A 123,632-nucleotide genomic window follows, 5' to 3' on the forward strand; every position below is an offset into this window, starting at 1 on the left:
TTTGTAAATTACACCATTTGAATTATATCGACGTCAATGTGTTGTCGCGTTTCGTTTTGTCGTTTGTTGCAGTCCATGTTTTCTTCACACTGACGGCTAGTTACACTCAATATGTTATATGAAGAAAAACGTCCTATCGAAGCATAACGAACTGCTCGTATCATCGCACCTTTTTTAATTATCTCTTGGGGTAACTCCCAGGGAACCCTTGATCTGCTTGACGCGTTACGTCGAACGTGTATGTTAGCTAAAAACTGGGCCGAGATGATCAAGAAATAGCGTTATTGATTGTACTGCAAAAATACTGGTACAAAGTAAAAACAAAAAAAGATATGCTGTGAAGACAATGGCTGCAATTTAGTAAATTGTAGAGTATATATGCAAGCACAGTGGGACGCGGACCCATCGAATTGATCGACCATTTTTATACCTATGAGCCTCGATGCGAGACAGAGTGTTGGGGCTGTATTGTAACGCTTGTAGCATGCGTTTACCAATTGTTATTGATCCTCATTGAATAGAGCTGACTAACTTGTTTAAGGCACATACGAAGTTGGTCTTTGGTGTGCCTTAAGAATAAATAAACATTTTTAAGTATTGCCCGATTGATTGATCGTTTGATTTTTTCCACTGTCCTATTCTTAAGTATGTCATCTCGTACGATCCTCGGGATTTCCTTCCATTAATCCGATCAGTATTTGGAACCCTCTGAATTCGCTATACGATGACATGAATCACGTTTGTTGCCTATGTTTGACTGTTCATCTGAGTGAAGAATCCGGTCGTCGAATTCCGGTCGGAATGACTAACATATTGTGAACGTAGAAATAGTATTTGTTGTTATTAGAGTAGGGAATTCTTCAAAAAAAAAAAAAAAAGATGGTACCAAATATTAAAATGCAAATTCGAAACAGTAACGTAATATAACAATCTAATGGTGGTATAAGTATAATAAAATAAATAAATATAATATACTATTATTATATCTTACGATTATATATAGTATATTATTGCATTACAATGAAAATCAGATATATATGCCTTCAAGTCTCTCTCCATTTGTAGAGTTCCTGCGTAGCGTTTCTTTAGGAGGGCGTTTAGTAACCCATTGTGTGTAAAAAAGTAGCCGTTGTTGGTCATCTTCAACGGATAGAGAGCAGTGATTATGTTCTCCTTTACAACCAGCGAACTGGACGTACGACACTTGCTATTGACCAAAGGACCCGGCCGTTTTCGACAGGTGTTATACTCTATAGACGAGAACATTTTCATCCACGTATTTAGGCCGGCAAAAATCAATTGTCACTAATCGGTCTACTCAAAAAGCCAATAGTTAAAGAGAGACGTCACTCGAGAGACATTTTACGCTTGAAGGGCATCAGCTCTCTGATTTCAACCCTGTAGTGAACGAAGTCACGGAACAAATTAAGTAGTTGCGTTGTTACTTGATTGTTAGTTGTTTTTTTTTTGCTCGGATCGATCGTCTAATCGGCTCCTGCCTGCTTAGGGCCATTCAGGCAAAGTAAAAGGAAAATCAGTGAACGTCAGTTACCACTGGATGCGCGCGAATGTACTAATGCTCACTTCAAATATCCGAATTTATTTTTCGATGAAACCTTCAGTGTACTTATATATCGGTGAAACCTATGAAGATCACATGGTTCGCGTGAGCCTTCGGCGCACAAATAGATTATAGACAGATTGCAGAGTGCATCGGTTTAGATAACATGTCAGTTTGATTTTTCTGACGTAGCAAAGTGTATAGGAAAGCCCTGTCCATCCGTTGGCTTCCAGCTAGTAATAGTTTGGAGACGTTTCGAGTGTTACGTCGTTTTCGGATTTCTTTAGTTAAACATTGCCTCGAATGACGTTATCTACGCCCCCACTCGGATCTGGATTACTTCACGTATCACGTAGGCAAATACGTTATCATCGCACCGTCACAGAAGCAATAGTTTAAAGCACTATTTAAATTGTGGTGGCGTGTGAGAGGCCAAGGTCTATTTTCTTCAACTGCAACGTTCCGATAAGTTATTCAACTCATTCCCTAAAAAGTCCGTTTTCAAACCAGGTTTAGGAACGAACCCACGATTCAATCGGTTTATCTAATACTTGTCGGATGCAACTGACGGTTCACTATTAGGTCTCAATGTAAGATGTAAAAAATAAAATATATTAATAAATAAAATAGTCTTTCATGACATGGGTAGATTCAAAATGGGGCTGTCTTTATTAACACTGTGGCATTGGCTGGTTTTGCTCGAGAACACTACATAAAGCGAGGAAAACATGCTTTTTTTCTAATCCTTTCTACGGTCCATCAAAATTACGACAATAGAAGAGTGCTGAGTCTCGCCTACCGAACGCGGCCCTCTCCAGAGATCCAACCCCACTTTTTTCAAGTTTAAAAACCACTTTGTAGCACTAGTAGTTCTTCGATTTTTTACGATCGTACACAGATGACACGTCTTTACTGTTGCTCTATTGAGACCTGACCCTATCGGATAATTCAGCCTTACCATTTCCAGTTTTATTAAACTGATGCTACTTTTGTAAATATTGACTGCAATCTGCTTTGCAGCTAACTCATTGAAGATATACCGTGAAAAGACAATGGTAATGGTTTCCTGAATGCTGCATGTGTCAACGGAAGTACCCAAATGGGTTTCTCTTGAGAATCATCCCATTAGGTGCTCAAAAGGCTCACAAATGATCAGTTGCATGTTGCACTCTAAAATCGGAGTGAACGATATTTGACAGATTTTTTCATCATGATAACAATACGAAACAATGTTCTTGCAGAGTCTTGAGAAAAGTCTTGCAGAACCCAACCTTATTTGAAACTCTATATATATATATATAATCTCTAATGTGTTGTCATAGGTAGGGAAAGGTTAAACGTTAATGCAATGCATTTTGTTGCAAAAAGCGTTTTAAATAGTAGTAAATAAATAGTTTACCTTGTTGTCAGTTTTCATGCATTTTGAAAAAATCCATAAAAAATTTCGATTAGTCAAGCCAGAAATTTGCTTTCGAAATTTTAACATTCCCCCTTTAAACTTTAAACAGCCCCCCCTAGCGGTGGACTCTGGATGAATAGTCGATCGATCGAAGTCGAATAATCGAAGCAATCACATGACGTATTAGATACTGAACCATCAACCACTTCAATAGTTATAGAACCCTACTTCAATTCGTCGAACTTCCAATAATCAGAATCACTGAGTTAAGTTGAGCAACAGGTAGTTAGCGGGCCTACACCGAGATTTATTATTACGATTTTTATCCAACGATTATTATCCAATAGGCATGTAATTGCGACGATTTTCTCTCTCTCTCTCGTAAAAGAAAATAATTAGATGATTTTTGCTCGGATCGTCTTTTTTTTTGTTTCAGAATTTTCAAAGTTGTGTGAACTTAAGGGAGACCTTTTAATCATTGGTGAGGTCGTTCTGCGGTGTTGAGACCAATAAGAACATAGCTTACGTTGACAACATCTGAAAGCTAGCACCCACTTTGTTTTCAGCGAACGGCAAATATTTTACTGGACCAATCAAATCTAAATTCTAGCTCTAAATCTGTACAAGCCGCACATAAGGATGATCGAGATGGGTATCGAATCTATTATACGAAACTTTGAACTCTGCCATCTGATTTGAGCCACATCAGTCTGGCAACATATAGCCCCTTGTCGAACATGTTTGTATCTTCACTGTATTGTACACTGCACATTGTTCATTTATGTGATGATAATACACTGTACAAGTCTTCATTGTTCTTTTGCAATAGCATAGATTACTATCTTCGTGCCGAATGCAAAATCTGCCTTAAGCTCGTCATAGGTAGTCACACATCGAAAAGCTGTCGAAAAACAATTTTCACTATTATAGCTTTAACTGGACCTTCTAATCTGCGTTTGGGTGATATGAGTAAATCTCAGCTAGCTATTTCTCATCTTATATCCTGTGAATATATGTAGCGTCGTCTATCTGGCCATAAAAGCTTATTTTTCGTCTAGGGTAGAGAAAAGATTGCAACATTATTTTATATACACACTGCTGCATAGATTAAAGTGTTACTACATAGCATAACTGTACTCGGAGCTCGAGTGCGCAGTTTCGGCGAAAATAAGTGGTTCTTAGGTGATGACGGCTCACTGTAGGTGTTACTTGTAAACTGTGACACACTGCTGGCCGTAAACCATAGCTCAATACTTTTTCCAAAAAACGTTCAGTGAAATAGTATATCGTGTCTGCCATTGAGGAACAGCTAATCAATGAGAGGACATAGATTAGCTTAATCATGTACCCATCAACCTCAAGCGATTCCTCCAAGAAACGTCTGTGCCAGCCTGTTTCCAGCGGCATCACAGTCCAATATTCTAACGGAAGTCTCATTGCCGCGCAGAGCGCGTTTAGCTACTTCAAAACGCTTCATAAGGAGTCGAGGATCAAAACTATGTGGAATGAGATGGCATTGAAACGTACTGACGATGTGACGACGCTAATTGAGCTTGACTTCATCAGTAAGCAACTTGAAGACATTGACGCTCAATTCCGTTAGCGTGTAACAGGCAGCTTTACAGTTACAAATCGACGATCCGGTGTCAGAAGGAAAAGGTGATATTGATTTCCGCGACGTTTTTCGGATGTCCTTTATGGCGCATCATTGTAGTTCGGGTGATCTTTGGAATACTCCGGTCGACTTTCTGGCGGAAAACATCATCATTTAGCACAACCTTTCCTGGATAATGTTAACGATGCGCGCTCTTCCCGCCAACGACAAGTTTGTCGTACCTCACGGAAACTAGGTGTTTGAATTTTTTGTGGTTCGGCTGAATAGACACCGAGACGATCGGATCAGGTTTGAAAAGGACCTAAGGACCCCAATATGATTTCCCGGTTTAGAACTGAGATCAGCTGGCTACCTGGAGAAACCACTAAATCCTATTAGAAATCTGTCTCCATGTTCTAGGAGGGTCCGACGGAATCTGCAGGTGCCTGCGTTTACAAATACGCCGTGGTGTGGTGTCACCTCCTGTAGAAGCAGGATAAAGACATACACCGTGCCAGATCATGCCATTGGCCGTTAAGTGTAATGTTCTTGGCAGGTATCAAAGCGTACTTCTCCATGGAAAGTAAGAAGATACGTCAATCCTATTCGTTGTAGCCAACCGTGGTCATACGTTGTACTCTCGGAGCTACTTAACAATTTACAGCTACCCGGCCAACAACTGCCTGGAAAGCTTGCAGACTTTTCAATTCAAGAAGTCAATTTTTGTCCGACCACCAAAAATATCGCCGTGTTATTACGACAGCAAACATCGCCATAGCGTAGAAGAGCCGTGGAACGGTTTACGAATTCAGTAAAAAAAAACTAGGTGTTCTAGCAATCATGGAGAAGAATTTGCCCTGTCCTAGAGCTAGACAATGGTGTGATTAATTGTCTGTCGCGTGTCCAACAATGGCACTTCAGCCGTCTAGGGTACCCGATGATATTGTCTCTCCACTGTATAGAAGTAACGGAACAGGCTTTTTCAATGCGAACAGATAGGATGAGCTTGTCGACAGGTGAGTGAAGTATCGCCTCCAGAACTGGACATTCAACGTCATATAACGAAACACCTCTGAAGGTGATCCAGGAGGAAATGCTTAAAGTTTCTATGAGCATTGACTAGCCTCAGGTACTATATGGTGTTTAGAATCAAGTTCCCGACGTTAACTTCTGCACGTGTGACAGCAATTGACTTGAATACTTTAACCCGCACAGAAGCCTAGTGTTGCGCAAAACATCTGTGTGTCCAATGATTTTCATGGAACTATAAACCTTTCCAATTGTAAGGAGCCAATGGTGCAATTTAAATAAATCTAATCCCCTTTACCTTTGTGATGTTGTACGAGATTTAAGAAAAATATTATTTAGAAACACACACGTGTACCGCTGGACATATTTTTCCCACTTTATATGCATATAGAAAAATGAGATATAAGTAATCTATTACCGCCGTGCTGTCTATCTCCATTGACAAGATTATATGTTATTCAAATTTTACTATCAAATATTATTGACACATCTAAGATGAATACGGTGTGTAACAACGAATTAAAGTGAAGATTAAATTCTTCATTATTTATAAACTAGATCCGCTTAATCCAGCAAATTAGAGGAATGAGGTGAGGATAAAATAACCTATTCTATCATCGCATGATTGAGTTTATCGGAAAAGCCTCTGCGCGTGTGGGTTCAATTACTGGGCTATTCAGAAATTGGGTCAAGTTATCAATTGTTATCAAATTGACATCAAAACCATTGCTCTCTCCACAAATACAGTTTTAAACAATGTTATCAGTACTGATAAGTGAAAGTATATCTGATCACTGAAATCGTACTCATCTATATATACTGTAAGGTTACAAAATATTGCGAATAATTTCAATAATTAACAGCTTTTGCTTCTCTATGTACATTCGTTTTTATGTATCCCTTTCAGATTTAGAGGCCCTTTGCTTTTAATGCGTCCTATTGAAACGTACACCCGCCAAAAGCGACTGTATCTTGAAATTCCCTCACTTAGAGCAACCCGTTTGTGATATATGAATTTAATATGTCAAATACTTTGCTATAACACATAAATTAATACATGAAAACTTGCATTATTGAGAAAAAGACAGTGATCGTTTGTTGAAGTTCCGTCAACGTCATTACACTGGGCTACCTCTATTCGGCTTTATCAACCGAACAATACTAAGCAGAAGTAACACGAAGGGTTGCGCTAGGGCAAAGCTATCATTATCCAATGCTCCTACTTTCCATCCATACTGAACGTCCAGCTATCTTGAACTTCGGTAGAAATATGCAATACCGTACAAACGATGCCGCTGATTCGCAAACGTCAGCGACAGGTCCAAAAAATAATCCCCAGGCTATTATTTTGAAAGGCTGAAATCTATGCGCCGTCTTCTATTTTATCTTTCGACATTTCTGAGCTAAAGCTGTCAAATCGTCATGGATGGACCGTCGTGAATGGAGTCATCGCAAGAGCAGGAGCTTCCGAATGAGTAAATAACAGCTTCGAAACATGAGTCGCGAATAAACACCCACAAGGTTTTATTGGGTCGAAGAGAATCCGTCAAAGGCTAAATATTTCGTCGTTGGCTAGCAGTAAATGGCGTAGATAAACCTTATTTGAGCCATAAAATAACAGGATGGAACGGCGTTAAAACTGCATTTATATTGGTGGTGTCAAAAATACGATGTTTAGAGAGTCCATCTATTGACAACTTTCGAAATGGTCCAAACGTGGCGTATTCTGTATAGTAAAAGTAAAATGAATATTGTGGGATCCGAGCAACGTAGATAAATTGCTAAGTCATAACGAGAATATAAACATTTTTATTGGTATAATAACAATAATTATTACTGCTATTCATGCATAATATTTCCAAGTAAAATTTAACAGTTTAGTAATAAAGATAAGATATGAGAAATAAAATGAATCTGTGTTCGTCCCGTAAATAACCCTATACCTAAAATACGCTGCAGAGATCAGCAGAGTACAGATTACGTATTTCCGTTGTTCGATGTCTGCCTCCTCGGCGTCGACTACATATTCCAGGTTTTTCGAACGGAACGTCTGATTAGTCAGAGCTGAGTGATGATGGACAGAAGCTTCAGAACACAGCAAAACGAAAGCTAGCAAATAAGGCTGGTAAGACAGTCCCCGAGGAGGCCCGGTCACTATGGAAGAGGCTAGCCATTGGGTAGTACACGTAGCATTCGACGGCAGTGGTAACCTAGCCATAGCCGAGATGTGTATGGCAGTAAAATGGGGCACAGACCTGTGCCCTGTCACGCCATGTACATGAATGTGCATGTATTTGTAAGGTGACTTGTTAGTGAAAACATCTAGAAATTTGCGGTTGATTTGGCTTGCCTCCGATAAAACCGCTTTAGATAATTAGGTTTAACTCGTTTGTTTAAACGCACCCATATTATAAATTAGCTTTTTCGAAACCTAGAATTCAAAAGAAGATAAAATGTTAAGCAGAACGAGGATTTCAAACATACAGTGCTTGTTTTTGGTTTTGGAAGGGCAACAGGTTGGCGTACACTGTCAACAAGATACGTCGAATTTTTTAATTAACACAATTATCAGTTGTTCAAATGTGCACCCTTTTGAAAAAGTAGACTTGAAGGTAAGTTACGATTCGGGAGTGTTAACGTTGATAACAGCGTTCGTGAACGAAAACTTGCAACTTTGCTTAAACGAGGCCTCGAACATTCTCCGTGTGTCAAACGAAACTAATCGGATCGACTTTGGTGGTAATGAATGGGTCAGACTTTGAAGAGTTCGGTATTTCATCTCAGCGTTAAAATTAAATAGATCAGCCCTTATCAGACGGAAACTAATGACGCAAAAGGGTCATTTTACAGGCCAACAATCGGTAGTGGTCATGAATGGAGCGGAGCCCTCGACTCCGAAACGGTTCTTCGTTGCTTCGTGCCTCATCATAGACAGTATACCAGAATACAGATGAAGAGTGGTATTCTTAGTCTGCGTCTCGATACTGGGTCCATCTATACGGCTATCACCTCGTCGGTTGGTTACTCAGATCGGGCCATCAGTCAAGAATCCAAGGATTTCAATGAGAAAGAAAGTGCACGCCGCAAACGACGTTATGAAAACGCAAAACACGGACGCCTAATTTACAACGGAATATTATTATTTTCGTTATTATTTTTGTGAGTAATATGAACATCGTTGTGTGATTTTGAGTTTTCAATGGGGTCTGTATATACCTGATATCTACCGCGTTTAAATGCTTGGATTACAAGCGATATTAATCACCAATCCAAATTGTTTTAATTATAAGGCTTTAAACACTGATTCGCTTTTATAAAGAAAAAAATTATAGAGTTATAGTTTGTCACTATCTTGACGTCTCGGAACTAAAATTTATTGTCGAAGATATTTTTGCAAAACTGTGTGAACCCATATTGTGTCTGTTTTAGTACTATAGGCAGCGTAATAATTAGATGTTATCGACGCAATCTAATAAGGTATACTTTGGACATTTGCTCCCTACATAACTTTACTAGCTATATAAAAGCCATACCCGAAATAAGCAAAAAGGACAATTGCCATCAACGACAGGCCAATATATAAAAAAAATCAGCTATGCTTTATAGTAGGAAGCATGTCCTGTGTTTTTTAGATACAGGCAGTTAGTCTTTATAATCCTCGAGTCAAGACAGAATAGTTAAGAACCTCTCATACAGTCCATAATTCAGAGATCCCCAAAACTAGGCGAACGATGCCTACCAACAGCATATCGAAATCGTTCCGTAGACATACTCATTTGAGACTCAAGGGGGCACAATGCTAAAATCTACAGCCGGAGCAGCTGGCACTTTATTTTACTACCGTATAGCCTTTTTCCGCCATCACCTAACCACAATGGGAATCGTATAAATTAATAACGTCTGCTCAGATCTTCACGTTTCGTTGCGAACAACTGAAACGAAGGAGAAATAATGAAGAAGTGCTACTATGAACACGATGATAATACCCCCAATAAATTGGCTGAAGAATTTTGCACATGAGTGCCTCTGTGCAAGTGAACGGGTAGATTAAAACGGAGGGGGCGCCCCAAAGTTCCCTTAAGCTTAGTGTAACGTTAAAAAGATGTTTCCTTATATCTGCATTCTTTACGGCCGCCGTAAAGAAAGAAAGAAATCCACAACGAGAAGTTCTGGCACTCTTAGAATCCTTCGCACTAAGACTTTGTTCTATCCTTTAAAAGGAGAGAGACTTCATTCAGGCCTCGCTACGATTCTGGCGCACGAGGCTAGATTCGGCGTGCCGTATTTGGTTTTTCTAACGTTAAGCAGTATAGTACAATGGGTGCTTCAAAACTCTCTTCCACCAAACCAGTCTGTTTTGTCTGACATCGTGCCTGACCTTCGGGCCGTTATTTTATAGTACGTGACTGATCAGAACATGTACGTATTGTGGAAGATGCATAACGCACAAAGTCGGCATAGTAAAGAGGAATGTAATTGAAAAAATGTGGAAACTCGGGGAGTCAGACCAAATGAATATGTTAAGTAAAATAGACTATTACTCAGAGAGAAGCTTACCTTTTTAGGCTTTATCGAGACTATCCTATGTAATTCAAAAGCGCAGAATAAAACGGAAAAGTATGAACCGGACGCCGAAAACATGGGAATAGCAAGTGACCACGTACTTCGGTGGGCAAATGGGTATTTTCATCGAAAGGACAAAACTCAGGTCCGAAGAAACGAGACAGTAAGCATTTTACAGGCTGTTTAATTTGTTTCACTTCTCCGTACGGCACAACATTAGGGTATCGCTATAAGATACTGACGAATACTTTGTGGAAGAAAAACAAGAATATACTTTGCAGTAGAATGGTATAGAATTCCAGCCGAAAAAATACTCGTTAATAAGAAATTACATAAAGATCACACACTTTATAAGTTGACACCGAATCCAATAGAGCTTTTTCTGGGTAGGTCAACATTCCCTTTGGATCGTTGGAAGTAAGAAAATTAAAAGAACATTCTATAACAGTGAGCAAATTTAGAAGGACAAGTGTTTAGCCCGAAGTTTCTTGATCACCCGAACCTATTCCCTTGTCTAATTGTGAACCTTCTCTGATTTAACAATTTTGACGGTATAATTTAGGAGGAAAATGTATTTTCACCTGCCTCGTTAAATAACGTTCGTCTCGGTAGATAACAGCAAATAGTGATATGTATGTAATTGGTTTGAACAACTGTTTCCGTCGTCGAGAATGCGTCGTGCGTCTTAACGTTTGCCTCGTATCAACGAGTTGATAGCACCCAGGTGGATATCCGTGACTTCGTTCTTCCGCTAATGCACGCCAACAATAAATTAATAAACCTACACCTTGTACATTATACTGACAGAAAGATTACCCATAATTTGATTAGAAACTTGTGAGTCATCCCCAAGAGGTCCGTTATCGTTGTGTGTTCATTTAGCTGCGTTATTCTCTACGCCTTTAACGAGCCTAACCGTTAGATGTCAGGTATAATGAACGTGTAATGCACCTTGCTTGGCCACACAGTGGGCCCAGTATCTAGCCCTAGTAGACGGACTGTTCACGCGCTGTTAAGTTTGCATCTGCATCGGACCTCCTCACAGGTTCCCACTCGTGGCTGCTAACCATACTACTGTATTTTCTCTGCCTTTTCCTAAACAATTTCCAGCCGCATCAAAAGTCCCCGATCGGCAGTCGTTACTTTCAACTTAGCCATCTTCCGCCTTCTGGCAGTATCTGCTGCCTATTTTTTTTTTTGGCCATTAGCCATCAACTGCGTCCACAGCTGAAACAACTATTGTTGAGGTTGTCATCGTCCCTTCTAACGAAATGAGTTCTTCCTCACTTTCCGTCATTATAAGGAACATACCCACCTATTGTGTCTGGTACTTACCCCACTCTCGCTGATATACAGTGAACATCAAATACTAGAAGAATTGTAAAACGAAAAAAAAGTAGAGACCTTCAAGTCACGAAGCTTTTTCGTCTTTCTCCAACTATCTATTGGTTACGGAGGACTGCAGGAACAGAGACCGTAGCAAGGATGACTTCTTGATTTCGACAGCCATATGAGCCATGTGCGATAAGTGATATCGGAACGACAGGTTGTCTGTAACCAGCAGATGAAGTTCCCCGTTGGGGACGTCTGGGGTCTGCACGGTGGCCCTAGGACTTCTCGCCCTTTCTCTAAAGAGGCTCCAAAGCAGCGGCTCACAACGGTTTGCAATACACTAAGTATTTCCCCAGGGTGAACGTACGGCGAAGACGAATATCCTGTTAAAATTAGCCACGCCAGGATCCACTCAAGTATTCAGGACTCGAACGCCTTCCGGCTGCCAAAACATCGATGCGCAGTCACTGCTATCATAGCATACGGCATGTGATAATAACCTTAATGCTTAGGGAGAGAATATGCTGCTCACCTTTGATTCGAAACGTCCCTTATTTTGAAGGGCCTAATTCAAGGTAGGCATTTTTCCGTCCTTCTATTCGTTTGATTGTCTATCTGCCGGAGCGCCGACTGCTTTGAACGAGAGCATCAATAACTGTAGTTCCTGCTAACCCCGTGAAAGCTATAACTTTTCATTTTTAGTCGAAGTAAGCGTCGTGCGATCTAGATCGACGTCGTGATCGAAGTGTCGCTTCGCATCCGATGCAAGCTAGCTTGATTGAGATCATCGGAATGTACGATGACACGCAGGCATAAGCGTATGATATAATCTTCCGTACGATCAGCATTTTTCCACTCCCGGTGTTTGATCATGCGACGCGTTCAACGAGTCGATAAGGAATTGCAGGCACAGGCTGAGTAATACTTTTAGACCCAAATATGATAACCGCACTAGACGATAGTGAAAGGACAAGCTCTAACGCGACTTTCCCCCAGAGAAGCTGTGCGAAAAATTCAAAATTACACTACAGCGTGGGCAAATTTACATCAACATTATGCCACTTCTCCGACAAATTTCAAATGATCGTTAATTATTTGTTCGTTGAACGCGTTCGATTAGCATCGAGTCTAAATAAAGATGTTTTTCAGGAATAACAACGGAGCCAGCAGCCTCTGGTAGTATCAACTTTAAGTTCCTACATACTAAATGTATTGTCCTACTCTAAATAGGATTCGGCCAATGCTGTAAATATCACTGTCAACAAAGTAAACTTCTACAAATAAGTGTATCATGTGCTCAGAGACTCTATCTATGCGCTCCAACAAGCTCGCACACTGCCCCATGCGAAGCACACAGAGTGCGTATGAATGAATGAATGATCATCTATTGTTTTTACCACGAATGCCGTGAAAGCTTAGTTAAAATCCTCTGTTATATCCGCCTGCAACAAGCTGAATCCTGTATGCCGCTAGAGCTGTGAACAGCTACTGCTCATGCTGCTGCTGGTGTTCTTGCGTACGCTTCAAACTGGGCACTTCAATGGTATTAGACACCTCATTGTAAATACGTGCATATCAAACAATATTAGTGGGATGTGGCCATTCCATTCCGTGTTCACCTGTTAATGTGTTTCACTTTAGACAGAACTCAGAAAATTCTGAACTTAATTTCAGATAAGGTTCAGTGCTGGAGTTACTATTATTATTATTATGCAAGTGAGAAACACTGGCAGGCAACGTCGAAACTATCCGCTCCCAACAACAGATCTGTGAAAAACTGTTTTTTTTTTTTGTTGCAGGAAATTACAAGCAAATTTACTGATAGACTCTAAAATAAAGTAGCAAGGATATACTTGGTTTTGCTAATTGTTTCAAAAACATTTATGAACAAGTTTAAACATACAAAATAGTTTTTAATCAGCTTCGCAGCGCATAATCCCGATGTTGATTCAAAGAGCTTACATATTTTCTCGAATTTTTTTTCCTGGTCTCTCGCGAGGTCTAAAGTTTACATGAAATTTGGAAAGGTGTGTTCAGTTGCCTCTAAAGACGGCGAGATAATTTGACGGGGCAACGGCACCACAATCAGAACCTGATTACCGTGAGAGCAAGAGATGATTGACTTTGCCGTGGAAGACACTTGCTTCAGAATGACAAGGTAGCACATTATTTGGATTCGATATTGCAATATCTGAATCAGGGTTATATGGCAGACCTATCGAACAATAAAACTCGTAAAGTAACAAATGGAACTTCTGAAGCAGAGCATTAAAAATTTGAGTAACGTACCGGTTTACTGAAATCGGGTGATGAGAAAACAACTAGTTCTAATTGCTAATCCACAATTTATTTTTATAAAATTATCTACTAAAATTATTCATTTATCATATTTATTTTTCATTAAAAATAATATCATATAGACAAAGATTATTTTATTTTTATAATTTTTTAAAGAAAATACGATTCTTAGAAAATACCGGTTTAAATTTTTTGCTTATACTTAATTATTCTAATTTTCTTTAATAAAATACAGAATATTGATTAGGAATACCTAATTTTTTTTATTTTTATATAAAAAAAAAATTGAAAAATTAATTTTTTTCCAAGGTAACCGCAGTGAAAAAACAAGGATAAGTGCCTTAAAAGCTGCTTTAGAAGGTCGACTTTTATCACCACCAAATAAGCGGCATGTCTTTACGTCCCGGTTTTAAACCTACATCCGGTTCTACAAAGTGTCTTAAGTTTAGTAAGTGCATCACCACTGCATCATTACAGGGCAACAACAAGCATCTCTACAACGAGTTGATGCGATACAATGTGACGGGCCCGGCAGCAAACTTCGTTGCCTCGAACTATTCCCTTCTAGCCACATCACCAGAGGCGCTGGCCGTAGAGAGGCTCAGACTTACGTCGGTTAAAGGATTTCGGGTGCCAATCAATTGCAGTAGGATTTTACCGATATCCCCACGATAAACAAACAACCTTTGATGGTAAATGCTAACCCAAAAATAGCTCAATGGATAATTTTCTAGTGAACGGCAGTGAAGCTGTAATTAAAAAGATCAATACAAGGTGATTGTAGAGCTATGTGAAAGTCAGACTAAGGAACTAGGACTTTAGAACAGGGACCTAAAATATCATCATAACAGTTCCACTGTATACTACAGGGCAAGTCAATTGATTTAGGAAGATAGGGGGCTAATAACACGACTCGCTTTAATGAGAACGGCCAATAGTACATAGCCTACGGCGTTTTCACTCGTATTGATATTTCATTCCCAAGGATCGTTTTATGACTCAGTCCAGCATATTGTAAGTTTTGAACTTCGGACCGCTTCAGACACATACATATATACATGTCTGTGTCTGAGATGTGTGTTTATATATATATTTACACCATTATTGACGTGTTCAATGTGGAACAATACATTTTCTGAGCCTTTGAGATTTTATCTTTCGTTCTTCTTAGTAGCTTTCTAATTGAAAAAAAGAACATTTTTTTTTATTGTTGTCCTGATAATTTTTCAAGCGTAGTCATTCAGCGTTCAAAAAATACCCAAAATTATCTCAAAACATGTTCCACGAATGAATGTATCTACGACTATTTCGTCAGGTCGTACGACGAGCGGCTATATAACGTTTGCTCCTGCCAGCTAATAAAGTCTGCATGAATCTAGTTTATTTTAAAGGTAGCGGGGAAATGGTGAGAGCCATAATAATAAGGTGAGAGTCCTAAAGAAAATTCTAGGTGACTGGATCTCGCCCGTGCTTCCGTTTGATCAGACAAGGCTCAAAGAATATATCAGGAAGTGTGACCTCTCGGCTAAAAGTTAGCGAGGCCCGAGGGCTATGGTGCCTACAGAGAGCGTTCTGAGTTTGATTCAATTTGGATGGTTACAGAGGTCGGCACTTTTGACATTTTTCAAATAACGTTTTCAAAGAAAAGCTGTACGCACGTTTCCCATCAGCTGCAGTTTGCTTATTGATGGCTCGAAATTTTACCAAAAGGAAAACGTAGGCTCGAGTCCATGGACATCTCGGCGATTTTTGTCCACGTACGAGTAGCAGCGGAAGTCATCTATTTCAGGCGTCTATGGATCCTCCAACTGGCTGCTTGGACAAGATGAGACCGCATGAAGTACTGAAGTCTGCATTGTAAGCGCATACGTCGGCTAACTTCAGTATGATTTTACTGAACGCATTGAAGATCTGAAGTTGCGAAATCCATTAGCTAACCATTTTCTGAAACAAGTGAGTGATGTTTTGTTACGTTAAGTATAGGTCCCCTGGTTACAGGCAAGACTTAAACCAGTGAACTCGAAGAACATATGAGCTGATCTAGATTTGACACCGAAACACTTTGCTTCTGGCTAGAGCAAGCCAGTTTCCTAAAGCAACGCTGGCTAGGTAACATTCAAACGTTTGGATACGTCGTTCACGTTACCGGGATAAAAATAAGGTAAGCGTTTGATCTACTCGATTGAATTTTGCTCAGGGTTATCTTTCGAGAATTTTGACATCAGTGTTTAGGGTCTTTCATTTCGTAGCGCACTTAACAGCTGAATGAGATTTTCTAATGACTGACCGTTTTCCTGATGGCTTTGAAATGACGAATCTCAGAAGATGAGGTGCGCGTCGAGTCAGCGTTAAGAGTCACTGAGCTGACGGCTAAAACCGGGTTATGCAAAAATTCTTAGAATTCAAAGATTTTTAGAAAAGATGAGTAAAATATCTGCAGAAAGTTGTGTTTTTTTTTTTTGAAAATCCTATCACTATAAACTCGTTACGATAGAGACATAAATGCTGTTTAAAGAAAAGTTGTTTGCTACTTATATTTAAAACGTGTTATCAGGAGAACCAACTCAAAAATGGTTCTGTCATATTTGTTCCGGAAATTTCGGAAACTTCATGCTTCTGGCAGTGGACCACGACCTACAGAAAGATACTGAAGAAGTTATTGCAAAAGCAATAACTTATTGAGGAAAACCGTGATACTGCCAAGGAATTTAATATACATCATCAAATAATTTCGAACCAAACTAGCAAGGCTATCAAACCTTAATGTTTGAATATTGACGCACAATGGTGGTTTGTATTTGAGTACTATATCGCCTCAGTTTCGGCGTAAAATAGTCAACCCTTTTCCAGCAACGCATAGTAATCTTTGTGAAGACACGTTCCGCAACCAGAAACTTAAATCAAATCATGCAAGAATGACATAACTTACTTTTGCACTCCAGAAAATCTCGTTGGCTCTGGGAAGCACCTTAGATACGTACTTGACGTTCCGCTTCGTGCAGCCGAAACCAGCGGCTCCTGTATTTTCAGCCTAGGACAATGTAAATTGTTGACGTATTCATTCATGGAGTAATCTACACTTTTTGTCCTACCGATAGGCAGCACCGTGCGCCATACAAGTACAGCACACTGCGTTACCTTGAAGTTTACAGTTAATATATTCTGGCTAATAATACGTCAGCGACTTAAGGTTCGTGTGTCGTAACACTCCGTAATGCCCGGTCGTCAGCACTTTTGAAATCGCTATTATGAATTAAATCTTTAATAAATCCTGTGATTTACAATTGATTGATGCTTAAAAAATTTCCTACCGGAACATAATATTCTTTTTGAAATTGGGACGCACGTTGGAAAATGTTCTTATGTATATATTATAAATAATGCCAGTGACGAAAGTTCGTAACTTCGATGACGTAACAGAAAAACGCAAGACCAACTTCTTGGTCAGGACACAACTTTGGATTATTATGCATCTGACCATTGTCTACTAGATCAAAGAATATAATTCTACGAAGTGTGCGTGTTCGCGAAACACATGTTTGTCGGCCATTGCAGTAATTCGGCTGTAGGGTAAGCCTATATCGGCCGAGTGACGCATCCAGCGAAAATAAACCGGCGCGACGGATTCGGATCATCAAATAGGGGGACACGTTGCTGGAGCGTAAAACTGGTTGTACTGGGAGAACGTACATGGACTCCAACTTGGTGTGGATGTATTGCAGCTTTCAAATAGCGTCTGGTTATGTTATTCATTGGAACTGCGACACGAGTATGGCAATTCTAGGGTTCCTGCCTTTTTAGGCATGTAGAATACTATCTTAATTTCTGTTTGCTGTTCGTTCAATGTAGATTTTCATGAAATATTTGGTCCTGCAAATCAGCAACTTATTATCAGGCTTATATATATTATCAGGGTTTTTAATGGTATGCCATTTTTTGGTACTTAAACAGAAACATGATTGCTATGCCGTTAATCAAATAGCAGTAAACTATATCGACACTGATCAATCCCGGATACATAATATCTAATGATTAATTCTCAAAACTGTGACCCATGTATACGATACGTATCGGTCATCTTATTAGGTCACATATTTCTCAATCTCGACCTCCCTTCTGAAGAATATCCCATATATTTGTTTGTAACTCATAAGTATGTAATTGTTTGCCCCACAGCTGGACGATACCGCAATTTTTATTGAATTTGAGATGTGATAAGTGCACTACTTGCACGAGGTTCGTTTAGAGAAAAATACCGTAAAAGCTTGTACGCCACAGATGCACGAACATATGTCGAAAATATTAATTTAATTGAAACTTTACAAATGCCTGCCAGCGCACATATTCATGTAGCAAATAAACGCAATTGCAAAAAACTTGGATCCAGACGATTTCGACTATCGCGTGTGTGAATTTGATCCATTTCTAATGGTTCGTCACGATTTTTTCTATTCTAAGACAACTCCGACCCCGTATTCACATATCGAGCAGATAAAAAATTATATTACGTCTCGAAATCACAGCGCTTCCATTGATTACATCCTGCCTCGCTCCTCCTCCGCTTCTGCATGGTATGATTTCTCGATTAATTTTTCACGCATCCATTAGTACCCCTTACATTAAGTACGCTCTATATACGAGTCATTGCCTAATTAAAAGTGGTGCGCGAGTCCGCTAGCTTACTGAAGCAGGTTCAGATGCGAATCTCATAGGCAGTAGATGAGCCTCATTCGACTGCCTGCAGGAATCTCATGAAGTAAAAATTACAGATTTTTACCTCATGAAATTTCCTAGTATTTCAGATGATGCGGACAGTTTACTGCATTGGTCTGTGATACTTTAGGTTACGATCTGGTTGTAGATACAGTTTATTACCTTAGTAGAAACCTGAACAGCAATAGATATTGAACATAGCTTGCCGTTTGTTCCAGGGTTTGATTAACTCATTGCATACATTTTCTAAGGCTTACTATCGAACGCACGGGTCGAACGATAAAGAGCTGGTCCGATTCCAATGCTTCCGGCATCCACTTTCACGTGGTCCGTCAACCGTATTATGAAATCAGAAAATGCATAAAAATTATGCGAAATTTCTTAGACAAATATTAAATGATGATCAATCAGAGAGCTATCTTAATAACATCCAAACGAATACTCGGACCAAGTGAAAACGTAACAAGAATTAGTCCACTAGACAGTGATACACAGTTTTTTTACCTTCGATATTATCAAATAGAGCGTTATTGTCTCGTTGAGCTGTAAAAACTACCATATTTCAGATGGTTTCAGAGCGTGATACCACATCCTATCCGACAACAGTCCTACAATCCTAAACAACAAATTTATTTCCTTGATTATATATTAATTTTTAATGAACTGCGCCTCGACGTTGATAATAAGCATCTTCTTCTGGAACGAATACTACGAACGAGTGAGATCTAAATTTAGCTTAGATATTTAGGCAAGTTAAAAAAAAAGTTCCTACCTAAATGTCTGTTCTCCCGCGATAAGTGCCTAGAATAAGGCGCGGCGCCTAAAAACGAAATTTTCGTACCTCTGTGCTATCGTGAGCATTTCGTGGTGGTTTACCTCGACGAGGGTTTTTTCTTCATTTCACCCTAAATGATGGGTAACATTATCAGATACATTGCTTGAACAGTGGACGTCATTTAAATAGATCTCACCTCAAATTTATTGAAAAATTAGGTAGTGAATGACACAACAGATTACACATTTAGCATTTCATAAGGGAGCCATCCTAACGTTGTTCTTTGTTAACCATGATCGGGCTGCTGGATTGATTTAAGAGTTAAGATGGTAGTGGCAACGATAAACAGCCTGTTCTCTTTCACCTACTAAGTAACACTTGCGTGGCCTAAGTTATCTAGGATTTGGAACCAACCTCATGCAAATTAGGTCACTAATTTTCTTCAACTCTTGTTTCATGTGGCTTCACTGAAGCCAGCTTCAGGACGTACCCAAAAAGCTTTGACTGGGACAATCCATTTCAGCGTAGGGGCTTATTGGTAGTAGTAATAGTAGTATTTCTTCTGTACAGATTTCAAAGACAAAAAACAGCTTCCCTTTTCTGTTTAAAAAAAAATTCATTTTCTGAAATACAGGAATCTAAAGTTTTTTCATAGGATTTTTTCCATAAGTCATTCTTTTATTTCAAACATAAACTATAATTGACATACCATACATTGCAGTGTAGCGTACAAATAAGCATAATATCCGTTGCTTGTCTCGTGTAATCCCATATGAATCATATAATCGGGATTATTTTTACGATGACTGAATACAATAGCGAAAAAAATAAAAATCATCTATGCGTCTCGCTAACCGCCCAACAACGATTGTACTGCCCATACGCAGGTGATCTGGATGAGTCATCCGAAAGAGCCAAATGGATGGACTAGGGAAACCCCCTGCTATCAACCAGATTAGTCCTCTCTTCTATAACGCTTTGGTAAATCGTGATACTGATACAAAGCTGAGAAGCTAGGTATCGTTTTTTATGTTTGTATACTTAGGCTCCTGGTGCATTGATTCTAAGCCATCTCATAGGCATTATTTGCGAGACCCGTTTTTCTAACGGTGGAAGGCGTGGCAGTGACGCAACAGCTCGGTGTATAGAATACGCGTCTATGCCTTGTTTGCGGTTCATAAGTAGTGTTAGCTTTGCCAAACCAACGTTCTCAGCCCGACTGACATCGACTGGCGTCTGCGATTAATATTCCAGTTTTTAATAACTTACTGAACATGAAGTTCGCAACTTCTATATCGTTAGAGAGAAACGTTCGCGAAATCAGGCTAGTCAATTTAGGTTTTCGAGATTGAAATTATTGGCGATAAGTGAAAATGCTCTATTGGATAATACGTTTTCTACTTTCGCTTGCAGAGAAAGTTGAAACTGGTCATCTATAGCGATTTGTGGCCGAGACTAATATCTCTTACACTGAACAAACGCAGTGCACCTACAACGCGGCTAAAGCTTAAGACCGACTGGAACTTTACAATAGGCACATAAATAAGCAATAATAAGTAAAAAAAATTGGTAGATTTAGAAAAAAAAAACAATTATGTAAGGGCAATTGGAGTCCAGAAACATTCTTTGAAAGGATTTGTCTAGTGTCGTTGTGATACTTACATGAGACATTTTTGATATTTAACAGTGTTGAAAATGGTACAGCGCTGTAAAATAACCTGCTAGCTGAATTCAAACCTGGAAACCAATGGCCATATTTTCATATTTGGAAAAACTTAATTCAGAAAATTGTTAGCCCTTTTACAAATTTAATAATAACTAAATAAGTCCAATGGACACATCGTGTAGAACTTGATCTTCGTACAACGTTTACGGCCCCCGTTAACAAGGCTACATACTAATGTCCCAACACGTAGGTTGCCGTATCGCTAGGCTTAATTATCTTAATGATCCCTGTAGTGTTTCCTCCAATAAATTCCAAAACGAAATTTAGAATTCGTAGGAGGAGGCATAGACAGCAGCTGTTACTTTGTTTAATGCCTATTTTTATCGCGTATTCCATTAGATCTCTATCGATTGGCGGGGCTTTGCTTTAAAAGCTTTGCCTGCGTAGACTACTTCATTAATATTTTACCCGTTTTTGGGCATGGAACACGATCGAATTTTGTCATTAAATTCTTCCTTTCGCACTTCGCTATTCAATTCATTATTTATAATCGGTCACGTACGCCTACGCGTTGATGCGGGCCTGCCATCACGGATATCTGAAAGGCGGCTGGTTAAAGTTCGTCTCGCTTCAAGATATTAGTTGTTTCATTTTCAAATGGCAAAACAGCACGTGTAGTTATGACTGTATATTGATGGTATCGCTATCGCCAGATATCTGCCCGATAGAAATCTCCGGATGTACATTTACTGAAGCTCCAAGCTCCACAAATCGGCTTTATGAGGCATACAACACATATTGCATTTAGCTTGCCGCAGAATAGTAGATAATGCATATCGAAAGACCTGAAAAATAGAATGTATGTAAGTGCGCAGGGACCAGATATATGCGCTGGACTGTGTTTAATCGAAGACCTGCCTTCTGCTGAAGACTTCATCGGCAGTAGATCTAAAAAATACATAGATAAATAGACCCGCGGGCTCCGGTCCGCATCTAGTTTAATGTTGATTTAATTAAAACAAATTACTGACGCAATTAGTACAAGCTATATATACCAGTAAATACGTTATGGACACTAGAGGAACGTTCCACAGCTACTAGGCCAAGTGTGCGCACCCCACGGCGTCTCATAGCATTGTTCAAAGGATTCCAGAGTCGGAGAGTCAAAAGTCATTTTTGATCGAGGGTGGACCGGGTGGAAACCTCCGTTGGAATTACCCTGCTTCGAACCGTCTCGTGTGGTTAGGATCTCTGTTGGTGACTCGTCCGCAGTAAGCCAAGGCTTGTTGATCTACTAGCATTTTTCCGCGTTGTGCCTTCAGCCTGCACTATTATTAAAAGAAGATTCGGGCTGGCTCAGAATCCAACGTGAGGAACAAATTAACAATTATAAGGTTGTTGCCTTAACGGAATCATGTTCAACCGTCGGAACATGGCCACATATATAGATTCTTTCCGGCGGTGCCCGGTAGGTACATAAATTGTAGTGTGCAAACTTTGAAAAACAAAAAAAAAAAAAATTATTCTGCCTACTTAATCCGTTTGGTCGTTGAAGTTATTGCCTTGGTAAGGTAGTCAATTTTTTATGCTGTGTCAATTGTTTTAATATAGTCATTCAAATAACCGGAGAGTAATTACCCCTTTTCCCCATTTTTTTAATGACCTTGCTCGAGTGAAATGTCCCAGTAAGCTGCATATTTTATTTTACTTGAAAAAATAATCGAATTCTAGTATAAAATTTATACAACACACCTGAAAAATGTTCGTCACCTCAGCAATTCAAGGTAGGCTCCGTCTGCGCGGTGCTGGTCTTAAACCTTATCTTGTCCCAATTACACTTTGTTACAGATATTTCTACTCCTTATCAGAACCTCATTGAAATCTTAATACGGTATCGCCTATACCCTCTTCCCTTATTACTGCTTTCATTATTAAGGAAAACGCAAAGTCAATTAATTTGCTCAAATAACATTAGGCTTCAAAAAACAGAAATTCCCCCTCCAATATTTGCGCATCTCTTTTCAGGATTAACAGTGTAGTGATCCATAGGAAATCACTCTAATCCGACATCTCTGCAGAACCAATTTGGGTTAAGCAGGCGAACTAACAGAGAAAACACGAGCTTTAACAGTACATGCTAGGAAGATCTGCGGTATTCGCCCCACACCTGCCGTTGGTTTGTTGTTATGCCCAGATTAAGGTAAACGCCAATAATGATTTGGTGAAAATTACTCTGTCCTATTGACCTCGTCATTCTTTTGGTGGCGGATCTTAGTATGAACGAACTTGACGCACATTATACCTAACTATGCAAGAGCCAGCAGTTCTACTGCAGATGTATCTTCCGAGTTCTACGTCTGGTATCACCGTTAGCCATTCTATCAGACGGCTGGCTCTGGAAATGTGTCTATGCCCAGGTTCGAACGTAGACTGCAACATGTCCCTAAGATCAGCAGGCATATACGTTGCTTAGTCAGCCATCACGAGAAGTACGACAGAGCTACACGCAATTCTTCTGAAGGCCTGCGACAGTAATCCCGTTTTTCCATTATAATCATTATCTTTTCCTAATTCAGTAACTCTATTGACAACATTTAGATTATTACCGTGCTTACGTATTCCGTTCTCCTATTGGAATATCTTAACAATACTGCAGCGACCTTGCAACTATTCTACCAGCCTGCTGTAATAGTCATACCTATTACACCTAACCAAAGAAGCTACCGTCAGATCGCGACCGGCACCTCTACAGGCATTTTTTGCTTCGTTCCAGCTACTTTGTCACAGTTCAAATTTAATCGATTCCTTAAATCGTATTTGTAACCCCCGTTACATTGTCGCAGTTGTTCTACTGCTCCAGCCTTGAGTAGTTGCCCTGCTAAAAGGAGTCTTTTTATTTTATTATAATTCATCCGAACTCGCCTTGAAAATTGTCATTATAGACCCCTACGAATGACACTCCACTTCTACATAACACATGGCAATGTACCGAACATGATTCCCTTGTATGTGATTCATAAGTTTAGTGAAGGTCAAGATAAGAAGCATCCGATTAGTCAGTATATCCTTTATGCAAACCGACTCTTATGTACACTGCTTCATCATAATAGGTTCCTATGTACAATCGTCTGTATGCAAGCAACATGTGCACATATACATCGGTAGTTCACCTAATATATCTAATATCGAGGTGGAGACGCCACCAATAAATAACCAAAATAAGCCTTACTTCGCTTGTTCTCTTAAGATATCGGAAAATGCTAGATACACAAGGTAAAGCTGTGATCTACTATAGGAAACCCTCCATTAGAAATGCAAACACAACTTAACACACAATAGACATATAGCACGTACTACATGTGTGATGCGATTTCCCTGCACGGATAAAGAGGGTTTATCTTATTATTGGTTTAGGTCCACTTAGTGTCCTTCATAGAGACCTTACTGCCATCGTTGGCTGTCACCCCTGAGACGGACGGTGACGACAGTTTACAGCAAAAATGATAAACATATACTTTGTATATAGGCCTGCAAGTACATTTTAAACTTACTCACTTCTTGTTGTCAGTAAACTAGGAATAGACCAGAGAGGTAAGCGGTTAGTTAACCTCACCACCCGCATCCTCCTGTGTAATGCAGTTATGGAACAGCACCTTGGAAGAAACGAATGACCTCTTAACCAACGATCATATGCACACTACTTAAGTGTCGCAAACATGGATTCAATCATGTCGGTCCCAAAATCGCGCAAATCTTCGACACGTTCTGCTTGACGATGACGTAACAGAACTTTTCGCAAGTAAGAAAAAAACCATTAAGTCACTCAACGGCTTCGAAATACGTGCCATGTATTATGCATACCTTACGTATATATTTTGATCCTTTATAGATTTGTTCTATGTGTACCTTCAGGTTTAGCACGGAAGTCTTATCGAACGCGGACTAACTGCAACTTAAGAACGTAATGTGGAGTTCTCTCGGTATAATGTGTATCTACCTTAGTGCGACTTGGAAAGCCGAACCCGAGTGCCGGGCGTAAACTGGGTTGGTTTTTAACTTAAATGGAAAAATGCGACGAAAGCGGAGGAGGAAACTGTTCAGATCAGTTGCAATAAGGCAAAACACAGACTGGGACTGCGGACGACCTACATGCATCACGATAATGGAAAGTTTGATGCATCATGTCGTGCTTACAAAGAACGATTGCACATCTGCAATTTCCTTAAATGTTCATCAAATACATTTACTGCCTACGTAACAAAAGTGTCACAAATACTTACTGCAAATTTGTTGTATAAAGAGATATAAACAGTTACATGTTGATTAAAGATCTTCATAGTTAGCGTCGCTGAATCTCATTGAATCAATAAGAGTATGTATGTGAGAAAGAGAGAACTATAATACGACCCACAGTGTAGAGTGAATGTGTTGTACATTATACAGCCTTTCGTCGTTTCTCTGTGACCTATTCATATTCGATATAACGATAGATACCGTAGATGCACATCAAATATATACTTTACACCACGTATGTGCCGCCGTATGATTCCGTAGTTGTTTAGATCTTGCTTATGGATTTTATTCAAACTTTTCGCAAACCAGCAATAACACTAGTCAAATCTATGTATATCTTATTTTTCTTCTATTTCTACACATATCCTTGCAGTAATAACTGGTGCCGCTGTTTATATTATATTAAAAGTAGATATAGACCTTGATCAATCGACTGGAGCCAGCTCAACATCCTTTTTTTAACAGCTTTCTGCTCCCTTTCTCTATAAGGCCGCTATAGGACATATAAAAGCAAAACTAACGAGGTCGCTGTGCCTAACGCTGGAAATAACACTACTTACGCTTCGATACAAGTGAGCTTGGCTCATCACATCGAAGTTCTCTTCGATAATGGATTCTTTGAGACTCACGAGTTGTCCTGGGCTGTAGCAAAGCCCATTGCTGTTACACTCAGCCAGTTCCAATATACTGTCGAACTAACATTCCTAAAAGAAGGATATCTGCAGATTATCCAGCATGAGGCTTGCGCTTGGCGGTCCCTGTGTGGTCTGTTGCTACTTCCTTTTTTTATGATGTCTTGGTTCCTACATATTTTAAACTCTTTGACTTGCGGTGTTACGACGCCTATCAGACAGAACGCTAACCACGACGTAAAACTTCAGCAACGGCGTGAATTCAGCCACTTGTCAGTATTATTTATAAATATATATACGCGTCAATAGCAGACGACGGTTGCCCCTCGCTAAAAAGGTGCACATATCTATACATCCGACAGCTAGATGAGCTAATTCATTGCTGCCACGGTCAGAGGCGGGCATCGTGCACTATGGTTAGAAGCCGAACTTGACAAATCGGTTGTTTCCTTCGTTCGCGTTTTTCCCTGAGTGAGCTCTTGGATCCCGATGTATTGTGCGAGACAACCGAGCGAGTAGCTCACAGTTATCAAATAAGTACGTTAATCGATAACTTTAAAAACGTGATCCTACATCATTTAATAAAGCATCATAGCCCGTTTGTAGGTAGGTTTAGCACGTGTATGTATTTGTAATTTGAATTCACGTTAACGACTAAAAATTACCAGTTCCCCAACGGAATCGTTGTAAAAATTAATACGAGCTACTTTTTCGTTTCTTTTGTATTACGAAATTCTTGTTAGGAATAAATTTCCGATACTCGCTTCACAGTATCTATCTAAATTAAGCATTCCTGTTTTGAAATAACCTTTGTGAAGCCTTGGTAGGTTCGAAAAATACGAACAATATCATACGATTCAAGAATAATTTATAAATATTTAATCTCATATTATTATGGATGAACCAGAAAATTATTCGCAAATCAACATATTTACGAAAGTGATTGATATGGCACGTAAGTCTACTTACCACTCTTAATCAGCTGACATTTTTAGATGGTAAATCCTGTGTCAATGTTTGTTTATACGCAAAGGTTCTTTTTTCTCTGTGCCTTGCCATGTTTGAGAAGCGCACTAACTATGCATCTTCCCCTAGTACAATTGAGTGTATTTAGATTCCAGAAATTGATGGGTTAATTCTTTCAAGTTTCAACCCGACTGTATTGCCAAGGGGAGTTGATTGATTCAATTGGGGTTCATCTGTTTGAGCCATCTCCCTAACACTTAGCAGCCAAGGCTAAATCGCGCCCCTCGCCGCTCGCGCTAGGCGAAGCTCCATATGTCGCGTTCGCGGAACGGCCTCGTTTGAAGAACCAGGAGAGTTTTAGAGAAAGAGAGTTATCGGATGAGTGCCCACAAATATATATAAGCTGGGTCAGCTTTAAAGTAACTACAGTGTTTTTGCGCATTTTGGCGAGTTCGGTTGCTTCATTTTGTCGCTCGTTTTATTGAAGGTGGAACTGTTCTCTGTAAAGATTGCAGTACCATTTCGTTAAAGCGACCCATTGAACCTAGGTTGTCTGTAATTTCTCGCTCGCAAAGTAACGGATAGTTATGGGTGACAGGACAATCAGCCATGGGCAGTCGCCTGTTATTCCGCCCCGAGACAATCTGTATAGCAACTATAACAGACAGAACTTCGTGGTGCTTGAATGCCTCAGAAGTAACGGGCAGTTCCGAGTCGCTCCTCCATACCTGCTGATAAGAGCGTCTGAGTTTTTCATGCAGCAATTGACTAAAGTGGTGCTTTATGGTTCCATATCTACTCCAGTTCGATTTTTTCAAAACCATCTGTGCTTAGATGTATCCATTACTACTCTTGATATTATCCTGTGGTATCTGTCGACTGGACAACAGTTTTACCATGATAATAAACATGTCATCGAAGTATATGCTGCTGCGAAGAGATATGGCTTCAACGACATCATGCAAAAGATGGAGGAGATGATCAACTCGAACATCGAAAACTGCTTACACGATAACAACTTCTTGGATCGTTCGAAGTTTGCCGTGGATGTTGATATGGTGACTGAAGTTTTTGCCCGCCTTCCCTCTGAAGCTACTTACAAATCCAAACTAATGGAACGACTTCATGAGTGGAGCGAAAATGATGCTGAAAAATCGGGAATAGTTACCAAAATTTACAGACTATTATTTCCTGCGCAAAATACACTTTTCATTGGAGAACCGCGACGTGTGCGTCCACGGAGGTCCAGTGGCGTGGCTATTTTCAGTAAGAAAGCATCTGATAACAGCTCTTCTGTGACCTTCCTTCCATCTGGGGTGACTTGCCGTGGGATATGCGAGTTTGCAGAGTCAAGACCAGCTAACGGTTTTATAATGAACGACCAACATTACTTTACGATTGCGGGTAAAATCTACGTACGACGCGTCCGCTCTCAAGAACTACCCCACGAAGTCCCTGTTCTCAGTACCATTGGTCAGCCTTTCGTCAGAACGAGTGTATTTGGCACTGCTGCTTTCTTCTACACTCCAACGGAAGTCTACGCATTTGATGCTCAAAATATGAATCTGGTTAAAATTGCAGAGAACATACGCTTCCGATACAATGACCATACTATACTGAGTTACGATCACAATGAGTGTACGATTGCCGTGGCCATTCAGCCACTCGAACAAGTGTGGACATTCACATACAGGAGAGGTGATACAACAGCCTATCCCTCCTACAGGATGCAAATACCTAAAAATATGAAGCTGATTGGGGGTCATAACGGACTGCTCTACTTCTGCTCTGTTGAAGGTCCCCGGTGGGTATGTGCAGCCTATAGTGGATACGCAGAAATTAAGCGAATCGACCTCGGAGACATCGTCGGTATTTCTGATCATCACATTTGTGACGACTTCGTTTATATGCTCATTTCACGAAAAGATGACAGCGCTATAGAAAGACAACACGTGTATGGCTTAGACTTCAACTTCGGAAAAGTGATATTTAAAAAGTCGTTCAAAAAGCTGGGTCTGCAAGAGGTAGGACGGATGATACCGGTAGTGGCATAAGAGAAATTGTGAACAAATTGTAGTCGGTAGGAGCTAAAACTACACAGATGTAATATTTTGGATAGTCTACTTAGAAGGATGCTAGCGTTTGATAACGGTGTATATTTCCTGTAGGATATACGTGGCTTTTTTTGACCATGAGTAGTAATAGAATTGTATAGTACTAGTTATCCGTAGAGAAAACACTGATTGTTTCATATATTATTTGTACTATATTCCATATATTAGATATGTTAGATCTCATCGGTTAAATATGTGTTCACCTATTTCTCAAATAAAGTGAAATTATTGCTTTGCAGTCTATACCTTTTAATGTTTTCTCTGTGGTTAAATTGCAACTAAAGTGACGCTTTATTTGACTATATCTCTTGAGATACCTGGATAAGGACTGTAGTCGTTGATAAGCGACGAAAACGCTCCTGTAACTCAAAAATAGGATATCTATAGGATTAATGGATCATGGCAGAGTTCCACCCATTTCTATCGAGAAAGGAGGCGGGTTGTTTTGCGTGAGCATATGTTGCGTTTAAAACGTGCCCCTTTACAGTAGAAAATAAGTGTTTGAGTAATGTGGAGGGGAATTATGTTTATAATTGTCATAATAAAGATTCCGAAAGGGCAGCTTAGATGGAGGTTTTTGAAGGTCAAGATTTTCCAATGTCACTGATTTGGCAACGTTTTTTTTAGTGTGTGTTTATATTTAGGTCGTGGCACCAATGAGAAATTGGCGTAAGTCATGTACTCGAGATATCACGTGTTAGTCAGTTCAATTGAAGGCTGTATCAGGACCCTGTAGTTGTAGCAGCAAGTGGGCGTGCTATCGATTTTTGATGTACGTGAATCATTTTATTTGCGAACTTTGATAGATGGGGACACCATCGAATTAAGACGCGCCTGTTTCCATGCTTAACATGTACCCCAACGGAAAGACCAACAAAAGATGGTGTAATCATCCTAAATGTTTTTTTACATTCGTTTAGCTGCCGTCGGAAAATTGCATTTCGAACCTTTTACGCTGAAAATAATAAACTCTCAAAATGTCGTGAATCTACGGTGTGAGAATTATTGTTACTACGTTATTTTGACCACTCAGACGCAGCGACATACCCAACAGGTGGTAGTTATTTAACAGATCGAGGGCAAGTGATCGGGATTCGCTAAGACTCTTAAGAAGTCTGAGAAATGGCATCAGCTATTCCAGTTGTTAGTACTGAGAAAAAAACACCTTAAACCGATACCAAAGTTCATCCGCCCTTAAGATCGAGCCGGGCCATTGACGCTGTGATATGAAAAAATCTTTACAGAATCGTCAAAAGGGCCTACGTTGAACCAAAATGTTAAAGCCTTAATAGCGTCAGATCCTTTACAAAAAGGACCTCACATTAATACTAGACACCAATAATATTAGACTATATATTAGAATGTATATAGGTTAGTTCAATGTAAGGAGCTTCGATTAGATATTCTATTGGGATTTTTGATAGAGTTTACATTTTGGTAGAGATAAAGGGATGTTACAGTAAAATATGTGATTGAAGTTAGTCACCGTAACAGGTTCTATGGTCAAAAAAAAAGCTATTTCGTATGTATCTCGTATATATATGAACAACGCTAGACAGCTACTGGATAAGGAGACATCGTCATTGCGCTGGCAAGGATGAGTTGGTTGATGCTATAGACTTTTTCAACAATATAGTGCATTTAATTTTTTGACAACCCAGACATCGTTGCTCGTTGGCCAGACCCATCGTTCGTGTTCGACTGGAATTAGGTGCGAACATCGAAGAACCCAGAGATTTGCAGGACCCTATCGTGCGACATACATTATACGATGCAGATAACGTGCCAGTAACGTGGACTGGTCAAGTTTATTGTCGTAATATAATTTTTCCTTTTATTTCGACATTTCCGGTTGGCATTTTTTGATGATGTTCCTTGCCAATGTGTGCATTATGGTAGACGGAATTCAATCATGCCTTCCCATTGCCCGCGTAACCAATATACATCAAGAAGCATCGAGATGAATATAAACAAATGGTTCACTATAGTATATCTCTATACGTAGAAATATATTTGATTGGTGTTCACATGTAACAAATGAGTTTACAATGGCAATTGCCGTTGATCCTGATATTTGGCATACAGATGAGATACATTACTAATAGTGATTACTGCAATGGAGGAACCCGCTTAATTGAAAATGAAGTGTTGCACGTAAAATATTAAAAACCGAGTGTTTGTCAAGAGAGCACTCAGTCACCTGATAACTCTCTAAGTCTATCCTTATGTTGACAAATGTCATACCAGCATTTGCATTGACTATGAATTTATTAATCGAGGAATAGAAATGACTTTTGATCGTCCAAGAAGAGTATCTCTACCATCGCTGCTGTAACTGCAATTCAAGGAGATGTAAAAGAAGTGCCCATGTGAATGTACAGGCAATAATAATACTGATAAAGTCAACGATTCTAAGGTATTCATGATACAAGCAGTGAGTTTCCAAAATACTTTGTATTTTGGTTTGAACAAGAATGCTTGAGTTAACTTGCTAACTTTCTATAGATCTGTGTTGTACGCCCGCCCTTACTTGGATGTTTATTATGTATTTAAGATTGTACCTGTTAGCACATAGTTACCCTACTTTTCTACACAAAACAGCTTTAGTCGCATATGTTTCCAATTTTCCTCGAATCCTAGGCTTTCTTATTCCTGATGCCAAAGGTAGACCACAGCCTAAAAAAGTAAAAATGTCACGCTGCCCAGCCGGCATTAACTCCGTGTCCGGGGGTTGGTCTGTTGCACGAACTGCTGTTAGGCTCAATTTAGAGTTAACGGCAACTCCATCGTTGTTCGATTCTCCAAGGCACTGAGTTTTAATTCAAAATCCGCTTTACAGGGCATACGCCACGTAGGTTTGTACGCGAGATAATCTAATACTGTTATAATCCAACTGGCCGATCCCACTGCTAAACGCTAAAAACGATTCCCACAACGAAACAATAACCAAGGAGAAGAAGCCCTTCATGATAAAGACAGCGGTGTACTCGAACATCTGCGAGATAGAAGAGCTCAAAACACTGAGTATTCCGTCAACGAAGGGTAGAGTTTTACAATTATTACAGTCCCGTTGGAAAAAAGCCCGTCGATAGAACCTTGGCAACGATGGCTCAGAACATTATTAAATAAAATGACACTTATAGATCGAGTATAGCTTTCATCATGCCAACTATCATAATCAGTTTCGAACACAAGAGCTCCGTCAGGCAAGTGCAGAAACTCCGTGTAACGAAAACCTTCAGCAGTAGTAGAGAAGGTTCCTGAAACCCCTTCTGAAAGATACCTAGGTAGTGCAAAGTATCACAAGTGAGTCATCAGGGGGTCGTTGAAATAAATAACAATGAGGCGACAGCTTCTACTAGAATCGTCGTCATGAATGCTTGCGATTTTGAGGCGGATCCCATCAAGGTCATTATATTTTGGCCATTTTTTTTTCGCCACTAATCTAAAGAGCATTCTCCCCTACTTCAGCGGCGTTCGCTTTCAGCTTTGACAAACCCGTTTCGTTTGCCATTGTACACGCATTATCGCAATAAAATCTGGGTTACTGATTACAACTTATGACACAGTGAACAATACTTCGGCACACACTAATCTGTATCTACTCCATGATCGGATTCCGTTGAATTTTTTGTAAGATGTTTATCAATACTCTACTTGTATAATCGGCTCGTCACATCGAAACTCTTTTCGACAGTGACTACCTGACACTCGCGAAATGTTCTTGGCTGTAGCAGAGCCTCTTGAGGTAGTAATCGTCTGGTTGGTACATACCGTCCAACCGACACTCTTGAAAAAAGCATACCTACAGGTCGCCTTGCGCCTGCAGGTCGCTATGCGCCCGTTGTCGCTTTTTTTTTTTCATCTATGTTATGGTCTCTTGGTTTCTACATATTTTAAACTACTTAGTTTGCGGTGTCGCGATCGCTGTCGCACAAAACGCTGTCCACGAAATATTTAAACAAACGTTATTGTTATTTATTCCCGTTTTTAAACACGTTCGGACAATTTAACTGTATCGTATTATTGTTTTGTTTATTCAACAATGAGTATGCTCTAAATAGAATATTATTTTTATGGATGAATCAGAAAATTATTCACAAATCTCTATATATGTACGAATGTAACTCCTTGCTAGTGTATTTATTTTAATCAGCTGCCATTTTTGGATGGTAAATCATGTGCCAGACCACAAAGTATTGCCACCAGTATATACATACTTTTAATGTGTTTATATATACATATATAAATATACTCTCTGTGCCTTATCATGCTTCCAAAGCGCACTAATCATGTAATCATGCGTGTTCTCTGAATATAATTGGGTCTTCCAGAAATCAACATATTATTTCTTTCCAATTTCAGCTCAACTGTAAATCGCTAAGGGGGACTGATTGATCCAATCGGGGTTCAACTTTTTGAGTCACCCCCCTTACACTTTTTAGTCGGGACTGAATCACTCCCCTTACCGCTCACACCAGGCGAAGCTTCATATATCGCGTTCGTGGAACGGCCTCGTTTGAAGAACCAGGAGAGTTTCAGAGAAAGAGAGTTATCGGTTGGAGAGCATGTGGTTCATGAGTGCCCGCAAATATATATAAGCTGGGTCAGCTTTAAAGTAATTACAGTGTTTTTGCGCGTTTTGGCGAGTTCGGTTGCTTCATTTTGTCGCTTGTTTTATTGAAGGTGGAACTGTTGTCTGTAAAGATTACGGTACCATTTCGTTGAAGCGACGCATTGAACCTAAGTTGTCGGTAATTTCTCGCTCGCAAAATAACGGATAGTTATGGGTGACAGGACAATCATCCATGGGCAGTCGCCTGTTATTCCGCTCCGAAACAATTTGTATGGTGACTACAATAGACAGGACTTCGTGGTGCTTGAATGCCTCAGAAGTAACGGGCAGTTCCGAGTAGCTCCCCCATATCTACTGATAAGAGCATCTGAGTTTTTCATGCAGCAGTTGACTAAAGTGGCGCTTTATGGCTCCATATCTACTTCAGTTCGATTTTTTCAAAACCGTCTATACTTAGATGTATCCATTACTACTCTTGATATTATTCTGTGGTATCTGTCTACTGGACAACAATTTTACCACGATAATAAACATGTCATCGAAGTATATGCTGCTGCGAAGAGATATGGCTTCACCAACATCATGCAAAAGATGGAAGAAATGATCAACTCGAACATCGAAAACTGCTTGCATGATAACGACTTCTTGGATCGCTCGAAGTTTGCTGTGGATGTTGATATGGTGGCTGAAGTCTTTGCCCGGCTTCCCTCTGAAGCTATTTACAAATCCAAACTAATGGAACGACTTAATGAGTGGAGCGAAAATGATGCTGAAAAATCGGGAATAGTTACCAAAATTTACAGAGTATTATTTCCTGCGCAAAGTACACTTTTCACTGGAGAACCGCGACGTGTGCGTCCACGGAGGTCCAGTGGCGTAGCTATTTTCAGTAAGAAGCCATCTAATAATAGCTCTTCTGTGACGTTCCTTCCGTCTGGGGTGACTTGCCGTGGGATATGCGAGTCTGCAAAGTTAACACCAGCTAGCGGTTTCATAATGAACGACCAACATTACTTTACGATTGCGGGTAAAGTCTACGTACGACGCGTCCGCTCTCAAGAACTACCCCACGAAGTCCGCGTTCTCAGTACCATTGGTCAGCCTTTCGTCAGAACGAATGTATTTGGCACTGCTGCTTTCTTCTACACTCCAACGGAAGTCTACGCATTTGACGCTCAAAATATGAATCTGGTTAAAATTGCGGAGAACATACGCTTCCGATACAACGACCATACTATACTGAGTTACGACCACAATGAGTGTACGATTGCCGTGGCCATTCAGCCACTCGAACAAGTGTGGACATTCACATACAGGAGAGGTGATACAACAGCCTATCCCTCCTACAGAATGCAAATACCTAAAAATATGAAGCTGATTGGGGGTCATAACGGGCTGCTCTACTTCTGCTCTATTGAAGGTCCCCGGTGGGTATGTGCGGCCTATAGTGGGTACGCAGAGATAAAGCAAATCGACCTCGGAGACATCGTCGGTATTTCTGATCATCACATTTGTGACGACTTCGTTTATATGCTCATTTCAAGAAAAGATGATAGCGCTATAGAGAGACAACACGTGTATGGCTTAGACTTCAACTTCGGAAAAGTGATATTTAAAAAGTCGTTCAAAAAGCTGGGTCTGCAAGAGGCAGGACGGATGATACCGGTAGTGGCATAAGAGAAATCGTGAACAAATTGTAGCCGGTAGGAGCTAAAACTACACAGATGTGATATTTTGGATTGTCTATTCAGAAGGTTTACAAGAACGCTAGCGTTCGATAACGGTGTATGTTTCCTGTAGGAGATACGTGGCTTTTTTTGACCATGAGTAGTAATAGAATTATATAGTACTAGTCATCCGTAAAGAAAACACTGATTGTTTTATATATTATTTGTATTTTATTCCATATATTAGAAATGTTAGATCTCATCGGTTAAATATGTATTTACCTATTTATTAAATAAAGTGAAATTATTGTTTGCAGCCTACACGTTTTAATATTTTCTCTGTGGTTAAATTGCAACTAAAGTGGCGCTTTATTTGACTATATCTCTTGAGATACCTGGATAAGGACTGTAGTTGTTGACAACCGACGAAAGCGCTCCTGTGACTCAAAAATAGGATATCTATGGGATTAGTGGATCACGGCAGAGTTCAACCCATTTCTATCGAGAAAGGAGGCGGATTGTTTTGTATGAGCATATGTTGCGTTTATACATTTAAAACGTGCCCCTTTACAGTATAAAAATAAACATTCTTTTTTAACTGGTTTAGTTCAGATATTTTCAGATCAGCCCGACAGAAACGTATATCAATAAGCAAACCCTGTTATATTAGTTCTGTTGCAATCGTCAATATAAATCAGTAGCATTTTCCGACATGTGAAACATCTTAATTTATCGATAAACTCCTCCGAAGGCAGCACCTGTTTCAAAGTACAGAGTACCTTGGACAATTCTTTGAAGAAGAAATTTGGGTCAGATATTTCAACCGTGTAGTCTGAGTAAGTTTATTAATTAACTCCTAGAACGTGAAACCCTGACCGGAGATAAAGGCTCTGTCGAATGCTGCGACCTTCTAGGGTTCTAGAATTGAGCCTTCACCTTCCCACAATGCCTCCAGGCTTCAAGTTGTAAACCAAGCGTGAAAGTAATTTACGATTAAAGAAACAACATGGTTCAAATTGTGCGAGAGAGAACGGCTGAAACTAATGTAACTTCCATACAGAAAATACTGGTGCTTTACGTTTATGGCTATGTCATTATAGGCCGAAAGGAACATCAAACAAATTATGGCGAAGCTGACCGCTGTCGAAAAATCTGCGGTCTTGATTAATACGAATTACTGTAAGAGCATAGGAATCGTGGTAACCGTAATTCCGAAATTTCAAATCAACTACAAATTCAATAGTATTGTCGAGCGCACAAAAGGACCACGTGTGAAATAAACCACCAACGCCATTAAAGAATACTTCGAAAATCTTATCGAAACAGTTCCAGGTCAGCTTAGGATCCATTCGCTGGGTTGCGGTAAAACGACATAAAACAAAGGTACAGAGGAATCTTGTAATGTTGATGAGTACTACAGTTAGGAATGTAAGTTCAAGCTTTTCACTACCAAAGGTGATCCCTTGATGTGAAGGCCGATAGGCTGCGAATAGTTGCTCATAAACTGCGAAAGTGCAGTTGCTCATAAGGAGGAAAAGCAAGACGATTATTCAGCCTATTCTACATCGAAGTCGGAAGCTGCAACTGGCGGAACCGAACAATATCGAGTGTTGGATCGGTAACACCATAAGCATCAATATCTGCTTCGTATTTGCTAGCAAAGCCATTTTAATTACGAGTTTAGGTCAGTATCTGTTTTATTTAATGAAGAAATACTTAATGGTAGTATGGGTAATTAATATTTATTTAGCTTCTTGTATCAGTAGTCGAGTACCCGATAATTACTTACGGGGATCACAGTTAGTTGTCCATATTGTTGTTTTATCAAAATTTACCGTTCCATTTTATTATGAGATTACTAACGGCATGTAACGTACTTTATTTTTACGTTAGTAGAACCTTATAGAAATAGGCATGGAATAATCGTCGAAGTAAGTTGCGTGTTTTCTTTATCGTTCGAGTCTGATCTAGACCGCCATTAACAGACTACTTTATTTTTCCATTTACACGAAAGAGGTCCGCCTTCTTCTGGACTTACTTTCAGCCTTGGACGACTTGTTCTGATGGTGGCCGTGGTAGTTATATTATAGCGCCTGTAGAGTCTTCCATCTGTTAGAACATATACTTTTATCACAAATAAAATTTTACTGAATAAGTGACAGCGGGCAAACTGGACTGAGCTTTACTATAACATGAGCAAGGCTTGTACTGTAACAATACACATAAAGGTAACATTGATGTGTTTCTGCATTCATGATTCAAATTGTTTTATAATCTCTGTTTTTTTTTTTGTAAATCAGTGTTTGAAGAATGTAACGTAGCATATTTTTATTAAGCATCGCCAACGAAGATTGCATTTCTTAATGGTCATATGGCGACGTTGATATGGTAACTCATATAAACCTTCATTTGAAGTCAATATCTTTGAGCGGAACTCTCCTGGCAACACTTTTTGCGTGTTGATACTCTGCACGAATCAATAATCATTTTTTTTTAATGAGGAGTGTCAAACTAGCCCGGCGCGATCTTGAGGGCGGATGAACTTTGGTATCGGTTTAAAGTGTTCTTTTCTCAGTACGAACAACTGGAATAGCTGGTGCCATTTCCCGAACTTCTTAAGAGTTTTAGTGAATCCCGACCACTTGCCCTCGATCTGTTAAATAACTACCACCTGTTGGGTATGTCGCTGCGTCTGAGTGGTCAAAATAACGTAGTAACAATAATTCTCACACCGTAGATGCACGACATTTTGAGAGTTTATTATTTTCAGCGTAAAAGGTTCGAAATGCAATTTTCCGACGGCAGCTAAACGAATGTAAAAAAACATTTAGGATGATTACACCATCTTTTGTTGGTCTTTCCGTTGGGGTACATGTTAAGCATGGAAACAGGCGCGTCTTAATTCGATGGTGTCCCCATCTATCAAAGTTCGCAAATAAAATGATTCACGTACGTCAGAAATCGATAGCACGCCCACTTGCTGCTACAACTACAGGGTCCTGATACAGCCTTCAATTGAACTGACTAACACATGATATCTCGAATACATGACTTACGCCAATTTCTCATTGGTGCCACGACCTAAATATAAACACACACTAAAAAAAACGTTGCCAAACCAGTGACATTGGAAAATCTTGACCTTCAAAAAATCCCCATCTAAGCTGCCCTTTTGGAATCCTCATTATGACAATTATAAACACAATTCTCCTCCACATTACTCAAACACTTACTTTCTACTGTAAAAGGGCACGTTTTAAATGTATAAACGCAATATGCTCACGCAAAACAACCCGCCTCCTTTCTCGACAGAAATGGGTTGAACTCTGCCGTGATCCACTAATCCCATAGATATCCTATTTTTGAGTTACAGGAGCGCTTTCGTCGATTATCAATGACTACAGTCCTTATCCAGGTAACTCAAGAGATATAGTCAAATAAAACGTCACTTTGGTTGCAATTTAACCATAGAAAAAACATTAAAAGGTATAGACTGCAAAACAATAATTTCACTTTATTTGAGAAATAGGTGAACACATATTTAACCGATGAGATCTAACATTTCTAATAATATAAGGAATATAATACAAATATTATATATATATAGAACAATCAGTGTTTTCTCTACGGATGACTAGTACTATATAATTCTATTACTACTCATGGTCAAAAAAAGCCACATATCTCCTACAGGAAATATACACCGTTATCGAACGCTAACGTTCTTATAATCCTTCTGAATAGACTATCCAAAGTATTACATCTGTGTACTTTTAGCTCCTACCGACTACAATTTGTTCACAATTTCTCTTATGCCACTACCGGTATCATCCGTCCTACCTCTTGCAGACCCAGCTTTTTGAACGACTTTTTAAATATCACTTTTCCGAAATTGAAGTCTAAGCCATACACGTGTTGTCTCTCTATAGCGCTATCATCTTTTCGTGAAATGAGCATATAAACGAAGTCGTCACAAATATGATGATCAGAAATACCGACGATGTCTCCGAGGTCGATTCGCTTAATCTCTGCGTATCCACTATAGGCTGCACATACCCACCGGGGACCTTCAACAGAGCAGAAGTAGAGCAGTCCGTTATGACCCCCAATCAGCTTCATATTTTTAGGTATTTGCATCCTGTAGGAGGGATAGGCTGTTGTATCACCTCTCCTGTATGTGAATGTCCACACTTGTTCGAGTGGCTGAATGGCCACGGCAATCGTACACTCATTGTGATCGTAACTCAGTATAGTATGGTCATTGTATCGGAAGCGTATGTTCTCTGCAATTTTAACCAGATTCATATTTCGAGCATCAAATGCGTAGACTTCCGTTGGAGTGTAGAAGAATGCAGCAGTGCCAAGTACATTCGTTCTGACGAAAGGCTGACCAATGGTACTGAGAACAGGGACTTCGTGGGGTAGTTCTTGAGAGCGGACGCGTCGTACGTAGACTTTACCCGCAATCGTAAAGTAATGTTGATCGTTCATTATAAAACCGCTAGCTGGTGTTGACTCTGCAGACTCGCATATCCCACGGCAAGTCACCCCAGATGGAAGGAAGGTCACAGAAGAGCTATTATTAGATGTCTTCTTACTGAAAATAGCCACGCCACTGGACCTACGTGGACGCACACGTCGCGGTTCTCCAATGAAAAGTGTATTTTGCGCAGGAAATAATATTCTGTAAATTTTGGTAGCTACTCCCGATTTTTCAGCATCATTTTCGCTCCACTCATGAAGTCGTTCCATTAGTTTGGATTTGTAAGTAGCTTCAGAGGGAAGGCGGGCAAAAACTTCAGTCACCATATCAACATCCACGGCAAACTTCGAACGATCCAAGAAGTTGTTATCGTGTAGGCAGTTTTCGATGTTCGAGTTGATCATCTCCTCCATCTTTTGCATGATGTCGTTGAAGCCATATCTCTTCGCAGCAGCATATACTTCGATGACATGTTTATTATCATGGTAAAACTGTTGTCCAGTCGACAGATACCACAGGATAATATCAAGAGTAGTAATGGATACATCTAAGCACAGATGGTTTTGAAAAAATCGAACTGGAGTAGTAATGGATACATCTAAGCACAGATGGTTTTGAAAAAATCGAACTGGAGTAGATATGGAACCATAAAGCACCACTTTAGTCAATTGCTGCATGAAAAACTCAGACGCTCTTATCAGAAGATATGGGGGAGCGACTCGGAACTGCCCGTTGCTTCTGAGGCATTCAAGCACCACGAGGTCTTGTCTATTGTAGTTACTATATAAATTATCTTGGGGCGGAATAGCAGGTGACTGTCCATGGCTAATTGTCCTGTCACCCATCCTAACTATCCGTTACTTTGCGAGCGAGAAATTACAGACAACTTAGGTTCGATGCGTCGCTTCAATGAAATGGTACCGCAATCTTTACAGAAAACAGTTCCACCTTCAATAAAACAAGCGACAAAATGAAGCAACTGAAATCGCCAAAATGCGCAAAAACACTGTAGTTACTTTAAAGCTGACCCAGTCTATATATATTTGTGGGCACTCATGAACCACATGCTCTTCAACCGATAACTCTCTTTCTCTAAAACTCTGCTGGTTCTTCAAACGAGGCCGTTCCACGAACGCGACATATGGAGCTTCGCCTGGCGCAGGCGGCGAGGGGCGCGATTTAGCCTTGGCTGCTAAGTGTTAGGGAGATGGCTCAAACAGATGAACCCCAATTGAATCAATCAACTCCCCTTGGCAATACAGTCGGGTTGAAACTTGAAAGAATTAACCCATCAATTTCTGGAATCTAAATACACTCAATTGTACTAGGGGAAGATGCATAGTTAGTGCGCTTCTCAAACATGGCAAGGCACAGAGAAAAAAGAACCTTTGCGTATAAACAAACATTGACACAGGATTTACCATCTAAAAATGTCAGCTGATTAAGAGTGGTAAGTAGACTTACGTGCCATATCAATCACTTTCGTAAATATGTTGATTTGCGAATAATTTTCTGGTTCATCCATAATAATATGAGATTAAATATTTATAAATTATTCTTGAATCGTATGATATTGTTCGTATTTTTCGAACCTACCAAGGCTTCACAAAGGTTATTTCAAAACAGGAATGCTTAATTTAGATAGATACTGTGAAGCGAGTATCGGAAATTTATTCCTAACAAGAATTTCGTAATACAAAAGAAACGAAAAAGTAGCTCGTATTAATTTTTACAACGATTCCGTTGGGGAACTGGTAATTTTTAGTCGTTAACGTGAATTCAAATTACAAATACATACACGTGCTAAACCTACCTACAAACGGGCTATGATGCTTTATTAAATGACATAGGATCACGTTTTTAAACTTATGGATTAACTTACCTATTTGATAACTGTGAGCTGCTGGCTCGGTTGTCTCGTACAATATATAGGGATCCAAGAGCTCACTCAGGGAAAAACGTGAACGAAGGAAACAACCGATTTGTCAAGTTCGGCTTCTAACCATAGTGCACGATGCCCGCCTCTGACCGTGGCAGCAATGAATTAGCTCATCTAGCTGTCGGATGTATAGATATGTAAACCTTTTTAGCGAGGGGCAACCGTCGTCTGCTATTTGCGCATATATATATTCATATAAGAATACTCTATATATATATGTATATATATATATATATATATATATATCATTGAACTGACACATGGCTGTGTCCACGGCGTGGTCAGCATTCTGCCTAACAGGGACAACTTTAGGATTTTTTTAAAATATGTAAAAACCAAGACATTAGTAGTACAACAAGTAGATTAAAAAAAAAGAAAGAAGTGACAACAGGCACATAGGGACTCGCAGACCTAAGACAGCTTGTAGGTATGTTTCTTTTAAGAGTGTCAGTTCGATGGTCGTACAAGCCAATCGATCACTACCTCAATGAACTCTGCTACAGCCAAGAGCATTTCGCATGTGTCAAGTAATCCACTGTCGAAAAAAATTTCGATATGATCAGTAATAAAGTATTAATTAATAAACAACTTACAAAAAATTCAACGGAATTCGATTTTGCATGATGTTGGCAAATACCTCTTCGCAGTAGCGTACCTTAGCATCGATGGTTTTGAAAAACTCGAACTGAAGTATATATATAACGTCAGCTGTTGCACGAAGAACTTGAACACACGCAAAAAAAGATGTGAGGGGGATACTCGAACCTGCTCGTCTTTTTTGAGGACTCTCAAGCACTACGAAGCTTTGTAGTAATCATATGAATAGTTATTGAGATCTGGAGCTGAAATCACAAACGACTATCTGTGGCTGAGTGTTTTTTTGAGTGTGACAGAGCTAATAATAAAACTTTACTTTTCCTGACGATATATCATTTTGAGCTTTCCTGTCTTGAAAATATTCGACTACATCGCTACTTTCGTCATTGAAGTTCTTCTTCCACTTGGTCTTGTCGCGAATCCAGCCTTGAAAAATATCGGCTCAAAATTATTTATTTTCCAAGTAAGCAGCACAACTCATTGCCTTCAGAGTTCCCGGACAAAGAAGTTGTTCAAGTTTTTCTTAGCGTTTGTCTTAGAGATCATCATCCGGCATTTTCCCTGTTATATTCTTGCAGACCTTCGTAGCATCTGAATAATTCTAAACCTGCATTTCTCTTTCATCAACTTACCGAAGTCTTTCGGCATCTGGAATTGGTACAGGTGAGCTACTTGTTTACAATTTTAGAAGTAAGTTTTTGTCGTTGATCGGTTCGTGATGGACATAGCGCCAACCGGTTTCACCAGTTCAACCCAGAAAATTAAGCACTTCTTTTTTGGTATCGGTCCTGCGTCGTAAAATCTATTCTAAAGGTAAGTGGTAAAAAGTTCGTTTTTCATCTTGGTGCACAACTTTCCTATTTTTTTTAAAACTTTTTTTTTTATCTATATCCAAAGCGAAATTTACTTTGGCTATCAGTTCAAATAAGTTCAATTTGTCTGCGCGTTCAACCTCCGACATATTGCCTCTATCCAAAACGTTGATTATATTTACAATTGTGAGGCCAGTTTCATGCGTTATTGCTAACACTGAACCGGTAGAAAAGATGACAGAGATTCAGTCATTTCTAGGCACGTATCAAGGCGAATTATTGTTCAATTTTACTAACGTTTGCTAAACACTTAATTTTCATCTAATTACTAAATGCATAAAAGATCGGAGAACAAACACGTACAACTTTGTTGAAACAATTTGCGTTATATGTTCTCATGCTCAACTGGTAGGACCTATAACAAGGTAAGACCATAATTATTTAAATTTGTAAAAATATAAAGGTCCGATTGATTACGTTTATTGCTATCGTTTTATTGTTAGCTGATAGGACAAGCTAAGCCTCTTGAAAATCTTAAGCTTTACAATATGTTTCATTGAAGCTGCGGATAAGAAAGTAACTAAACTAATTATTCGAATTATCTCAGTTTTGGTTTAGTTTTTATCCGTTTAGCCCATCCCGTGTTATACCAGCCCATCTTCCACTGTTGCTTGTTAACGCGCTTCTCTAATTCGCCCTTTATTATAGAAGACCAGGCTGTAATACTGTCAATTTTCTTAAAAAAAACACATTTTTATCTTTACTAGGGTTCCATGAATATAAACGTGCCTTTTCTGTACGCAAACATTTGAATCTCTTTGATAATTTTTCAAAGTACAGCGATAGTGTACATATTTTTATCATGGATTGGTATCCTAAAACTGTTGCGACGGAACTATTTTGACTTTTAACATCAATTCGATGGTGGAGTGGGTTTAAGCGAGACTATAACGTAGAGGCCTCTGGTTCAAGCTCTAGCAAATTTTTTTTCAAGTTAAAAAAAAGTTACTTTTTAAATCTATTCCGATTAATCATTTTTTACAACTATATCCTCAATGTTACCTCGCTATACGTCTTTACGGGATATCATAGCACTACCTAGTATGATAGGGTACCCATAATGAGTCCTCACCGTACCACAAGCGCTATCGTTCTTTGCGGGCATTTCAGCGTAGAATGGTGTCAGCCCTTCCATAAAGAAAGACAATTTGCCAAAAAATATTCTGCTTAACATCTACAAAACCCGGTGGAGAGGTAGCACAAGCGCGTTTGAGGGCGGGGGTGGGGGTGACATCCGATTGCGTCATTGTTCAGATCAAATATTGTGCATGTTTGCACGTATAAGTTTGATACACGTAGGTCTCGTGCTTGATCAATGCTATGGATGTTCGCTTGGCGACGTGCACTATTCAGAGGCACATCGTTTAAAACGGCTGCAGTTTCCAATAAAACGCATAATGTATTGTATAGACAGTTTATGTATATTTTTATCTATATGCAGTTTATATATATTGTATAGACAGTAGTATGTACAACAGTTTGTGAACTTTTACTTCGAATTTATAGATGTTTTTTCTTCGAACCGACATACGTGTTTTGATTATTTAAACTGGTAAATACTGCCGTTTTCTGTGTAATATCTAATCTAGCTGTTAGTAATACCGAAAAGACTGTCAGCCACTATTAATGAAGGCTAGCGTCATTTAACAACATACGTTTGATACGTGTGAAACGTGATCCAGACCCTAAAGAGAAAAGGTATTAACGCGCGACTTTATCAGGCCAGCACTCTCGTGCGATAAGCCGTTCTTAGCACGAATACCTGTGGACAAAGCAGACAGAGTTTTTCAGATTGAGCACAACACAGATTCTACGGCGGGGAGTCAGCCAAGACCAGTAACGCTAAAAGGAACATGACTTTATGATACCGTTGTGGTAACGTGTTTGCTCATGGAAGCATTTGTTTCAATACGACAGAAAGAACAGGAGTAGTCCCCGTGAAGGGAACTCAGCGTCTTAGACGTCTGCGGGCACCTGCCGAATGTAAACTGTTACATACGAGCTACAATGCTCACACCAATGGACAGATCGTCTCCACAACGGGACTCATTATAAAGGAAATATCGACCATAAAATACCGTGCGGCTATACGAACTGGCTGAATTGGTATTTTCAGTGTTTAGACATTTATGTAGAATCAAATTTACGCATAAAAAATAGCAAAAACGATCGTCCGGAATCAGAATTTGTGCTACCTTCCTTTTAAAAAATGTCAGGATGCTTGTCTTTACCTAGCAATGCCTAATTCAAAAGATCGTACTAGACGCGCGTCAACAATCACCTTTGTACAATTTTCATATTTGGGCACAGTGACAACGCAGTGAAATCGTCTGGCGACTGTAAACAATATTCGACGCCACCAAGGCTTTCCTGAGAGCTTGAATTAAAGAAATTCGGGATGACGCTTATATCCGAGGTGAACTTCATTTTGGAGATGGTCTTGATGAATATGAAGAGCTTCGTTATCTCAGCGGCCAGACCTGGAACAAATTTTGCAATGCTTGTTGGTGGACAGCAAAGATGACAGCAAAAAAAAGGTCCTTAGTCTCCTGGGTGACATGAATGAAACAAATTTTACTTTGAACTAATAAATATGAAACATCGACCGTGTAAAATTGCAAATACGTATTTACCTGATAACGATTGCAAAGAACAGGAACACTTCGTCGAGTTGCTAGGAAAAATGCGAGTCCGGGTTTTACATCGTGAACTTTGGGAAGGACTTCAAGAAAACCGAAAAAGAAAATACGTAGATACCAACAACTTAATTAAACTGTTACTTTGCTATGGAGCTTTAACCGAAAAGACGGTTTTTGTGCTGTTTACCTCAAGGGCCCTTAGATGGACAAGTTTAAAGTTTCGTCTTCTAATATAATCCTTATGCTACGCAATGGGATCGAAGTAAGGAAGAACTTCCGGTGGAAAGAGTCGTACGAATTCAAGTATTTTGAGAGCAAACAACCTAAGATGGTGAACATTTCGAAGGCCAAATGCCATTTGGTCGTTGCCAATCCATCGACGAAAAAGAGTGTATTGATGAGATCATAGCTAAGATGGCGGCCTCACAAATGACTCAAGCTATTAAATCAATTTTGAGGATGTAATTTAAACGATGTCAAAATTCAAAGTCTAATATAAATACAGGAGTGTCATATGTAAGCGATCCGTAAGAAGAAACTCTTAACTACTGATAAAGGAGATTTCGAAGACCATCCTGAAAAGGTTTGTAATTCGCGTAAAGTACTGGACGTAATTCACATTGATATCGGCGATAAAGGAACTGTGAATGTGGCCGATATATTGCGATGTCGTGCACTAATCTCTCAGGCCAAATGGGACCAATTAGGAGCATCATAAATCGACCATTCCATTTCGCTATTAGTACTATACAAGCTTTCAGCGGAACGTGCATCAAGCCTTGAACGAGTTGCGTTTATGATGGCCACTGAACACGTATTACAGCTACTCCAAACCCTTTTATAGGTTATAGCATGTGCTTTATTGCGAACAAAGTTTGATTGGGTCACAGGACTGCGAGGCGGCCAGATTTCTATGATAATACGGATAACTAGTAGAATTTTGCGCTGTAACTATATACGTGACAGCACTGACATATTTCTGCATCCATGATATGATTTTTTGAGTCAATCTGTCAGGTTTTTCTTATCAATGTCTGCATAAAAATAATGTACTATGGCTATCATATAGACCTATGACGATTGTGTTTGTATGTGTCGTCCGGGGGACGTAGCACACCTAGACAGCGTCCAAGTGACAGTTCAGATAAAGGTTTACTGAAGGTCAAGATGCTCGAATGTTTTTATTCAATAATTTCTATTTGAAGCTTGATGATACCTAGGCCACGGCATTGCCGGAGACTATGTGATCATTCCATAGCATTCTGTAATGTAGCTAAACGATCTTCTCTTTGGTGCCTTTACGAACAACAAATGATTAGAATAATAATAATAAATAAACATTTTAGATTTGTTCGAAGGCCGTGGAAAGAAGAATTAAACGATAAGCAAATCCTATACCTGGAAATTTAACACGCATCAAATTTTGTTTTTTTGCGTGCTTCGCATTCTAAGAATTGAAAGACACCACGGTGGAGCAGGCGTCTAGGTAGTCTGTTAACAACAGAACAAATTGCTGCCGTAACATCACGGTAGTCTACTACTGAAACTCCATCTCCAATGATACAGTTGAATATCTTGCACACATTGAACCGTGTATAGTTCCGCATAAACAATAGCGTAAAGATTTCGGACCTTTTGATCTGATACGATTGAAAACTCTTGGAATCCATCTTATCCTTCCGCATCTTCATACGTACCTGGAAACATGTTAGTTGTTTCAAGGTCAAGGCCGCGTTCGGTTAAACCATATCAGCTACCAGAAATTCGTGCACAAAAAATAGACAATACATAAGCTCGAATTCATGAAGAGGACATAATATTGGGTATAAAATGATATGCAAGAAAACAGTTCGTCGAAAGTGTCAGATCGGTTCATGTGCTGTCCTATTGAAGGGCGACACGGAACGGAAAAGGCAAGAAACACGAGAGAGCAACCTGAAGACTATCAAAGGTCTGGAAGTGGAGAATACGAGGAGTATGATGTGCTTATGCACGAAAATTATCGGGCACGAGGTAGGTAAAAAACATTAGGTAAATAGGGGATCTGATAAGGAGCGAGCAGGGCGAAGGAAGGATCTGAACGCCAAACTGGTGCCAACGTTTCTCGTTGGGTGTCGTCAAACATTTCTTTAAGCCGCTGACGGTTTCCCAGACTGACCCCTAAATTTGTGCTTCGAACCTGGAAAGTGTTCCTGGATTGAACACTGAAAAGGTCTCAGGGTAAGAACGACAAGTGAACCACAGTGGCTACCAGTTCGTTAATTAAAGGTAACTTAGACTATAATCCCAGTCCAGTAGATTCGTAATCAGTGACTGGTAGCTATGTTCAGCACAGTCAGATACGCTAAGTGAAAAAAAAAAGCAGTAAATTCAAACGATTGGATTAAACGCGCGTCGATATTGGCCTTAGCTTCAATGCCGTCTGCAGTGGCCGGTGACAACGCAGTGAGTTTGACTGAAAATTGCATCGTGTCCGAACCTAAGATTGACAAAATGAAGATAACAACAAAAAGATCGGAAATGAAATTAAGCTTGGGAATAGCGCTAATAAAGAAGCTGTGCTCTGAGACAAAGACGAACTTCGTCATCTCACCGTTAAGCCTTGGGACGGCCTTCACAATGCTCTCGGCTGGACTCAAGGGTGACACCAAGAAGGAAGTACTTAGTTTTGTGGGCTCCACGGACGAGGCTGTTTTGCACAAAATGTATTCCGATATAATTAAAAATAATGAACTTCCTTTCAAAATTGTAAATAAGTATCTTGCTCACGACGATTGCCAGGTGCAGGCAAAGTTTGACAACTTATTACGGGAAAAATACGAGTCCGAAATAGAACTGGTAAACTTCTCGAAAGATCGCAAGAAAGTCGTGGCCGAAACGAACACATGGGTGGCATCGACGACCAACAAAATCATCAAACAGCTTCTGGATGCTGAAGCACTAACCGCGGATACCATTTTGTTGCTTCTGAATGCTGTTTGTTTCAAAGGTTCGTGGATGGAGGAGTTTGACAATTTACCTGCCCTGATGGATTTCAGGCTCCGCGACGGTACCAAAGTGAAGAAGCATTTTATGACCAAGGAGTCGGGCGATTTCAAGTACTTCGATACCGATCACCTTCGGACAGTGAAAATAATGTACAGAGAGACTGAATCCTATATGGTTATTGCCATTCCGTTAGATGAAAAGAAACATATCGATGAGATCATCGCAAAAATGACCGCAGCAGAAATGTTTCGTATCCTAGATAAGTTGTATAAGCCTAATGGACCTGACATTGTGCTTACTATGCCAAAATTCAAAATCAACTTTAAATACAAGAGCATCGTCGACCATATGCAAGCGCTCGGAGTGAAGAAGATCTTCAGCGCCGGTGAAGGAGATTTTGGAGAACTCTTCAAAAAGAGCCCCGGCCCGTGCAAGTTATCGCCCGTGATCCATCAAGCGGTTATTGAGGTCGATGAAAAAGGGTCTGAGGCGGAGGCCGCCGCAGCGACTCGCTTTTCGCCACTCAGTGGTGTTGTAGAGGGCCCTATTAAAATTACAATCGATCGGCCCTTTTATTTCGCTATCCATACGCGTGGCAATCTTGCTTCATTAAGTGGAATTTGCTATCAGCCCTAAGCAGCCGGCCTCAATGAGGCTCATAATATATCTATATTATTAATACGTATTAATATATCTAATTAATTAAATTTTATTTATTCACCATTGTTGGTCAAGAATGTCATATCAGCAGATTTACATCACGAGCTCAACGTGAATTATTAAAGCATACGCATCATATGGTTGTACGAGTCTAGCTAAACACATGGAATCTTAACTCGAGTAGTTTTCTAAGCATTCAAAAAATCGTATTCGAGATACAATAGGTATTACCATTTTGTATATTACCTAGAACAAATACCAAGTACAAGGTCCGGTGACTGGTAAAGCGAGTGGTACCATATTACTCTAGCCGTTTCAGGTATTCTGACTACCACACCTTAGGGTAGTAGTTTTATTAAGTTCTTGAGAATCGCGGAAATGCGATAAATTAACTTGTTACAATATGAAAGCCTAAATGTCTCAATATGACTATGGACTGGTTACATTAAAAAATGGGGATTTTTGTTAACTTAAACTTCCTGCAACATACTTTTGAAATTGCATCATCATTCACAATGAAGTCAGTCTGTATAGCACATTAATTTGATGTTGAGACGTAGATTTGCGGTGATGGTCCGGTGATGACGTATTTGTCCACTGAACCTGGGACGTTTAAGATGAGTGTTAAGTTCGAGAGCCGGAGAGAACAGCAGAATTTTTTTCGCCAAGCAGTCATTGCCGGGCAGGCAATAAAACCGGGAATGAAGTCTAAAGCATTAAGAATAGACCGGTAAAGAAGACGTAATAATAATATTAAGTCAGGCCGTCTTGGTATGATTTTAGTCTAATTGAAAGACATTGAAATATGCGTTATGTCTAATTTCAGCAATTCTTCTATTTCGAGCAGTAAATTTTAGGGGCCGTTGAGCTTGTCACAACTTCCGCATTTTATCATACTTTGTTTTTAATATATTTAGCTATTTTGAGCAAATCGTTAGAATCACGCGTTGTTCTGGCATCAGAAGCTAGCCCCCACTAGAAGCCGTTCAGCTACCTTATGTCTTGCTGGACTTTTCTGGGATTCGTCCTGCAGCATAGCACACAAAGCGACGGGGTGATCATACCTAGTACTAGGCCGGCCTACACTTGTCATACAAAAGATATTGTTAGCGGGAATTGAATCAGCCAATTCGGATTGTTGAGTAGTTCTGTCAGCTGTGTCACATATTAAGCACAAAATACTATTGCATTGCGCTGTCATTGTATCGACAACATCAGTAAAGTCTAGTCATCGGTAGTACTGGTCTTAGTTCAATAGCTGCCCATGCAGCGGTATTATCAATAAATGCATCTACACAAAGAGAAAAAATTGACAAAAATAGCCTCGTTACGAGCGAATGCACAATTTACGAATAATAAAAAAAATGTAAAAATTCGCCAAGCTCAAACGTTTTTCTAATACGTAGCCTATTAACGCTCTACGATACTGAATCTACTGTCGTAAAACGCTATATTAAGGCAAACAGCGGGATCGACCGACTGAAAATAAATGCGAACTTTACGTACCGATGCTAGGCATTGTTTCGAAATTCTGGGCCCTTCAAACACAATGCAAAATGGATCTACATGCCCGACCTCAAACCTAGACTACCTCAAAAGATCAGAACGCAAAGACGCATCATTACGTCACTGAATGGCAATTGCCTCTGAATATTCATTCCTCTTCATAAATTGACGGAATCAGATCGCTCGCTTATAAAAGATAGTGCTAAATCGTGGCTGTTTGGAACCTTACGATGTTTTCGTCAACAGTTATTTGCATCAAATGGAGCTCACAGAATAGTTTGCTTGCCTAGCAAGCCTCACTACGAGAAATGCATTTTGCCAGTTGCTGTTGGATTGTGACGGTATAGACAAACACGTTAAAAGGCCTAATACATATGGTTTTTTTCAACGACGTTTTAACGAGACCGTAAGGTGCAGGGTTATTAAGGTCTGCGATTAGACACAAGCGAATATCACGTTTATCTGGGAGAACACGAATGTAATAGGTACTGCTAAGTAGATTCGGGTGTTTTTTATTTGATCATGTCCAGAACGCATGGGTCAAAGGTCATGTCTCTTAAAATACAAATTGTTGCAGTTTATTTCTTCACAAGAATTTGAATCGGTCAGTTTTGAGAACTTTAACAAACAAAAAAAAAAAAAAAAAGAACCAAGTTTATTATCACAGAGAATCAATCACGTAAGTAAACAGTAACTATAGTATAGTGTTAAATGTCTAGGCTGCCGGGACCATTATTAGCTTGGACACATGGTTGTTTTTTCCACGCGTGCCCGGTTAGCCGACCTATTACAATGTCAGAAGACAAACCGTTATCGAAAATGAAATAACAATCATAATTTGAAGATGAAATATCAAAACAGTGTACGATGTATCCGTGCTATGCCTTCAACTATGTAAACGTAAATTTGCTAGGTAACTTGAGGACAAAATTTAAGTATACCAAAGATTTACATGACGCACTGAATAAACATAGTTTATGAAAGACAGCACTCGGTTTAGAGGCCACCTCTAAGAAACGTGCTCTTTCAGCCTCGTTTTAATCAAAAAGTTTTCGTACAACTAATATCGCATAGTGAATATCCTGCAAGCCTAACTTCTCAAATGATTTCGTGAACACGGTTCTGTCCGACCTAAGGTCAATTGTAGAAAAACATCTCGGCAAGGAAACTCCTAGCCTTGTTTTATTTTGCGGGTAATATAGAAAGTCAATTGCTGATTCACAGATTAATAAGTTGATAGCAATGTTTGATTACTTACTGGAAAAGCCACGTAATAATAACGGGAGTTCGACTCGCTTGCCGTGTAAGAGTAGAGGCTCTTCATCAGGCCGTCATGACGACCTATCAGTTATAGATTCCGACGGAGTTCGTGCAAAGTAACGTACCGTGCTACGGCCTTTGTTACATGAGTGTATCCGCATTTCGTACTTCGAATGTCGGCGCAAAGCAAAGACCAGCTTATTAGGATAATTCTTTATTACGGCAAGGCCTTGTCCTAAGGCCTCGTTGAAGCGGGCGACTTCGATGCAACTTAATATTCCCGGATAGGGACGGCAGGGATCGTTCCTAGTATTGAGTGAATGGCACTTCATTACCAGCGACGTCCATTTCATGAACATCTTAATCGTCCAAGTCGACAATCACGCCGATCAGCTCAATAGAGCTGAAGTAGCGTACCTGCGCTTTACCAGCGTTCTGAATGAAAGGTTTGTTGTTGATAACAACAGTATCCTAATTATAAATGGATTTTGGTTTGGCCATCGAACCAGGATCGCGCTAGATCTTCGCCATGGGGTCTATCGACAAAGGAGCATGCTTAGCTTCCATATGTCCCGTTTCGGTAACGATAGCAGCGGCGACGCTAGCTCATTCATTGTCATGAGACGCAGACGGAGTATTCTGCTTATCGGTGATATTTTCGTCCTTAAACGCACTCGACGTCTACCTGAGCCCATGTCAGGACCCAACTGAACCATCCGGCCGCTACAAGATTTCTCACTGACATTTCTACACATACGCCTATACAATCTGACTTTCCGATTTGACCGTCCCGTAAAAAGGCGCAGTCATTCCACTGATAAATAACGACACCTATGATTTACGAATTTTTGCGCCATGGGCGTCCACGTATTCATAGACCGTAAAATGCCAAACGACACAAAATGTCAATTGTTAAAAAAACAGTTTGACACAGCATACTTTGAAATAAAGATCAGCCGCATTACCTATATGGAACAGGTAATTGCGTTAGTGCTACAGTTTAGCTTTAGATTTATATTTGATAATAAATTTTCTTTTTATGTACACCCGTCTTCATCTACATCCCTGTCGTAGCTACAATGTTAACCCAATATAATAAAAAATAGTTCGAAGAGATTCGCCTTATCTTATTACTATACGCGAAGCCATTTATCTCTGTTGACGCTGTTTATGCACTTCACGGCGTGCATTTTGCCATTTAGTCGTCATGTAAGCTACAGACATATACTGTATAAAATAAGTAATGAATTGTTTCTGTTATTAGTTCTTGTTCATGATTTCGATTAGCTACCTTTCCAACCTCAAATACAAACATTTCACAATGGTAGTTTATTATGCCTAATATGACCTCATCATAAACAAAGGTATGGCAGCTAGCTAAGTGTTTTTTCTCCACCATTAGTCGATTTTCAGTAGAATTACTGTTGTTTAACGCTGACACGTACATCTGGTATCACCCTCGGCGTCAAATACTTTGTTTTATCCGCTATCATCTGCCATATGCGTGGTAAGTTTCGCCGCATTCACTAGGTGACCAGCCGTCAGTCAGAACGAAGCCACCCAGAACAGACGTACAGTTGGTTATAGTACTTATAATCTGTTAACAAGTTGTTAAATTATTTTGGTTGAAGTCTGCTGTTCCTGTTAGAACTTTGTGTAAGCTCCAGGATCCATTGCGTTCGACGCATCCGCGTGATGGCTTAATGGGTAACGTGTTTGCCTGCTAATTTTATAGAAACGAGTTGTGGTGCAGGTTCAAACCCGGGCCTGGAGTAACTTCGTATCGTGCTGGGAGTCAGCCATCTGGTACAATGTCATTAGAAACTCACAAGTCGAAACATAGATAGAGCTGTTTGTTAATCGAATTTAGACGATTGGCTCCGATTTCCGACGATTTATCGAAGACCTTTAATAAATTTCATCTCTGAGTATGTGAACGAAAACGTTTGTTCGTGGAACTATATGTTTTTTCCGACGAAAATACTATGACACTGCTATATAGATATTTTAAGATTAACCATAATCAATACTGATTTTAGTTAATTTATGCAAAGCGTGCAAAAAATCCTACTGGAAATGTTATTATGTTAGTTTATCTTAAATTAACGTTGCTAGTATTTTACATATGGAACTCATACATACAATGAATAAGGGAACACAAGTTTGACAATGTGAACATTTTACATTTGAGCTTTGGCCAGTTTAATTTGCTTGTTTGACTCGGAATTTCACTTTCTTACATTCAACAGACCCCTTATTTAGCAGCAATTTATTCAAACGCCCGAGATATGTGTTTTTTTTTCATTCAGTCACGTGTATCGCGTAGTGTACGTTATTGACGGACCTCAAATCAGCGACTCCTAGCTTTCTTGGCAATAGGGTAAGCTGTCCAAACTACCGTCCAACGGCGACCAATAATAAATAATTTTAAATTTTTTCTTCTGCGAAACTGCAGGCCATTCAGGACCATTTAGACGAGAGAAGGTCATATATGCCAATAAACATTCCATCTTCGCATTGTAATTCTTGGCTAGTTCTGCTCATATGCTCCGTTCTAATAATGCCGTGTTTGTAGTGGGGCGCTATCGAAGTTGCACCATTAACCCGACAGGACGTCCCCTCAGTGTCACTGCGTTTCTCAAAACAGTTGTAATAGCCTTGTGCAGTTGGTTCTGCAGCATTGTCAGCCGCTGTAACTGCAACAATGCAGAAAACTTTCGAACTCTGGCTACTACCTAAATGCGTTCTTTCAAACAGAAAACAATATAACGCGTGCACCTGCGCACATGCATACGCCTTCTTTAGCTCATTTTTCCTCGTCGTCGTTGTTGTTCCAACTGCCTCTTCTATGCATGGAGCTTCTATTGCATATGCCCGCTGTTGCAGTTGCTTCATTAGACTAAACTATAGTGAGCTCATAAGGTGCAAAAGGGCTGATAGAGCTGCGAGACTTTGGCTGTCATACGTCCATCCAAATTCTTTTGCGGCTTCGTTGCATTCACGATGCCACGACGGTACTCCTGTATCATACAGGCTAACAATGTTGGAAAGGCACTAGTACGCTTTATGGCTAAGGGGTGAGGCGCTGTATATAGCTGTCAACATGAAAGCTACACGAACCCCTAAATTATCTCACAGGGCCCTTAGCATCCATCGCATCCTTAAAATCTCCCTTGGGAGCAACTAATGGTAGTCCAACGAGGAAAATGAGAACCAATGAGTCCACCACGGAGGCCGCGTTGCAGAGAGACGGATTCTTAACGCCGCTTTCGGTTATCGAGATCAAGCAGTTCGACAAGAATAGCTACCTTTTCTTTATTTGTCCTCGTACGACGAAGACCGAGACTCCAACTAGTCATGTGACACTGTGCTCCCTGGTGTGCTTCCGTTCAAAGGAACAGAAAAGGCGGAAACACCAAGAAACTAAGGGGTTTGATGAAGACTAAAAACCAAATGTCAAATTCTACTTGATCTGGCCAGACCACTTAGGTTGTGGGTTTCTTAGCGCTTACCTTTGTTGTTGTACGGGTGTGAACGTTTAGGCGTTGGGGAAACCTCATGTTTTGTTAACATCACACTCCCTTTCCGTCGACGTATGTTACCGGGTTAATTGAGCTGGTTTAGCATCGTTAGATCGGTAAATGAGCTTGTTCAGATAGCGATAGCAAAAACCGTACAGATTTTTCTTCAAGAAGCTCGTCACCGATACTGGTTCTGTGTATGAGGCTCATCGGGGTGTCATTAAACGGAATCTGAATCCTAGATAATGGACGAAAAGATCTGCAACGCCGAGTTGACGATCGCTAGCGGAAAGTCAAGTATTTTACCATATTAACATAACGGCTGTTTTATGTCATCATCGTGTATGCTAGAAGCGAGCTCCCATTGTTTTCAGAGTTGATTTGTGATTTTATCGTGTGTAAGCATGTTATACGATATGTACTATATAACCATGTTATACATTTGGGTTGGAAAAATATGATTTTGCCCAATATGCTAAGTACTTAGAGCTAGCTTCACTGTAGTCAGATATCGGTTATCGAGATCAAGCAGTTCGACAAGAATAGCTACCTTTTCTTTAGAGAAAACAAAAAAAAGACATTGGAAGGAAGAACGCAACAACAGATAGAATCTCTCTCTCTCTCTCTCTCTCTCTCTCAACAGAAGACACTCGGCAGTTCTAGATACAGGATAGAAATGACAAGAAAGAACAGCTTATAGAACTCTACACGGAACCCAATCAAGAGCCTACTGTCGACGAGACCTCAATCCATAGACAAACTCCTATCTATTCCTAACCTCCACTGTGAAGTTATCCAGCGTCACGCGTTACGAATCACCAGGTCTGCTAAAGCTAGATGTGTCAATAGGTATCTAGAAAGCAAAATCATATTTATTTACGCAATCAAAAAGCTCACAAAATGAGACTTCTTAGCCTCATATTGTCATCCGCTCTTCTCTGGTACTTTGGCCTTTAATAAGGCCTATTTGGACATCAACGAAATTCATAGGCAAAGGACGGTATATAAACGCAACTTTTTGTTGATTCAATTGATAGACGAATGTGGAGGAACATAACCCATTTGCTCATTCGGCTAGCAGCTACCACCTTTGCCCATTGTCTGGCTTCGTGTGGGTGTACAATCGAAGCTTTGCCATTTCAACGTTACCCACTTCGATCGGCGGTCAGCTCAACGCCCGCTAAACGGGTCAGCTACGGCAACTCGTACGACCACTTTCTAAACAGTCTTTCTTCTTGTTTCCGCCTCGACAAGATCCGGCCCGTACTGCTTTCAAAAGCTAGTGAAGGGAGACGTCGTTCCAAGATTTATCGCTGAGAATTCCGCCGCGCCTTTGGTTCCGGGGTGAACAGACGCATAAACGGACGCTGAATTAAACACAGAGTAGATGTTGAAATTTGGTGCCCTTAAATTTCGAACGACTGACAATAACCAATCAGTTATAGTGCTATAAATTGAGGCAGGAACACATAATAGATTGAAGGAGACACAACTTACAGGTTTACAATTTAGATTGCAATAGTCCTTCGGTTGGTCCAGCAGTAGCAACTAAGATTCACCTGGTTGTAGAAACATTCTGTTCCGGTTTCAAACCCGTTCAACTTTGAAGCCCGTACAGGGAAATTTAAATTTTTACAGTTTAGCTCAGCAGCTCTTATTCAGAGCTAAACGTACGTGGCTTCGAAACGCTTTAGAGTTCTGACGTCTGCCGCTAATGTCGGTTACTTCGTTTATCAGTAACCTATGAACGCTGATTTTTCCGAGGATTTCTCCATCAGTGCCGTCTGCGACGAGTAATGAAACCAGAGAAGTCTAGTGCGCCACAAAGGGGTTAGTCTATTGGCAGAATTGTGCATTTCTATAATTACACTTCTAGTTAGAGTATAAGAGGTACATTGGCATTTCGGTAAGTGGATCATATGCTGGAGCTGTCAAAATATTTTATTGAAGGGAACTCCTACGTATCTTGCTATCGTATTATACGCAGTTCAAATGAAGCTGAAACGAAGGTCGGTTGAAAAAATTGATTTAGCTGATATTTTTAGGTGGTGATTTTTGGACAACTTTTGTGATATTAGCCTCGTGCCTTGTACGGTCTGCTCATTTGGATATCTTTTGGTTATTAGTGTTTCTTATAGAGGGTCTGTATATGCGCAATGCTTTGTCTACAAAAGTTGAAATATTGTCACAAGTTTATATTAAAACAGTCTGTAACCCTATACGAGTTCTCAAATTTGATTTTCCAAATTGAGTTGGATAAGCAAAATCGTCTCTCTGAAGCTCTTTCTGGAAGATTTACACGTAACTCTGCAAACAGGGGTTGTGATCGTACGAAATTAGGTACGTAAGAGCATCTTTGAATATTTTTGTAGTACTTAGGTTTTTCTGACGACACGAAAGACAAAGCGTTTTAATGAGCGCTGACTCTTTTCAGAAGCAATATCATAATCGGTGAAACATTGCACTCTTAATTTATAGGTAAATATACGTAAACAAAGCGAATGGCTCCTTGCCGGCCAACGACAAAGCTAAACCAGGTCGTCTTAACATCAGCAAGCAACGTCTTCCCCAGTTAATGCGCAGTGCTCCCTGTGGGGTGACAGAAATAAAATTTGAAAAAAAACACACGGGAATAGTTGACCTATATTCAACTTGGTCATACCCCACAGCGATTTAGACGTGTATATGATTTATTGTAAACATACTCGGTCTGTCACCCAACGTCCTTCTTGCCAATACTACAGGGGGTGGTCTAATACAACCCCATCGAAGGGTAACAAAGACGAGATGCCATCTGGTTAGACTGGTGTAGATTAGAATGCATAGTTGGTCTTTCTTGAGTGAGATATCTAAGAGCAAATCTGACATTTGCTTCTCACTTTTATTGTATTAACTACCCAGCCTCTTTACCTCTCTCCTTCCCTTCCTGTAGGCGTCGTGCTATGACCAGCTCATAACCTCGCTTATGACACGTTCAAATTGTAGTTTGTATCCTCGTACGGCTGATGCTTTGCGGCGTCACACCGATGATGACTGGCCATTGAGCACAGTATCTTCCTCTGGATTCGGTCGTGAGGACACTCAAAAGATGTGTAAGTGAAATGAGCAGAAAAGACAGTCGGCCAGATTTTCCCAGGGAGGTTGTTACTTTGGACGATTTTCAGTAGCCGAAGACCCAAGTCTGTTTAAAGACGGAACTACGACGGGTGAAGGCAATCCGCAACCTTGGCCCGGGTGCGCTGGAACGTGTCAAAGGTCACTGAAAGCTCGCTTGCCGCCGTTGGTTGCACCATTGGGTAAAGCAAGAAAGAGATTTGCTTCCGGCTCATTGGTTCATTTAGAAACAGTGCATATCCAAAGCATATCCAAATATCTTAGCATATCCAAAGTACAGAAGAAATGGCTTTCTGCCATTATAGATAAGTCATCGCAACTAATAGATTTCTGACTGCATCCGGGTATCTTTTTGCATTTTTTTAGGCGTACTGCTGGCTATAGTTTCGTCTCAAATTCATACTTGATTGTTTAAATACATTGCTGTAACGCACACAACAATGAAGCGACTATAATTCCATAGAGCAATTTCGTTCTATAACATAAAAATTCTAAGATCTAGATCCATTAAGTGGGCAAGAAGTAGGAGCCAATTTGGGCTACGACAAGAATTTTATCCAATTGTTCTTGTTTACGTCCTCATCCGTGGTTGATCTGAAGACAGCAAACGACTACTGTAAAGGTTCATGAAGCCCTCATAAATTAAATCTAAATACAAAGTAAACGCAGGCTAACAAGGACGATATTTGTTCGAGGCTCTAAATTTAACGAACGGCCATTACGCTGTTTTAGCTGAAGTCAGTTTGTTTGAACGAATCGTAAAATTACAAGCATTTTTGTTTACATTATTTTTAACAGAACTATAAATTCCTTCGATTTGGCTTTTCAGCGCGAACTATTCGAAATCATTAGGTTACGGACCGATTTCATGATCCTGCCCTATATGAAATTAATTTGGGAATTCTTTTTTTTCATTCACAACCCGCCGAGCTTGTAGTTGCTAATTAAAAACAAATAAATGAACGATGTCTATCACACAATGAGTTTTCAGGATTCAACTAATATAACAGTTACTTAACTACCATCATTGATTGTTATGGTTTCAGCTTTGAGGTATCGTCCAATCAACAACCACCATCTCGAATCTTTTAGAGCCGAATAAACAATTAATTGGCGGGCCACCATTCAAAAAGCTATCCGAGTTAAAACGGGATACTTCACATTAGTCAACTATTTCACCATAAGCCAATGGCTTCCCCTTCAATTTTACCACAGCCAATATATGATTAGCATACAATGTGCTCACCGTACACCGATACCCTGGAAAATGAGTAGATCCGAAGGCTGACAAAGTACCTGTTTTAGGCCTCTGCGTCCGTGTGTCAGACTCACACTGGCTCTCTAGAAGCTCTTTGTCCTGCTCGGAAAATAGCTACGTTCTCCTGATCCTTCGCAGCCACACTTTCTCTTTTCCTTGCCGACCACGCACAGGTGTTGACAAGCGAGTCACGTTGGATCAGTGGGGCTGCCCTATCTCTCTCTGTCTACGCGGAGCTCCAGTGCTACGGTGCTCGGGTGCCCGCAGTCAGTCCCCTCTAGTCGTATGGTCTTCCGAAGTTATCACCACTGCCACCGTGGTCGTGGCCGTGGCCGTGGCCGGGAAACGACTTCGACTCACCGGTCTTCTAGTGATGGGATCTGCCCTCTAGCGAAAGTGTGTCGATGGTCCTACTGAGGCGGCGGCGGTTGATCTTGGAGCCTGAGGGCGCTCGCCGCTAAGTGGTTTCATTCTTCCTTCGGAGTCGAAATCCACTTGGATTTGAAGGTTTTAGCGGTTCCATGTTCCGTAGATTGGCCCAGTTGAGAGTAACCTGAAGATGGTGGGAAAACTCCAGGCAGCTAACACGGGTGAACGGTGATACAAGTCACAACTGTGGCTTTCGTATCATACACTCCACGCACGCATAGCGTTCTAGATAGATTCGCCTGTATAAGGGGACAAATTCATAGTCACCTACTTCGACTTGGGCGTAATACCAAATCAAATTGGACTCTTCACGAAAGCAAGCGGAGGGTTGTCAGTAATGAATAACCTGGGAAGCGGAAGACTTCAAGGAAGGCTTGAAAGTCTTGCCGCGTACTAGTTTCCACATTAAAAGGAAACCTAAAAGCTATCCCACTTTAAGGTTGCTTTAGGCATTGAGAGATTTCCGGCACCCTGGAACTCCTGTCCTTTAGGCCAGTCTCGTATTTCATAATCTAATACCATAATAGCACATTATCTGTCAATTACATGAATAGGTTGGACTACTCATTCGAAACACAAAGGTGCTAAGAAATGTAAATTGGTTACACCTGATTGATCGGCCGACGCATCGAATACCTACAGTTTCTTGTGTGGGATCGCTGCGTCCATCGATTAGCGGACGACTTCATTGATTTCCCAAAGACGCGGAGTGCTATAGTAAACGTAGTGGTATCAGATACCGTTCGATACATGGTCTCGAGACAGCTAGACATCTTTTATTTTGACCCTGGTCACACAAACAGGATTAGCCAATGGGTACAAGGCATCTAACGGCATCTGAATGTATAGGCTTCCATAACTAACCGTAAACTTCGATTAATTTATTGCAGAGTAAATTAGTAGGTCAGTGATATAGTTGAGTATTGGGGCTAAACATTGCTGGATCATAGTGCTGATATAGAGATGAACTAAAGGGAATGAGTACGCTTATAATACTATTTTCTAAGTAAATGACACGTTTTTTACGTCGAAATTTTATTCGTCCCTTGCGTAAAACATAAATGAAGACGAAAACTACACGCTGTAGACTTTTGCGAAATAAATAATACAATCCATTAGAGTTAAGTACGAATGTTAGCGTATACATTTACGATGCTGCCTTGCATACATACGTTCGTCCACAGGAAGTCCACAGTAGAGCAACCCACTAGGTTAGTCAATGTAATTAAGTTAACCTCCTAAAATGGGACAAGATCGAAAAACTTATGCTAGCTCCCTGGCTTTCTGTATTCCGCTTGACATGCGTCAGAGCTTAGCTATCAATAAAATCTCAATATGTCTGCAGTGACATGTGGGAAGATCATTATTCATAATTATGCCAGACGTTCACAAATATCTGTACATCAAACGATAGATCTACGCCTACAGTTCGTAAAGATAGGTTTAGAATTGGAAAAAAAAAACTTGCCTTACGGTTTAAAGGTAATCTGTAACAAGAACCAACTTCTAACTAAAAAAAATAGGCTTACAGTTTACAGGAAGTATGAGATGCATAGTTCAAAAATAATGCGTAACAAGGACAAATTTTTAGCTTACTCTTTTCGCACCGGGAATTGGCTTACAATTGAATTGCTTCTAGGACATATTATTTAACCGAAGATAGGACCAGATCTAGTACGTTGGTACGAGTCCACAATTAGGGTATTTTTACCCAAACACTTCCTTCAGGATATGACCAAATGTAGATTTGCAGCGGTGATGGGCAGGCCTCACTTCGTACTGGGTTAGTGCTGAATTTAGCTTGAATGCCCGGCGTTTAGCCCAAAGTAATTGTTGTAGAGCGCGTAATTCCCGTTCGGAGGGGACACATTGGACTTATACATATTGCTCTTTTGTTCTGAATGAACTCAGCTGCAAAATTTCGACTGGATCAAGGTAATATTGGTAATAGTCAGCAGATGCTTTGTTTTCTTATAACAAACTCGTTCAAGACACACTCTTGATGAGTGTACATCGATCGCGTACTTCGAAAAATTCGAAGTGATAAATCGATAATATTTTAGTTAGTCCTTAATAGTTTGACAATAATAAGACTTTAAATATTTTTAGCCAATGTATGTTGTTCGCAATGTCAATTTAAATATTATCTATAAAATGTTTGTGTTTAATTGTCAGCAATCGAGATTTCAAGTTTAAGTCAGGCCAGTTGGTCCTGCACGTACACTAGTTCCAATCACTTTACAAGTCTTTTTAATCGAATGCGTCATTTCTATAAAAACTGAATCGGATATTGGTCCCTATAAACAAAATAAAGGCGGTATACATGTGTAAAATAACGATGATGATTACTTTCATACGTTTTATATGAGGTAATAATCCGTATAGAAAAAAAAACGTGCCTCATCATTATACTAAGCAACGTAATCGTTTTACCTTCAGTTTTTCGATCTCGGATGTTTTGCCTTCGCAAGTCCAATATGATAGACGAGACAGAGTAAAACCAGCTAAACTTTGGCCATGTATTAAGCTTGCTTATCACCTAAGCAGGTTAGGCAAGTAAACTGCGATTTGCTTATAGATGCCTAAGTAGTTTCTCAAACGGTACAGAGTGTCTTCTCAGTGTTTTCTGATTTATTCTCCGCGTCGATCGAATGGAGCAGCGTTTACGTCTCACTCCGTTTGGCGACCTACGTTTAGGTCACCTAGCCACTTTTTTACGCATCGGGCCAATAAGCAAACATTTTCTCCATGATCTTCTCTATAACTCATGCAGAACCAGTTCGTCCATCCTTAAAGGCGTCACGGACGTGTCTCAAAAACAATCAAGCTACGAATCACTGTTCACTTCCCTTTTCCTATGTGGCTACTTCGAAGCTCTACCTTGAATTTCTGCTCTGTCAGAGCCTGAACCCGACTTCCTCCCTACACCTCGCCAAGGCCCACATGCGTAGCCAGCGCTGTACTCTTCCCTATTACCTCGTCAGTTTTGCCACTTCCCATCTTATGTTCCAAATTGTGAGAACAAAGTGAGCTATCATTTGATTCAATATTCATCCTCTTCGAGTCGACAACTTCGTGAGGAGCCAGCCACCCCTAGTATAGCGATGCGCAGAGCTGAAAGCGACCGAATGTGGGTTAACGCGCGGCTATGCGGGCCAATTTCTTTTCTCCTTTTTTCTTCACCCCCATCTACAATAAACTCTATTGTTTTTCACAGACTTAGATTTTTATACGTTACCTCATGCGACTAGAGCCTACCTATTAGCCCGGCATTCATGCGGACCCAAAACGCAGCACCTTCGTGCAGCATTCAGTTGAGAGCACTTCTGCTAGAGCCCAACCGGATTTCCTCGGAATGGTGCAACGTCCATGATATAGTTGAAGTTCGTTTGTAGGATCTTGTCGAACACCGAAATATGTTGAAGGAGCTATCGATAATTCACTCAGAAAGCTCGAACAGTTTGGGTTTAATCTTTTAATTGATCGTCGTGGCCGTTCTAAAGAAAAGCAAAGGGGAACATATCGCGTTTGTGTAAGACACACGGAAGCTTGCTAAACGGTTACACTACAATGCGAAAGCTAGACATATACGGCCATGCAGGCTATTTTAATGATGGGCGATTGACAATGGTAGCTAACCCAGATTTTATCTTAATGAGCAACATATTTGCCTGCTAATCTTAGGAGCAACCTTAACACACATGTAAGGTGTGTGAGGCAAATGAGGGCAGTTTACCTGTACAGTTGGAAGACTTAATCTGCACTATCTTAGGATATTAGCTTAGATAATATAGCTGTACTTAGGCGCTTTCCTATCAAAGGCACTGTTGGATGGGGCATTTTTTTTGTAACTGCGAAGAGTTATGAAGAGTATGAAATTGAAGTTTTGTCCAAAGACGATCAGTTCTCATATCAGCCACGTCCCGGTAAACAGGACGGCACAGGGTGTCAATTGTTGAAACACATTGACGACAAATAAAATTAAAAAATCAAGAGTAACGTATTGCAATAGAATGTACGTTAAGCCTACCTTTTTTCGGATGTAAAATATTGCTTAATATGTATTGTCGGTACATTCGGTACGCAACTGCTTTAAATATAACAGGGGGGCTGTAAAAAAAATCCAAACAATACATTCTTCTGAGTGAGTGAAATACGAAAGCAACACATGTTAGGCATGTTTACCAAATATGCAACTGTGCAGAGAAAATGTCTATGAATTAAAACCAGACTCTCTTCTGTACCAATACCTAGATCGAGGCTTTCGTGCTATGGTTTACTTATTTTTCCGTCGTCCTTTCCATATAAATCCGTTTAACTTGAAAAAAGTCGGTTTAGGAGTTTTTGTTTTTCAGTTGTGTAGTTATTAGGCGAACTAATTATAGTAAAAATGAAAGTTAAGGCAGGTAAAAGTTGTCAGATGATTTTTTCAAAAATTAAAAAAAATTCTGCTCGACTTTATCTATCGTACTGACACCGGGCTTGCTTTTCAGTACTAGACTCATGACATTTAAAGTTGATATATTACATTATTGTTGATTTATTTAGCGGTAACGTATAGTAATTAGTGCGCCAATTTTCGCAAATTTTATGTTGACCTTAATAGCAGACGATTGTTTTTTCCGAACACCATATTTGTTTTTTACATTCAGCAATATTTTATATAATGTATAACGATTTGGTGACATCATTTCTTTTATTATGGGGGCCATCAATCAAAGCAAAGCTTTGGTGCGGCACAGCCAGAAGTCACGTTCCTTGGTTCTATCAACTGAAGTGCTTGATTTGCTCGTTTCATTACTACTATCCGAAACAGCCTATCAAACAATCTACACAAACATAATGCATTTGTAGGTAGCTGTCTATAAAAATAATGTTAGGTATGGATTGCACCTGACCAGACGCTCGACAAATCAATCAATTGTTATTGCTTTCTCTTTACACGTTCGTTTAATATAAAAGTGACTATTTTTGTGCATTATTTTAGCTCGTTCGAAAATGCCCAGTCTTTGGCACAATCGTAGTGATCTTCGATTATGTGTCGGCTGGATTTCGGATTTGCGATTGACGACCATAGAAAAGATGTTGGTAGTTCTGAAAAGTCGGTCGTTTCGAGCAGCACCGTACGACTTCTATTCTTCTTCCTCAGCGGCTCCTTCCTTCTTAGCGCCCAAAGCCCACTCGGGCTTCTCGACCTTCAAAGGCAAATTCGCATGACATTGGTTAATGAAAGCTTAATGAACAGGACAACAAGATTAACATGAACAAATTCTATTGTTTTCTTTCCACTTAGCTGACTGCAGTTGATGAAATCAAAAGATAAATAACGATGCTATATACTTACGGGCTCCTTGCCTTCGACATCTAGCTTGAAGTCCTTTTTGACGCTCTTCAAATTCGAACGAAAATCGATGTCGGTCTTAACATTTTTGATCTTCATCTTGTCGAATCTGTAAACGAAAAGTATACAGTGTAGTAATGTATCTAGAAAATAAAGTTCCTTTGCTTCCCATTCATTTAGGTGCTTTTCCCATCTAGAAGAATAACACGTACTTGGACACTTTCTTCAGGGAAGGTTTGACGAATTTGCCCCGGAGGTCGTTAACCTGGATCGTCAGTTCGTTGATCTGTAATAAAATCATCATATTCTAAGTATGGTTTCAACAACAGTGCATAATCTCAGTATAATGTCTTATCGAAGTGTTTACTGATAAAAAAAAAAAAGAAAAGCTATGAGCATAATATATTGAAACTGGTGTATCTAGTCTGAACTCACCTAAGAAAATAAGAGGTTGGCCTATAACTTCGAGTCTTTTCAACTGGTCTCGTTCACTGGGGTCTACGCGCATGCTGCCTTGTGCAAAGCACACATTCTGCTTAATTATAAGTATCATACTATGGACTTGATTCAAGGTGTTTGAATAGCTTGTCGTCCATAAGCTTTGTTAAGTTTGTGTTACGTACTTACAAGGAAATCTTTTTGGCGGACCTCGTACTCAAGATCGTACTTTTGGCTTTCGAGTTCCGTGATTCTCTTGTGGTACTCTTTGAGGCTCGTCTGGAGTGATGCTGTAGCAATATACAGAGGAAGAGAGAGGAACGAACGAGTTAGAATACGATCTGTTAATCTATTTATTCGTTTATACAAGATTTTTCCTCAAGGAAAAGTTAGTAATCAACATCGTAACATTTTCGTACGAATGCAATTTTTTAGCCCAAATTAACGTTAACGGGAGTGTGTGCGAAGCCTGGGTCAACGAAATGAAATAAAAATATTACCCATAAGATACGATAACGATAACTCTTCACGTGATCTAGTAATTAGTGATCTTTCAACAGCCGATCTAAGTGATCTGCAATATTGACAGAGGACAGAACATGAAGAGCAACTCAAAAAATCCAGCTGCGGTAACGCAGAAGCGTTATCTAATAGGCATTTACTTTTGGTGAAAAGGAACTCGCTCAATTATTAGCATTACTAAACTTATCCGTTTTTCCAGATTGATCTTGTTAGATTCATCGTAAAGGGCGCAAGTTTGCTTCGTACCTTCGTTAGCGCCGTCGATGTTACGGGGTTGGCCACATCGTTCGGCGATGACCTTTTTCCTAGCCTCGGCTTTCCTCTCCTGCTCTTTCTTCAGTTCTTCCGCAGCTTTCTTTCGAAGGAGAGCCTACACGTGTGGAGACAACCGGAAAAGATGTTTGTTAAATAAGAATGAATACGAACGCAAGAAGACGCATTAATACAGTCAAGTAAACTGTGTGATGGTGTTGAAGTTAAGCGTTTGCTTCATGCCTGGATATGGTCCTGATTCAAATCCGCTAACTGCAGGCGCATACCTCGTTTTGCTGGGAGCTAGTGAAACTGACTGAGGCTGAAAGAAGCCAGCAGAGGTTGTCAGTTCAAGCCCCGCAAACGACGTGCGCGACGCAGTAAGATTGATTAAGTAAACAAATTATCAGTAAATTAAGGGATTCTATGAGAATCCTGGTGCTCATAAAATACATCATGAAATTAAAAAAAGCTTTCTTAAGATTCGAATTATGGAACATGATTGCTATCCATTGTTGAAGCTATACGACATAATTACAGTTGCTGTTTACAAAAAAAAAAAACTGTTGAAGATGGCCTCGTCGTTGTTTGCTATATCTGTTGTCCATTAGCTATTTAAGTGTACACATTGTAAGACAAAACCTTCAAATGAATCCTGCTTACATTAATGAGATGAGTCACAAACTTAGTTACTGCTTACTAAACCAGCTAATTGTACTACCTGCAGGATAATAGAGGCTGATACTACCATCGACTGGAGTTTGTGCGCTTTATAGTTATTTACACTAGGGAAAAATGAATTGAAAAAATATTGCGAGTTTCTTAGGCACTAACGGAATCTAATACACCTCTATAATCGCTTGTAATCCGTTACTATCCTCAGCTACATCGGTCCGCTAATCGACATTGTTAGAAGGCAGCCAGCTTTGAATACACCAACAATGAATATTTCAAGCTTAGATTTGCTGCAACTTTGGTTGACCATCACTACAGACGGCTGGCTCACAGTACAAAAGTGACTGCCTCTATGCTTGGTTTCGAACGAGTCATTACAACGCATCCCTCTATTTAGCAGGCAAATACGCTACCGCTAGAAAACCGCTTTGGGTCCACGAAAATCTACCACCCTACTAAATGTCGCTGCCAGCATAACTTATACGCAATCGTAACTTTTAACCTAACCTCCGTGTGTCGAGTTCTCTTTATAGAGTCTCTATCAAAACAGAAAAAGTCCTATTTATAACGCGTACCCTTAATTTTTTCTTCCTTTCGGGTGTCATGAAGCCCTTCTTCTCACCGCCGCCTTTTTTGGCCTTAGAAGCCTCCTCGAGCCTTCGTCGAACCTCGGCTTTTTTCCTTTCTTTCTCCTCCATCTTCCTCTTCTCTTCCTGCAAATTATTATTATGAATCAAAGATCGTTCATTCGCCTTTATTGAATACAATTGAAAAATATAAGGTATATATTTACAATAACGAGATATATATTATTATACTAAGTTATTTCCATTATTTATATTACAAAAAAATACGTCACTTACTTCTGTCATTTCCGGCATTTTGGTGGCTGTGTGTGATACTGCAAGGAAATCATATAGAAAAAAAATTAGGCTTTACAGGCAGACAACGATTATGCAAAAGCTGTAGGCGTAGGTTCGACCTGAAATGAATGTCGGTACTTGGATCGAAACGCTGAGTGCGAATAGTTGACGCCGTACGCCAGAATTATGGGGATTAAACAGGCCGCCGAACCCTCTGGATTCTATGCAGCACCTATATAGACCTATATAGAGCTATATAGGTTTCATCTTGAAGTAACTGTTCAAATCGAGTATAACTTGATACTTTTGGAAAACAAGTTACGTTCGTGCTACCCGAATGAGGTATCGCGTCTTTAAATCAACAGCTTGAAACAAAGTAATTGATTCGTATAGTTTCAAACAACAGATAAAGACCTAGCTGCAATTTTATAATCAACCAACTGCATAAGGTCGTGTCGATACAATATGCCATACAAATACATATATTACCAATTAATGATCATTTTGTATGATTTTATAACAGTTTTTTCTTCTGTTAACAAAATCGAACTAATCATAATGAATATGTGTATAGTTGACAGAGAGGCTTTCCTACTGAAGACTTACCCATCTGTCTTGGTAAAATAGGTTCTCATTTATCATTTATACTCTTTTCAGTCATCATTAGTCTGATCACATGTCTCCATTGAAATCGCGAAGTAATTGTTTTCAAATTGATTGTTGTTAGAGCCACCGTTACAGCTATCACTAACGTCCCGCACATATTGCTTCCATAGACGATTACGCCGATTGATCGGTTACATGAATCGAAGCTTGATACGACTAATTTGACCTGATAGTGAGTTATTAGATTTTTTCCCTGAGGTTACGGATCAGATCATTAAGGTACTAACAAAACATCGGCTTGGCGGCCTCATTCCGATTTCTCCTTTAAGCTTGCCCGTAGCGTAAACCCAATGTTACTAAGATTCCCTCAAAGTGGCCTCGTCGCCAATTACCAGCACGTCGCTCGCACATGTAGATATCCTAGACGGATAACAACAAGTGAAACCTATTGTCTCTAACCCCGCTCCTGTTTAGAACCGCCAATGTTGTGGTCTGCGCTTAGAAACGACCTGACCAGTTGTTACAATGTGGTTTGACACGGCCACAGCGCCAGCAGTAGCAGCAAAAATGGCGGCAAAAAATCAGCTGGGCTTTTGCTTGCTGCAGTACTTCGAAAAAAGTCCAGTGACCGAAAGAGTCTAGGATGCTATCGGCGTTCGTGTTGCTACGCCCCCCTCCGTCCCCGGCGCCGCTGTTGTGATGGTTTTTTTTTTCCATTGTCACCATGACTGCCTCGTCGATCGAGATGCACTAGCGGTTGACCGTTATCACTCGACTCTCATTGGGTTTTTAGAAAATCTCATGAGCTCTGTAGCTGCTGCTGCTACAAAAGCCTGATCAGGCAATAAATAGTATGAGTATGTATCCACGTTTCTACTAACGTAGGCAAAGATATGATTCCGATCTATGGCTGTAACGTCTGTATGCGTGAGTAGTAGAGCTTTACAATGGGATGCTATCGGAATATTATGAGATCAATACGACTGAGCATGAGAAAGGCGGACAACTATGATGTTATAGATTCTCATAAGAGGATTATGACGTAGAACGTTTTGTTAACCTGAAAAGAATTGTTAGAAATTGTTTAGAGGTAAAATGTTGAAATCTTGAGATCTTGAATTGAGTATCTACTCGCAGTGTTTCAGTCATTGAATAAGTGAAATCTGAATTAGGAAATCTAAATTGTTAACGTCGATGCGAAAAACCCTGGTTCTCGCATTAAATTAAAGCAAATTAGCAACGAAAGTATAGATTTATAGCTGCACCTCTATCTACTAGCAGCGAGAAAGTAGTACAGTTCACGCTGGACAGTGGTCTCTCTGACTTGATTTTAAAACTGGTTGGTTTTATGGATGGAGTCCGTTTGAACGGGAAAAATCGATGTCACTTATTTGTACGTATACAATAACGCGCTTAATTTTTCAGTGATGAAAAAAAAACATTGATAAAGTCAGCCATCCACTGGCCGAATTAAATTGTTGATTAGTTTATGGGCCTCTTGCACAGCTTCGGTAGATATTCACAATATCAGCAGTGTAATAATAAAGATATTTGAATTAGAAATCATACAAACCCATTTTTTACGTCTGACAATTTGCCATGAGAGGAGCAAAATTCTCCACAACGAATCACTTTAGCATTTTAGGATGCTAGAAATAAAGTGCAGCCATGTTTGTTTTTTCTTTGGAAAATGAAAAGTAGAACTGCTTAGGGCAAATACGGTACTGGCATTCGTATCAATTTCGCCGAAAAAGGTAGCGCAACATTCGATTCCTAGTTCATTTATTTAGAACGAGCTTCGATCTTCAAGTTCAATTTTTGACCATAACTTTAATGCCACCGTTGGTAATAACCGTTTGGTTTTTATAGCAGCACGCCAATTTTTACTTTTGACCGAAAAAGTATGATAAAGTTATCAATAGATCTGCAACTTTTTCCCCGCACCATCGGAACTTTTTTCAGCCGTAACAAACCGAAAGTGGCATATTTTTATCTTTTCGGTATTATCACTGGCGAAAAACTGATCTTCATTTATGCACCAACTTTCTTCATGCAGATATGAAAACGCTATTTTGCAGGAAGATTATAATAACTTGAATAACTTCGGTCCCTATGAAACTGTGAAGACCTGAATGCTTACTTGGCGATCATGCCTCATTATTAAATCACAACAACGTCTATCGTAGCCACCTCGCAGCCGTTAGGCTATAACCAGTAGTACGAAAAATTTAGATCCAATTTCAGTCGATACCCATCGTTCTCTCAGACATTTGCGTGCTTCATTAGTCTCTTGAAACAGTCATCACCAATCACAGCAATAGAAACGGCAATAGGCTCGTAAACGACAAGTGACGCCTGCGCCCACCGGCCAAGCTAGGACAGGTTTGGCAAAGCAAGGCCACCAACTCATCGCCGTAAGTAGCCTTTTCACCTATGGTGAATAAGAGATCTGCTCGTTTTTTAGGACCGAACCGCCCTCGCTCGTGCGGTGAGGACCGTTGCTCACTGACTCGGAATCATCTCGTTGATTCTATTGCAAAGCAAAACGACTGAACGCTTACCATAGAGGGAACAGCTAGTGCGTCTGGTCAAACATCTGTTGGTATTTTTTTCGATCAGCTTAAGCTCACAGGCTACATCTCATAAATCTCAGATCACCAAAAAGTTACAACTGCCTGGGGCTGATGATAGCATTTTCGTGTTGCTCTTGAGGTGTTGTGGAAAACTCCTATTCTAAACAAGAAAGTCTGTTCCATATACGACGCAACCCAAATGAGCAATGCAACGAAAAGACACTGACAAAATTGGGTATCATCATTTTGTAGTAGCGACAAGTCAAATTGACGAGTTAGTCATCCGGCTCAGTTAGTCTTCGTATCGTTGAGGGCATTTTGCGTCAGTGTCCCAGAATGGTTTTAACACTGGTGAGCAACTCCAGTCGAATCTATTCGGCACCGCAGACTCGGTGCACACGATTTAATAACGGTGATACTTGCCACAAAACGAAAGTGAGCCGATCAGCAACGCCGGCCAGCTGTCCAGGCCGGTTATTTAAATGGGATAACCAAGATGAAGGAGTCCGTCTAAAACGGGCCAATGTGTATAGCCCAAGTGTACACAGGCGAGAAAGCGCCCGCTAAAGAGCACCGACGGGGGCCGAGAACGGCCATTGGTGTCATGGCAGAGAGGGGAAGACCTAAAGCACTGCCTTGTCCTACCTAGTATTTGTTTCTCTAAGGTAAATAAGTGCGTTGCCTTTATTTCATAGCAGGTTAGATTAGTATCTAAGGAGAGTGCCCTCTGGAATATGCTAAAAACGTTTTATTTTTTATTAATTAAAAAAAAATTAATTATAGTTAATTAATTTTACCAGACAATAGCAGAGAATAGATCTGGTCGCCATATCCATTTATTTCCAAGCTGGGTCCTCTCTGGTTTTTTTGATGCGCGCATGGTTCGACTCTTAAGAACATTGAGAAAACTTTGACTTATGCCAGGTACTAATGATAAGTTAAAGGTAAAGCCCGGGCGCCACAGAGCTGTAATTAGCAAACTCTCATACACTACAAAACAAATACGACCCACGATGCCAAATACGATCTACTCTTTTGATTCCAAATGGCGTCTATTGAGGTTAAACAGTTGGATTGTTCACAGATGTCTGAATTCTTCTCGAATCGATCATCTCGAGTTGCCATTGTAGCTTTCGAGTATGCGTACATTCGTACGAGCGTTTAAAGTACATGTCCTTCTGCACGCGTCGCTTATGAATATGTAAGAAGGGCACTGTAAAGCACACGACAAGTCCTTGAATTATTTAAAAGAGTTCAAGTCAGGAGTCAAATTTACATGTAAAGTTATTGCTGTCATGCAAAGACACTAAGCGCTTTTTGTCTGTCTTGAAATCAAACCGAGGTCGTAATAGTAGCAGTAGTTAGAGAAACCGAGTTTTCCGCTGGCAGCGCGTTGCCGCTCCGGTACCCCTGCGACATGAACTACCCCTGGCTAACAAGTCAGCTCCAGGCCAAAACTCCTGCCTTACCTAGGCACTTCGTAATGTGCAAAGTCATTGAACTCTTTACGAGGTTGTCAGCTTTTACGTTCCTACAAGCAACGTCATTCGAGGGTACGTTCGCTGCCTGAAGTCCACCAGATGTTGATGGTGGCCCATCTAGAAAACCAACATCTTTCGATTGCCGCTATGATGGCATTTTAGCTTAGAGGGCAGTAGTGATCGAGATAGCACTATAAAGGTAATTATCCCAGTCTACCTTTGGGTTAAGGATATGATCCTTTCGTTGGCCGCATTCAACGATATCAAACCAGCAGATCCTAACCGTTTAGTTTGAGCGTCAGCAATGCGACAAGATGAGAACGAAATAAGGGCTGAATTAGATGTGAAAGAGACTACCTCCGAACACAGAGAGCCAAATGGACTGATTGAAGTCGTTACTCCTAACAATAAATATAGTATACGTATGCGTCTGCTCTCGTGTCGCGTTTGTGCTAAGTTACATAGGTGCGGTTGAAAAGTGTATGAGTATCTAAAACCAGCTGACTAAAAGCGACTAACAGCTAAAATAATAAAATAACAAATTGCTAAACTAACTAGCTATAAAAATAAACAAACTAAATCAAGTGGGAAAACATAGGGTTTGAGGCTACGAAAGACAGTGTGCGGCTTTGGCAAAAAGGGTGTAAAATAGCCAAAGTGTAAACCCGGTGAAATTGTGCGCATTCAATTTTTCCGATAATAGCTTACCCAGTATAAGATAGTTTACTGGAGAAGGACTTCCGTAAAATGGATCTCAACACTTAATTTTTTTTTTATGTGTTTTATTACCAATACACCGTACCCTAACCAATTCTCATGGCCGTAATTCAGTGGAATCGGACATACAAATCTAAATTGTAGCTTTATCGTTTCGTCACTTATCACTTCGCTTATCTGCGATGATGAGCACGAAAAAAAACTGCTTTGTGTGTTAAAAAAAACTTTGATTGTGCATGGTTATTTCATAATGCTGAAATGTTTTAACATAATAAAAACAACAGGAATTTCTTTAATAACCCTCCTGTTAGAGCAGAGATCTATCAGCATAACAACGTTTACGGCTTAGCGATCTTGCCGGCTCGTTGTGCCCCCAGGCCTAACGTAAAGCATTAATAATAATACTAATTATAATAATAGTAGTAATACCTAGATATTATTATATATAGGTATTACTACTATATATGTTAATATCATTATAACATCTAATTTCAAATAAGGAGAAAAATGATATTTATATTGACGGGTCGTACTGCTCAGTAAGCTCTGTTACGACTATATTAAATAACAACTACAAAAGTGCGTGTGCCTAAACACCCTTCACTTATTGCACCCCGCCTTGCCCCCTGTAACCCTATGGGAAACACCCCTCAGGATATTAGAGGCCCTACATGAAAATTCGGCATATTATATCTACCTCCGCCTACACTACATCCCAACAGAAACTAAAATTTGAGAAACGTTTTACCCATTTATCTTTAAATGAGGTGCAGGCTATTTGGCTCGAGCTTAGTTAACTGGTGATTCTAATTACGAACACGAAAACCGTTTGGACTTTCACGCATTCGTATTTGTTTGAAGACCACGAATCTTGTCCCCTCTCTCGAATCGATACTTCATCACCAATTTTGATTCGTCGCACAAAAAATTGACTCATGGGGCTTCGGTTCACACGATGATATTAACATTAACTATCTGTTCGTTTTGATCGGAAATCGTCATGCTTGGGTTGGGTCACACGGTAATTTTTGCACAGGACTCTTAAACTTGGCAATTTTTGTAAATTTTCATAATTTTAACTTGAACCTTCAACAATTTCTTGACTGATGTAGTCGACACAGGCGTCCCAGTTAAAAGAAACTGGGCCACTGACCGGAAGCACCCTCGTTTGATCATGGCTAGTAAGCAAATTTCCATATTAATGAAACATGACGATTTTGCGAGGTGTATTTGTTCACGATAGAAAGGTAATCTGTTGACACTGCTCGCGTTATCCTAGCGCAATTGAAATCAGTTCCTCTTTTGCTGTACTATTCTGTAGCGAACCATCTATTATCACGCTTGAATGCATAGCTTACGCAGGTCCATGGAGAACAAAAGGCATGGAGTCAAACAATACAGTACTGAACGCGACATAAAAAAACGTTGTCAGTCTTTCAACGGTTGCAGAAAAAGGGACCCCAGACGACTATTTGTCATAAGGTACGCGACTAGCTCTTAACAGATTGACAATGACAACTTAAGGTAGACCAATTAAGCTATCCAACGCAAAAAAAGATATAGGAAAAATTTAATGGACCGCTTTCGGCACCGTTTGACTAAAGGAAATTTCCTATAAACGCTCGTATCCGGCGCGGAAGGTATGCACTGTTCCTCTTCGGCAACGACGACGACGACGATATCATCACTGTAGCAATGAAACAAAACAAGCTGCTTAGGGGCTCGTCGCATCTTCTGCACGATAGCAGACAGGTCAGACCAGCAGCAGAAATGGTGTAATTCCAAAGTAAAACTCCACAGAAGACAACGAGGAGATGGCAATTTCGATATGATTACAGCTATTTTCTCTAGTCACCACCAACATTCATCGTAGTAGCAACAGGAGAATCTTTTGTCTAGTTACTCACAGACTCCGCGGGCGTCGACGAACGATCAGCTTCTGTGCCGTGATCAGCGGACGCTCTCACCGCTAACTGGCAACTGAGATCTCTTTGAAAAAGTGACCGCTTCACTCAAGAGATCCACCTTTCCCAGGAGTCAGTACAGAACCGCCGACGCTCGGGCGGCCTCAGATCGAGCCGTGGTACTGCCACCGCCCCAACATCGTCCCGGCACAGTCACACAACTTGACGCGCTTTCGCCGCTTTTCCAGCTTCTGGCGATCTTTTCGGTTAATGGAGACGGCCTTAGGGAAAAGACCGAGGCTGCTGCAATCGCTGCTACTGCCCTGCACCTACATCCCTATCTGTATGTATGGGTTGGCACTATGGCATGTGCGCATATGTAAACTCTAATATGTGTGTGTATGTGTGATACGGTAGAGGCAACTGTGGTAGTGGGTGTGGCCAATCGTGGTGGTGTCCGAAACCAGCAGGGTTTCGTTGAACTGAGTTAGGCCATCTCAGTATCATGGTATGTGAACGGATACTGGCGGACGTATGTCTTGGCTGCGTAGGGTAGCTTATGGTTGTGCAAAGTGGGTAGGTTGCTGATAGCTGATTCAATGGTCCACGGGTTTTTAGCAGACGTTGCGGGCGCACTTTTTTTTTCAAGAAGGTGACCGTTCTCTTACCTACGGCGTTCTATATGACAATATACTACTAACTACAGCCTACTGTCCTATGACAAGTCTCGCAGGCGTTTTAAGCACCCGCTTTACCGAAAGGCCTACCGCGTGAATGTGTTATGCCGTTCAAGGAAGAAATGCAATGAGGGAATACATGGCACATACACACACGGGCCGATAGACGGCCCGCGAAACGCCCCGGCGACCGGCGATGAGCAGGCCAAATCTCTCAATAATTTTGTCCTGTGCCGTGATGCCTATGCAGTGCTTGACGAGCGTGGCGGGTCGGGCTAGATCGGAATGGAGATCTTGAGAAGGCGACCGAGCAGTTTAGGCAGCAACAGACTATCGCGCAATACGAGGGCTGTCTGATCAAGCAGGCAAGATGACGCCCATACCGCCCCTACCATCACTGCCGGCCCAAAGCAAAGGGAAAACATAGCTGAAGGCGGCGTGGTTGAGGCCGTTGTCTCGTTTCCTATCTGGATGAGACTGAGGGGGAGTTGAATACGTTGCAGTTTAGTATTGGACCGGTTCGTATCATTAGAATGGCCTACAACGGCCTGCCGCTACTAGAAGTTGGTATAGTGGCACAATACTGATGGTCGAAGGCACTAGGACGCTGTAATAGATCCGTTTCTACGCATAAATGGACTTGTTAGCACTACTTGGCTAAACGCAATAGGACAATTTATTAAATGAATAGACGATTCGTTGAAGAATTTGCCATGAACGCTAGGTTCAGGGGTAATAAAATAAATCCATTTCGCACTGGTAAAATGCCAAACCTGGTCATGATAATTGTTTTTGTTTGGAAACGAGTGCTATCGTCTCTATTCTCTCGGTGTACAAAAACCATGCAGTATTGCTTCGAGGCTAATCGATCTAAACGTCCATAAAGGAAAAGCCCTTGTTTGCTGTCGATATGATGAATATATTATTTATGAACGCGCTAAGGCATTATGTTGAAATACTGCTATCTCTACAAACGTGTCAACGTATTCTACGTCGTTGTTGACGTTTTGCGAGCTTTTGAATTTGATCAGTTTCTCCGTTTCTAAATAAGATTTAGTTATACGACTCATTGTTTATAACATAATATTGCAGCGTGAAGATTGCAGTCGGTAAGCGTGTTTTAATACGAAGGTCAATTCTCTAATTAGTGAGCTTTTTTCGACGCTTCTGCTGCTGACTGTATGAGCGTGGCTATGCACAAAGCACCTTATTCTTGCTAATATGTTAACCTTACCATACGTAGTCTACGCTCAATTATCACGTTTGACATATTTACTGCTTTCAAAAATGATGACGCATTACATACCGTCGCAGATGCCATTTCGAAAGAGTCGGTACGTATCAAAGCACCGCTCTAGTAATTTAAAAAGGAAATCACAAACATAGATGTGAAAGTATATTTTGCTTGTTAATCCCAATGCAATATATAACCTATGGCTTTATGCGTTGTTAGCGAACAGGCACGAACGGAGACGACGCGGTGCCTTGTTCGCCTGAGAAGGGTGTCTGTGTCATATCGCAATCACTTCAGACAAGAAAATACTGCTTGGCTGCATTGAACCGATTGGGTACAACAAAGTGTCCGAACGATCGACACTAGTCGATCGTTTATTACGAAAATCGAGCCGTAAATTCGAAATTATGCCTAGACACTTTTTTTTTGTGCTGGTGGACCGCTAGATCAAGACTGTCTAAATTCGTACTTCACCAGGGCAGGACGGGACACAAAAGTTTGCTAAACATAACAATCTTGCTTATCTACGTCAGCTAGCTGCTTGTTATTTGGTTACGACAAAAAAAAGCAGACCTATAATTAACCCATTGCGCAGCTCTCTAAAAATAGCGCAAATCAGACATATCGGAACCAACTCTACTTTTAGCAATACATCAGATGATACTAATGTTGTTACGATACTGAGTTCGTGTGCGGTAGCATATTGAAGTTATAGAAGACACCTGGATATATGTGCGCGTCTTTATACGATTAGTACAATATCCGCAATGCCTGGTCACTGTTTTCGGTTGACGCGGTTATACGTAGTAATGGTCCGTATTTGTCCTTGGTTTGTATGAGTTTCAGGCCTTTTATTATGTCGATAACCATATTCCTGCGAGACTGCAGGGGTTCTTCGACAGTGGCACGGCCGGGTGACGGTAATTTTCCGCGTACCCGTTTTATAGTTGGCTGCAAATGATGCAGCATAATGATATAAACAACGGTTTCCAAGAAGTTGCCTTCAGCTACAGGCAGTGGATCAGTTTGGAGATAATGCCAATGCTTAACAATGTCAGATAGAAACTCTAGCAGCGCTTCTATTTGAAAGTTAACTGATTGTTCTCCTGTCTAAACCGTTTAACTAGGGGCTAGATAGATGACCTAGAGGCGAGTTCCGTTAGAATGAGATAAAGTTAATCGGAACTGGTAATAACTTTTTGCTTGTACTCTCCGTTCGTCGAGATCTTTTTGACATTAGAGCTGCTCAAGATAACAGTTTCCAACAGAATAGAAGCCGTGGATATAAACTAGACACATAAGTGCTTGCAAAATTGTATGGCTTGTTAGGAACATTCTCATTGGGAAAAAAAACCGCATTGCAGGCCACCACAACTCTAGGCGCCGCCGGGCTCTAGCCGTGTGCGCAGACACGTGGTAGTAGCGAGAAAAGCAGACACGAAGCGGGGCATGATAGGTAGATGTCGCGTTCGTTTTCGTAGCTGACGAATCACTCTTGACCGGAAACGTCCCTTAAAGTGTTGAAAGAGGAAGCAACTAAAGAAGAAATCTTAGTGTCAGCACTGGCAAAGCAGAGCTTGGCACTCTTACAGCAAAGTGTACACTTCCCGTAGTCTCTCTGGCGCCGCACCACAAAGCGCCAGGACAACGTTAACAAGTAAAGCCGGTCAAAGCCTAGAGACGACGGTCAACTTGACGTAGGTTGAACGCCCAGACAAGCCCAGAAGAAAACGGGCAGCCAGACGTTGCCGCATTTTAAACTGAAGTTACGTTTTTGCCATTTAAAAGCAGTGTAGCAATTTAGTACCAATATATTTATGAATGAATGCGGCGCGCTGCTTGTTTTGGGAACATGAAATGTGTGGCATGTTTAGTATCACTCCCAGAAACAGGTCTTCGTCTACGATAAACCCTAAAGGTGCCAGGAGGGATCGAAACAATGATAAAAGATGTAAGTTAGAAAAACGCCCAAGATTTTGAATTTAAAAACGATTCTATAATATAGATTTTTCGCGCTTCTATCGGAAAAAAGAAGTTCGGACAGTCCCTCAACGCTTGAGTCTCTTAAGAAGTTTCACAGCTGGCAGTTGTAAGCGTTGTTCTTATGGTAATTCCTTGAGTTGCTGAAGCAACTTTATCAGTTTAGCCTTGCAATTCCGTAACGCTAGCTAGACTATCTAGAGAGTTACCGTAATATCAACGAGAAGAAAACCGTTTAATAAATAGTTTCAAATAAAAAAAAATGGTTGAATAAAAAATAGTTTAAAAAAATAGTTTAATATTCAGTTAATATGTCCTGGACAGTCTTATATGACAAGTCCTTAAGGTCAGCAAGTTCTCGAAGAGGGACCTATTTATTTTTATTTATTTTTTTAGAGGGACTACCTTTGTGTATATAGGAAATTATGGCTTTAGCATTAGTGGAATGTACGTGTCTATATCTTTTTATATGCCACCTTTAGTCGTCCTTCGAAAAATTCTAGACCCGACATAACCATGAAGAACTCTAATGAAACATACTCCATATAGATATAGCACATTGTCTGAGCTCTTCATAAACATTATCCCCTATTACTCATTTTGCTTTGTTCGAATAGTAATGGGTAAACTCAAATTCTTAGAAGTAAACCCATATTATGGCGAACCGCGGGCTTTTCTTAGTGTATATAGTTTACAGCGTCGAACAGATAGACCAACCCATGACGTCCATTCGGATGTCCTACTAACTTTGGTCATCAGGTGGGCGTTAACAATAGGAGGCGGAATAGAGCTTTGAGCTCGTCAGCAGCTATAATAGATTGATTTCGGCGGCTTCGGCCATTGTTAACAAACCAGCTAATGGAGCCAACAGAGATCTTAACAAATTCTAATAATCAGGTGGGATTTCTAGGCTCTTTGAGGCAGTCAAAGAAAATGTATTTGTTTTCATGTGTTCTTTCTGGAGAAATGAATCGACCGGCGCCAAATAAATAGTTATATTAGAATAAAAGTAATTTCTAAAGATAATTAGATAACTAGCGTTCTTTCGTTTTAGCGTATGGTTATATGCGGGAATTGGTGAAGTGTCTGTGACGCAGAGTTAAAAAAAATGCTATTTCATGTCCGTTATCAACCGTATGTGCTATTCACACTAAATATACGAAGGATTCTGGAGGACCAAGTTTTAAATATATGTTAGTGTTTTTAATTTTTTCAACTTCTAGCAACTTTTACTAGTACGGTGTATTTACACAGGCTATAGAACTTATTCTATTTGACGTTGGCTTATATTCGCTGGCATAGAGCGATGTAAACTTTACAGACCTTCAATTAGACACTGACCTCAGGCTTTTCATAGGTGGACAGCCTCTGGATTCATGGGTGTGTGATTTAATGATCACATCTCTAGAGGAACGCTAATTCTAGCATTATCTTTCACGCCTTAATGCTAGATCAGGACTACTACGACGCTCTGTTCTGGATTCCCTACCTTGTCCCATTGTCAGAAGCTGCCATCAACTACTTTGGAGTCCGGCCTGCCTCCGGAGCTAACCAGAAAGACGAAGCCCTACTAATCTACGCCTCTCATTGACATCGGATAAACCCTTTGCGGAGACAGGGACCCAGTGCTGACTAAAGAGAAGCTTCTATTATTTAGAAACAATCGAACACACAACGGATGGCATAGTGTGGCTTGGCGTTAAATCCGCTTGCTCTATTTTTGTCTAACTGAATGAATAATGTAACAATGAGTAGTCGCATATGCGGAGTCCATTTACTCTTCGTCGTGGGCGGCTTCTTGCTCCTGGCTCTTCGTTACGATTCGTTTTCGAATAGGGTGATGTGTTAAAGCATCAAGCTTCAGCTGCCCCCGACCAACTTTCCATTGGCCCGAAGAGACTTCCTCAGTCGAATAATGTGCCGAAACGAAGTGTAGTCCGATGCAGAAGAGAAAAATGAATACCAGATATTTCAATGTCAACATGTATGGGTCCAACGCCCAGCGTCTGCGACATAACGGTTCAGACTTACATGGTAAGTAGCTAGAGGCCAATGTAATTTAGCTCGGCTGAAAAGAACTTGCAAGCTTTGACTCGTTATCGGCGAAAAGGAACTGGAATGAAGTTACTTGTGGTTAAAGGAAACGTAGATATTATTGGTCTTGTTTCAGGTTGGAAAGGTCGGCTTCAATTAAGAACGCGAAACAAACATATAGGAGGTGGATGGAAACGATATTTTATTTATGTTCATTCCAATAGAATAACTCCAATTGTTAAAACAGGTGTATTACACTAATAGGGCAATTTTTAAAGGAAGGAATATGGACGAATATAAGCACAATTGGCGTCTCTCTCGTGTACAGACGTAACGATACTAATTTGACGCTGTCCTTTCTCAATAATAGATGTTAAATATGTGTAAAGTCAATCCCTAGCCGTCATTCAAATATTGATCGAGCAACGGTGCCTGCAATAGCTGAACTAAATGAAAGAAACTAAAAAAAAAAAAACCTGCAGATCCGTTTCACGGAGGATGTAGACTATTGGCTGGTAAATCCGTCGGTACTATCATTTATAGGGCCAAAACAGGTGTCAGTGCTCCACTTCTTTGCTCTATCCGTAATTTAGAGATGAAAGGGTTGGTATTTTTTTTTCTATGAGCAAGATGTGGATTTTCAATCATACCTTTATGACGCTCTGTTTTTCGTACGAGATCAGTAATAACTAAATGTTAAATCAGCTAGATCGACTGTAAATTTCTATAATATAGGGATCAAACACGAAAAAAACTGTCACTGCTATAGTTTCGTATATTTCAGACATTAGCCACTTTTCTAAAATTTTTTTACTTCTGAGCGAGTAAACAAGCCAGCCAGTCAGCTAGCAAAAACAATCATGTTTCTACAAATGATTACGCGAAGGTTTTACGATACAAACTAACGAAATAGATTGTCACGCTATCGTATAGGTGACAGCTGGCAAAGGTAGGCTCACAGCTACAAAAATAAATATAAAAAGAGAAAATTCATTACTATACTTATATTAAGGTATCCGGTTGGAAAAATAGATTATTATATCTAAATCCTATTCACTTTATACGCTTATTTTATTTCAACCGTAAGTTAATGTTCTATCAAATTGTAACTAGCGTGTTACCCAGCTTAATTATAAAGTGAACTTTTATATTGAATTATAAGATGAAAAGTGGCAAACCTGCTATAGCGAAACACACGTAAGCAATTATTTAGTTGAAGTGCCAGAATCGCGTTATAAAGGTGCAAGGCGCAGCAGGTCACGTGGAAAAGCGGTCCTTCGCTAGGCGTGACCAGCCTTCGTGCGTTAAAGAGAGTCTCACAGACAGTACTGTTTAAACGGATCGTAAAAAATGTAAGTACGTTTCAAGCCTTACGGAATGAGCCTTTTCGAACCCGGCTATTCAATTCCGTTTTGTCGGAACGTAGTATTCAACTCCTGTTGTTTGCAGCGCTTCGATAAAAAACGTGACACTGAAAAAAGTTCGAAGCTCTAAAAGATATTTAGAAGTCGTTGAAACCACCTGTCACAGCTAGCAGGGAACTACTCTATCTCCCGGTAAGTAAGTGTTCCAAAATAATTCATAATGTGCGATAAGAACAGGCCGCAATAGCTGCTTATGAATCTGCCGCGCTGTCCGCTTCAGTATTACAATGTCAATTATCTAATTCATTTATCAAAATAGAAAAGAAATCCAGCTTATTCCTGAAGCTCTTTTGTTCTAGTTCCGAATTAAATTCTCGACGTCCTACATCACCTTAGCCTTTTAGTAGAAAGCTCACCAGATTTGGGACACCTAAGTACTAGGTTTATTCTAAAGCATCGTTTGTGTATGAAAATTTTTAGAGGAAGGTTCTATGAGCCAACACCTTGTCAAGAAATCATTGCGTCGTTAGTTTATCTATAGAATTTCTAAAGGGTAACACTTCACTCCTATCATACCAATAAAGGAGAAGCCCAGGTTAAAACACTGCAAAAGTACCTTACCTATCGGCTCAATATTTATTTGTAAAAGAGGAAAAACATCGCTATTACTTGTCAGTTTTGAAGACCTTTTCAGAGGGTTATAAGAAAAGAAATGTTTTTGTTTGAATCGCATGCACTCCCCATTTGATATATACACGTAATTATCATTTAACTAGAAATTGTAACTTGAATGCTCGCAAGTTGAAACAAAGCTATAAGGGTATGGCACAGTGTTGCAAGCTGAATGGCTATTAGTGAACGTTACGTTTTTCCGAATAATCCGTATCACCTATATAGAAACCCTTACTCCAGATCACAAATTCAGCAATTAACAGAATTGGTATATCTTACATGCATGGTTATAGCCATGAACATTGGGTTACTACCCATCTTTGGTAGGATCGCGTGTTACTTGTGGCGGCTCCCGTGACTGTAGCAATTCACTGTTATCAATCCATATTTTAAATTACAATGGCGGCGCAGGTCGATATGAGCGGTATAAGTGCGTTTTGCGTTCCCTATTACTCTATCATCCAGACGCGTATTCCTTTCTAGCATCGGCATTTCTGCAATGGGCAAGCAGAGCACGAGAAAGCAAAACGCTTTCCAAATCAATGAAGCTCATACACCCTTGGGATACTATCCGAGTAAGAATATCATGTGAGCCCTGCAAACCTTTAGCTAAACGAGGGCAACAAATTTCTGTAGCTTGGAATAGGTTGCAACAGACCCTCATTTATTAGGTTGAAAAACGAATACCGACAGCAACAGTAAGAAATGTTGCTAAATGGAGACCTAGCACACGCTGTTGATTGTGATACTGATGATTCGATGGAAATAGTAATCCGGCTGGTATGAGATAAGGCAAATTATGAATGAATGTATGGAGAAGATCGTATGAGGGCAGAGTGATTTCCGATCACATCATTGCTACGGCTTCTCTTTGAATTTGTCTCTGATCAATCGGATAAGCGTGCATTGTCGCCGTTGATACAGTGTCTATGCGTGCCATCGATTGCTCTTTTTCGAAGAGTGCAAATGCAGGTGTCTACACTAACTTAGTCAGCTTGAGATGAATGACCTAGAACTGAGAGCGGGTATATTTGGGAGAAAGGCACCCGATTTGTTTCTACTTTTTTTTGTTTATCAAGTGTGTGTTCAGTAAGATGATAAAGGTACACAAGTACATCAAACCGTTTCAGTTTGTACAACATTCATTGAAGACAAAGGATGCAAGGGTGTTGCATTTTTAAGAAGTAATAGATGACCTTTTTTCAAAAGGACGTTCACGATACTATTTCAGAATAAGGCGATATTTTGTTCAATGTGCAGTTACCTGGCATTTTACCTACATATTTATAAAATTTTGTCATTTTTTGTCAGAAAGAACAATTGTTTTTTTAAACAATGCAACACATTTTCGTTCGATATCGAGTGCTTCAGTCGTTCTTGTACGTTTTTTGACAAAATCTTTTCTTAGATATATTTGATAAATGGTTTTATTAAATTTTACAAGAACCCATTTCGCATATGCACTAACGTGTTCTCTATGGTATTTTATAATGTTCATTTATACAGATATGTTCGTTAGTTATTATATATATAATTATATACAGTTATTTAAATGTGCCATACAGAATCTATAAGAGAGGATAACGGTTAGATTGCAAAATCCGAATAACCAAGGGCGTGTCAAGTTCGACTATATACGAAAACGTTTTCGACATTTTAGCAAACGTTGAGTTAATGTGTGGCTAGACGAGTAGATTCTCGACACGCGACTTCACCAAAGGGATACCACCGAATAGTTTAAATCGAACATTTTCTTTCAATATCTATTTTAGAAGTTTCTAGTTTGGCAATTCAAGTTCGAGTCCACGGATAGCCAGACACTTTTGAGGGCGGGCCAGTTATTAAATTACCTGCTATGAGCCGTCGCGTAGCGAGAGTAAGAATGAGTATTGGGTTGTTCGTTGAATCCGCACCAAATTTTGAATCGGTTTAAACTTTGGCGCCACAAATAAAGTTGGGTGAGGGACGAAAAGCGGTTGTTCGCTACGTTTTCGGAATTGTTTCCGGTTTTCTTTCAATGTCATGTTTGATTTAGTCGCTTTGGTTTCAGCTGAGGTGCACAACCTCCCCTCAAAAAAGTACCTGAAGTTAATATTGAAGTTTCGCTTGTCAAAAGAGATGGCTGGGCCCCAAAATATAGAGCACATGAATTCAATCACATTATTAGGAAGTGGGTTCTTCAGCTTTCAAGTGAGGACATCAGGATCTAAGACAAGACCTGTGCAGGTTAACCTTCAGACTCTGAGGATGCCGAAATTCTCATGGAACTTTATTAGACATTCATGTATGAGCGTTCGCCGGCTCGCAGAAAACAGAGAAGCATTCAAATATGTTACCCAATAAAATCACACAAGTGGCTACTGCGACAATCCAGCACATATCTGGATTAAACCATCCCTCCTGGTTCAATCGATCACTAGTTGATGAGTCATGTTTGGGCTATTGAGCATTTTCTAAAATTAAACCAGAACAGCCCTTTTCTTACGAAGACTGTTACCACTGATAAAAACAAGAGTAGTCGGCAATACCGTCACTCAGAACAGATTCTAGTAAAACCATGATAGCGCTTTCTCAACAAGAACTAAAACCGGACCCGATTCCATGAGGGCAATGCCGTGCATTTAATATAATTGCAGGGGAGTTCTCTTCTATCAGATTCTCACGTGCCACGAGCAACTGGACCGTTTGAGGTAGTGCGTTTGAGAAGAGCATCCGGCAGTGGCCCATTGGAGAGGAACTGTAATGGCAATGTCTTTTTGGTAACTTGTCACAAGTTGTCGCAGGTTAATTGGGATGTTTTGCCCCACCTAACTAACAGCTTCAACTTTCTTTGTAGAATTCTCATGAGAGGATGAATTTTATATCTTTAGAAAGTATGAAAATTATATTGACCACTTTATCGCAAATAAAGGTATTAGAAAGAGGGAGTTGGAAAACTGCTTGAAAGATGGACAACGATCATCGCTGACCACAAGCAATAAGTCATGAATTGAAGTCGTCTAGACACGAAAATTACGTTTATTTATATATTTATCATTACTCAAATGTTTCTATTCAAAATTAGGCAAAATTCTGATGTGAACTTGTGAGACAGCCCAATAACTCAAAATGAAAGAAAGAGAATACATTTAGTAGTCAACAGCCATCACAAACCGGGGAATTTTCGTATACGAAATTTGTGTGTGTATATATTTTCCGGCAGCAAAGTGCCAACTTAAGCGATCGACAGGACATCGAAGTCTGCCTGATGATCCGAGTAATTTGATTAAATTTTTTTCGATCATGAGGTTCTTGCGGTCAGACTTCGTCTGCTTTTCTAGTTCCTGCCCTATCGTAACGCTTGTGCTTAATCATTTAATCTGCTACCCTTACCCCACCGTCAAAAGCTTTGAGTTACGTAGTCTTTGTAGCATCTACTAAAACGTTACTATGATTGTCATTATCTTTAGATATTTTAAGAGAATGACGTTTACTAGGTGAGTTAAGTCAATGTAATGTCATAAAACGGTAACGTGGGCCTAGAAGACCTTTGCTTATCTCTAACACCGACAGAGAAATGGCGCAGTCAATAGACGAAACAATTACTATTGGTCAGCGGGGGATGCTTTGGCACTAAAAAGTCGTTCGTTTCATGCGTAAAATGCGATGAGGGGTTATGATAGGTTGAGGGGCAGTCATTAATAAACAGGAGATAGAAGAAGGAACTGAAAAAAGGAAACACGTTGTGAACGGTTTGGATACAGACACAATATAAGAAAGTATATTCAGGCATATATAAGAGTATATTTCTCTGTTTTAGCAGATAGCAAAGAAAAAATATTACATCTATGAAATAACAGCAAATAAAAATCTTAATTGATGTTTTTTTGTTTATTTCATAAAAAAGGACTTTGTTTGTAAATAGGTTGTTGTTATAAGCGAATACAGCGAACTTGGAAATTAAATAGTTTTTGTACTACGCACTGCTAGCAAACGAATTTGGGTAATAAATACTCCAGTCTTCTAGAAGTTTATGATTGAAAACTAGTTGAGAGTACTCTAGGACAGATGACCTCAAAAAGAGAAAGATGTTTTAGTCTCGAAACTTGAGGCTAAGTAATCAAGTTTGTTGTTTCTCCAGAGCCACAGCGCTGTGGAAATCCATGGAAGATTGGTAAAAACATTAGGCAAAATCGCCTCAAGGCATACAATACGTGAATGGTGCAAACATTTTAAGAATGGGGATTTGAGTGCTGAAGCCCAGCAAGGGGGTTAGTAGATGTTGGGACCTGAAAAACAAGAACGCCTTACCGTAATCAACGAGATTTTTTACGAATACAGAGTTTAAAGTCTAACAACCCTGAAAAGCAAAACTGATATTGCGCATGTAACGTATTGCAGAGTAATGCTTAAAATACTGAAAATATAAAAACTGAATAAATTAGGTCCCATGTGATTTAACTTCAGACCAGTGGAAAGTGCATGTGGTGTATTCCATGTGTATTCTGCAGAACTTCAATTAAAAAAAAGAACGACCTGAAGCATAGGGTCCCTTTTGGCAGCTGGACAGCGACCAAGCGGAGGAAGGTCGCCTTGGAAGAAATCGAGTTCGGTGACAATGTTGAATGTTGGGGCTTTAAGATAGGTAGTGCTCACAATAGACATCAAGGGCATCTGATATCTAAATTATTCGTCGAAAATAAAACAATGAATGTAGCCTGCTGTTTCGAGTCCTCAAAGACTATGGCCTGTTGGCACCGCAATCGAGCGCACATAATCTGATTACTTGATGACAGAACCTGACATCATTGTCATGCCTTAATTACCTCCTGGATTGAACGAAAAAAATATACAACATTGGCTTTAACCTGCCTATTTTCCCGATCTAAGTCTGTGCGATTACGGAGCTTACCATGTCCTTTCTAGGACATGGTAAGCCCCGTAATGGACAAACATATTTCACTAACGATTTACATCGAGAAGCCATAGGAAGAGAAATTGCTTATTGGAAGGCGAATAGTGGCTATACGGCTATCCAGAACTTGCACAGGACACTGGGAAATGCGTCTAAAAAAATAAAGGAGGTTGCTTATAATATATGCTAAAAATAATAATTTTATCCCAACTAGTTTAAAAGTTATTTAATTTGAAGGACCTCCGGATTTGCTTGTAAAAGGTTAATATAAGACACTAAAATTTTATCATAGCGGAATCTGAATTATTGATCTACTCACACAAACTCTTCGCTCAAGTAGAATCATTTCAGCAGCGTTAACCCTTATGTCCCGAATGCTCTCGAATCCAACTATAGGGAAAAATCAAAAACAAACTCGTAACTTTTTTAAATTCGGATAATACCACATGCGTTTCTTAGTGTTTTCCCAGCAATTTTCCAATATATCTAGATTGAAACATTCATCAATTGTCGAAACATAATATAAGAGATATCAGCCGAAGGGTCGATTGATCGGATCGTCATGCAGGGTATGGCCACAATTTCGATCCCTAGTGCATTTGAAAAGTGTGCGTCATTCTGCAAAATGAAAAACAAAGCTTCGCGAGAAGAGGGAAATAACGCGACTCTAGTAAAGGAAAAAGCGAAGAGAAAAGGAGAAAAAGGCAGGGGCAAAAGAGAACTGGAGCGAAGCGCGATGTAAAGGCTGCCCTTCCGTCCAGGAAAATCAGGAAATTATCAATACAATAATGCAGACTACTCATGATTTCTATGCACATATGTTCTCACGGACGCGACGTTTGACGAAGCCTGCATTGAGATTCAGGCACACGGAGTTTTTTTTTCACAGAGTCCGCCAGAACCACAACGCAATGAAGGTCGGATGAGCCCAATCCCGTGAGAGCAAGAATTGGGTGAGTAACTTCCAAGATAAGAATTCAAGGCCAGCGAAATCATGGCTAACACGGCCTGCCCTCGGCCTAGAGTGCTTATTTGTTTCGCTTTCCGAATACTGCTGACTCTACCCAAAGACAGCGTGATAGCAGTCGAAACGGATAGCTTCGTACACGCTGGCGAGGATATCCAGTTAGGGATAGGAAAATTCCTTTTTGAACAAAGCTGGCCAAAGAAATCCGCCAGTCGAAAGGATCGAACAAATAACTTGAGAAAAGCTACTGTCGTGATAATGGAAAAGGCAAGTGTGTCTTAACTGGAAAGTTGGCTGGCCCTTCCTATCTCGTCTCGTTTAAAGGAGCAATGTGTCGTGAGTAACACAGATAGTATGGTGGATGTTTGTGAGTAAAGACAGGTCTCAAATAGGGAGAGGGATAGAACTCGGACAAAACTGAATTCTGAGAAAAGATTGCCAAGCGACTAGGTTGCTTTACTCAGTGATTTCGATTTGTCAACCTCAAGCAGAAAGTGGGAGCAAAAAGGTAACGAGCTCCTTACCGCGCTGCTCCTTTTACCAGTGCGGTTGAGAAAGCTACCCGGCAATGCTGCACGGTGGAGTCGAGTTAAGACCGCAGTGGGACAATCTATCGATACGGGAGAGGTGAGAGCCAAACCAGTTTTTGATTCTATCGATGCTTCCTCATGGTTACCCACGCTTCTATCAAGCGCTCAGGGAAAAGACGGACTTCCATCACCACACCCGTCATTGATCAAAATGGATACTGGACACCGAACATCAATTACTGAATTTGGAATATTGCAACATACAGCGGCCTACCTGTTCTTACACGGTATATGTCATGGGTTTGAGATTTAGAACTGTTCAACGCCTATAGTAATATATGATCCGTCCTATCGTCCTGCTTTGATCAGCATTTTGAGCTAACTTAACAAGCTGCCTAAATTTAGCTTGCACGCCGGATGTATTTGAGTAATTGCGGAGGTAGTAGCGCGTTTACCCACTTCTAAGCTGAAGGACACGTGATGAGGGTTTTAGGGTTGAAGCCGTAAATAGCTTCACTTCGTTTTATTCTGTAAGCCCATCAGCCGTCTGAAACTGGAACAATTAGACTGGATACAGCATCCCGTAGCCGTAAAATTTACGGCTACTTACTGTTATGCACTAATTTTTGCGATTGTTACTATTGAACTAGAATTTCGGATAGACGTGTTTACACAAGGGAGGTTCACATAGCCGTATCCAACCTTCATCTATATAGGTAAGTGTAGACTATAATATATGATGAGTAGCCGCATTTTCTAGGAAATACAATTCAGTTTGCTTCGTCAGAGAGGTAACGCCCAGCGCCATCATTAAGTAAAGATGTGTACTTTATTCGTATATTCTTGGATAATCGAGGTGGTTGTAGGCGTGGCCGCGATGCAATGGTGAATCATGATGTACGCATATGTAGACACAGGCTTGTCTAATGTTGTTTATGTACGGTTGAAGTGCCGATACATTGATACAATGGCCAAATAGCTCCAGTGACTGTTCCGCGTAAGCCGCCCATTGCATTCAGCGGGTTATACGGTCAAGGCGAAGGATGGTACATGGGTTACCCGTCCGAGATAAATGATCAGCGTTAAAGGAAAACGGCTTACCAGAACATGCTTAGGTAGAAGGATCATTGGCCTAATAAGTATTCTTGCTATCTCGAAACGATGGCGACGACTCTGAAACCAAGGTTAGCATTTTGCCATCAGTGAAAATGTGGATGTATGGCACACTAATGTTATTAGGGTATGAAGTTTCCGTAAAGTGAACAGCCGTTTCAGTTCAAACGAGGTTCGCTTGCGTAAATAACGTTTAGTGTCTAAATGGTTTCCATGGAGCTGCTGCCTGTTGTAGCTGTTTCTGTGCCTGAGAAAAAATGCGTCGTGTATAATGTCGCGTAAAAGGTGTTGCCAAATATAGCTGTATAGCTATCTTAATCAAATAGGATTTACTTGTTCCGAATAAGAATCAACATAGCAGGCAGAGATAAAGTCGGATAATTAACTTAATGTCATTATTATTCACGTGCTATTAACTTCAGTTAGCTTGTCTCCTAAAAGCTGTTGATGGTCATGACAATTTGTCCTTCGTACACAGATGTCTAAATTCACTCTTGTCACGACCTTTCTTATTATGCCAAAGACTGGCATAATATTGCCTTCAAAACAGAATTCGGGTGTCGTCGCGCCCAAAAGGTTTCAACTTCAAGGGGAAGTATTCCCCGTCTAGTGACTGTAAAATCCTGTCGCTGAATCGTGTCACCATCTAACCGGATTACATTCCTAGCTACGCCAAACGAATCATACGGTCCCGCCAATTTGCGTGGGTCGCCGCTTTGCGCGGCAACAGCTTTCAAACGACTGGCCTCTCTGTTGGTTTCCTATGAGAAATAGCATGTTGTGGAACGTCTGCAAAATTCTTCCTATTATCTATTGTCTCGGTCTGCATTTGCGCTACCCTGAGTCCGTACTGAATTTCAAGTTGACAAATGAGGAAAGTCTCGCTATACGCAACTTCCACTATTGACATCGGTGGTCAAATTATAGCCGCAACTGGCTTTAACCGGTTAAGGGAATAGTAGAAAATCGATGGATTCGTTGTCTGCCGATGTAGCAGATTGCACCGCGACTTTGTTTGTCTCCGCTGGCCAGACGGGATTTGAGAGCTGAGTGGAAGCTACCTATTGTAAAGGCAGCGGAACGAGACCTTGTTGACCCTAGCAGTGAAAAGAAGTTTGGTACTGAAATCAATATTGGTAATAATAGTAAAAGCTAGGAGGGCTCCTTTACTAACGTGTTTGCTCGACAAACTTAGGAACACGTGGTAACCTAGGCTGGAAACCAGGCGAAGAAACATTCAGTTTTGTGCTGGAAAGAGGCAGGCGTATGAAGTTGAACATGAAACGTTTACTTGTTTAATGGTCAAAATGATGAACTGATACAAGTTAGCCTTTTTCTCGTCTGGTTAAACAAAGTAGATTGACCGGGAACGGATAGAAGGATGGCAAACGCGTCATAACCGTGTCTGTCAGCACGATCACCAGAATCTAAACGAATTTGAGAGACCCTATAAATAGACGGCCTGAGGAGGCTATACGGCGCACATAATTTTCAACTAAGAGCAACAACCCAGCGAAAATCATCAATGTATAGTGATCATGGTAGTAGCTAAAAAATGACGTCAAAGAAAAAAGTACTTACTCAATGTTGCATACATAAAGCAGTTCGATTTGAGTGAGTAGTTAGGAGGCGAGTGCAGAGTAAATTTGTTCAGCGTAGTAATGGCTGGCATGACAGGGGTCCCTATAAGATGATGCAGTGGGTGAAGTGTTTGTCAACTAGAAGTAGTCTCAATTCAAATCTGGTCATTGATACATGGTTCGCCTCGTACTCATGCAAGCTAGCCGTCCGAGGTATAGCCTAACAGCTGATATAGCAAGCGTAAAACACGTAAAAACCCACCATGACAGAAAACGTTGTTTCCACAAGAAGACTTTTTAGAGAAAAATAACCCAAAACAACAATTACGCCAATATCATTTATATCGTTCATGTTTTCAATACCTTTATCAAACTATAAATATAGAAACCATTTGTGCTGTTTCTAAGTTGAAGCTATTCAGCGCTGCCTTAAAGTGCGAGAAGCTAATACTTAAAAAAAGGACACTTAACACATTTAACCCAAATGCGCCATTTCTTATATAAATATAAGAAACGGCTTGATTGATTTTTTTTTATAGCACACTAATTAATTGAAAATATCTTAATCAGATTCTAGGTGAAGCAGTTGGATTTCATATGATATTCCGGCTGAATTTTCACCTAAAAGATTATATAGAATATTTACTAACATTACCAGATTTACTTGTTCGCGTTAACAGACTGTAAAGCCAGGTATATGAGTTTTACTTTTATTTCGTATTTCGCTGTAATATTCTTTGAGATCTATAGTATAATACTATATATATATATATATATATATATATATATATATATATATATATATATATATATATATCTATATTATTATATAGATATTTATTTAGAAAAAATATACTTTTATCCAACTAAATGATAAGACGAATTTAAGAATGCTTTTTAGTTAATAAGAAACGTAACGGTGTAATGGTAACCTATCTAAATTCTGAGCTTAGGAACAGGCTTGAAACCGATGGTTAGACACTTCGATTCACACTGGCAGCCAGGCAAATTAAAAACATTTAATAAATTTAAAAAAAAAATAAGATATGTGAGCGAAAAACGACCTTAGAATACGTTTCCAAAATAAGTAACACTACAGTAGGTAAATTCTGGTCTATAATGGTTTCAAGGTACACGCATATCAAAACTAATCTGAAGTCTTCAAGTATTTACATTTCATATACCTATTATAGTAGTCTTAGATGAATTATAATGACCTTTAAGCCATTAGTCGAATTCAGTGCTAAGGTCTTCTTCATCATAGACTAAAATTCTCAGTCAGACATAATCACTAGCACCCTTGAAAATGCATCTTTGCAGCAACGTATCAAAACTTCATATACGAGGGGTTCACTCTATCCAAACACATTGAACGCTAAGCATACAAACAAAGAACATACCGAAAAAATGTTGAATTGTTTACTGTTCCGGCAATCGTATAGCGGTCACGTATTTGCTTACTAAATCGAAAGATGCGTGAGGTGATCCGGGTTGAAAAGCGGGTCGTTTCGTACTGAGCGTACGGCCAACCGTTGGAAACAATGCTTTGCTTCAGTGCCGGAGGTAAAAGTAACTCATTTATTTTAGCACCCAAATTAAGTGGCAATAACCTGATCGGCAAAAGCTTCGCAAGTTGCTAAAAACACATGAACGCCGCTTCCAACAATATGATCTACTTTAGCAACAGTGGTACTCCTCTGCGAAGGCTGCCTTGTGATGACGCGCCTCAGTTAGTCCCGAACTGCGGGTACATTGCTGTGATGAGCAGGAACGGTTCTGGGATTGTCCTTTTCAGCATCCGCCGTAAATGGCAGCTGGATCTGTTCAAGAGGTGACGTCGACGAGATCAGCGACTTGACTGAGGGACCTCAGTCCAGTGTACAAGGATAGCTTTCATTATGATCATTAGCGATTCACCCAAGGCAAACAGCAAATCCGCTCGGGAGATTTGGATGTGCCTAGTTCGGCCTGATTTGGCCAGAGTTGTCTCCGATATAATTCTCATTATTACCACACGCGATATAAGATAGATGACTGAAGGAATACAATATTGATGTGCTTAAACGGGCATTTGTTTCTGCTACAGTGTACAGTAAGGCAAGCTTTACAAACCTGGTCAATAGTTTGGATGCCACGGTAGCGACATAAAGAGACTTTTCTTTAGCGACCGGATTAACTACTCTGACATGCTCATTAACATTAAGTAACAATATTAATAACAAAACGCACGCGTAAAACGTACACAATTGTGAGAACTAGTTGTTTTCATTCATGGGCATAGTAATGGACAGTAAATCACTCCCAACGTTATCATTCTACATTCCAGTAGACAGCCAAGATGCTCAATGCTACGTTCGACATCTGTTGTAGTAAAACGAATTCATTTAAATAATTAGTATAAATCTAAGTATTATAAGATACTTAGATTCCTGCCTTGTCCAAATTTAGTCTGCGTGTTTTTGATATATAGATTATATTGATAAGGCCACATTAGGCACAGATCAGCGAGGCCAGTCCAAGTCTTGGGCAGAAACCGGAATGATACGATAACAACAATGTCAATCAACGGACTTGAGGTTAAGGAAAACTCAAAGATTAACATCTGTTTGGAAGATCGAACTAGCATTCACATCGAAGCTTCAGTACACCATACTTAACCTTTGCGTGCTCATTATCGCAATAGTATATTTATTATTACTATTAAATATGCCACTTTTCAATGATTGCACGTTATTAAGCATGTTGACTCAGTATGGTACATCGATACAGTGATAAGATAAATATCCCCTAGCAGTAATCTCTCTAACATAGAAGACACATGCGTTATGGCCTTTCTTTTCTATCTAGGGGTTAAGTAGGACCAGTCGGACAAATCAAGAGACCATATTAGATATGTATTACTCTATTAAAACCAAAAAAAAATCAAACTAATTAATACGTTTCGTCTGCGTGGCATACTAGTGTTGAAATTGCCTTATCATGCTGGTACAACAATACAGATGGGGTCTTTTGTGTTGGGCTCTGTATGGGTCGCAGCTTTAAAGGTCACACATGGGTGTTTTGTGGTTGTAAGGACTGCGCAGCCCTAAGCACAAAATGTTTCATGACACTGCTAGCATCTTTAGGAACTAAACAAGAAAGAATGAGGCTAAGGCCAAGCGCTGGACGAAACGGGGTCAAGCTACGAGAACGAAAAGGTCTCTCGACCGGCAAAAAGGCAAGAGCAACTCCAACAGGGGAAAGTCTGCATCTGGACCCACTAGCAGTTGCCTTGATACATATTATTTCCTAATGACCCGTATTTTATTAATCGTTTTTGTGTGTGGCACATTAATTATAGGACACATGATCATTATTGCCTAAAGAAAAGGCGGTGAATTGTGGGTCAATGTGTGTTGGTTAGAGAATCAGAGCCGCTAGGCCTCTCCAGACGGGAGTAATGTTTGATACCAGGATTCAATAGACCAAGCAACCCAATAATGTTATACTAAAATAACTCTATTTTTTTTACAGGACAGCTGTTTGTCAGAGGAAGCCTTGTAGAACACATCATAGTTATAACGAAAGTTGTCCATCTCAACCCTGGAAGATAAAATCAAAATTCAGGAGATGACATTAAAAACTACAGCAACCATCAGTCTATTTTCGTAAATAATTCCGATAGAATAAGAAAATAAAAAACATACGAAGGAGGAGAATTGTCGACACCAAGTCTTCTTCCTAGATCCACGAAAAATCCAGAAACATTTTGAATAAGATTGTAGAAAAAAATTGCTCAATACAGTAAGGAAGCACAAGACGCAGGCCAGATATAACGCTTGTGGAATAATATAGTAAGAATACGGTGCGTTACAAGACCTTCGGGTGGCAATCAGCCGCAGGAACCCTTACTTGGATCCAACCTAGGTGCATTAGAAAATCACCTGGGAAAAACTGAAAGGTCTCATTGAGAAGAATAAAGACAAACCTTTGTGAAGAACTTGATAGTGCATCGCGAGGCACGAACTATTGAATAGCCATGACAACCAACATTTCAGCACCTGACGACAACTTCGAGGCCAGAATATTAGTACATTATTCCCACTAATCAAAGAACAATCCAACATGAACAGCAGCGAAATAAATGAAATCTCTACGACAGAAGTGGCGAAAGTTTTAAGGAAATGCAAGAACAGAAAATCAACAGGGCCTAACAACATGCCAGTTCGAACAATCAAAAGGCTTAATCAAACACAAAGATGTACATTTAAGCGGGTAATGGACAATGTATGGTGTGCAGGTGTCCTTCCAAAAAAATATAAGATAGCTAAAGTGATTTTATTGCAAAAACCAGAAATGTGTGCCAACAGAATATTGACGAATATGCCTTCTCAACGCAATCAGTAAAATGGCCCAAAAAATAATGGCACGAAGATTAACAACAGAAGACAAAAAACATGAAAGCTGATAACTAACTCAGCTTGTAACAGGAAAATCGTCGCTATATGTTACAAAGTTACTGAGAGAGTAAATAATAAGGGAGAGAAAACAAGATGGCAGGGGGTCTAGGTGCGATGATAACCTTAGAGATAGTTTCAGTTCGATGTCATAGTAAATAATGGTCAACACTCTACGGTCATCCATGTTCTCTTTATATTTACGAAGGGTAATTGGTAGCTATCTCAGCGATAGAATTACAAGTGAGTAAAGGAGTACCGCGGTGCTCTATCCTGGGGTCCACACAATGGAACCTAGAATAGAGCGCCAGCCAAAACGGTACGTAAAAATGGTGGCCTTTACAAACGGTATCGTATTAGTTATTACAAAAAAGAGCAAAGAGTTCGTTTTGTATGATCTAGAGATCATTCCGGATAAGGTCCTGAGCAACTCAGTTCATGTAGAGCAGCAAAAGTAGCCAACAAAGTAGGCAGATCAATGTCGAAAAATAACGGATCAGGCCTCCGTAGTAGGTTCCATAGCATTTTATAGTGCACTCATATTGAAGCAAGCATTTATTAAAAAAATACCTCGAGAAACTATGAGGAAAGACAACTGGCACTACGAATCGATGGATTTTCAGGACCGCTCGTATATCTTCAGCCTTGATAAGCACAATATTGGTATCATAGGACTTTCAGATCACAGAGAGAAATTATCGTCTTAAAAACGCGACTTTGCGAAAAGGATGGATGCTCGGGAAAAAATCTATTGAAACACAGCAGAAAAAATGGAAAAACCCAATGACATAGCTGTAGCACTGATCAAATGGCTCTACAAAAATATTGACTAGATTATACGGACAAGCCCTCTTTAACACCACGTAGATGTTATCTAATACATCTATAATAAGAGACAGATCGATTCGATAGAACAAACAGTCTGAAAGAATAGAGTTTTCGATCAATTAAAACGGGACCGTCAAAATTCGATTGAAAACATCTTTTTTTTTGTTTTCTTTTTTATGGAAATTGGATGTTCAAAATACTAGAAATATTTTCCTGAACTATCTCAGATGGACACACATTAACTCATGCATAACTAACGCACTACAACAATTCTGGACTGAGCCAAAATTGAAATTATTTATTTAAAAGGTAACCTCGAAAGGTTAATCCGTCCTAATGGCTTTTAGACATTCTGAGCTCATCCCTATGCATTTTTTTTTGCTTATATGTTATTCTACGGCATTGAAGGGAGCCATTTTAATGGAAATCCATTATAGCGCCGTGAGTCCAGATAGAATTGCAGTCCCACATAAGCGGATTGGATAAGCCGGACGTACATAAAACGCTTCTGTCACTAATTACTTGAAAAAAGATCACAACAACATTAAAAGCTTTGTACACGTATTCTATAGAACTTGATGCCACAACAGCTGTTTATGGTTGCGCGCCCGTATTCTAGCCATAGAAATTAGTAATGATATTCTAATGAGCGCATGTCATCACTATATAAGCACATATATTAAGCTGATTCTTTGCGCGGCCAGATAGGTAATGCAGTCAATGCTCAATCGAATAGGCTTAAATACGCTCAACCAATAAGTTTCGACTTTTAAAGTTAACTGTAGTTAAAGTTAACTGTTAAAGTAGGATATTTCAATTCCTCGCTTCTCATCATATTCTACTTCACACTGCTCTTCTATATGTCGACAAGAAAGTTGTAAACGTTGTTAAGCTGTTACGAAACGACGTGTTTTACTTATGAGCATCAGTATTTTATGGCGCCTCCTTTTGCTATGGTAACTCTGGCCACCCTGTTGTTTTTTTGCTGTTTCAACTATGAACGACTCTCGGTGCCACCCATAAATGCATTTTCAGAAGCCCATGATTTCACGATTTTCTAAAGGACCTCGATAGGTCATTGGCAGCGGGTAACCTAGGGATACTCCAAGCTCTATGACGAGGCGTCGCATTGTGCATGACGAAAACGCGGTCACCATCAGGGAACCGCTATCGTACCTGAGACAGCAGCTTGCTCTTGATAACCTCAGCATATTCCTGCTGCTCTTGTATACCCTGTGCGAACTATGTCATTCGAACGCTTTAGCCAAAAATCACAGATTTCATCATAACTTTTTATGGATGCGCAATTTTTCGCCAACGCATCTGAAGGTATGATGGGCATTTTGTCCGAGAATTTCAAGACAGAATTTGTCCGGAAAATAGGTCAAGTTCTTAACTTGGTTTGTTCAATAAAGACGGAGTTGTTTCTAGCCACGTAGGCGACGATATGGTGAGAAATGTATATTTGTGTATTTTGGCGGTGTATTTTTTTCGACAAGGTGAGTAACATGTGTTTCTCTATTCGTTTCGATATTTTACGTATGGAAACAGGGGAAATAACCAGCGGACACTCGAAGTTTACTTAATCGTTCAGCGCCGGTAAGCGTCACGTTCGATGGGGTGACACAGGACGAGATGGTAGCACAAAGTATAAACGTTAGATTCGCTGAAACCCGATTGCTACAAGCTATACACACCCGCAATCGCTAAAATATATATTGGATCGCTTTCAGCAACTGTTTTCCAATATTTTTATCGTCACTAGAACAGCTTATTCTATAAAGTAAGTATATAGCACAAATTTACACCGATTATGTGTAAGCTCTTGGATGAAATTTCGAATCTTACCTCCCTCAGACTTCTGCGCGGTGCGACCTTTTAAGCTCGGAAGGTCGTAATTGCCCCTCATGATTTACGCCGACTATCAAAACCTAGGCCTACTCCTGCTTGCGTCTCAGAGGCTTCTACGCCAATATTAATAAATGCTGACCGGACTTTTTCATATTGGGTCGCTTGAAGCAGCCGTACTGCATATATTTCTTCTGCAGAAATTTCCTCTGAAACACGTGCCCTTCGAAAGCTAAGCTGATTTTAATTGCTGCCGAATCCCACCCTTATTCAATCGACTATACAGTGATTAATGGGCGCCGACAAGCGGAGATCACGCGCAGACGTGCATCTGGCTTATCGTATAATCGCGTACAATCGGTTTTACGATGGGCAGCTAACTTAACGCAGTTGTTACTTTCCTCTTTACGGGGGAGATGGGCAAAATTTTAATAAAAATTTAGTTCAGATAGAACTATAAGCTACTTAAGTTATAACGGGTGAACAACAGCAGAGCATAACGGCTGTTTGGCGACCCAATCAGGGTTCATTGTATTAAAAAAAAACTGCAGTAAATCGATATAGTAGACAAAAGAAAAATTTAATGAAACAGGCCACACATCGTGAAGGGCATTCGCCTTCATCTAATAAACCGATTCCAAAAGTTTGTTTGGCACACTTTGAAAAAAATTCTATAAAAAATGCCATTTATCAAAAAATAATCGTTAGTACAAGTCAATACTTTGAGTCAAGGCATCAATTAACCTTTCTATTAACTCATTCAGTATATGTATATATATATATATATATATATATATATATATATATATATCTAACATGCACATAACGTTAAGGCCAGGACGCTCGCATCACGCACCATAAACTACTACGTGCGCAAGGCCTCCGCGTGTGCCTTTGACATCATGACAAATATTTAAGCGAGCTCATAATATTTTTACCTTTTGCTAAGCGTATTAAAAAATTGACTTCTCTGCGGATGATTCTATTTGTGTATACGTTTTTGTAATGCTCACCGGAGTCTTAAGTGTTTTCTGATGTGCAACGATGCGCGATCGCATGCTAGCAATGGAGTGCCTGTTCGTTTATAGAAGCAGGCTCTTTATCAAGTGCATTGAAAGACAAACTTCCTATGAGCTCGCTTGGCTACCTTCTCAATTCGTTAGAATCACCCTCGAAAATCCATTGCGGTAGTAACCAGACGCCATTTTAATACGCAACGTGAAATCGAGACCTAACCCGAACTATTCATAGTTCGTCGCTCGAGCCGCTTCAACTAAATAACGTACATCATTGATGATCACAGTAAAATTAAAGATGGTCGTTGCAGACAACACTCGCGATGTCAGCCGTTCCCTAACGTACCGCAGGTGAACGGGCCTTCTTCTCTCCGTAGTCCTTCCTCTCATAGGTACTAGACGATGGAAGGGTTGTTCTATTTTGGTCACCTCGATCAGGTTCCCAGAGCCTCATCAATCGCTAGGACTCAATTCGACGACTTAGACGTATGTGGAATAATATATTTATATAATAGTTAGTAATAAAGACTTATGGTAAAAGTGTAGACGTTGTTCTCAGAGAACGTTTAACAGCCAATATTTTAGCCGTAGGTGTTTTTGCAAAGAACTGGGTCAGATTAGAAATCTATCATTAGTTGAATTGAACAAAAGATCAGAAAAAGTCGTCAATATGGTATATGTCAGCCCTAAACGTTAACGCTGATAACCTTGTACCTATACGCAAAAGCGGATTCACTAACATTTGACTACTTTTTTCATATTGGTGTGATGATTTAATATAAAACCAAATGCTTACTCTGCCGCCATGACCTGCCGTATATAAGCAACAGCTGCTCCTTCCATCAAACTTGGTTTAATCAGCTGGTGGAAATGAAGCCTTTTCATGTCATTCTTTACTTGCGTTAGGCAAACTTCGTATCAGTATTTCAAAAATGTATGAATTAAGAGAAATTGAATTTGGACCCTGAGTTGCCCACTATCGAACAGAGCTGAGTTCTATTTAGGCTCTCGGAATTTAACTAAATTTTTATTCCAGTAAGTGATTCATAGGGTAAAATGGATATTTTCACTTAAGTCAACACTAATAAACTATGCATTAGCAACTCAAATGCTACTGTACCGAAGATAAAGTTTTGCCCCGTGTACCGCTAGAACACAGCTCAGTGCAAACGGTCGTTATCGGCTTCAACTACCCAAACGTACGCAAACAAGCGCGAATACCCCACCCCTCTAACATTTGCCCCCTATTACACCCTTCGAGCAAAAGTCGTCGAAACCATTTTAACGTGCTTCTAATACCTTTTCAGCTTCTCACGTCTTTTCCTCTTTCCGAAGAGTTAGTTAGAGCGTTGCTTATCTTATTTACCTGAAAACGATTAAAGGATAACAGCAGGATGAGAGAATGCCAGCAATGGGGTTTTGATGACTTTCTCCGCAACCACCCGCTATTAATACAATACGCCCATTGTAACTTCTTAGCAATTTCTCGCTTAACGCGATGGTTTCCCGTCATTATCTCTTCCTCTTAGGAAGAATGGCGAAACTGAGAGATCAGGCCTTTCGGATTGCATCAAGATTCCTTCAGTGTATGTGCACAGCGAGGCCTAGATATTAGGAACGCAGTTCCTGACTGGAGATAAACGAACATTAGAGAACCAAACTACCAAATACAGATGTAAAGAAAATAGATCAAACATTTCCCCACTTCCGCCTCTTATACGGACTCTGCGAGGCGTTTTAGCTCGAAAGCAATACAAATGGATAATAAGGAATACGCAACGTAAAACAGGTAAGCAATTCTCTAACTGCACGACGACAATGAAAGTTTCTATGACTGATGTTGCAGAATAAGAAAGCCAAAAAAGCCGTTAGCACGCCACCACCTCGGTAATAGATTGACGTATCCACTGGAAAGACGAGGGCTTCATCAGATTCGCTGGGAAAGAAAGCGTCGACGCCCCCAGAGCCGCTACCGTCGGCGACCAGTGAATATCTATGGAACTATATCGGGGTCTGGATTCTATCCCCTTTCTGCTTCTCTGAAACACCCGATAGCTCGAGACCTTGAAAGGCGTCCACATATGGTTACAGCCTTCGACCCGGCACTGTTACGACGATCAACCACCTGCCCGAACCGTAACCGTCGGCCTACTCGGCGCGAGCCCCTGAAGACCAATATTAATCAGAAACGCAAGTTTTACGAGTGGGCAAAAATAGCAGCGAGACGTCAGAAAAGTGAAAGTCAAAACACAAATGCAATAGGAAGTAGCTGACTGAGAAGAGCCTTAAAAGGACGCCGATTAAGCCGACGACTTTTGCTGCTGCTTAGGACGAGAAGATATGATAAGACAAGCGGCAAGGCGGTCCGGTTAGGGAAATATTTGATTATCAAGCGTACGCGCAGCTAGATAGCAACGACTGCGACATGGAACAAGAAATTCATATTATTATTATCGTAGACAAGTAACTGAGAAAGTTAAGTAATTGTAGACAACGAATGGCTTGAGTATCACCAGGAGTTACAACAAAAGAAAATAGACTAGGATCGATGTCTGCTGGAGAAAAGCCAATTAATTAGTACTATATATGTAGAAGTGAATTCATTTGTTAGTAGGTTGGAAGGAAGACTTTTTTTGGTGACGTGAATCTTAATAAAAAAAAAATAACATAGGTCATATTTGTAGGGCATAAATGAAAAGTTGATAAATATATTAAATTAAAAAGATATTAAATTGATGTATTGGTAAACTAAACACTGATATAAAAATGAGCGGCATTTAGTATATTGGTACATTATTTGGAGTGAAGCAATCACTAGGATTATAATATTGGATAAGGTGAGAGAAATCAACAAAGTGTCTACGTGAAATGGGTTTTTCAGTACCAAAACCTCTGAAGTCGAACTTTGAATTCGAGGGATAACGAAATATAGATCATATTATTATCATATAGATTAAATCAACTGGCAAGAGTTTTAGGTGCACCTATTAAAAAATAAACATAAGAACGCTTCGCACATATAATCAGATATATGCCACAGTTCGATTATACAAATAACTGATCGGCTGTAGTATAGCCACCCGTCCAAACTCCATCCACTCGATGGGCATATACTGAGTTTTCGGGGCTGTAATAAAGATAGTCATTCCTCCGTACGCGCACCAACTCAATAAAAACGCCAAGCAAAAAAAGTTTCAAGCCGATATATTATCACTGTACTTGATACTATTCTACAGGCAATTGCGCATCGCAAATAGGCTTTAAATTGTCGAAAACTTTCGCTATATCTCCCAAGCTCTGGTACGCTAAGAAATCTACGGATGACTACAAGCACAACATCAACATTGCCATCGTACGGCGAACCATCTGTAACAGGTCAAAGCTTTTATTCACTGCCCTATACAGGGCGGGCTTTATTGAATGGTATTATTTAACATAGTGCGGCTTGAAAAAGAGCGGACGTACAGGTGAGCAGACGACACATATGAACTAGTCAATAAATAGTTTATGAATTTTAGAGCAAATCAGCAGACGAAGATGACGAGGGTCTTCCTACGCGAGTTGATGCGCGGGTGCCACTAGTCTGTCTTGAGCCCAGCTGGTTTCAATTTCAGGGGAAAAGAGTCTACTGTTTATTCGTTAAAAACTGGTGGATGAAGGAGGCAGCTGGAGAAAGAAGCCAAAGGATAAACAAAGGCAGTTTCCATTGTTATAGAAAACCTGCGCGCCTCAGAAGTATTTATATGAATTGTTTGTACAGCACTTACATGGGACCTAGACACGCAATATAAGAAGAATGGTCCGAAGCAAATTCGCGGGCGATAATCGCTTGTTATTTTTTTTAATTTCCCTTTATGCATACATACACGATGGGCAGAGACCGGAGCTAACGTATGTAGATGACCAGGACCATAACTTGAATATACCTAGGCTAACAAGTCACGTTAGGAGTTGCGTCTCGTGGCGTGATTTCATACTATTGGCTAAAAATCAAACAGTATATTGCCGAGAGGTCAAATATATATATATATATATATATATATATATATATTGGACCTCTTGGCGACCTTTTAAACGGTCCCAAAATGAAAAATACACCTTCTATATACTAAGCGACAATGGCAGCTGTCGGCTAATTAGAGTCACATAATCTATTTTGGTGTTTAGCAGGTGCGCGAAGCGGTGACTCTATCACAGCCATCTAAAATCTCTAATATACTGTGGATTACACGAGAAGTTTCGAAAATATTACTGACTTGGACTTCACAGGCCTCAGTTAAACAGGCCTCCAACATATTAGCACCCCTAAGTGATGCGTATCCACTTGAGATCAAATGGATCAACCTTAAAGTACATTCATAAACACCCATAAGTGACGAGTGTGAATTTCAGGACGAGACCCAAGAACATAGGGAGGATTATTTCCTTACTAATTATAGAAAACTAATGATTTGAATAAACGTTACAGAGCACCACGTAATCTCCCCATTAAACATACAATGATCGAAAAGAATAGTATATGTATTTCATCTAGTCGTGGCGCTCACGTACGACCTCATGAATGGCGCATCAGTAGTTCACACAGGCTGGACTATGGCTCCACCTATCGGCATAATTCAAATGTCTTTGTATAATAATAATTCAGATGGCTATATAGATCTTCGTTGCAGACACAATATTTCTAAATATACGCTGCTCGTTGATCAGTTTCTACGTACGGAACGTTGCCAAGCGCGCAGCCTGGAATCATTATAGCGCACGCTTCAGGGTCTATTTACGAGTAGTCAGATGGTCGAAAGTGGCAGCTTAAAACGGCCGCGTTCTGCGACTCAGGGACATATATACATCTTAGCTTAAATAAACATCATATATGTGTATACAGGCTCGAAGGTATAATGTAGAATTTATGACAATGCGGCTTACCAACAATGTTATGCAATCTACCTGCAAAGATAACTGACATGTTTTTCTCAACGTTTAATTTACGGAATGGAAATAGAGTCGGAACGAGTACGCAAAGCTGCGTCTAATTATATTAAAATTAAAAATGCGATATTTAACATGTCTCTATTATGCAAACTCTTTTGCGGCTGGAATCTAAAAACTATTGAACAGTAAATGATACCTGGTTACGAGAAATAAGGTAATCTTCAGAACAAGGCCTGACAAGCCTAGCCATCTTGCTCACCATATAATTAAACTTTCAGTGCTTAACTTATCACGTGCATGCTTCTTTCGGTTAACTTGACATACGATAAAAATGATTCAGGATTTTCTTGGACATTTCAGAAAGTATCTGACTCGTTACGACTGCCGGCTGCTATATTGTCAGATGCCATTTCGTGTCCCGGCGATAGTGTAGTGCATGATGTCCTTGCATGATTAAATTTAAGTGAAATAGTTGTCTACTTGCAATTTGGGCCTAGACATACTTCGTTTCGCGCTGAAAGAAGCTGTCGGCAGTCGGACGTAAAACCCGAGCGTTGTTGAACAAACTACTTCAATGATAGAAATAAGCTATTTTTTTCAATAGTCACAGGCACAATGTAAGTAGATGCAGCAATTCTAAGCACTACTTCGACATTTTTTGTCTTTTAATTTCGAGATCAGTTGAAGAAAAGGGCATTTTATTATCTAGGGCCCATGGGTCGCTTCCATTATATCTAACCAAACCTGCACTCTTCGCTTGGTCCCTTTGCTCCCCTTATCCTTTTTACTGGCGACTTCCACTCTCATTCTAGCTAACTAGTAGCGATCTTTACTTTCATAAGGACCAAATAGGGACCCCAATAAGAACTAGTTAATGTGTAAAAACATCAGAACTAGGTCTGGGGCTCACTTTCGTTGACGACTCGTTCATCAGCCACTAGACAGCAACATCCATCTGTGTCCTTGTGATAGGTAACGTGCCTGTTAATCTTAAAAATGCACAGTGTTCTAGGTGCGAACGCAATTCTTCGTGCTGGAAGACAGCCGTCCGGTGCAATGCCTAGCTGCAGTTCCGCACGTAAAACTCGAAAGATTCAGCGGTATCTATCTGTGGCAGGAATCGTCTCTAGAGAAGCTGGTATGTGAAATTTTGTACACACACTGGACAAGATAACGCTCGAACACGACAGTCCAGCGAAGTACAGCTTTCTGTGGATTGTTATAGACGATTTTCACTTAAGTTTCTCGTATTTGTTAGTGGAAGTGGCCTTTTCATTTTGTCTGTGGCTACCGCAAACGGATACTGCTACGGTTAAGATATTAGACGCTGTACGCTTCCTCACAATCAAGTACGCTTATGGCGGTCTTTATGGAAACGGCAACAGTGTTCTCAGGAACTAAACAGGTTCCGGAGTTTACGTCCAATACTGCTGTCAAGCATTGTCTGAGGTGGTTCATGAATTGTTTTTTCTAATATATCCAATAAAATTAAAGGAAACCTTATTTCTAGCAACGTCCACGACAATAGATCAATTTCTATTCCATGTCAATCTAATACTACCCATCCTCTAAGTTATTATTTAGTTGTATTAAATAAATGTTAGGGCCTACCTCAGTAAAAAAAATCGACTAAACTGCGCCGCTGAGTTTAAGGAACTACGATGATTCCAATTCTGAGATACGATTCCGGCTCTTGCCTGCTATGGCTACAGTTTATGTTTTACACCCGGCACTTAAACCATTCGGTATAATCTCGGACAACTATGGAGCCGGCAGTACGCTTGTAGATGGCGAACGGCTCGAAAGCTTTGCCAGAACCGAGAAATACCGGATAATGACATTTTAAAACCTGGTACGTTTAAACATTTTAGAAAACGTACATTCGAAGATCAAGGTCGCTGACGGTCGAAGACGGTTTATACAAACGTATGGCGTATGGCATATGCCTTGCCTTAGAGGGTCAAGCTGTTATAGGCCGTACGACCTTCACGAGAATATCTAAGTTCTTCTCACAGTGACTAAGTGAGCAGTATGCCAACAATTGCCTATTCGTAAATGCCTATGCAGTTTTTTTTTTTAAGCGTGCGTCGTTTTAGTTGTACGGGTATTTGGCGAATCTGCTCTATATGGAAGCGTCTATGCTTGTCTCTACTTGTTTGTGTGTACAGTTGTAAAGAAGCACGCGCTTTGAACAGTGATCAACATATTTAGCACTATTTCGTTTGACGAAAACGGCTTCCAAACTCCTGACACGCCGTCACTGTCGGATCAATTAATCATGAACTCAGATACTAAACAGCTAACCTAAAACTAATTAATTTAAACTAATTAACCTAATTATTCTAAAACAGGATGTTTGAATAACATTATTTCTCTATAGTTGTTTATATATTTACAGGGTGGGGCAAAAATCGTTCGAATGCTCACGAGATCGTTTGTTTTTCTTTTTTTTTTCCTTATATATATATATTTCTTTACTCTCTTTACTTATTCGCATTTTAAACATACGTAAAATGGCCAATTTCAAACATGTGGCAGTATAGCTTTAAATCTAAGTGTCGACATATTTGCTTCGTTTATGCCGTGGGCCAGCCGTCTGATGTAGTGCCTAACGGCGTAAACGCCACACATAGGCCCTGAAGCATTAGATTTAATTGACCCTTAAAGCCCTTCGAACACGTTTGCCCCTCACTGCACATATACGCGTTTATATTAGCAACTTGTGGGTAGTGTGACACGTTTGTAATCAGTTGGGCAAATGTATTTAAATTACATTTTAACAATCCGTCTGAATAGATAGCGTTATTTATACAGCTTAACAGATCTACTTTATGTACATTTCCTATGCAGGTGCCAAGATATCGTAGCAAATTTTGGTAAATAGATACAGCGGTAAGCGTTAAAGATTCATTGGGTATTTTTCGAAAAATTGCAGGCCGTTCGATGTGTATAGATTTTTCTATGGTAAACAATGGCGATAAAATCAACATTTTGTTGGCCTGACGTCATTATAAAGTGAAAGCCTTAACCATATTATTTTTTTTGTTTTTAATGCTTCGGTTGTGCTGGATCTATTGTAGAAGTACTTCTTGTATAGACGAACAATTCGTTTGGCCACTGATTATAGATAGTCTTGTCATGTTAATAGTTAACGTTATAAAACATATATACAACAAACAAATATAAAACGTTAGATTGACCCTGTAATGGCTAAGCTCTAGGTGAGGTGAAGCAACTCTTATTATTGTCTAATGATAGTGCGCATCATCTATCCGAACCAAGAATAGGTATGATACAGGCGATATTTGCAGATTCGCCCTTTGCGAAAGCGATGCCCCAATTGTGCCAAAAGAAGACTAGGTATTCAAATTTTTTATGGCATAACTAAATAAAGATCAAGAGACCATAACATTCGGTGTGCCATGGGCTACCGGCAAGGGACGCTTTCTAGATCCGGCACCTTATCACACTGAAATTGAAGTTAATTAACGAAAGCACGCAGCGGTACGTAAACACTTCCTGTGCGGCAAAGAGCAATAAGCATTCTGATCCTGATGTTCTCCGGGCAGCACTGATATACGACGTTTTTGGGCTTTACGTTAAGTCGAAACGAGGCGTCTCAGTCTAAACCTCGTATGCAACAAAGCAACTATATAGCATATTTGCAATACTATAGATCGGTTCACAATTCTAATTTTACTGGGGAGAAAAGTTTCGTCCTACTTTAGTTAACGAAGTCATTACCCTTCCGAACTATGACTATCAACCAGATATTTTGCCGATTCTCTATTCTGTAAGCCTTTTTTTTTCTCTAAGATTAGTAAGCAGTCTAATGCAGTACGGGAACAGCTGCCAATTACAGCCTAGAAGATGAAGGTCATACACTTAGCTAGCGACCTTACTGCGATGTTTTGTTACAATTTGCTTACCTAGATAATTAAGATATTTTCCAAGCCACTGCTAAGCTGAGCTAAGCGACAATACGCAAAAAAACGTCACCAGCAATTAACGACAGTAACTTGTTTAATCTGCTCCTGAATGACGAATCTTTAATACCAGTATCTTACTTACAGACTAGCTTGAGGAAATTGATTCCACAGCATAAAAGCGTCCTACCAATCGTGAGTATGGACGCTCAGGGCAGCAGATCGATCTCAGCCAGAGCTGAAGCTTAACACTAAATCAATGAACTAATTAATAGAGAGCAGTAAATTAAACAAAGTAGGAAATAAAGCATCTGGGGCCAATTGCTAACTTATCCGCTTTGTTAGCATGTCACAGAAATAAGTTCGAACACGCTGTCTCGTTGTGTGGAGTGATCTTGTCTGAACGGTAACGGTCGCCAGACCTCTTTAGTTCACTTATGACGGTTGATTTTAGATCGGTATTATGCAGGGCACGCTGCCGAACGGAGTCAGCATCCGCGCGAATCTGCTGCCATTGATGGATTAGATCTTGCGATTTTACGATTGAATGCGCTGACTACTTAATGCAAGTGCATATAGCGTTGGGTCCGATTATTCTTAAGAGCTTCCCCATCGATATGTGTAAGCTGGGTCGAATAAGGTAGACCTAAGGCACTTCCTTTTCTATCTAGGTCTGACAGTCGATAATGCGCTAGACTAGCAGTTTGATATCTACTTATTTCAAGACGTTTGGAAATGGTACAGGTAAACCTGTAAGTTTAAGCAGTGCCTTGGAGGTGAACTTTGCCGTGTGCGCTTTTCGCAAATATGTAATTAACTTTCCTCTAACAAATCAATTCCTTCCTGATACCGATGTAGATCTAATAATCGATATTTTCAGATAAGATTATTTAGTCGTGCCAAGTGAAGGAGACGCTCTGTTAGGTTATGCCTCTGCATTGGTCTCTATGCCACAATAGTTGACGCTGATGAGATCAAGGCGCCAATGCGATTTCCGTTTCTACAAGTAAGCTCTGCGGTGAAGTTCGAAAAGGTGATCAATCCACGCGAGGGTTTCTCTGAAGTGAAACAAACCAAATTGAGGTTAAGCCTGCCCGTATTAGGACGAAAAAAGTACACGATGGTGCACTGTCTTTTTCTATTGATTAGGCTGAGTGCTTATGCCTACTGATCTGCAGTGTCCGTGAAAAATCGCCCAGGGCAGTTGGTCATGGAAATACGTGAACTGTATTTGATTTTGTAGCTTGCAACTCCTTGATGCACGCTTAGCTTTAGCACCAAATTTAATGGGCGACCAGCAGCAGATCTCCGTCTGTCTCAGTCTACCATAATTGCTGGCCTTCAAAACTCGATCTATAATACAATGACTGGTGCTCTGTACTTCTACTACGAGAAGATCTACGCTTTCAATTCAATAAATTTCATTTGCTTCAGGAAGCTGACAACGTTCCAACATTTTGCGTCGTCAACGCTCCCATCTAAGTTCTTGACCGACCAAACAGCGACCCCATCAATCTGCTGATAGGACGCCAATAGAAATAAGGGAATGGATCAGAAATATAAGGAAATTAATTCTAGGTAAACTGGTGTTCTATGATTTCAAAAAAAATCACACCATTTTTCTTTGGTACTGCATAGGACTGTTTTTTTTTTTGTATTTTACGTCCGCCGTTTCAGTTTTAAGAACTGGCTTCCACTGGCACGAAACAAACTGTCCACGTCTAAAATCGAACTTGATTATTACATGCCCTTAAGTTTAGCAGGAAAACGCGTTACCCGTAGGTGGTTTGTAACAAACGGGAAAAGTGGAAAAGTTAATAATCGCTCGGGATCAGGTTCAAAGAATGATGAATGCACAATTCTGTTTTGCAAAAACTTACGGAAGGGTTTCCCCAAGTTCTAGCGTCATTGCTAAGGAAAATGGCTGGGCGTTGACGAATAACGACTGGGAATCATACTTGAGATTGTTCAAATTAAACTTGAGAGATCAAATTAAGTATAAGTTGTGTTTGACGTACATTACAAGTTATATTTTACGAAAACATCTATAGAAATAAATAAAAATGTATACGTATATATAAAGTTGCGAATGACTTGCTATCGTCGATGCGACCTTCAATCATCAATGTTGTTAGCACATTATTGTAGAATAAACACTAAATATTTTATTAAAATAGTTGGTGTACACCCATACTATTTGTATATGGGTAACTATAAATTTAGTTTTATTCTAACTTTAGCCAGTTTCAAGCTTACTAACTAATTGTAACTTTTTTTTTCCAAAAAGCAAAGTCATTTGCTCAGATCGATGACTGCAACGCCATCTCTGCTAAACATTCTAAGCAAGTCTAGTAATAGGTATATAATATTATAATTTAACGTTAATTTCGCAGACAATATATAGCAGTTAGGGACTAGAGCAAGTATCGAACTAGAACTGACGTTCCTTGCTATGTGGAGGAGTTAGAGCGTACTGATCAATTAAGAAAAAAACAATGGGGTCAAAAATCGGACCATAATACACAGACCTGGGGCAGACAGCTGTTTCACAAAAAAAAGCCGTCGATATTTTTTGTTACCGACCGATATCGACACGAACAGAACAGAAATCTAAGGAAGGTATCGGTTAAAATTCTTTTCAGCTTAATGTTCGATTCCGGCGACAAACCCAAGAGCCATCAAATAAACATGGAACGTTGCCAATTACAGCATACAGATCACTATCTATAACTTCTGTTCTGAAATGAACTAAATAGAAAAAAAAAACACATACAAATAGTAGTCACGATGGCATCAGCTAACGGGGATAGCTCATTCACAGACGGTATTGTAGTCGTGGAACTGATCGCCGGCTATCCACGCTCTGAGCGAAGCTCTTTCGATTACGCAATCAAATGCGCTCACGCCAAACATCACGCGTACAGAAAAACCCTCATCGCTTCGTTTGATTATTTTACATATTTTTCATAAGATTGATATCAGAGGCCAAGTGTCGGACGAGCTGAAATCGGCGATTCTATTTATAGGCCAGTTATAGCCAGCCATGGTCAATTCGTACTAAATAGCCTATTCCAACTTTGCTCTTAATAGTATATTGCTTTCTGCAGGTCTACGAGTGCTCAGAGGTAGTAAAAGTCAACATTGGCCTAAGTAATGGCTCATAAGGTGCACTGCACTGCACTGCCACTATTTATATATACGCACCATTTGAAAAATTGTTTCCGGCTTTCTGATGAAGAACATCGTATCACTTACAACAATGGACCAACCCTTGATTGATGCCGCAGTTAATCTGGTGCGCGATCTTGCTAAAAATGGCGCCTTGGTTATAGTAACGAAGTATTCGTACCGCGTTAAATCTTTCAAGGCTTGCCTCAGTCAGATTCCAAAGGACAACATTAGATGCGCTAACCACTTTAAGGGTTTGATATGGTTGCCTTTTTTGAGGGCGGCCTCAGGGGCACGCTTGGAAGAGACTCGAAACTGATATTTAGAATTGCCCATATTTAGGGAAAAGCTAACAATATGCATAAAATGCATTATAATGATAAGGCACAAAGAGACACCGCGCTTGAAATTTTTGATACGGACCTGCAAGGATTTTGGCCAAAGTGCGCTAACGCATAAAGAATGGATAGATATATATCGAATGTAACAATTAATTATCATAAGATGTACATCGTTAGACGGTTACTTTCTCCAGAATTATAGCGCCCAAACAGAGCTGGCTTTCTGTCCACTTCAAAATGCTTCAGTTATTGATCTTCCGAAAATGACATGCGCACCAATAGATGGCACTGTACACGTAATTTCGAAGGAGTAGTTTACGCTTTTAACGCAACCGGGTAGCGATACAGCGTTTAGTATACTTAAGCCTTCGATTTAACCAGGTTCCACTTGATTGTCTAAGTGGTCGTCTGGTCGAACCGCTAACAGAACACTGGCACGCGCCAGGAAGCATATCAATAATAGGATACTTTGGCTTTTCACAATCTAATAAAACTATAAAAAAAAATAAATGACACAATTCTCTGTGCTACAATAAAATCACATTACGCGAAGATGTAAAGAATACCTTGAGCTTGTCGAATGCGCAAAGGGGTTTGTTATTGAAATCAATAGCGGCGTCCTTCGCAGCGCAGTGGGTAAATATAGTAGCTGGAGCATACTCTTAGCGAAACTGCTTCGTATAGCAAAATCGTGTGTCGAAAAAACGGGAGATTTTGACCTATGCAGTTGTTACAGCCGCAGAACGGTCGATTCATGGAAACTATATTTCTATTGACGGTGTGGGGGGGGGGCTATGAAATACCAAGTTCCTCGATGAGACGCAAAATAGGAAAGAGTTCTTTCGTAAACGTAAACGATCGGTACATAACGTTCAGATAGGTAGCGTCAGTTTTCACATGAGACCAATGGACTCAACTATATTAGTCAGATAGAATCAGATATTTTCTGCTGTTTTTCAGATAGCACAAATGCGCGTCAAACGGTGGCAGTAGAATGCTTTACACTTAAAAAGCCAATAATATTTTTGAACCTGTATCATGTAAGTTTATGGCGTTTGTGTAGACGAGTTGCTTACGGAGATTTGAGACCACAATAATAAGAGGGTAGTACAATTGCCTCTAAACATCTTGACATCGGAGCTTCAACGAACCCCACTCAAATCACCCCTACAAGTGATATAGGAATTAGCAGGAACATGATTCGCATACTAATCACCACTAGTCGATAGCAACGGGCGAAAGTACATACAACGGAATTACTCTTAGCGAACATTTTCAGAACAGCTGTACGTAAAAACCGTACAGTAAGTACCCTGGCTATAAACAGCTGGCTCGTTCCAATATTAAACGAAGTGTACCTGAGCCTGATTTTGAACCTGGACCGCTACGTGTCGTCAAATAATGTAGACAAATGCGTTATCATGGAAACTGCAGAAACCCAATGTTCTAGGAAATAGCTTGTTTACGTGCATAGAGCACATATTGTATTTGCCTTTACTGTCTAACGACAGGCTGATTCAATATTGAAGAAACTTTTCGATCGTCTATAGTCGGTGCTGCCGATATATTCGATAAAGTAACAGAAACTAAATTGTGGTAAAAATTTTTTGTCCTCGCGATGCATCAGCGATAACGTGTTTATACGCTAGCCACAAGAACATCGGACCAGTCCAGATACAAAAACATCCATAATTATGTGAAGTAAAAAACGAAAGCTTTGGGAATATCGAGGTATTCTTTGCTAAAGCTTTTTTCGCCCAGAAGCGTTCATACGTACAGTTTAGTTGGTGCCATCTGAGACCGTTAAACGTAAAAGGTAACATCTAAAAGTGATGCTTTCCGCCAGGAACAATGTTTAATGGCAGTTTCAGACGTACGACAGGAAATGGTACTATCCACGGCCTACAGGGGACAATCTTAAACGAATATATGTTCTCCACACAATATTCATACTAAGTATAATTTTTCTTCGTATACACAATAATAACTCAGGACTTTAAGGACGTCGAAGGAAATAGGGATGTTTCCACATGCAAAAAAATTACCCCTTTGGGATCTGCATCTCGTACAAAGCGCCCTTCACACACCATGAGGTACGCGAAAGACAGTCGTTCTAAGATGATTTTTAAGCTTTCTATATTTAGAATAGCCATACTTTTCGATTTCGTTGTTGTTAAGGGCTGCTAGAAAATAACCTTACTTTGCTATGGGCTACACATGTTCCGTGGAGCTGCAGCCGATCGTAATTACGAACAAATAATTGGTAGACAAAATCAATTCAGTCTTTACGTACTAACTCGGCTAGCTAGAATGGCGACGTTCGTAGGGAGTAATGAATTTTCCAAAAGTAACAGCTGATAACGAGAGGTCTAGCTATTCGTCTTATCATATATTTTTTTTTTATTAATAATGATTTCTCTTTATTTAGTAGTAGAACAAACTTGTTTCTTCATACTATTTGATGCACAGAACTTTTTTTGTTTATTTTTCATGTACATACGTAACTCAATTCTTATAAACCTCGTAAAATTTCAATGAGCAACAGTGATTTATGTACCCATAACAATTACCAGTAAAAACACATATATGTATATATATATATATATATAGAGGGAGAGAGAGAGAGAGAGAGAATTCAGTTAACTAACAAAGAAAATTACTGGCACGGAAACCTTGTCAACACCAAATTAACATGTCACCCATAATATAAAAACAATGAAATTAGCGTTAAAAAATCACTACTTGTTGATATAATATTTTTTAAAAATATTAGCTTAGATTTGGTTAAAAATCTCCATATCTGCTCATATACTACGTAGTTTCTATATATAAGTATATAATATATAACATATGCATTGAGTTAATTCTGTTGACAAATCTACATTTTATTGTGTCATAAATATACAAATTGTTACGTAAGAAGTCAGTTTCACAAACCGTTTTGCGTTTACTTAGCCAATATGAGTTTATGAGAATACGATTTCCAAGTTGCAACCATAACCCCCGTATACCTCTTTGGCACAATGGGTTGAATATTAACTACGTGTAAATACCGAACGATATATCCAAACTAAGAAATTAAGCTTCAAACAAGCTAGACGCAATAATGTAGTAGACGCTTAACTTTGTTGGCCAAAACGTTCGTTGATATTTAGCTGGATAGAGAGCATTTTCTAGGTAAATAACTACTCTTTGTGAAGGCTTCGTGAGTCTGCCAATCTTAGGAACACATTGTGGCCTGGGTTTGGATCCGGGCATAGACATACTTCGTTTCATGCTGAAAGTCGATACAAACCATTTGCCTAACCACGATACAGTCTATAGATAAATATTAAATACTGTCAGATTAGTCTTATTACACTATCGATGCATACTAACTCGGTATAGCATAGAAAAGAATGCCTTGGAAGGCATTTTTACGCAGAGTTGTATCGTAGATCGACTGATTTTTGTAAATATGATGCAGCTTGAAAGACGAAAGAAATGGCGCTCGATATTTAATCAAATTTAGAGTAATAAGAGAAAAAGTTTTTTTGCTTAAGCCGAAACTCACGATATATTCAAGAAACTTCCATCACTTAGAGCCGATATCAACTCACGAAAGTTAAAGACATCCAAAATTATGTTACCACTTGAAGCAGCATTTAAACTTACCCTAAAGCTTGAAACATCTAGAACGATATAGCGGGTGCTTTTAGGGTTCATTGAACGAAACTAATGTAAAGTTATTGTAAAGTTAAAAGTCTCTAGCGAGATGTACATGTACGTATATGCATGAGTGAATAGTAATAATGATGATCATATTATAGATATACAGTGCACGCAATTGCTGAAAAATGGGCATGTATATTACCATTTAGCTGCTGTTAATTGGCTCACTTCTGAGAGTTTATTCTGTTAATCTTATGGCACTTTGAGTGACTACTTAACAAAAAGCACTGTTATTGTACAAGATAAAGGTTTTTTTCTGTTTCTAATTTCTTATCATTTCTCTAATTCGTAGTGGCATGATTATGGTGGTACAAAATTAGCAAGAAGATCACAGATTTCGCACAGGAGCTCTGCATTCAAGGACGAATGGAATCTACGAGTGGAACCAAATATAGGCATGGAACTGTACCTTTCCTTGGTATAACGTACAGCAAAATTTTTTTTGTGAACCTTAATACGTGTATTATTGAGAAGAAATCCTTGAGTCTTAACTTTGAAAGGATTAGGTTCTTTAAAACTATGAGGTATTTAGGTATACGATTTGATCACGCCATGCGCAAGCTTCAGCAAATTAAGCAAGCTCTAGGAAAGGACTCCTACGACCCTAAACAGGGGAAGGGAAGGCTGTTCGTGGTTGTTACGAAGGAGATAGCGCTTTTCAGGGTCCCTGTCTGGACGGGACCGACGCGGTTAGGAAACTGGTGAGAGGGCCGCAGCCTGAGACTTTAAGGTTAAAGACTGACGCATTCTACGGGCTGACCTAATAAAGCATGCATAAGGCATATTTATGGGCATGGGGGGAGTGGGGAGGGGGTCTCTAGGTCCGCACAGGATGAAATAGTAAGGAACATTATTCCTAGTATTGAGATCTGGATAACAAGGCCCAGTGAAGAGTTTACCTATTACTTCACACACTTCCTTACTTTCCGTGAGGCATTTCAAAGTTACTTTCAGAAAACCGGGAAGGCCCCTTCGAATAGTTGCCTTTTGTGTACAGCGGGCCTTGATGATACGGCTGACCACATGCAGGTGGCTTGCAGGGCGTTCGTATATGTCAAGCAGTGGCACGCAATAGGGAAAAAGACGCAGTCTCTTTGTAAGCGTATGATGGATTTTGTATGTTTCGTGACGTCAGATGAATTAGCCAAAAGATAGGTCAGGGTGATGAGCGGGTAGTCATCATCATCTTAGCCTTTCGTACTACTAAATAAAGAGCTCAAACTGATAATAAGTAACGAGGATTGGTATTCGCTAATCTAACAGCCTTTTCAGCGCCCTCGTTTTGAATAAGCGTTTGATAAAATACACACGATTATGTAGGCATACGATTTTAACCTGACCGACAGTGAAAGCAACTATTTTTTATTTATTTATCAGTACGAATGATATCCGCTGCAACGCATTTTCCTAGTCAAGGCTGGGGGGCGTGAAACCTTTTTTGCAAACATGACTGAACGCCAATAGGGACCTCGTAAACGTAAGTAACCGATCCGAGTTCTTTCCTTACGTGAGTACAAGGCAGGATACCCGTTGGACGTATTGCAACAACTTTGGGATTTCTTGAAAAATATACGCTTAGAAAATGACATTTTTGTCTTCATCCTCTACGTATTTTGCCGTTAGAGACATTTTGAATATTCAAAGATACAGAGTAAACAGAAAGTGTGAGATCACCTTTGCGATATGTCCTTGAACTTTTTTTTCCCTGCAGGCGCATGTAGAATTTCTTTATTAGGAGAGACTTTTCGCGTACATCATCCCAGCGGTTCTTCCAGTTTTGCAGAGTAAACTTGCTCGATACAGTGTTATGCTAGGCCTTAGTCTTTGCAAACAATTTTAATATTCCGATTAGATCTACGCGACTTAGATGATTGTATTATTAAAGCTAAACAGAGTTGACTAATTGTTTTATTCTGTTGCTTTTATGGTCATTATAATGAATGTGTTATTTAGTTTTGATAAAATTGAAACACATATATATATATATATATATATATATATATGTTTTTTTTTCATATCTATTAAATTGCCAATAATCCTTTCAAGCATAATAGATTTATTTTTCAATTATAATTTTAATTATAAGAATATTATTGCTTTGCAGTACATAGTTTAGGCATAGGATAGTCTTGACAAAAATTATACATTTAAATAAACAAAGTAAAATTAATGTAAAAATAATTTTAACGCCATAGTATAATATTTAAATTAACATAAGAGAGATTGTTTTGGATGTAGCGTCGTCCCTATTGACTCTGTGCTTTGTTCGGCTGTAACAACGTAACCGAGAGAATCACGGTAAAGCTGGCTTTACATGAATGAAAGCGAATTGTATATCCATTGGCAAACCCACATTGTGAATTTAACCCACATATACACACATTAACTAATTTTCTACGATGGAATCTAATAAAATCAAATGCAGAGTTATGACGACAATGTTAACAGAAGAATACTCTCCAATTGTTGATTCCGAAGCAAGAAAACCCAGTTTACGGAAGAATAGTCTTTTAAATCAAAATTCTTTGAACACAAATGTTCACGACGAAGATTGTTCCACATGAAGCATTGCGTCCCTACCACAGAAGTATTTTTCCCGCCATGAGTTGATTTTGAACTTGCAAAGAAAATCATTCATTTGAGATGCTCGTAAGGTCTTTGCACCAAAGCATCTTCGGTGTGAGGTTCTATTCCTGAAATGTTCAGTTACAATTGGCCATAGCACAATTAAACAATCGTACGTAGATAATGTCGACTGTACGGCAGGGGCAAAATACACCAACAAAACAAACCCAATAATTTGAGAAATCGCATTGAACCGTCACGATATAGCATGTTGGCTTTTTTCGTGTAACAAAGATCCTATTCTTCTAATTCTGTTACAACTTAATCACTGGCCATTTATGTTCGTACTAGATACAATCAACCTACTATAGGTATCACACACAACGCTAACCAGCAAATCAGCTTTACAGTGCCGAGACAACCTTTGTCGCCGCATTAAGCCTCATGTTACGCGTGACAGACGCCAGATATCGACTGGAAATCCAACATCTTTGCTGCTTCACTTCCAACATCCTGCTTCACTATCATCGCTAAATCCTGCTCCTATATCCCCATAAGTCTCTGCTACCTCCCCATCAATTATGCACTCTTTATTGCTTTCTACTGCAGATTTCTGCGCTTGTTCAACCATCGACGTCATCGTCCATAAGCCGAAGTCTTCGCGCGTTCTAGATATTCGTGCGCGTCGATCTTCCTAAATCCCCAATAAACTTCTGTGGGACAAAACATCTACCTGTACTGGTTTACAACCGCCACAGCTACGGCTTATGCCTGCGTTTACTACTGACACCACCGACGCATATTGGTTAGTATTTATTCTGTGGGACCTCATCGATTTATGCGATTGCTTTTGGGGAAAGCCTGACCGACGTAGTTAGATGGCTTGTCCGTCCGAATCGGTATCTCACGAAGGTTCCCTTAGATTTTATTATTGTGCTATCTCTGTCTCGAAAAGAGACGAAGGGTAATAACTTCAATAGAGAAAACAGCAAACGGATGAGGAGAACAAACGGGTCCGTAACAAAGTTAGAAAAATTGATTAAAAACTATCTTCAAATCACTGCTACTGATCATATAAAAGATTGCGTTCCTTCTCTAAAAAAGAAAAACCCTCGACTTCTTGAGTGTCTGTACATAGCTCTTCGAGCAGAAAGGTTAGAGCTGGTAATGGTTGGTTTTGGTTAATAATACAGCTCGTACAAGATGAGAAGGATTTCGAGAAACAATCGCAAATGTATCACTAAAACAAGACGTTTCGAGTTGTGGTTGGTTTCCTGTCCCTTAACAGAGGTACTAAACACTGAGCCCATGCAATCACTACTGCGTTTTTTTCTGCTCTACGAAATTCGCACTGCCTTAGAGAGTCACAGGTACGACAGGAAAAACATCAAATTTTACACATTGATAATATCGGAAGGTCTTCTGAATAACGAGAAAGAAAACTAATAGAAAAGCACGCGCGAAGCCAGTACCGAACGCTAGCTATCAGGTACGGTTTGAGATTCCTCGGAGAAGAAATCAATTAAGGGCTAAGAAATGTTAACGTATGGTTCCTTATTTGTTTCTGGTCCTTATAATGTTCCTGTTATTCCTTGTAGTTGTCATTGCTGCACCAAAAAAAGCGCTCCATCTGTAAAAATACAGGAGCTCTTTTCTTCTAGAGTTACCACAAGTTCTGAACATAAACACGTTTATCTTCAAAGCGATGTGATGCGAAAGTCCTCTAAGAAGAAGGGTGCACGATCACTGCTGGCGTGGCTCGACCATATTTACGGTAGGAAAAGTCATTTATGTGGGAGTAGCTATGAAGAAGTCGGAGCGGAAATGCACGTGTTCCTTTCATGGCAATTTTCAAATTCTCTCTAATAATAAGCCTGTCGACTGTCCGTGACTTCGCCAGGCCGCAGGTCAGAATGCGGTCCGTCGACGAAACTCGTTTGTTATCAAACTGAAGACTTTTCTTAACGCTGTATTCTCATGACAGTAGAGTAGTGACGTCTTTGTCTACTAAATTAGCGGACACGTGGTAACCTAAATTCGCATTCGGACGTAAACGTGCTTTATTTCATGCTGGAAAGATAATGCTTAAAGGCTTAGATACTGGACGTAAAACTTTAAATAGCGTTTTTAGATAAATAGGTGAATGCGGTCCGAATTTCTGGGAAATGGTTCTTGAGTGTTGTCAAATTTTTCTCTCAGTAGAGTTTGAAAGACTACGTAACTGTTCAGGGTATTTGCTCGCTTATTGTAACTAAGGCAACAAATTAAACAGATGACATATAGAGTTATTTTTATCTTAAAAGCACGCTCTGATAACTGGTTTCGAATGCTAATATTAACTCTATAATGACACATATATTAACCATTGATTATACTTATTCAATCAAATATATGTTGCGATATTCAATTAATTCTAATAAGCTACTTCGTAACTTAATTGTTCAAGTTTTCACCGTTCGATTCCATAACTTTCTATAAGTTTTTTTTGCTTCCACTTCAAAATGTCCATTTTATTTGTCCAAAATCAGACCTCTTATCAATCTCTTTCCTTTTACAAACTAGTAATCCTTATTTCTCCATCTCCTTTCTTCTTTAAAGCAGCACAAAAAGTAGCCTTTGTGTGTACCACATTCATCGGCTTTTGGTAGATCCAAGCGGTTATAAAACCTGCTGCAAGTGCTTTGACAAGTGGACACAACCCCGTCAACTATCGGACCGACGTGTGGTCTAATGCTTTACTAAGGCCATGGTTATTGAATGCAGCGAAGACATCTTCCATCTGGCTCGTTTATTATGGAAGAGATATCAGGAAAAATGTAGAGGAACAGAGTGGCGTGCTGGCAGCGCATCGTTGCCGCCACCGCCGAAAGCATCGAATCCCGTCCGGATTAGTCTGGTCTCTGGCCCTACAGTGAGGATTCTTAGTGGGACAGTGAACTACCAACGCCCCAAGGCCGATAGGAATTTTGCAACTATCGCACATTTGTTTATTTGGCCTTTCGTATCCGTCCAAACCGCGTTGCCCCATTTTACCCCTTGACGTCGCCGTTTTTGCAAAATACTCGAAAAAATCGATACGTAATGAATAAAGCTGTTTGTTGCTTCCGTACGGCTGCCCTGAAGAGCGTCTCGGCTATAAGAGTGAAACCTGAACCAGCTGACCATACGAAGGCGAAAACCCCTAAAATGGTACGCCTCTGCAGAAGCAAAACTGGACACGTAGACGTCCGTCGCGGAAGATTCGTAAAGGAAGAAGAGAAAGGCGATTATAGCCCTATATTGAGGGCAAATGAGATATATCCTGCAAGAGTAATTCGAAAGGAGTACTGGACGAGAAGCATTTCTGTATCTGGCAAGATATATGGATCGAACGATTCGAGGTTAAGTCTCTAAGTGGCGCTGGTGTGAGGAAGTTTTTCCTTAAAATATGGATTTTTTAAATATTTTAATTAAAACAATTCAGTTGATAATTTATTTTTAAATATATAAAATATATTCTTCCATTGCACAGATGCCACATCATTTGTTCAACTTAAGCTCATCTCGCTTGTAGATTAATATTGAGTTCTTCGGCGCCAACGAGCTCAACTGGTTCTTCTTCAGCGGCTAAGCCTAGCTGACGCCTTGAAGTGTCCGCGCAACAGCTGGATTGCAGTAGCTTTCCAGAGAACTGGCTGTATATAGTTAACGCTTCTAGCCCGCTCCGGCACACGTTTAAAATGAGTAACACATGCGTAGGATGACGTACAGCAGACAAACATCGGAAAAAAGCGGTCCCGAAACCCGCGCAATGCCGAGAACGGCTTTAACAGCGGCGTCATTGGTCGGAACCGGAAGATCGATATGGGTTCATAAAACCCGATGCGTCCTAGCGGCATAGTCGCACAAGATCCGAAGAGATCGCCTGTAAAAGGGAATTCTCTCGGATGTGAATATAGTATGAGATTATTCGATGGCCTCTAATGTTACAAAGGTTCGTCGTAAAATGAACTTTAGGTAATAT

The 123,632-nt window shown here is 39.9% G+C and overlaps 3 protein-coding genes across 3 annotated transcripts; 2 read left to right on the top strand and 1 right to left on the bottom strand.

Annotated features, from left to right (window-relative positions):
• Window positions 1-26,235: 26,235 nt before the first annotated feature.
• Window positions 26,236-35,488, top strand: LOC147755787 (uncharacterized). Its single transcript, XM_086987768.1, has 2 exons — window positions 26,236-26,392; window positions 33,301-35,488. The coding sequence occupies exon 2, from the start codon at window positions 33,722-33,724 to the stop codon at window positions 35,186-35,188; it is 1,467 nt and encodes a 488-aa protein (XP_086843894.1). The 5' UTR covers window positions 26,236-26,392; window positions 33,301-33,721; the 3' UTR covers window positions 35,189-35,488.
• A 12,589-nt stretch (window positions 35,489-48,077) lies between these two features.
• Window positions 48,078-50,607, top strand: LOC111249546 (iris-like). The gene has a single exon (XM_022803549.2). The coding sequence runs from the start codon at window positions 48,124-48,126 to the stop codon at window positions 49,330-49,332; it is 1,209 nt and encodes a 402-aa protein (XP_022659284.1). The 5' UTR covers window positions 48,078-48,123; the 3' UTR covers window positions 49,333-50,607.
• Window positions 50,608-64,960: 14,353 nt separating this feature from the next.
• Window positions 64,961-76,059, bottom strand: LOC111249884 (troponin I-like protein). The gene is made up of 8 exons (XM_086987198.1): window positions 75,820-76,059; window positions 68,536-68,573; window positions 68,248-68,385; window positions 66,992-67,115; window positions 66,413-66,513; window positions 65,998-66,071; window positions 65,789-65,894; window positions 64,961-65,639 (listed from the first exon to the last, which is right to left on the bottom strand). The coding sequence occupies exons 2-8, from the start codon at window positions 68,551-68,553 to the stop codon at window positions 65,577-65,579; spliced, it is 624 nt and encodes a 207-aa protein (XP_086843324.1). The 5' UTR covers window positions 68,554-68,573; window positions 75,820-76,059; the 3' UTR covers window positions 64,961-65,576.
• Between the last annotated feature and the right edge of the window lie 47,573 nt (window positions 76,060-123,632).

Source organism: Varroa destructor, unplaced genomic scaffold (assembly GCF_002443255.2).
Source record: "Varroa destructor unplaced genomic scaffold, Vdes_3.0 BEIS01000004.1, whole genome shotgun sequence".
NCBI classification, from domain to species: Eukaryota; Metazoa; Arthropoda; class Arachnida; order Mesostigmata; family Varroidae; genus Varroa; species Varroa destructor.

What these genes read in the sequence shown, in the direction of transcription:
- LOC147755787 (XM_086987768.1), top strand. Translation starts at nt 33,722, where the DNA reads ATGGGTGACAGGACAATCATCCATGGGCAGTCGCCTGTTATTCCGCTC.
- LOC111249884 (XM_086987198.1), bottom strand. An exon ending in TCCGCCAAAAAGATTTCCTT is followed by an intron (nt 66,072 to 66,412) that starts GTAAGTACGTAA and finishes ATTTTATTACAG; the next exon opens with ATCAACGAACTGACGATCCA. An exon ending in TCCCTGAAGAAAGTGTCCAA is followed by an intron (nt 65,895 to 65,997) that starts GTACGTGTTATT and finishes TTTCGTTTACAG; the next exon opens with ATTCGACAAGATGAAGATCA.
- LOC111249546 (XM_022803549.2), top strand. Translation starts at nt 48,124, where the DNA reads ATGCCGTCTGCAGTGGCCGGTGACAACGCAGTGAGTTTGACTGAAAAT.